The sequence below is a fragment of the Mytilus edulis genome, chromosome 5 (genome assembly GCF_963676685.1).
Source record: "Mytilus edulis chromosome 5, xbMytEdul2.2, whole genome shotgun sequence".
NCBI lineage: Eukaryota > Metazoa > Mollusca > Bivalvia > Mytilida > Mytilidae > Mytilus > Mytilus edulis.
Window position 1 is genome coordinate 36,729,192 of NC_092348.1, and position 144,179 is coordinate 36,873,370.

The 144,179-nt window shown below is 32.5% G+C and overlaps 3 protein-coding genes and 2 long non-coding RNA genes across 14 annotated transcripts in view; 3 read left to right on the forward strand and 2 right to left on the reverse strand.

Moving 5' to 3' along the window:
- Positions 1 to 9,938: 9,938 nt before the first annotated feature.
- LOC139523578 (hemocyte protein-glutamine gamma-glutamyltransferase-like) lies at positions 9,939 to 38,301 on the forward strand. Of its 3 annotated transcripts, XM_071317700.1 has the most exons (17): positions 9,948 to 10,067; positions 13,873 to 13,986; positions 17,870 to 18,072; positions 20,206 to 20,418; positions 20,730 to 20,987; positions 21,903 to 22,021; positions 22,576 to 22,683; positions 24,171 to 24,345; positions 25,098 to 25,236; positions 27,374 to 27,477; positions 29,134 to 29,296; positions 29,961 to 30,076; positions 31,131 to 31,213; positions 32,682 to 32,883; positions 34,559 to 34,719; positions 35,630 to 35,766; positions 37,844 to 38,301. In XM_071317700.1, exons 3-17 carry the CDS (start codon positions 17,886 to 17,888, stop codon positions 37,983 to 37,985), a joined length of 2,307 nt encoding a protein of 768 aa, XP_071173801.1. In that variant the 5' UTR covers positions 9,948 to 10,067; positions 13,873 to 13,986; positions 17,870 to 17,885; the 3' UTR covers positions 37,986 to 38,301. The 3 variants fall into 3 exon arrangements, with proteins under 3 accessions (XP_071173802.1, XP_071173801.1, XP_071173800.1); XM_071317701.1 differs by lacking the exon at positions 13,873 to 13,986 and having other exon boundaries at positions 9,939 to 10,067; XM_071317699.1 differs by lacking the exons at positions 9,948 to 10,067; positions 13,873 to 13,986 and adding an exon at positions 17,574 to 17,671.
- Positions 38,302 to 43,936: 5,635 nt separating this feature from the next.
- On the forward strand, positions 43,937 to 51,518 carry LOC139523580 (uncharacterized). The gene is made up of 3 exons (XR_011664648.1): positions 43,937 to 44,160; positions 49,736 to 49,837; positions 50,780 to 51,518. It is a non-coding gene; the product is annotated as an uncharacterized lncRNA (long non-coding RNA).
- Positions 51,519 to 55,633: 4,115 nt separating this feature from the next.
- LOC139523579 (hemocyte protein-glutamine gamma-glutamyltransferase-like) lies at positions 55,634 to 97,835 on the forward strand. Of its 4 annotated transcripts, XM_071317706.1 has the most exons (17): positions 55,786 to 55,967; positions 63,139 to 63,211; positions 78,021 to 78,232; positions 82,435 to 82,647; positions 85,008 to 85,265; positions 85,852 to 85,970; positions 86,285 to 86,392; positions 86,746 to 86,920; positions 88,639 to 88,777; positions 89,964 to 90,067; positions 90,702 to 90,864; positions 91,184 to 91,296; positions 91,994 to 92,076; positions 93,435 to 93,636; positions 95,658 to 95,818; positions 96,408 to 96,544; positions 97,507 to 97,835. In XM_071317706.1, exons 3-17 carry the CDS (start codon positions 78,034 to 78,036, stop codon positions 97,646 to 97,648), a joined length of 2,316 nt encoding a protein of 771 aa, XP_071173807.1. In that variant the 5' UTR covers positions 55,786 to 55,967; positions 63,139 to 63,211; positions 78,021 to 78,033; the 3' UTR covers positions 97,649 to 97,835. The 4 variants fall into 4 exon arrangements, with proteins under 4 accessions (XP_071173806.1, XP_071173807.1, XP_071173804.1 ...); XM_071317705.1 differs by lacking the exon at positions 63,139 to 63,211 and having other exon boundaries at positions 55,634 to 55,967; XM_071317703.1 differs by lacking the exons at positions 55,786 to 55,967; positions 63,139 to 63,211 and adding an exon at positions 75,338 to 75,409.
- A 10,361-nt stretch (positions 97,836 to 108,196) lies between these two features.
- On the reverse strand, positions 108,197 to 111,445 carry LOC139522388 (uncharacterized). 3 transcript variants are annotated; one of them, XR_011664410.1, is made up of 3 exons: positions 110,614 to 111,445; positions 109,303 to 109,394; positions 108,197 to 108,679 (listed from the first exon to the last, which is right to left on the reverse strand). It is a non-coding gene; the product is annotated as an uncharacterized lncRNA (long non-coding RNA). The 3 variants fall into 3 exon arrangements; XR_011664411.1 differs by lacking the exon at positions 110,614 to 111,445 and adding an exon at positions 110,348 to 110,388; XR_011664412.1 differs by lacking the exon at positions 110,614 to 111,445 and adding an exon at positions 110,360 to 110,380.
- Positions 111,446 to 142,107: 30,662 nt separating this feature from the next.
- Positions 142,108 to 144,179, reverse strand: part of LOC139523581 (ileal sodium/bile acid cotransporter-like) — a 16,157-nt gene continuing 14,085 nt past the window's right edge. For all 3 annotated transcript variants that reach the window (XM_071317708.1, XM_071317707.1, XM_071317709.1), the window contains 2 exons: positions 144,053 to 144,179; positions 142,108 to 143,250 (listed from right to left, as the gene is read on the reverse strand). The exon at positions 144,053 to 144,179 is cut by the window's right edge and continues 78 nt beyond it. In XM_071317708.1, the coding sequence (XP_071173809.1) occupies positions 142,834 to 143,250; positions 144,053 to 144,179 (544 nt within the window). In that variant the 3' untranslated portion in view covers positions 142,108 to 142,833. The remainder of the gene's footprint in view (positions 143,251 to 144,052) is intronic.

Here is a 144,179-nt window from a genome sequence, read left to right on the forward strand (position 1 = left end):
CCCCCAGTTATGAAAGAATCTAGGCATGAGCTTGCAAAGCTGGCTTACAAAATTAGGAATGAGGAACATCTGCAAACAAGAATCAAGGTTGTCGGAACCCGTATTCTCCTATAAACACGTACAAACTCAAAAGATAATTGGTTTCTTAGGAGGGAGGCTCTCTGTTGCTTACCTTATAAATGAGGATTGTTTGTTTTGATTTTGCAACCATGATACACTGAATTTACTTTTGAAAATATATTGACAGTCATTGAAATGTATTTAAATAACAAGCGCAAACAATGTATATAATTTCTTCTCTTGACAAGCATGCTTGTTATTTATTTGAATGTTTCATGTTTTTCCCGCCAGCTATTTAGATCTATAAATGAATATATACATATATATCCATGTTTCTTAAACTATGTACTTATTATATATATTTCAGGTTTAAAAAAAAAAGAACAGTAAGTAAAAAGTGCGCTTGTTTGATGTTTTTGCATTTTCTTATTCTATTTTTGGTGGTTTGTGCTTATCTTTTTTTTTGATGTTGTGTGCACATCTTTTGCTATTTATGTTGTGTTTTTGCTTTGATTTTTTTTATTTATGTTTTGCTTGAGAAAATAGTTGCATTGTATTAGCTTTTTTTGATTTGCAAATTTCCTGCTTTTGCTTTGTATTTAAACCAAAATATATGCCTTTAGCATGTTTAGCATGTTGTTATCAAACTTGACAATTCACCGTTTCACAAGCTAAAGGTCAATTATCAATTGAAAATGATTATTCTTGAAATTTAGATGTACATGTACTAACAAAACTTTAAGCCAATTAAGTTACATTATATTATTCATAAACCAATCAAAATAATTTGGTGTACGTTTTACTCACATTGCGTTAGATTCTGAGATGGCGAATTAATTTCATATTGATATATCTGATATATATAGGTTCAATAGATAATAGATTTACTTATGCACACATGTAATGATGTACAATAACTCTCGCTATATTACCATGACTTACTTACATGTATCCTGGTAAAGAAAATTAATTGGTTCAAAATGACGGCTACATATAATAAAATATGATACATGTACATAATATGTGGAAACACTCGTCTAGACGAGGGTTTCTTATCGTCGAGTTGCAAGTTGCGAGTTAAGAAAGTCGAGTTGCGAGTTGAGCAAGTCGAGTTTCGAGTTACAAAAGTCGAGTTGCGAGTTACGAAAGTCGAGTTGCGAGTTACGAAAGTCGAGTTGCGAGTTACGAAAGTCGAGTTGCGAGTTACAAAAGTAGAGTTGCGAGTTACAAAAGTCGAGTTGCGAGTTACGTTGCGAGTTACAAAAGTCGAGTTGCGAGTTAGGAAAGTCGAGTTGCGAGTTAGGAAAGTCGAGTTGCGAGTTAGGAAAGTCGAGTTGCGAGTTAGGAAAGTCGAGTTGCGAGTTACAAAAGTCGAGTTGCGAGTTTCAAAAGTCGAGTTGCGAGTTTCAAAAGTCGAGTTGCGAGTTACAAAAGTCGAGATGCGAGTTACAAAAGTCGAGTTGCGAGTTAAGAAAGTCGAGTTGCGAGTTAAGAAAATATTGTTTACACCGAATTTTCAGGTTTGATTCACATTTGATAAACAAAACATGCATGCACCTGAACTTAGTTATTCCCGTGATTGTGGGATTTGAAACAGTTTATGTGATACTTATTTATTAGAGTCTAATATAAGTTAAGTTCTGGAAGCATTTAAAAAAAATAATGTATCCTTAATGGACGAGATCGATCTTATTTAATTCAATGCGTTTACACTACAACAAAAAAAGAACCGATCTGACCATAAATTACCTTTCGTAAACAAATAATCCTAAAAATAGAATAGTAAAGGAAATTCTGCATCTCGCGCAAACTATAATAACACATTGCAAAATCATTGAGAAAATAGTTTGCTCATTGGAATTTCGTATGGACTTATTAATCATTATTTTGGATCGTACATCACAAGTCATTAAACAAAGATATGTGTGTAAACTATATATCTATCGCTAAATAACGAACGGCCAATGCGTTTGAAGATGAGGATTTGCAGCAAACAAATAGAACTTATTGATTTAGAAGATAATAAAAAAATAGCCGAATCTATGTTTACTTTTCGTATTCCATCCATCATTTTTAAACACGCCGAACATGCGCAGATTTATTTTCATATTTGAATATATATTAACATTCACCTGACAAAAGCGATCGATTTAAACATTTAAACCTTGAAAAAAGATCGATTCAAATAAGATTAATCTTTTTAAAACTACATCTATATATATATAGACTTTTTAAATCCGATTGAAGATCGATATTTTCCGTTTTCATTATTACATCCATCGTTTTGAAAAACGTGTGTTTTTGCCGCCAAACATAGGAAGTAATTTCCATGCAATCGTGACAGATATGTATAATTAAAGTGAATTATGTGCGAAAATAGATAATGTGCTTACTTCTAATTTGTATTCCCAAATTGAAGTAAACGAAGGGGATATATATTTTGAATCCCAACCTTTTTAAGATTTTTATAAAAGAATTTAACCGGATGCATTAAATGAAACCCTAGATGCTGTTGATATAAATGACCGCAAAATTGAGTGCCTCATGTATGCAGAGGATCTTGTTATTTTTTGTCTAGTTCCAAGGCAAGTCTTTCAAACACGAGTGTTTAGAGGTCACTCTATCTAAAACCAAAGTTAATATGTTTAACAAACCTGGAAAAATTTTAAAAGAATATTTGTATTGCGAAAAAGATATAATAGAATGTGTTTACAATTATAAGTATCTAGGTTTAAAATGTATATTGACTTTTTAAGGGAGAGCTATACAAAAAATCACTATAAGCAATATTCAAATTGCGAACTTCATCATCTTACAATCCAAGTAATTTTACTCTATAACATATATATATAGTGCAGGCGATTTGGTGTCACGATATCACAGTAGCATGGGTTCGAATCCCGGCGAGGGAAGAACCAAAGATTTGCGAAAGCAAATTTACAGATCTAACATTGTTGGGTTGATGTTTAATTTAATTAAGTTTAAAATAACTTATAATTGACAATATCAAACATGTGAACACGTCTATATAACTCAAGTTTAAACCTAAGTGACTCAGTTTAATAAGTTACCCAAAACTTTCAGATGCGGATTTAGGAGAGGGCGGGGCCAGGGGCCCCCTTTTTGGAAAAAAAAGTGTTTGCTTATATAGGGAATCACTGAAGCGTGACTGGAGCGGGCCCCCTCTTAGGTCAGTCAGTTGGCCCCCACTTATGAAAATTTCTGGATCTGCCACTGACTTTAAAAAAATACGTATGAAATCACGATATAGCAATAATCATTTTATACTTTCCAATTAAATCTTACCTGTAAATGGCGCAAATATAGTTTTTACAATAGTATCTTTGACAGCTACATTTATAAAATAAAGAATAAAAATGGGGAATGAGTCAAAAAGACAGCAACCAAATCAAAATATACAATTCATTAGGTCTACAAATTAACACAGCGAAAAATCACACACCTAGAGGGAGCCCTGAGCAGGCCCGAAACACAATATAGATAGATAAAGAATGTAGACGCCATTCTATGCTGCTAAATATAAAGATGAACCAAAATTAAAATGTATACAAGAGCAACAAAGGCTAAAGGTTCCTGAAATTGGTCAGACACAAAAAAGCGGCGTGTTTAAACTGGTTTTATTCACGCCCATCATATCCCCTTCATTTCTAGCCAATGCATAAGACATATATAATTTTAACATCCTCAATTTTGAGTGTCACTGACAAACAATAAATTTTGCGGTCCCTAACGAATATTGCCCGGCTCCGCAGCTGCCCCAAAAAGCCCACTTTAAACGAAATCTGCAGAAAGGGTGTTTTACATATATGAAATATAGTTTAGTTGCTATGTCCCTTTACGTTTAATACGACGGTGCTATGTATGAAATTTAAAAATAATTAAAATGCAAGCCATCTGCTGTATTTCAAAAGGCTATCTGCTTCTTCAGAAAATACTAAACGTAGTGATTATCTAGTCCATTTTATTTTTACAAGAGACTCAGATAGAGTCCAAACCACAAAAATAATCAACAACACTATATACAATTCTATAAGAAATCATCATTCCGAAATGTTATCAGTTACACCAAAAAATCTAAATATTTTAGTTTCCACATTTTTACGCAATTCGACTTTTGTAACTCGCAACTCGACTTTCTTAACTTGCAACTCGATTTTCTTAACTCGCAACTCAACTTTTGTAACTCGCAACTCGACTTTCGTAACTCGCAACTCGACTTTTGTAACTCGCAACTCGACTTTTGTAACTCGCAACTCGAATTTTGTAACTAGCAACTCGACTTTCGTAACTCGCAACTCGACTTTCTTAACTCGCAACTCGACTTTTGTAACTCGCAACTCGACTTTCGTAACTCGCAACTCGACTTTTGTAACTCGCAACTCGACTTTCGTAACTCGCAACTCGACTTTCGTAACTCGCAAGTCGACTTTTGTAACTCGAAACTCGACTTTTGTAACTCGCAACTCGACTTTTGTAACTCGCAACTCGACTTTCGTAACTCGCAACTCGACTTTTGTAACTCGCAACTCGACTTTTGTAACTCGCAACTCGACTTTCGTAACTCGCAACTCGACTTTCTTAACTTGCAACTCGATTTTCTTAACTCGCAACTCGATACTCGCAGACACACACATGTGTAAAAACAGAAATAATATATATTATTATTAATCACAATTTTTAATGTTACTACAAAACAATGTTATCATAATCATATAACTTAGACTTAATAATTTAAGTAGCTTCTTAATTAACAGTGATAACTAATTTCCTCATAACTTATATTGAAATTTAAAGCAGGCCTTTCTTTTTCTGTACACATTGATAAATGTAGATGAGATCAGAATTAGCATAAAGTTTACATTGTCATGATTGTCCAATAAGCTTTGACTTCATATTTTGAATAGGAAGCTTTGGTATACATTGCAATATCTCATTACATTGTTCCTTAAACACAGGTAGTAGGTGTTAATTTGTTGTTACATATATTGTTTGCATTTACATATTCCACTTTTAGGACTAATGTTCAGGAACTATAGTATAGACTTCCTAATGGATAATATTTATACCAAAGATGTTCATAAACATGCAATGAAACCTTGACAGTGAAACTTGAAAATAATAAAAAAAAAAAACTTTAGCTAAAACATTCTTAGGTGACAATTTAGTAAAAGTAAAGACAAAAATAATTTCAAGATTTAACACAAATCTACTTTTCACAATCAAAGATATTCATTGCATTTGGATTTTTTTTTAGTTTGAAACAAGAGCTGTACTCAGTATATTTAAAAAATATTAACTAATTAAAACTGTAAAAGAATGATGTGATCAGTACAGCTAATTTATTCATAAATCAAGTTATATTTTCAACTCAATGAATGATCATTTCATAATGTTAACCTTTGATCAAAGTATAACAAATACCTCCCCCCCCCCCCCAACAGAAGACTATAAATTGTAATTTCAGTAAGCTGGGTGACTATACCATTTGCAGGTATATATCTTGTATTTTTTAACTTGCTCTTATTTATTATTTTCCTTTATTTTTTTACTCAATTTTTTTTAATTTCTTTTCTTTACAATGTTTTTTTATTTTGTTTATTATTTTATTGGCAAATATACATGAAGATATAGAAATCATAGCAGAAATATTACTATTAACATCATGTTTGAATCAGAGAGGTTCGTAAACTTATAAATTTTGTTTAGTGAAAAATTAAACGTAACCTTAGCAACGTTTTAATGTAATAATGTTATAACAGAAATCTTAAGTATTATTAAAGTTACCATAAATATTAATGATAATCTATTTTAATTAATGTATAAAGTATTTTGATAATTGTTAATCCAAGTTCATTTTAAGAATCAAACTTATTATTTCATATTTATGTATTTGATTAATTTACTTGTATGGTTGGACTCAAAATAAATATATAGACATCTTTGTTTTATTCACCAGGAGGCCTCGAAAGCACGCGAACGACAGTCCCCCCAAATTGTCGTAGTTAAAATACGGAGAAGAAACATGTAAAACAGAAACCAACAACACATAAACCCTTCAACGGGAAAGGGGAGGCAACTGCCTTAGTCAACACTTTCCCCCTCTTTCCAGCATAACAGAAATAGGGAAGGCAACTGCCTTAGTCAACACTTTCCCCCTCTTTCCAGCATAACATACACATAAACTTGATTTCAATGTTAACATTTTATCGACTGTTAGACGATGTCTACCTTCATAATTATAAGATCTTATTGTAATGTATTGCGTGTATCTTTAGATTGTTTATGTGCATCTCAAAACTTTTCTTTTTCACTTTTTAGTTTTTGCACTAACTTGTTATGTGGATTGCATGGAACATTTACTTGACTAAGTACAAAACGTATATGAAGATTTAATTTTTCCTTATTTTCACACTTTGGATAGATTATTAGCTAAATGTGTCATTTCTTCTCATATCAATAAGACTTAATCTTATCTGTTTGTAAAGATGTAAATCTTTCATGCAATCCGATGATTGTTTCTATTTCATTTTTCTTTTAAAGTTTTCCTGTTCAGACTATGGTAATGTCACATGTCATGATAGTTGATACATGTATATACTAGACTAGTGGTAACGTGTTTATTATGCAATCGTAGTTTTGCATAAAGCGTTTATCAAAACTCATCACTTTGGACGTACATGTAAGCGTTGCTGAAGGTATATCGAAATGCGCATCTGGTGCAGGAAAATTGGTACCGTTAATGTTATCATTACCACTGGGTCTACGCCTCTGCTGGTGGACTGTTAGTCCCCGAGGGTATCACCAGCCCAGTAGCCAGTACTTCGGTACTGGCATGAAAATATGAATGTTTTGGTGTTATTAAAATTTGCTGTTACAAAATGTTAGAAAATTAAGGAACGTATCTCCCTCATGCAAAGCTCTGATTCCGTTCACAGATTTGGCTATACTTTTTGGACCTTTTGGATTATAGCTCTTCACCTTTTATATAAGCTTTGGATTCTAAATATTTTGGCCACAAGCATCACTGAAGAGACATGTATTGTCGAAATGCGCATCTGGTGCAGGAAAATTGGTACCGTTAATGTTATTACTACCACTGGGTCGATGCCTCTGCTGGTGGACTGTTAGTCCCCTAGGGTATCACCAGCCCAGTAGCCAGTCCTTCGGTACTGGCATGAAAATACGAATTTTTTGGTGTTATTAAAATTTGCTGTTACAAAATGTTAGAAATTATCGTAAATTAAGGAATGTATCTCCCTCATGCAAAGCTCTGATTCCTTTCACAGATTTGGCTATACTTTTTGATCCTTTTGGATTATAGCTCTTTATCTTTTATATAAGCTTTGGATTCCAAATATTTTGATCACGAGCATCACTGAAGAGACATGTATTGTCGAAATGCGCATCTGGTGCAGGAAAATTGGTACCGTTAATGTTATGATGCTCTATAATACCATACTTGCAGCTGTCAGTTATAGTCCCTGAGTGCATACAAATTGTAGACTAATACAACAAAACATGAGAAAACCAGTCCGGACATCTACAGCTTATTTCTAACTGCTTAGTCTTCAAATGAATAAATATTGATAAAATGTAGAGAATCTAAAGTTCATCCACAGTGTTGTTGTTATATTATGATGCAAAACAGTTACACACACACACTGGATCCAGGAGACAATTCAATTTACTATGGACCCCCCCTCCCTTAAAAACAGTGATCATAGAGAGCAGAGAGCAATGAATATTATCAATCAATAGGTAATATGTATGCAATTAAAAATCAACTTTATCTACAGTGTCATTGTTGCATTTGGCTAAATAAAAACACGCACACACAGAGACTGGATCCGGGAGCCTAATCAATTTGCACTACACCTCCTCCCCTTAAAACAGTGCCCATGGCATCCTAAAACCAATTTACGTTGAACCTGGACCCATATAATAAAATGAGAAGGCCCGGGCCCGTCTTATCCCACTTGCATGTACTAATTTTTCTAATTATATAGTCCTTGCTAATACCCCAGTCCCACTAGGCCACGATCGCACTACGATCTGTGAAAAAAATGCAAATTTTGATGATCGTAGTGCGATCGTGTAGATCGCAGTAAGGTCGTATAACGGTCGAGGTGAGGTCTTCAAGATCGTGAAGAGCACATGTTCAAAATAATCGTGGTGCGGTCGTGGCTAAATCAGGTCGTAGCAGAAGCGTAGTGAGAGCGCACTAAGATCGTAGTAAGATCGCAAAGGTCGCAGTACAATCGTAGCGAGAGCGTAGCGAAAGCGTGATTCTATTCGGAGAGACTGCGCTACGATTGCACAGCGATGTTATCACGACCTCACTACGACCCAACTACGCTTCCTCTACGACTATACCACGCTGTTCACGACCATAGTACGATTCTAGCACGCCCTTGCCGTCCTAATCACGCTCTTCTTACGACCTGACTACGTTCACACTACGACAATCATTCTCATTGTCATTTTCACATAAAATATATAAAAAAGCTCCCTAGATTTTGTTTGTTTGAATGTAATTATCCATTTGCTCTAACGGCTCAACCATGCTTCTCGTTTTTATATAGATTAGACCGTTGGTTTTCTCGTTCAAATGGTTTAACACTAGTAATATTTTGGGTCCTTTATAGCGTGCTGATTGATGTGAGCCAACGTGAAGGCTCCGTGTTGAAGGCCGTACCTTGGCATATAATGGTTTACTTTTATAAATTGTTACTTGGATGGAGAGTTGTCTCATTGGCGCTCATACCACATCTTTCTATATATATTGATACATCTATGCCATCTCTGCTATCGTTCACTAAAATCTCGTCATTGAGCTTTATGGACCAGCAATAGGTTGTTATTTAGGTTGGATTGGTCGGTCCGACATCTCTGCTTGATCAGGAATCGTTACTTTGCTCCCTCTGCCTCTACACCAACTCCTACCACCATGCCCACGTGTTCTGGTAGATTTTGGTGGCATGACTGTATTGTTTCCGAGAAATCTACGATTTAATCAGAAATAAAAGGAATTGAACTGTATTGATATGGAACACGATGTTGACGTTATTGCTGAGAATGTAGTAAGATCGCGCTATGAACGTAGTATAATCGTGGTAAGAACGTGTTATAATCGCAGTAAGATCGTGTTGCAATCGGATAACTCGTGGTATGTTCGTAGTGAGAACGTGAAGAGCGTAGAAAGATCTTGATAAGTGTAGTGAGGTCGCAGAATAAGCGCGGTTAGAACGTGGTATACTCGTAGCGGGATCTTTATAGAAGCGTAGAGAGGACGTAGTAGCATCGTGAAAGCAACGAAAATTTACATTGTCATGCCGCTCCTACCGCGACCTCACCACGATCTAAATTTATTTTATATCGCGATGAGCGTGGTGCGATCGTGGTCTAGTGGGACTGGGGCTTAACGAGAAAGTGTCACCGTCAAGGGTAAATAAATTCAGTAAGACGGAAGGTCTTACAGTTTGTACTTAGTTGTAAACCACATAAATCGTATTTATATTGTTTGTGTTATTAAATGATTCCAGATATGTACATCTGACTACCAACCAATCACTTTATCTTCATTCGAAGGGAAGTATGTGCTTCTGTGACTGTGTTCAATTTCAGTAAAAATGTGACGTTCAGCACATTGTATTTCAATTTTTATACGGTTTATGATTGTAAAAAGAAAGATTTGTTTTTTTTAAACTTCAAGATAAATAGGAGTGGTGGTACGTAACGATACGCTTTATGAATGTTATATAATATGCACCACCATTCAATATGATACAATTGTATACACTCACAAAGACACCCCATCGATACACAACTTACTAGCTCAAATATCACTTTTATGTTTGTTTGCAACCTCGACATTGTAGATTTAAATTCTTTATAACCTATAATAAGTTTGAAATTTTTAAATAGCAACCGTGTACTATATTATTGCTTATCAGCGAATTTTAATCTTCTTTTGTTACTGGTCAAAGGTAAGAAGTCATTTTTGAATTATGCAAAACGATCAAATCTTAACATAATTATTCAGTATATAATTTGTCATATTTTGAGCATTTTATTGCTACATCCTACATGTTTTTTTTCACTATTTATTTGTTTTTGCGAAGATACAATATGTAATTGTCTATTTACGGGTGAATATACTAAGTCTTTTAAAGAATAATACATGTAGTTTCCGTCCCATTTTGTCAGTTACAAAGTATTTGCAAGATTTCTAATTTAGATATATGTAAGACACTTGACCCGTACATGTACAACAATAGCTTACATGTATTTACAATCTGTGATATATCTATTTATATAATATATACATGGTAATGAAATAACTTACTTGTTTAATAATTGGATAATCTTAAAACAGAAAAGATAGTATAGATACACGTATTGCATGCAAGATTTAAGTGTGAAAAAATAATCTGCTTGGTTTTTACAGTGGTCAAGTTCTACACACTTATTGTAAGTGTGATAATCAGAAGGGTCATATTTAAAAACATGTAGTAAATATTTACATTGCCATTGATATTTAAGCTGTACATTGTATCATACTATTATAGGAAATATAAAAGATGAGATCCTTTTAAAAGTGTAAATGTATTGTATGAAGTTAAACAACCTGTTCATGAGTCACACATGAAAAGCAAAAAATTTAAAACCTTTCAAATATAATGAGAGAGAATTTTTTTTTGCCTTTGTTAATTTTAGGGGGGGGGGGGGGGTCTTTATTTCTGTATTTACTCTATATATTCTTCTGCAATTATAACAATTCTGTTAACCCCGTCGAGACCCTCACAAATGTGTTATTTATTACCTAAAGTCTCCTCTTTCAAGTTTGGACATATATAATTTTCAAAATATCTGCCACGTTATACATAATAATACTACCCTAAAAACTGTCCGAGAGAGTTCTTCAGGTCAAATAACTACAACGGTTACCTTTATCTTACTCTTAAGCCCCAGTCCCACTAGACCACGATCGCACCACGCTCACCGCGATCTAAAATAAATTTAGATCGTGGTGAGGTCGCGGTATGAGCGGCATGAAAATGTTAATTTTCGTTGCTTTCACGATGCTACTACGTCCTAATTACGCTTCTACAACGATCCCGCTACGATTAAACCACGTTCTCACCGCGCTTATTCTGCGACCTCACTACGCTTATAAAGATCTTTCTACGCTCTTCACGTTCTCACTACGACCATACCACGAGTTATCCGATTGCAACACGATCTTACTGCGAATTATAGCACGTTCTTACCACGATTATACTACGTTCAAACCGCGATCTTACTCCGTTCTCAGCAATACCGTCAATATCGTGTTTCATATCAATATAGTTCCATTCCTTCTATTTCTGATTAAAACGGAGATTTCTCGGAAACAATACATTCATGCCACCAAAATCTACTAGAACACGTGGGCGTGGTGGTAGGGGTTGATGTAGAGGCAGAGGGAGAAAAGTATGAACGCCATACTAAACTCCAAATAGTACACAAGAAACTAAAATCAAAAATAGTACAAGACTAACAAAGGCCAGAGGCTCCTGACTTGGGACAGGCGCAACAATAGTGGGGTTAAACATGTTTGTGAGATCTCAACCCTCCCCTTATACCTCTAGCCAATGAAGAAAAGTAAACGCTGAACAATACGCACATTAAAATTCAGTTCAAGAGAAGTCCGAGTCAGATGTCAGAAGATGTGACTAAAGAAAATAAACAAAATGACAATAATACATAAATAACAACAGACTACTAGCAGTTAACTGACATGCCAGCTCCAGACTTCAATTAAACTGATACTATACACATAAGTAGTATAATACTTGTCATCAAGAGATGTCGGAACGACCAATCAAACCTAAATTACAACCTATTGCTGGTCCATAAAGCTCAAATGACGATATTTTAGAGACCGATAGCAGAGATGACACAGATGTGTCAATATATGTAGAAAGATGTGGTATGAGTGCCAAGAGACAACTCTCCATCAACGTAAAAATCTATAAAAGTAAACCATTATAGGCCAAGGTACGGCCTTCAATACGAAGCCTTGGCTCACACCGAACAGCACGCTATAAAGGGCCCAAAAAAATACCAACTTTAAACCATATAAACGGGAAAAATCAACGGTCTATTCTATATAAAAACGAGAAGCATGGTTGAGCCGTTAGAGCAAATGGATAAATACATTCAGACAAACAAAATCTAGTTTTTTTTATATATTTTATGTGAAAATGACAATAAAAATGATGGTCGTAGTGTGAACGTAGTAAGGTCGTGAGAAGAGCGTGATGAGGACGGCAAGGGCGTGCTAGAATCGTACTATGGTCGTGAACAGCGTGGTAAAGTCGTAGTGGAAGCGTAGTTGGGTCGCGGTGAGAACGTGATGGTCGTAGTAAGGTCGTGATAACATCGCTGTGAGATCGTAGCACAATCTCTCCAAATAGAATCACGCTTTCGCTACGCTCTCGCTACGATTGTACAGCGACCTTTGCGATCTTACTACGATCTTAGTGCGCTCTCACTACGCTTCTACTAAGACCTAATTTCGCCACGACCGCACCACGATTGTTTTGAACATGTTCAAAATTGGCCACGCTCTTCACGATCTTGAAGACCTCACCACGACCGTGGTACGACCTTACTGCGACCTACACGATCGTACCACGATCATCAAAATTTGCATTTATTTCACAGATCGTACTGCGATCGTGGCCTAGTGCGACTAGGGTATTAGATTGTTTTGTATATTGCCTTTAAATGTTTAATGTATCTGCCTTTTCTTACCTACCCAAAAATCAGGAGTGAACGCATTACGAATTATGAAATTACACAACTACAAGTTACGAATTAAGAATTATGACCCCGTTGGCTTTCCATACACTCTAGGCTAGAAAGAAACATCATTTTGTTAACACATTATAGATGTTGAGTAAATATTCACCGGCATAAAACTTCATTTAATTTCATCTTTTAAACTTTCGCATATTATATAACATTCACAAAGACTGTTGTACTTTCATACGTACTTTTCTCGATGTTAGAAAACTCTATCTATATATAGAGATTTCTTAATTGGAGAAGAGTAACTTAGTTTAAGACAGTTATCATACATTTCTGCTAAAAAAAATCAATGGTTATTCTTATAGTGCGTTTTTATAATCATTACATAAATATTATTTCTCTGTTAACTCTTAAATGTATTTATTTTTCATCTTGCATCAAACGAACTTCCATTCTTCAAATCAGTCAATAGATATGAATGTATCTATTTTCATATATGTACAATCCAAAAGGAAGAAGGTGGTGTAAAATTCTATCAAGATAAAACCGACAATCTATTCATTTATTTCTTCCTTGTAATTGTACACTGTTTCAGTTAAATGTTTAGTTTAGGTAGGAGGAAGAATTGCGTATTAAGATGAAATTTTAAGCATTCAAATTATTCATCATTCAGAATATTTATAAAGACAAAAATATTTAACTATACGTTGGACTAAATAAGAAAATGGGGATATGAAAAGTAGAGCTACGTATTCTTAGGCTAGTAAAAGTCAATAGATAAAATTGAGAATGGAAATGGGGAAGTATGTTTATCAAAATACAAACTTGATTTAATGATTTCCCTTTAAAAAAAATCAGATTTCCTAATACATGTATAATAAACACAAAACATCTCATATTGCAAATCTACATGTTAAGAAGGAACAAACTTCAAAACTTGTTATCCATTTGTTAAATAAGGAACTAACTTGAAAATGCGTTATCCATTTGTCACAGAAGGAACTAGCTTAAACATCGTTAAAGAAGAAAAACAAGCATACACACTATATTAGCAATTTGTTAAAGAAGAAACAAGCTTCTCTGTTTAAAGGTTGCAAGATTTTAGTAAAAGTACGTATTGTAACATATAAGATTGTAACTTTCATTTCATATACCTCAAAAGTTTATCAATTTATTTGACCAGATCCCACTATACTTTCAAACTATACTTTCATTCTAAGAAATATACTGCATGTATAATTGAGCTTCATTTTGTAATGTTATTGGGATGTAAAAGTGTTGATTTAAGAAAACATAAATTTTGTTTGAAGCGCGGAAGCGTTTTTTTTTTTGTGAAAGCACGTGTCATCAAGATTTCATTTCATTTTGATATGAATCTTAATTTTTGAATAACGCGCAATTGTAATTAGCCAATCAAACGAACAGGTTTTTACATGCAATGTGATCAATAAATTTGAAGAAAAAAATCCGTTATTTTGCTCTGTTATTTAGCATATTGTTACCAAACATGCATACTAAACATGACTATAGATTGGATAAACTTTTAAGACTGGTCTAATGCGAGGCAAATTGCTACATATTTTTCTTAATGTTATGCATAAATAAACTCATCATAGATACCAGGACTAAATTTTGTAAATGCGCCAGACGCGCGTTACGTCTACAAAAGACTCATCAGTGACGCTCGTATCAAAAAAGTTAAAAAGGCCAAATAAAGTACGAAGTTGAAGAGCATAAAGGAATTCCTAAAAGTTTTGCCAAATAAAGCTAAGGCCTTAGTTTTTCGAAAATTCAAAATTTTGTAAACATTTAATTTATAAATATAACCATATCAATGATAATTCATGTCAGCATAAAAAGTGCTGACTACTGGGCTGGTGATACCCTCGGGGAAATAAATCTCCACCAGCAGTGGCATCGACCCAGTGGTTGTAAATAAACTCATCATAGATACTAGGACTAAATTTGTAAATGCGCCGGACGCGCGTTTCGTCTACAAGCATGTGGAACGCGCTTTGCTATTTAGGTCCCTTCTATAATTCATACTTAAACAAATGCCGCAATTTAAGTAATATTTTACAGCGTGTTGACAATACGTATTGCTTGTATTATTAAAAATAATAGCTTGAATACATTCATTGAAATAAACATGTTCAAAAAACATGTTGTTAATCATACCACATCTTCTTTTTTATACATGTGTCCAATTGGCGCATACAGACTTTGATATTCGAGGAATAACTGTACTGTTGTTAAAGATAAGCCATCTTTAATACGATGTTTTGACGGTCGCAAATGCAAGTTTTTTCCAGTTCTTTATCTATTCCTGATCGAACACTTTTTTGGAGAACATGTTTGTTGTACATTGTATTACTGATTGGTTTGTTCTCGTCCTGAATATGCCTGCCTCGAAATGTTTGACACTGAACGTTGACTTTTCAACCAGCATTAATCACCGAATAGCATTATTATGATTCAGAAAAAAAGGCGTTTTTTCATTTCTTTTTGTACTTTTTTTTTTTTTTTTATCGAAAATGAAAGGAATTGTGTGGTAAGTTTATACTGAAGTGATGTTATATTTGATGTTATAGTACGCATGACTTTATCAGCATGATTAATTGAAATAGATGAAAACACATGGTCACTTTACATATACTTTTTGGTTAAATTAGACATGAGAAACAGTTTAAAAAAACCCCAAAAAACACGATAATTTACATTCAATGTATACCGACATACATGTAACTGTATAATACACCTTGCGGTATGTCTAATATATATACATTTATACATGTATCCAAATCAGAATAGGACGATATGAAAACTAAGCTTTAATGTAGTTTTTTTTTGTGTTTTGAACAAAAAAGTAAAGAAGATTAAGAGAAACGAATATGATTAAATGATCAGCAATATCCTATGGGATAAAAAAAACCCCAGAGATTTCGGAAACAAGTTCAATTCTCGTTTCGACTTGTAAGGGTGTCTTTAGATATGTCGAACATGCACATACATGAAGACCAAGGTGAGCTCTAGTTTAGTTTACAAACATGAACATCAGACATATTCAACTGAATCACGACAGCTACATGAACATCAGACATTAAACTCAAGCACGACAGCTACATGAACATCAGACATATTCAACTGAATCACGACAGCTAAATGAACATCATACATATTCAACTGAATCACGACAGCTACATGAACATCAGACATTCAACAGAATCACGACAGCTACATGAACATCAGACATATTCAACTGAATCACGACAGCTACATGAACATCAGACATATTCAACTGAATCACGACAGCTACATGAACATCAGACATATTCAACTGAATCACGACAGCTACATGAACATCAGACATTCAACAGAATCACGACAGCTACATGAACATCAGACATATTCAACTGAATCACAACAGCTACATAAACATCAGACATATTCAACTGAATCACGACAGCTACATGAACATCAGACATTCAACTCAATCACGACAGCTACATGAACATCAGACATATTCAACTGAATCACGACAGCTACATGAACATCAGACATATTCAAATGAATCACGACAGCTACATGAACATCAGACATATTCAACTGAATCACGTCAGCTACATGAACATCAGACATATTCAACTGAATCACGACAGCTACATCAGACATATTCAACTGAATCACAACAGCTACATCAACATCAGACATATTCAACTGAATCACGACAGCTACATGAACATCAGACATATTCAACTGAATCACATTAGCTACATAAACATCAGACATATTCAACTGAATCACAACAGCTACATGAACATCAGACATTCAACTGAATCACGACAGCTACATGAACATCAGACATATTCAACTGAATCACGACAGCTACATGAACATCAGACATATTCAACTGAATCACGACAGCTACATGAACATCAGACATATTCAACTGAATCACGACAGCTACATGAACATCATACATATACAACTGAATCAAGACAGCTATACATGAACATCATACATATTCAACTAAATCACGACGGCTACATGAACATCAGAATCACGACAGCTACATGAACATCAGACATATTCAACTGAATAACGACAGCTACATGAACATCAGACATATTCAACTGAATAACGACAGCTACATGAACATCAGACATATTCAACTGAATCACGACAGCTACATGAACATCAGACATATTCAACTGAATCACGACAGCTACATGAACATCAGACATATTCAACTGAATAACGACAGCTACATGAACATCAGACATATTCAACTGAATCACGACAGCTACATGAACATCAGACATATTCAACTGAATCACGACAGCTACATCAGACATATTCAACTGAATCACGACAGCTTCATGAACATCAGACATATTCAACTGAATAACGACAGCTACATGAACATCAGACATATTCAACTGAATCACGACGGCTTCCAATTTAGACTAAGAATGAAAAATAGAATATCATCGCTCGATTCTAGAAATTTTAAATGAGGAGATATATAATGAAATTTACACTGTCTCACGATCCTATGATGTATAAGTGTGTGATCATAAACGTATTCCTCGGGTTTTGAACAAGTAATGCACGTCTGCTGTAAGGTGCATTAACCAAGAGTTCACATTTGTGTAGTTCATTGTTTTGTTGCGCATGTCTTTTGATGTCTAAGTTAATGTTGTTATATGTCTAAACATTACGAGATAAAGATGCAAGATGTGACCCTGATAGCCACAAGAATCAGAAAGAGCGCATACTTATGTTTATTTTTAGCGTATGTCATACCTACAATAGTGATCCTGCAAAACATCTATACTATTATTAACGCTCTTCTTGTCAATTATCATTTAGGTAGTAATAGTGCATCATAATCGTGTATTAGCAATACAAACAGTGCTTCTTTAAATTATCATCATCCTATTAACATTTCTTTCAAGTATATTATTATTTATGTTTATTTTTTTCAATTCAGTTCTACACATTTCACCATGAGAACAAGGAGAAGTCGATCATTGCCACGTAGCAGACGTATAGGAAATACTTCTACTATCCGCACGAGACTTTTTAGCGATGTCCTCATAGATAATGGTAACAGATTCACACTCTCAAATTTTCCTAGGCGTACAGTTGGCATTCCAACATCAGAAGGCCGAAAACCAATTATAGAAAAGGAAGGTAAATATTATTTTTTTAAATTCATTAATAATGTTGTTTTTTTTTTTATAATTTTGAACATTTCAAAGACATATTCATATAGTTTTAAATAGCGTTTAATGAAATCAACTTTTGAATTCTGACAATCTTGATCGTCTTATATTAGGAATTTTCAAAAATTGAAAAATTATGCTATAGATATAGATATATGTAGGTTCATGCTACTCGCGATAGGGGGTTGACTATATGTGCCTTTGAAGATGGCGTCGACATGCACAATGTTATTGTGAACAAATTGAGAGAAGCCTCTAAACACATTAGCTATACATAGGTAGATAGGCTTAATTCCTTTGGCAGTTCTAATGGTATGTTTTAGAAACCATATAAAGGTTATATAACTATACCACAAATACATTTTATATTTACCTAACATAATTTCAGAAATTGATTGACTGAACCTGTAAAATTCTTATCAAAATCTAATATCTTAATATCCGTAACTAAACGACGATGCTGTTTATAGATTCATTTTTAGTTCATGTATACAAATTGATCTTTGGAATTTTATTCTTGAAGGTAACCAATTAAACATAGTGGAAAAATGTTTAAATAATGTTTTATCGGTGCTAGCATTGATTTTGTTTTTTGAAATTTTAGAACATTACTACATTGTAAATATATATTGATATAAATGTACAGATATGAGAACTCATGAGCCTGCATCTTGTCGATGCTGTTTACTTATATATCGGCATTGCACACGGTCATACGTTTCTATGTTGCTGGCATCTTTACACTAAACCCGTTAGATGTGTACTTATTGATAATTTAGTCTGGGAAAACAGGATTTCGTTATTAGTTGAAATTGGCTTTGAACTAGTTTTTATAGTAACTGCGAGTACTCTTATGTCGTTTCTTTGTTTCTATTAATTTACATTGAAGTTGTTTTTGTGCGTCGTATCAATATTTTTAATTAAGCCAATTGTTTCAATTTTTGCAATCTGTTTTCATGTTGTGTTGTAGCATCAGTGCCTGAGGTCAAAAGAGGCATGAATGCTAACAACTAAGTTTAATCCTGCAACATTCTGTACATGCATTCACAACGTCAAGAGCCTGTAGTTTAGTGGTAATCGTTGGTCCATGTCTGTCATATTTGTTTTTCGTAAATTACTTCATGTATGTTATTAACTAGGCCTTTAAACTTCAAGTTTTATTTTTCCTCTCATTTTTTTTATGTCGGGTCCATTTATTGCCAACTATACGGTATTGTTTTTTTCTCATTTATGAAGGCTGTAAGGTGACCTATAATTGCTTATCCATTTATTTGACTCTTGGTGGATAGTTGTCTCAATGGTAATACCAAATCTCCTTATTTTTATCTATGGTAACATAATACTTTCACTTTTCAAAAGTGTAAACATGATAATGTAAAGTTATAGTTAATTTGGTAACGATTATTGTATAGATCAAGTTATATATAAAGATAAAAAGCTTGCATTATTACAACAAATACCTGTATTGTACTAGAATTGTGAAGTATCTTTTGGTTTCAAGTATGCTTAATATTGGTCATAAGCTTATTTTTCATAATCTGAAGTACAAACATTCAGGACTGGAGTCAAAGTACGGTAGATTGGCTATGCCATAGAATAGAGTAACATTTAACGTTTTGCATATAACGTTTGCACGTTGTACTTTTTTAACTGAGAATCGAAACAACGCATTTATCTCTTTTCTGTTGAAATATTATTTTTCTATTTTGTTTTTTACAAAATTTGGCGATAGAGTAGGGATGGAAAGCCGTTTACTTTAGTATCATGAAAAAATCACGAAAGTTAGAACGAGCCCTGTAAGTTACGATAGTTGCTCATATACTATCAAATAGAATCTGAAGTCTAATAACTTTTATAAAATGAAATCTACGCCAGATTGTTTTTTATATTTAGAAATTGGTCGTTATCCTGTTATTTTATTTTAAGAAAAATAAAATGACTTATATTTTGAAAACGGATGATATAAGATTGAACTTGAATTAAATCATTACATATGAAATGGGTTATATAATTGATAATATTATAATTTCTTGCATCCATATAACAATATGTATAATTATAATCATATACATAACACTAGTGGTTTTGCTTTATTTTGTAGAACCTGTACCACCAGTTAAACCAGATTTGACAGTAGAAAATGTGGATTTGAATATATCTACTAACTCGAAGGAACATCACACTAATGAGTATAGTATCAGCGAGGAAGGTAGAGGTCTGATAGTGAGACGCGGGCAGATATTCGATATTACTATTGAATTGAATAGAGATTATGACGTAAAGAAAGATGATCTAAAATTCGTGTTTCTCGCAGGTATATTTACTTTTAATATACTGTTATCGCAGTGCCTTTTAAGTTCTGATATAGGGTATGGGGTTTTCTCATTGTTGAAGAATAAATTTCTGTACTAAGTACATTTGTAAGAGATTAGTTTCTCTAACTTGGTTTAATAAAGTAGTTCCTATAACGTTGAAACATAGCTATAAAGTCAGTAACACACTTGTTCATTTAATTCGGCAAAAAAGTAATTTCTGTAGACTGAAATGTTGTTTCGGGAAAAAGTTCATCAAAATCGATAAAAGTTTTTAGTGCAAATATACAGCATAGCGGTATTTCTTTTTCAGGGGATAATCCGTCACCAACAAAAGGGACACGTGTAAGTCTCATTCTCTCAGATAAGGACACAACGAAAGAATGGGGAGCATGGATCTTAAAGAACGAGAAGAAAAGATTGTCTATCAGGATAAATACTCCGCCTACTTGCTATGTTGGAATATGGAAGCTACAGATAGAAACTGTCGTGAAATCTGATAACAAGATAATAGTATTTGACATGTGTCACGATCAAAATATATACCTTCTATTCAACCCTTGGTGTAAATGCAAGTATTATGTGATGTTTAGACTAATTTGTTTATAGTCTTCCTCATTGTCCTTTTTAATTACAAGACCTGATAACGATATTGTACAGGTTCTCGTTTTTTATAATTCAATTGTCTAATTCTAGAATTGTAAGTGAAATAAGTTCTACAGAAGTCTTTTACTAATACTCTGCAAACAGTACCGTAAAAATTATCTACATTGGCAGCTTATCAAGTTAAAGAAAGTTTTACTAACTTCTGTAGTAAATATACATCAACATCTTATGTTCACCTACATTTAGTGACCTTTTATCTAGCTATCAGTTGAAAATGCTTTACATTTGATAGCAATACTTCACATTTGAAATTGATAGCAGTCCTTCACATTTCATATAAATGGTTCATTTTTTATATCTATAATTCACATTGGATAGCAGTGCTTCACATCTAATATAAATGCCTCATTAATAGTGGTAATACCGCGATTCAGTCTTTGTGACCATTCAGTCTGGATTTTAATCAGTCTTAAAAACTGTTATAAAAGATTAATTGCACTGTGAACTTTAAAATTTGTTTTGTTTTTTATTTGAATGATAATTTTGATATTTATAACGTGATTTTTTTTATATGATTATCTACATGAGATGAATTACACGCAATATTTGAAAATTTCCCGCATCACAGTCAGTCTGACTAGATTATAATATCACTTTCACATTATCAACACGTAACAAGTTGCACTGTGCAGGTCTAAAAGTATTTTATTCTTATTCTAAGAATTATTATTGGTAATCATGTTTAATCTTTCCAAAAATAGATTTGCCAAATCTATTCATATGATAAAGTATGGTTTGAGTTGTGTCCAGTGCTCTAAAGTTTTCTCGTTTGAATGACTATCGACAACTGTATCTTCTGAAAAGTGTTTTCTTTTTATAGACGATCAAGTTTACCTCCATGAACAAGATTTGCTGAACGAATACATCTTAAATGACAAAGGAAGAATATATGTTGGAAACCAGAAGTCAATGAATGGACGAAAATGGAACTTTGGACAGGTACATATAGTTAATGTTAATATGATATGGTATACATACCAATGTAGCATTGACATACTTCCAACATTTACATCGTTATCACAATCTAACCAAATCTTGTACGAAGACGAATCGACGAGGCAAACTTTGCATGTTAAATTAAACACACATTCTCAAACTAAGAAACATGCAAGTGATGCAAAATATTTAGATATCATTATTATATCTAATTAAAGAAAATGAAAACTATTTATAAATAATAAGATTTAGTGAAAAGGTTGATTTGTATTGTATTGCAATTATACATCGCTTTATAAAAACATGCATTTTTTTCAATGAGAACTGTAGTTTTGTGAGTGACTGCAGATTACCTGAAGAAAGACTTTTATGATCGTTTTACATGTACTTACATGCACAACTTAATTTTCTTGCTCAGTATTGGTAAAAATAGCAAACGATATTTATAAAAAGTTTAGATAAGACAAATAGAATTGAAATGTTTATAGGCTTTCAATTACGAATTCACACTTAGGTCTTGTGTAATTCGGTTTTATTATTATTATTATTTTTTATAGTTTGAAAAAGATATACTTGATTGTGCCATGTATCTGCTTGACAATAATGTATCACTCTGGTCTACTAGGGGAGATCCAGTCAAAATGGCACGAAAGATTTCAGCACTGGTAGGTTTAATTAGAGTTCATGAAATAAAATTAAGTACGTTAATGTTGACTTTGAGATAACTATAGGGATGCTGTGTCATTCAAATAAATTCTCAGATCTCCTTTGACATGCATAATGTTATGTTAGAAAACAGGTAAGAGTATTCAAATTGACAAACGGAACACATTAGTCGAAGATAAACAGAGAAATCATTTAAAAAGACACGAGATAAAGAACACAACACACTGCATGAACAAATGAAAATAAGAAAAAAGAAAGGAGAAAGAAACGGGATGACCTCAGTAGCTCAGAAAAGACAACAGTCTGAAGTCAGTTAGGCTGCTAGTGGACGTTTCGTTCCCGAGGGTATCACCAGCCCAGTATTCAGCACTTCGGTGTTGACATGAATAACAATTATGTGGTCATTTTTATGAACCTGTTTACAAAACCTTTTTCGAAAAACTTAAGGATTTTCTTATTCCAGGCATAGATTACCTTAGCCGTATTTGGCACAACTTTTTGGAATATTGGATACTCAATGCTCTTCAACTTCGTATTTGTTTTAGGGAGCTACCATTCGATTTTTATGGGGGTGGGGGGGGCTAGGATAAACAATTTTGTCCTGCTTTTTTTTGCTGTAATCTATGCCCTGCCTTTTTATTTTTCACTCTGTTTGGTCCTGCCTTTTTTTTTTAGTTTATCCTGACTTTTTTTTACCTAAATTGTCGTCCTGACTTTTTTTTTTTGCAAGTGTCTCATCCTGCCTTTTTTTTGTCTCAAAACTCCTGTCCTGCCTATTTTTTTCAAATTTCATCCTAGCCCCCCCCCCCCCCCATAAAAATCAAATGGTAGCTCCCTTATCTTTATAACTATTTTGATATAAGCGTCACTGATTAGTCTTATGTAGACGAAACGCTGGTCTGACGTACTAAATTATAATCCTGGTACCTTTGATAACTAATGCGAAGCATTTTAAATAACAGTATGTGTATCCATGTTAACAGTGGACTGGGATTTGATTGTATCACCAGAACAGTAGCCATTTCGTCGGTAATGACATAAAAATACGGATATAGTTTGATTAACATTTACTGTATTAATATTTTTCAATAAGTAAAGAAATACATCTCCTTTATGCAATATTTGGCTTAAAATGCCCTGTTTCGGTTTAATCAGCTCTTCAACATATGTATTAGATTTTGGACATATAAATATATTGGTATCAAGCATCACATAAAAGAAATGCACATTTGGTGCATTAAATTTGTACCGTTAATGTTATTACATTCTGGCTTGTTTTTAGTTTTTATTTGCCATGTCAGTTTGTTAACGATTTACGTGTTTGAATATCCCTTCGGTGTTGTCCGTCTCTTTTTGAACATTGTTCTTAAAATCGCAACGAGTGTTGTATTGGAATCAGTACCAACCTGTTCTTCTCGAAAAATGAACAGCACATACCAGAACGATTTGCTATAATCATGATACAATTATTTTATCTCTTTCTCAGGCAAACGGTTCAGACGAATATGGCGTTTTAGAAGGAAACTGGTCAGGTGACTACGAAGGAGGGAAGTCGCCATTGCATTGGGTTGGGAGTATTGCAATTTTACAAGAATATTATAAAACTAAACGGACTGTATGTTTTGGACAATGCTGGGTTTTCTCTGGAATAACTACAACTCGTAAGTTGAAACCTCTTCATTATACATTGTGTTTGATATTGTATTTGTCGGAAAACATATCAAATTTTATATGCACGATTTTCAAAAGCAAGAATAGATGATTCTCTACTGTTTCGTATTGATTAATGGAGAAAGTTTGGTTATGTCCAAATATGACTCCTATTTCTTGCTAAAATTTAGTTTAATTTATGTTTCAACATATTTATGTGTTAATTAATGAAAGGCTCATTGCATTAGCGGGGACATTTTTTCTTTTTACCTTGGCTAAACACGTAATAAGTCGAATGTAAAATATACCATGTATCAAGAATATGCACGCGACGTTCAGCATTTAATTCATTGAGCATAATTATATGCTGCTTTGAGGATACACATCTAAGTGTTGGCAAAAATGTAACTGCACAAACAGATATAAAGATACGTACATATTACACGGTTCAAAAAGTCATTATAAAACTAAAAAGAGAATATTTTAGTGCATATCAAAAGCTGAGTAAAGTCATTAAAAATAATATGGACGGATATACGAGACAACGACGGATGCAATGACACTAAACAAATAGTCATGCAGAATACAACAACTTTGGGAATATATAGGGGTATAAAATTAGGTGACAAATAAGTTTTGCACTAAGATCCCTAAGAACACAACCATACGACAAAAAATTTAGATAAGTCATGTAAATGCAAGTACCATTATTATCTACTTTTCATTATCTCAATTTCCATTTAAAAAGAATTTTATATAACAGTTTGTAGAACTCTTGGTATACCGGCAAGAAGTGTGACAAATTTTGCATCTGCACATGATTGTGATGGTTCTATTTCAATTGACAACCACTTTGATGTGAAAGGAGACGCATTAGATGAACTCGATGATGATAGCGTTTGGTAAGTGAAACATAACGTTTTCTATCAATGAACAAACAAGACAAATGGCTGCATACTAAGTCTGAAAGTTGCTTATAATGTACGACCCAACATTATCAAGTTTCAGTTTGTTTAAAGAAACATTCTATCAGCGCCTTATATGCCTGTATATCTCCCAGTTTATACGATATTTATCTAGAATGCACTTCCTATCATGATTTTCTTGGTAGAACGATAGTTACTTAAAAAAGCTATTAAATCAACAATATCAAAGAGGAACGAAAGATACCAGGAGTCAAACTCATAGATTGAAAATAAACTGACAACACCATGGCTAAAAATTAAACAGATAAACAGACAAATAATAGTACAGATGACACAACATAGAAAACTAAAGACTAAGCAACACGAATCCCACCAAAAAATGGGGGTGATCTCAGGTGCTCCGGAAGGGTAAGCAGGTCCTGCGCCACATGTGGCACCCGTCGTGTTGCTTATGTTATTAAAAAGCCGGTAAATAGTGTAATTCGGTAGGTCACATTCGTGAAAAGGGAAGGTATTGTAGTTACGACATAAGGAACATATCCGATATCATCTGTAAAACGGTTATTCCATAACAGTCAACCAACTTGTGATGGCGTCCGTAAAATTTACGAAGGGATGATTATAATTTCACCATTTGGAAGTCTTGGTTTAAAAGCTTTCTTGTTAGCAGCAATTCTCTATCAAGGAAATCATGATATGAATAACAAGCTCGGGAATTTCGTATCAATTGGGAGATATATACTCTGTATCGAGCGCTGCTGGAATGTTGCTACATAGAAATGGAAAGTTCACAATTGGGAAGCTGAAATCATCTCTTTTGTCGTAAAGTTTTGTTTTCAACCGACCATCATTGTCAATTTCTAGATGTAAGTCAAAGTATGTTGCAGGCTTAACTGTATCTGTAGTATCCTTTATCTCTAATTCGATGGGATAGATTCGTTCAACATAGTCACCAAATTTGTATTATTTAGTGAGAAAACATCATCTATAGAGCGGAACGTAAAGTTTAAGTATATTGCTAACTTCTTATCTTTCTTCTTAAGAAGTTCCTGTATAAAGTCAGCCTCATCATAATAAAGAAACAAGTCGGCAATTCAAGAAGAGGGGCACAATTGATTCCCATTAGAATTCCGAGTCTGTTGAAAGCACGTCCTCCAAACGTAATAAATATGTTGTCAATCAAGAAATCAAGCATCTTGATGATGTCAGTTTCAGAGAATATTTTGTTTGAATCAGAGTGATTCTTTACGAAGTAGAATTTATCCCTCCCCAAGACAAGATAATTGTATCTACATTCGCCATTCTTTTTAATGAAACAAATTAAGTAATACCAATTCTTTCAATTTGTCTTTTAGTTTGGAATGGGGAATACTTGTGTAAAGTGTAGAAAAGTCAGATGTTAACAATATAAAGTGGTGATGTCGTCTTTACGAATACTGATGTTATTACGAGCTGGTTTGCCGTTATAGAATATCTGTTTCCAAAATGACAACGGCTATGTTCCAATAGTTATATCCAAAACCCCGTCCTCTATTCCGCTAGTATGACTTAACAAATAAGATTTATCACTGACTGTGTTATTTCATCTGAAAACCGAAAGGTTCCACTAGTAGAGCAGATATGATTAATATTCCTGCGATCACCCCTAATTTGTTAGCTCACCTGGCCCGAAATGTTCAAATAATCTGGCTACATTAAAAAAAATCATCCATTGTTTCTATCCTAGTGTGATTATCAGTGGGTAAAAATTACACAAAAAATAATAAGAAGTAATAGAACAAATACACATCTACTGCAATTTTGTTTTTAATAAAAACACTCATTCTATCGTAATTGAATTCCCTTCATGATGTTCAGAAATTATTTCCACTCTTGTCTAGACCAAACATTACATTTAGATACTAAATAAAAGTGTTGATTACTATATTCATCTTTGACGACAGTAGAGGGATATTTTCAATCAGTAAAATCACATTTGAAAAAAACCCAAGTAATCTGTGTAATAAAGGTATTGCAGAAATCGTTCTCCAGATTTGTTTTGCTCCTACATGTACACTAACAAACAAAATCTATTATGCGAATATACAATTTTGTAAACCTATTGTATTTTTAGGAATTTTCATGTATGGAACGATGTATGGATGGCAAGGCCTGACCTGCCAAAAGGCTATGGCGGATGGCAAGCAATAGATGCCACACCTCAGGAAGCAAGTGAAGGTAGGTTTAACTATATTTTTTAGTCACAATCTTTAAAGAGCTGGGAAGAAAATGTCATACTAAATCAAAAAGTATTGTTTTAAATAGTTGGGTCTTCGTATTTTGTAAATCGATATAAATTTAGTTTTTTTGGAGTGATTTGTGTTATTTTTTTTTACAAATGTACGTTGTCCCATCACATCTTCTAATCGTTATATTTGTTCTATGTTTTCCACTGTTAGAAATGGTCAGAAGAGAGTTTTCTCTGAGGTTTTTTTTTTATTAAATTTTAGTGAGGATACATCTCTTCATCCATGTTGAAATTATATCTTGACTTTAAGCGATTCGTGAAATCGAAGATAGCTAGTGATAAGATATGAAAACTTTCACAGACAGTGAAGACAAGATTGCGTGAAGTTATATTATTATTATTGTGCATTGTTTGGATACTGCCTCATTGACTTACATTCGTATCTTCTTTGGCCGTCAATGGTTACGGTCACGTTTTCCTAAAAAAATATCAAGCATTACATAATACAACGGAAAATGCATGTATATTTTCGGGAATTTGTAAGTAAAAATACATTAAAAAACTATGCATATGATAATGTTATCTCTATCTTTAGGTATCACGCTTGCACAAATATCTTTTTATAAATTTGTGCGTCTGTAGCGCTGTCCCAGATTCTTCACCGTAAACGCTTTAACTTACGAATTTGTAACTTGAAGGAGCTATATGACAAAAAAGAACATAAACAGATTAACCGAATTGATCAAGGTCAACTATGTTTCCTAATTTATTAACGAGGAATTGTTCATGCTAAATTAAAAAAAATAAAATGGGGAATGTGTCAAAGAGGCAATAATCCGACCGAAGAGCAGAAAATAGCTCGAGGCCATTAACAGGTCTTCAACACAGCGTTAAAAGTCCCGCACAAAGCGGGTATGTTATAAATGATGTGAGCTTCGAAGCACTGACTACTGAGCTGATGCTACCGTCGAGGAAAAACAAGTCAACAGCAGTCTAAGCTAGCACATCAAATAATTTACAGTACATATGCTCTGTACAGCAGAACAATAAATAAAAAAAAACACCACCGAATGGGGATTTTTTTCCCCCGGTATTATCCATTTGACGTGGCTCAGTACTTATACATCCCGACATTGTGTTATTGTGTTATGTTAATTGTTTGTCTTTTTGTCTTTCGTGTTTGCTAATGTACTTCGGCCCTGTTTGTTTTTCGTTGTTGACATATTTGATTGTTTTCATAGTAAAGAAGATTGTGATACATTGTTGACTGCCGTACCCTTATGTTTGACATTTTTACATATTATGTCTGTTTGTTTCGTTCACACATTGTTGTCAATATCATGAAATTGTATGCGACTGTCATACAAGTGAGAGTTTTAGCTAGTTATAAAACCAGGTTTAATCCACTATTTTCTTCATAAAAAAGCCTGCATGTTCCATGTCAAGAATATGACCGTTTGGTATTCATTTGTTTGATGTGTTTGAGCTTTTGGTTTTAGCATTTGCCTAGGCACTTTCCGTTTTGAATTTTCCTTGGAGTTCGGTATTTTTGTTAATTTATCTTTTGGTGTAACATTGAATTACTTTATTGATGTAGATATTTTAGAAAATTAATGTACTTTGTAATGTAAAATGTATTACCTCAGGTATATATCAATGTGGACCTGCACCATTAGCAGCCATTAAAACCGGTGAAGTCTACCTTCCCTTTGATACACCATTTGTTTTCGCTGAAGTGAATGCAGATAGGGTATTCTGGCAAATGCAGGAAACGGGTGATCTCAAACATATTGGACTCAACAAACACAGGTAATCAGCATCAAAACGCATATTTTCACACACAACTTAATCAACACATATAAGTTATAAGTTTTAGTGTAAATAACTGTTTTTGTATATTTATATTAAAAAAACCAAACAGACATACAAATATAAAACGTTTCGCACCTAGAAGTATTTTCTGTGTCTTGAATCAAAGATATATCAATTTTAAATATATTTAACGCTTTAACGTAATTGCAAATTTGAAATTTGAGGACTTAGATATATTTGTGAAGTCGTTATACTCTTGTGTTTGAGTGCAAGGAAAAACTGCAAAAGCCGTACAAATTTCTCTGAGAGCGCTTCGAATTCTGTGTTGGCAAGAATAGTTATTGATATTGCCATAACTATAAACAAAGTGTTTACAAAACTTTAAATGTCTCGAAATACTATGGATTGTCTTGCCTAGGAAAATATTATAATAGCGATTTTCGGTGAAAACTGTCGGAATTATGGGTCTTCAATACTCTACGTACTTTAATTTGCACTTTTAATCTTTAGATTTAATCGTCAGTGATGAGTCTTTTTTAGACGCAGTGCGCGTCTGGCGTACAAAACTTTAGTCCTAGTGTCTATGGTCAGTTTAACCTTCGTCTTAAAAATAAATTGAATAACATGATGTTCTTTTGAAATTGATCAGTTATTTTTTCAGCATTGGAAAACATATAAGTACAAATTTACCAACAGGGAAACCAATGGGAAATTGGGAAACTTTCTGTTATGATAGATTTCGCGAGGATGTGACAAATCAGTACAAACATCAAGAAGGTAATACATAGAGGTTAAGAGTGGTAATTGATAGAGATACAAATGAAATGTCGAAATTTGCATAGATTTCAGTGAGGGAAACGTTTACTTGACAATTTGTTTATACGATTCCCTCAATTTTTGTTATGTCTTTATTATTGTTTTCCAAATGTATTTAGGAGATTTGAACATAGACAACATACTGTTGCCTTAAGGTGGTAGACCTTGGTTCAGGGAGATAACTCTTTAAATCAGTTAAGCGTTTGTAAAAGTCAAGTTCATCAATGTATTTTAAGCATTTACCTGAAACAGATTGAAATTAATCTATGTAACCTAGAAGCTTAAAATATATTTTTGAAAATGGTTGACACAAACGTACTGATGATTTTAAGAGTTATTTCCCTTAACCTAGGTCTACCTCCTTAATTTAAGCTATCCAAATTAACCAACACTCATTATAATTCATAAGCAATAAACAGAGCTTAAAATAACTTTAATACAATTTTGATTTATTCGTTTGGTTTTTTTCCACTACCAAAACATGTTTTTTATTAACTGCACTCAGATTTATTAGTTGTCTTGCTTTGTTCTTTTTGGTCAATTTACAAGGTTTGAACGTCAGTACATTATCGTTGCCTGACTTTGCATTATACAAATTGCGTAAATTGCGTCTTTGAAATGGAAAAATAATCGTTTTTTATCATAAAGACTACCGAAAGCCAATCCAAAGATATTTAACTTTTGATTCATTCAAAATTTCTATGTTAGTTGGCATTTGTTTTTGTTGCAAATCAGTATTTCTGTTGTTCCGTTGATGTTTTTTTCGGTTTGGGTTATGAGCTGGATTTGTTTTCGCTTAATCCGTTTATGACTATAGAACAGCGATATACTACTGTTGCCTTTATATGGGATTTTTTCTAATATAAAGAATCTTGTTTCTAAGAAAAGGTGGTATTGATTTTGATATTTTTTTTGTGTTATAATAAAGTCCGAACAATATTATAAAAAAATGCTCGTTATGTATGATGTATGATATATTTATATTTAATTTTATCTTTATTTTTTCCTATGTAAGGTTCAAACGAAGAAAGAACAGCAGTGATGAGAGCCAATCAAGAGTCTAGTAAGAAAGGTATCTACCATGAAGGCAAACCTATGGTAGGCGTTTAAAATTTTCAGGGAATATTAATTATTGCTTTAGCTGCAAACACTAAATCAAAATAAAACATTTCGCATTTACTGATATAAAAAGTAACTCTATACATTAGTATTACTAGTTTTACTGATAAAATGTGTAGTCACCTCTATAATAAAGTATTTTTCTTACATTTCTACCTTTTTCTAAAGATCAATATGTAACTAAGTATTGATAAAAATACCGAACTCCAAAGTAAATTTAAAAAGACGAATATATCAACCAACGGTGCAAATTTACAACAATCGTCATGTATCTGACTTGGTACTTGTGCCTGATGCGTCGATTAAACGATAGTCGATTTATTGCTAGCTAATATATATAGGAAGATGTGGTTTGAGTGCCAATGAGACAACTCTTCATCCAAGTCACAATTTATAAAAATAAACCATTATAGGTCAATGTACGGCCTTCAACGCGGAGCCTTGGCTCACACCGAAAAAAAAGCTATAAAGGGCCCCAAAATTACTAGTGTAAAACCATTCGAACGGGAAAACCAACGGTCTAATCTATATAAAAAACATGTATGACATTCATTGATCGATTATTTTTAGTGACAAATGAGGAGAGTAACCATAATAAACATGATGCTATGTATCCAAAATTTATTATGTATCAATAAAAAGGATAAGCTTACTGTTTTAATGAGCCCTATGCATGCTATGTATAGCTCACGTGTACATAAAATGAAACCAGTGATCACATGAGAACCAAAAGTGGGGTGGCTTAGGTTTTATCAATAGTTGCTGTTTGATGAACCCAATACCAATTTAATCATTTGGTAACTTTATAACTCCATGAGGCTAAACTGTATTGCTAAATAAATCCTAACTCAACTCTGTTAGATGAATGTACAACAGTATGCTTAAAAGCTACAGAATTTACCGCTAGATTATTCATGAAAATATATATAGGAGTTATGACGAATCAGAAACAAATAATTAATTATACGTTTTACCAAAGGTATTCAATTTTGAATATTTTGATAATGATCCCAAATATGCTACTGAGCGAAATGAGCGAAAACGAGGATTCTTATAACAACAGAACGGAACAAGAATGTGTCCCCAGTACACGGATGCCCCATCCGCACTATCATTTTCAATGTTCAGCGGACCATGAAAACGGGAGAAAATCTCTAATTTGGCATTAAAATTAGAAAGATCATATCATAAGGAACATGTGTACTAAGTTTCAAGTTGATTGGATTTTAACTTCATCAAAAACTACCTCGATCAAAAACTTTAACCTGAAGCGGGACAGACTGACGGACGAACGGACGCACAGACCAGAAAACATAACGCCCATAAATGGGGCATAACAAACATGAATATAGACACCTGACTATTTTTTTTAAAAGTTCAACATATAAGATATCATAATGATCATCGGGTATTTATAAGTTATTAAGAAAATAATGTTTTAATATAGGATGTACAGTTTGAATTGCTAGAGAAAGAAACAGCTCCATACGGGAAAGATTTTGAGATTATTCTGAAGATAAGCAATAACAGCAAAGAGATCCGGACACTGTCTGGTTCAATATGTACAAGTAGTATGTACTATACTGGAGTGCCAGCCAAAAGAATCAAGAATTTAGCTATTGACAATGAGAAAATAGCAGCAAATAAAAGTTAGTATGATACCTGTATTATAATTTTAATTGAATGTTGGTGGACCTGAAAAAAGGTATATTTGTTTAACGATTTTTTGTTGGAAATCTACACAGATAGATTGCTTTAGCCTTTTGCAGTTTTGAAGGTTCAATAATTTAAGGGCATTAAGACCAACTTGTTATATGGCAATACATCGACCTGTTTGTAATAAGGTTACTCAATAATGTACACTGTATACTTTATCATTATAAAGCTTAGTGTCCTATAATTAAAAAAACTAGAGGCTCTAAAGAGCCTGTGTCGCTTACCTTGGTCTATGTGCATATTAAACAATGGACACAGATGGATTCATGATAAAATTGTGTTTTGGTGATGGTGATGTGTTTGTAGATCTTACTTACTGAACATTCTTGCTGCTTACTATTATCTCTATCTATAATGAACTTGGCCAAGTAGTTACAGTGAAAAATATTTTGTAAAAATTTACAAAAATTTACCAAAATAGTTAAAAATTGACTATAAAGGGCAATAACTCCTTAAGGGGTCAACTGACCACTTTGGTCATGTTGACTTATTTGTAGATCTTACTTTGCTGAACATTATTGTTGTTTACAGTTTATCTCTATCTATAATAATATTCAAGATAAAAACCAAAAGCTGCATAATTTTCATTCATAAAATTACCAATTCAGGGGCAGCAACCCAACAAAGCGTTGGCTGAATGGTCTGAATATTTCAAAGCAGACCGATCTTGACTTCATGAACAATTTTATTCTATCAGATTTGCTCTTTATGCTTTGGTTTAAGATATATGAACCAAAAACTGCATTTGACCCCTATGGTCTATGTTTAGCCATGTCGGCCATTTTAGTTTGCGGGAGGGGTCATCGGACACAATTTTAAAATCAAATACTCTAATGATGATTGAGGACAAGTTTGGTTAAAGTTGTCTCAGTAGTTTTAGAGAAGAAGATTTTGTAAAAGATTATAAAAATTTACAAAAATAGTTAAAAATTGACTATAAAGAAAAAAAACTCCTTAAGGGGTCAACTGATCACTTTGGTCATGTTGTCATATTTGTAGATCTTACTTTTCTGAACACTATTGCTGTTTACTATTTATTTCTATCTATAATGATATTCAAGATAATAACCAAAAATAGCAAAATTTCCTTAAAATTACCAGTTCAGGGGCAGCAACCTAACAACGGGTTGTCCGATTCATCTGAAAATTTCAGGGCAGATAGATCTTGACCGAATAAACAATTTTACCCCCGTGTCAGATTTGTTCTAAATGCTTTGGTTGCTGAGATATAAGCCAAAATCTACATTTTACCCCTATGTTCTATTTTTAGCCATAGCAGCCATCTTGGTTGGTTGGCCGGTTCACCGGACATATTTTCTAAACTAAATACCCCAATGATGATTGTGACCAAGTTTGGTAAAATTTGGCCTTGCAGTTTCAGAGGAGAATATTTTTGTAAAAGTTAACGACGGACGACGACGGATAACGACGGACGACGGACGCCAAGTGATGAGAAAGTTCACTTGGCCTTTCGGGCCAGGTGAGCTAGAAAGAAATCAACTTCAGAACCAATTATACTAAATTCGTATCAATTTAGCCACATAGTTAAAGATACTTATAAGCAACAAACAAATATACTGTCTTAACATTCTATTTATATATTTGCAGGTAAGGAATTGAGCCTCAAGGTGACATTTGATGAATACTATAGTAAACTGGTTGACCAGTGCCATATGAAGATGTCATGTATGTGTACAATCCTAGAAACTAAACATACATACGTTGATCAAGATACCTTCCGCCTGATTAAACCAGAACTTAAAATCAAGGTATGATTTATTAAAGTTTTATAAAGTTATAACATGTACTTACTACGTTACCCGGGGTTACGTAGTTTTTTTCCGTCCACTTTTTATCCTTCCGTCTGTTTTGTCTGTTTACCCACCCGTCCATCGGTAATTCTGGTTTCAAAATGATCAATAAAATCAGAAAAGGTGTCCATAAAGAACATATCATTTCTATTTCATGAGTATTTTGTATATATTAAAAGGGTATTTATTTCTAGAGGAGCTCCATTAAAATTACATTTCCAGGAATAAAAAAAACCGTGTTCAACTTCAATTAAGCATCACTGTGGATTCACTTATTTTCGTTTGGTCCGATTTTCGTGTATAGCAAAATATTTGCATTTTCGTGGATATGGATGTCGTGGTTTTGCCAAAGTCTGCATATCAGACTAGATGAAATTTGTTATTCGTTGAACATTTAATTTCGTGGTTCACCTGTTACCACGAAATTCGCGAAAATTAGTATCTGACGCATAACACTAATTTGATTTCGTCTCGGGCAACTCACCGTTATGTAAAAATACATTGAACAGGAAGTCAGCAACTTAGTTGTTTCCGGCGGAAGCTGTCTTTTATATTTGTTTTGATTGTGTTGATAGTTAGTTATTTACATCATCGTTTCAGGTCCCTTTAGAATTTTTGTTTGTTTGTCTCATTGCCAATTATACCCTATATCCTTATTTCCTTATATCTATAATGGTTGAACTAAATCATAAACGTAATTTTGTATTGCTACAATAATACCTTTCTTTTTTGTTTTGTATACTTTCGTGTATTGTCTTATAAAACTGTCTCATTTGTTTTCTTTTTTCTTATATCATGTGATAATATTAGATGGTACCTTGTTGTTTTGCATTTATAAGATAGTGATATGTCGATACTGTTGCTTTAGGCACCAGCTGCTGGAAAGGTTGGAGAGAAGATAAAAGCTGAAGTCTCTTTCACAAATCCACTTCCATGTGCATTGACTAGTAGCGAATTGACAGTTGAGGGTACCGGCTTAACGAAAAACCAAGTTATACCTCAAAGGTTTGTATTCTCTGTTAAATTGAATAAGGATTCTTATACAACATATATAGCTGCTCGGTGAAGATATTCATAAAACGTGTATATTCAAGTATGTAATTGGAATAGTTGGTACAAAATACAAGTATGTTCACTACATAAAACAAAGTTTAATATTATTTTTATGCCCCACTTACGATAGTGGAGAGGCATTATGTTTTCTGGTCTGTGCGTCCGTTCGTTCGTCCGTCCGTCCCGCTTTAGGTTAATGTTTTTGGTCAAGGTAGTTTTTGTTGAAGTTGAAGTCCAATTAACTTGAAACTTAGTACACATGATACCTATGATAAGATCTTTCTTATTCTAATGCCAAGTTAAAGTTTTGACAGCAATTTCACGGTCCACTGAACATAGAAAATGATTGTACAAGTTTTTGGTCAAGGTAGTTTTTGATGAAGTTGAAGTCCAATCAACTTGAAATTTAGTATACATGTTCCTAATGATATGATCTGTCTAATCTTAATGCCAAATTAGAGTTTTTAGCTTACCTGACCCGAAGGGCCAAGTGAGCTTTTCTAATCTCTTGGCGTCCGTCGTCCGTCGTCGTCCGTCGTCGTCGTCGTCCGTCGTCGTCGTCGTCGTCGTTAACTTTTTACATTTTGAACTTCTTCTACAGAACCACTGAATAGAATGAAACCAAACATGGCATGAATGTTCCTTATGAGATGCTGACCAAGTGTTGTTACTTTGTAGCCGATCCATCATCAAAGATGGCCGCCAGCGGGGGACTTAGTTTAACATAGGACCCAAGAGAAATGCATACAAATGACTTCTTTTAGAGAACCACTACATGGAATGAAACCAAACATGGCATGAATGTTCCTTACGAGGTGCTGACCAAATGTTGTTACTTTGTCGCCGATCCATCATCCAAGATGGCCGCCAGTGGGGGACTTAGTTTAACATAGGACCCTATGATAAATGCATACAAATGACTTCTTTTAGAGAACCACTGAATGGAATGAAACCAAACATAACATGAATGTTCCTTATGAGGTACTGACCAAGTGTTGTTACTTTGTAGCCGATCCATCATCCAAGATGGCCGCCAGCGGGGGACTTAGTTTAACATAGGACCCTATGGGAAATGCATACAAATGACTTCTTTAGAGAACCACTGAATGGAATAAAACCAAACATAGCAAGAATGTTCCTTATGAGGTGCTGACCAAGTGTTGTTACTTTGTAGCCGATCCATCATCGAAGATGGGCGCCAGCGGGGGACTTAGTTAAACATAGGACCCTATGGGAAATGCATACAAATGACTTCTTTTAGAGAACCACTGAATGGAATGAAACCAAACATAGCATGAATGTTCCTTATGAGGTGCTGACCAAGTGTTGTTACTTTGTAGCCGATCCATCATCCAAGATGGCCGCCAATGTGGAACTTGGTTTAACATAGGACCCTATTGGAATCGCATACAAATGACTTCTTTTAAAGAACCACTGAATGGAATAAAACCAAACATAGCATGAATCTTCCTGATGAGATGCTGACCAAGTGTTGTTACTTTGTAGCCGATCCATCATCCAAGATGGCTGCCAGCAGGGGACTTAGTTTAACATAGGACCCTATGGGAAATGCATACAAATGACTTTGTTTTAGAGAACCACTGAATGGAATGAAACCAAACATAGCATGAATGTTCCTTTTGAGGTGCTTGCCAAGTGTTGTTACTTTGTAGCCAAATTTTATCTTTTTTTTTTATATAATTTTAAATACCCAAGTAAAGTCAGGTGAGTGATACAGGCTCTTGAGAGCCTCTAGTTATTCCAATTTGTCCACTAAACATAGAAAATGATAGTGCGAGTGGGGCATTCGTGATCTATGGACACATTCTTGTTTATTACAATGTTCTTCTTTTTATCTTTCATCGATGCTTCATCTTTGAATGTATTCAACATGTCTTCCTTAATTCAATAATTTATTTTACTACTGTCGTACATAAATGATTGTTTGACTATACCAATGAAAGTTGTAAAGTAATGTTTTTTTTCAAAACTTTGACTTTAAATTTAACACTTACATTATATTTTTCAGCATTGTATCTAGCACTCAAACCTTCATGACAACAATCGAAATCTTACCCACAAAAGCTGGACTTAGAGAGTTGATCGTCTCCTTCAACTCAAAAGAGTTGGAAATGGTTGATGGATCTTGTGAAATAAAGATAAGCGAATAAACCCAAAATTCAATTATCAGACATTAGTGCAAAGCGATATGTCCCTTCTGTAACAGATTTTATAACACTATAACTTACGTTTTATTTCATACTACTTGTTATGAGATTTTATCCTTACATATAAAGGATTTAACCGACTGAGAAATACAGATATTTAGTAACATGTATGTCCAAGGATTATTTTGTTTTGACAATCACATCTTGATAAACATTGTTGGATCGGCAGCCAAAAAAAAAACCCAGTTATTATGAATATTTGTATTACATTGTCTCATTATTATTATAATTTTTTTAACATATAAATATATATTATTTATTTTGTTGTTTTTAATTATACCTCGACGATTTTGTATGAGATCATTACTAAAATCCACCAATGAAACAATACGCACTTCAATATGCATTACGATGTTTAAACATCATTCAAATTATTAATTTTATAGAAGATAGTGCCAAATATTGATAAATATAGATTCCACAACTGCAACAAGTGTGTTCTGATATTTCTCAACTGGAGGCAGTTAAATTTTGATTTTTAAAACGCAAGGCTTGCCGAGCTTTTAAACTAATTAAAATGTAATTGTTGAGAGTGGGGAAATATCGTTATACACGAGTTATAGTGGTGGAATCTGTTTATCTAATAATTTTCAGCCTTCTTTTTCAAAGATTTGAAGAGAGTTGTGTACTTTTTATGTGAGGTCGCCTTTGTTTCGTGACGTAACAATATGAAAACTCAATAGAAACCATGAAAAGTTAACGTCACAATTAAATTTCGACCAAGCATTTGCAGAGAACATGCCTTCATGCCTTCCACAACAGTACTGTTAACTGTCACAGGGATAAACACAAGATGAAATGTACACCAGAAGTGGTACCAACTCAGTGGTTGTTGAACCACAGCAGGCTTATAATTCATAACCTCAGACGTTAGTTTCGGAGATACTCGTCTAAAACGATGACATAACAAACATCCAAACTAAGGGATTAGGTGTAGCAAATCGCCTGATCTAAATTTACCGAATGCGTCCTGTTACCGTTTTTGACATCTTTACCGAGACATATGGCAGGTGATACGTGTATAAATGTAGAAATTTATCCTTCACCTTTGCTCTTGTTTTGGCTTTATAAATATTTTGATATGAGCGTCACTGATGAGTCTTATGTAGACGAAACGCGCGTCTGGCGTACTAAATTATAATCCTGGTACCTTTAATAACTATTTATCCTATTGATACGACTGGTCATTTTCCGTTTACAATTCTCACAGTTTTTTTGTTTTATTATCTTGGTTCAAAAATTCAAAATGGTTGACGAGTTTCGAACATCGTTATTTAATTTCCATCATGAAAGGCATCATATAAATCAATTCGAAATAGTGCCAAAAACTAGTTAGTTTTATTCTTGTAAGATTTACATATTGTACGGTTACAGTTCGTGTTGGTAAAAACAATTTAATTAATGTTTTTAAAAGTAACACAGCTCTTATCTGTAGTAAATGTTATCCAGAGCACTTAAGACCCTCAAAGCAGGGGTTCCTGTTGCTTAGTTTTAAATTTTCTATGTAACTGTTGTTTGGTCGTTTTTGTTTTTTGACATGGGGTGTTAGTTTGTCGTCGACCTATTAGTTTGATACTTTTTCGGTTTCCTCCGCTTCTCTTTTAATGTTATATTATTTTACAGTATACATGTAGTTATGTTTATGGTTGTTGCAGTTTTAAATATTTTGTTTCAACAAAGAATCTGAAATATTTTATTTCTGGAACACTATTTATAGCAATTTGATCGTAAAGGTACTTACCATCCTTTATACTGAGTAAAAAAAACCCTGAATAATCAATATATTCTATAGAATAGAATAGAACTTATAACCATACAACTTTGGTTACTGGCGTATTGCTATATTAGGTAACCCATGCCTTTTAAGTATAATTGAAAGAGGGACGAAAAATACCAGGGGGCAGTCAAACTCATAAATCGAAAATAAACTGACAACGCATGGCTAAAAATGAAAAAGACAAACACAAACAATTGAACACAATACCCAACATAGAAAACTAAAGAATAAGCAACACGAACCCTACCAAAAACTAGGGTTTATCTCAGGTGCTCCGGAAGGGTAAGCAGATCTTGCTCCACATGTGGCACCCGTCGTGTTGCTTATGTTATATCAAATTCCGGTAAATAGTCTAATTCTGTAGGTCACATTCATGAAAGGGAAGGGGATTGTAGTTACGACGTAAGGAATATCATTTGTGAAACGGTTATTTCATAACGGTCAACCAACTCGTGATGGCTTCCGTAAAATTAACGAAGGGATGATTTCAACTTCACAATTTGGAAGTCTTGGTTTAATAGCTTCCTTGTGAGCATACTTGAATGATGTATAAGTATGTGTATGCTAGATATTATTTTTTTTCGAATTACTTAAGGGATATAAGCCGATAACAGTCCATTCTGTAAAATATTGGACAGGTTTGAGGCCGCAGGCCGAAGACCTGTTCAATATTTTACAGAATGGACTGTTAGAGGCTTATATCTTACTTAAAACATCGTTGAACACGTCAAAAAGATAATTCAAAAGGAAAAAGCAAGCAAAGATTTATTTTCATTAAGTATGAAAATTGTTTTGTGAATAAACTATTATAATATTAAAATATATCCTACATGTTGGCCCCTTTAAACAGTAGATCAACTTAAAAAAATAGACAAAAAGAAAGTACAGCTAAAGGTAAACAACATGTATTGCTACATGATGAATAAGACACAGGGTATGCGTATCATGACTTTTGCGTGCGCAAGGACAACTCATAGTTTCCGTGAATACCTTTACATGCGTTTTGTGTTTCAAAATGGATAAAGTGATGAAATTATATTCTTAATGCAAAAACGAAGAAAGAAATGTCGTTGTTAGTTATTGTGTTGTTTCAAACTTTGGATTAAAGTCAAATGTGTATTAAGAATCTATTCAGATACGTTATTTCAGTGTGGATTGCAAAGAGAATACAGTCAAAGCAGCTAATAATGTTTTATATATATTATATTTCAAAATGTAGTCCTCTCCTATTAGTTTCTTGTTTCTTCTCGGGTTTTTTTACAGGGTTAATCAGGGTTAACATGGTTAATGAGGAAAAAAAAAGAAAAGAGTGCACCGCAGTCGATTTTATTTCAAATACATAATTAATATGAACAAACGAACTAACAACATGCAATCAGTTATATTCTTTTGTTGGAATTTTCAAGAGACTGTTATTGTTTAACCAAACGGTACCACCTGAACAGCTGAATACCCCCTCCCCCCTTTCTGTTTTTTTCTTTCTGTAAGGTCGTATCGCTCTTTTTGTTCCCGTTTATTTGTGTATTGCGTCCCTTGTGTTTTTAAATGTTACCGAAACGTTATTTTGTCTCGATTTTCTTTTGAAAAAAAAAACTTTAAAAAAACGATCACTGCAAACAAAGTGCGAATAGGACACACGATTGTTTTTTTTGACAGATGCAATGCGGTAATGTCTTCCTTTATTATGCTCCCATATTCATCGTCGCTCATAAGCGAAGTGTTGCATTATATTCATATTCAAACAATAACTTAAAAAATCAACAACTTGTAAATCAACGCCGAAAACTGAAAATTCTTAAAAGTATTATAGTCCCCTAGTTGATAAAGGAAGTTCTAGATTCGCACTTTGTACGCAGGATAAGGTTTAGGTTGTTGGCGGCCCTTGTATTGCGGCATGATCTATCAAATTTAAAAAGCATTACTTTATTGCTTTTTTTCATTTTAATTGTAGTTGAAAATGATGTTAGGGAGAATAAGAGCAACACCAGAGGTCAATTGTGATTACCTAAGGTTGGACGAAGACAAATCTGTTGATAAAAGAATTTTATATAGGCAACAAAAACAAGACGGGCAATAAAAACAAGACTTACAACGAGCATAATCATCTTACTGAAATTGTGCAAAAAGAGGCAACCCAAAAACATGAGAAAAATGGCTGTGATATAAGTATTGGTTGTGATGAAAACAGTTAGGGTCATTAATAGTTTTTCTATTTTAGTGTTTGAACTATCATTCACCTGTAAGAATAAGTTATGCTACCTTTAGCTGTCCAATATTTTTTTAAGAAAGGAGAGGGATATTCTTAAAAATATTGGACAGCTTAAAGTAACATAATGGTTTCTTACAGGTAAATGATAGTCCAATCACTGAAATAAAGAACAGGTAGAACAATAAAATGACGTCACAACAATGTTTTACAGATACTAGTATATGGAATTCAATAGGAATGTTTTAATAACACAGATTACTGCTATGTTTAACAATTGGGATGTTTATATCAGCGTTTAGATAATTTTTAGCTCACCTTTCCGAAGGAAAAGTCAGCTTTTGTCATCACTTAGTGCCCGTCGTCGTCCGTCCGGTGTAAACTTTTCAAACATCTTCTCCTCTGAAACTATTGAACCAATAATCCCAACCAAACTTGAGCTGAATGATCCTTAGGGTATCTTAAATAAGATTTTTTTAATTTTTTGTTTCGTCAAAAAATATGTCCGCCATGGCTAAAAATAGGGGTAAAAGACAGTTTTTGGCTCATATCTCAAAAACGAAAGCATTTAGAGCAAATCTTACATGGGAGAGAAGGGCAGTAGGGTGTGTGCTAAACATGATCATTTGATCATGCTCTATCAGTTCTAAAATGTTTATATGAATCTAACAACTTATTATTGGGTTGCCGCCACTAAATCGTTAATTTTGAGGAAAGTTTGCAGCTTTTGGTTATTATCTTGAATACTATTATAGATAAAGATATAATGTAATCAGCAAAAGTGTTCAGCAAAATAAGATCTACCAATAAGTGTTATGACCAAAATTGTTAATTGACCCCTCAAGGAGTTGTTGCTCTTTAATGTTTTATAACTTCATAAAATCTTCTGCCCTGAAACTACTGAACCAATTCCAACCAAAATTAGACTGAATGATCCATCGGGTATCTAAAATAAATTTTGTGTTTTATTTTCTGTTTTCTTAGAAAACATGGCCGCCATGGCTTAAAATTGAACATGGGGTAAAATGCAGTTTTGGACATATCTGAAAAACTAAAGCATTTAGAGCAAATCAGACAAGAAGGTAAAGTATTCATTAAGTCAAATTCTCCCTGCCCTGAAATTATTAGCCAAATCGGGTATCTGATTGTTAGATTATTGTCCATGAATTGATGATTTTAAGGAAAATATGCAGTTTACGGTTATTTTTTTGAATATTATTATAGATGAAGATAAACTGTAAATAGCAAATATGATTAACAAAGTAAGATATACAAATAAGTTTAATGACCGAAATTGTAAATTGAACCCTTAAGAGGTAATTGCCCTTAACATACATTTTTTTCACAATTTGTTCATCTATATAAAAAAAAAGATGTGGTATGATTGCCAATAAGACAACTCTAAACAAGAGACCAAAATGAAGTTTGCTTACTTCATAAAAGTTTTCTGAATGAGTTGCAGAGTATTTAGTATAAATTTTGTTTTTTTATTTCCTTGTACAACAAGAAATATAGCCACTGTGGCTAAAATGGAACATATCAATTTGTTGCTTTTGAAGAAAATATGACTGATACAAAGAACATTAAAATGGCAGTTGTAAGCCATTCATTAATATAAATTGAAAACAAAAATAATCATTGATGAAAGATTTAACCAAATAATATTACAGGTGAGCTATTCTGGCTCTTAAGAGCCTCTTGTTTGAAATAACGTCATTATCGGACAATTTTGAGATTATATATTTGACAGGGAAATATGCAGCAGAGTTTAAAACCAATTTGATAAACATCATCTATGACTTTAATTGAGCATATCATATGGTTGGCAATATTCAAAGCTATTTTCCATATTCAAATAAACATTTTGGATATCACAAATATTGAGAAATTTAAAATAGATAGTTTCTTTCATTACGTTTACCGAATAATATCCCTAATCCAAGCTAATGCACATTGAAGGCAGCTCATGGTTGAATTTTGAGCACGTTAAACGTTTAGTGCTCTTACATCACTTCGACATGCACAGTGACACAAAACTGTAACTTCAACAATTTACCTACTGTGTGAATATGCTATACACTGTCGAATTGATTATAACTAATGCTTTGTTCTAATGGTTTAGGATTTTTGTTTTGGTAAGTCATTCTGTAAAAAAATATATTTTTGTTTCGTTTAATTTTGTTCAATTTGATGTTGTTATTAAGACACAGATATTTTCCGTGGAACCCATTGGATATCGATCTGGCAAATACAATAATCGCCCAGAGTATTTTGTGCATTTTAGTTTGTCTTCACATTTAAGTTATTTAAGCCAAATCTGTTTATACAGTATTGAAATAATGGCAAGAAGACTACAATTGATAGTTTTACATACATGAAGTTTGATGAGTAATGGTTAAAAGTCTTGGTAAATAACAAAGGAGTTTCAATAAATGATGTTTTTCTTTTGAAATTCTACTTCCTTTATTTTGACAAAATTATCCACTTGGGCATCTATGATGAAATGTTTAATATTTTGGTGCAAAATTGCAATAGAAAAAACCTAAAAGTTTGAGAGTAAACATTTCACAAGGGAGTTAGTTCATCAAACAGGTTAAAATCTGATTAAAGTAATTGTACCAGAAGGAATTGCAACTGTTATCAAGAAGAATTATACTAATATAATGAATTGTCAATCAAAAGCGAAAATATATCATTTTAATCAACGCGGAGAATTATCTTTAACTGGATCAAAAACATATGATAATCAAAACAAGATATCTTGTACCTTTTTCATAACATTTCTGTTTAATTACTTCACAGTTGAAATTGTAAATTTGAATTTTGAAAGTATTTTATTTTAGTTTCAACTGGATGCAGTTATATGTATTTAATATTCAACAACACAAAGGTGTAAATAAATGAGATTTCAATTCAACAACACAAAACAATTTACTTGATAAATAAATACCACATTTATACAACCTGATTCGTCATTAATTTTTTCCTACATTTATAAAAATGTCTTAAAGTACACGATGATAACATTAATGCAAAGAAAAAAAGAAGAAAATTTTGACAAACTTTTTTGAAATGTTATGTTTGATCTTGATGTTTGAATTATACCGTAGGTACTTTGAAGTATTATCTTTTCGAATTTTTGTGGTCGTCAAATATGGAAATGCATTAAAAGAAAAAAATCTAATATGTGTTGATTTTATGCACACTGAGCAGTTTAAACCAGTTCTTCTGTTGACTTGAAGTTTAGCGTGGGAAGCGTGGTTGAAAATGTTTACAAACTTATTAGAAATGTTATGAATGAGCTTGTTCATGTTTACGTTTGAATTATACCGAAGGTACTTTTAAGTATTATCTTTCGATCTTTTGTGGTTGTCAAATATGGAAATCCATTAAAAGAAAAAAAGCTAATATATGTTGATTTTATGAACACTAATTTTAAAAAGTTCTTCTGTTATTTAATTGTTTAGTAGAGTAAGCAAATTCGCCTTAAAAAAATAAAAAATAGAAGCGTGGTTGTAGATCTTGCAATTCAGCAGTCTTCATTATATGTAGTTAGAAATACAAATAATGCGAAAATGTATATTTCAAGTATTATTACGTTATCTATGCTTACAAATTCTGCTAATCTTAGCAAATGTTGAAGTAGACGACAAAATGTTTAAATGCTCTTATTTCGTCTACAACCTTTACCATACATTTTTGTGTTGGTTTACACTGTCTCTATCCACCCTCCTCAACATTGTTTTTAAAAGACCTATATAAGGTTTACAGTTGAAATCTTGAATTAGATTTAGTGATCACAGATACCCCGCGTTCAACTAAAAATTAATACCTGATCAAAAAGTTGAAAATCATTCTTACCACAAAGTTCTTTAATTACTTCACCTGTTATATGAATCTCGGGAAGTAACATGTCTTATTCATGGTCCAATACAATGGGTAAAAAAATAAATTCTTTTCATAAGACATTTGTTTATCATCAGGAAACCCCATAAATACACTGGAATGGTAAATGCTCGAATCATGAAAAAGGACATGTGTTTATTCATCTAAACATTGCGCATTAAATAAACGTCTGCTAGCAATCGACCTCAGGACATACATTGATGCATGTCTATTTCGTTAATTTATGTTCTTCGACTAAAGTGTCGACTTGCGTTTTTCAACCTCAAATAATCCAGGGATCGCTCGCTTTGAATATATATTTGATTATTATGATGAGTGCTACTGTAAAATGAGTAAAAAGGAAATGGGTGTCACCTTAGAAAAAAGCTGACCTTTACATTTAGAAAACTCCTTTTGAATTGAAATTGGAGTAGGGGTGAGTCAAAAAAGAATATTTATATAGTCTGACCAGAGCAGCAAACAGAACATAATGACAGAGGCTAAATATATGCTCTGAAAGGAGTAATCCATAAGTTAAAAGCATTTAAAATTCTGTTGTTCCATTTATCAAACTCTGAAGTGGCACTTGTAGGTTATGTTTCTGCGAATAAAAGGTGTACAACAAAGGAGCAATTTTTGGTCCAGTTCTTTTTAAAGTCTTCATAAATAACATATTTCATTTTGTACAAAATAGCACCATTTTTAATTATGTTTATGATAACACTGTATCATAAAGTAATTAAGGTATAGATAAAGCTGTTAAAAAGTTAGTTTACTTTTCTCTTTATTTTATTGGTAACAGGAACGTACGTTTCTGATATATCACTATATAAAAGTCTATCCTCTTACCTTTTTGTCTATCCTGTTACAGGCATGGGGTAATCGTAATCAGTAATCGTAATCAGCTGTAATCGATTACATTTTGCAGTGTAATCCTTTGTAATCAGTAATCATGCCATTTCTGATTACAAGTAATCGTAATGTAATCGATTACATAGCAAAAAACAGGTGTAATCATGATTACTTTTAGATTACTTTAAGATTACATTCATATGATTACTTGCTGATTACAAATCTTGTATATATATGAAAATAGTTTTTGATAGACAAGATGAAAATAAGAAAATGTAAAGCTTGAATGAAAAATCATGAAACTAGTAATCACAATGATGGGACCTTGTTTAATATGATCATCTATATAACAAATCTGTTTAACCAAGTGTTTTATTTTGTTAACAGTTTACAAAAGGAAATTTACTCTCCAATATTTCTTTGTGAGATTGAGCTCTTATGATACAAGAATATGCCTTGAAAGCATTTTTTTCCTTGATTGAAAACTTCTGATATTAACTCCAATTTCATATCAGTTTACCTAATATTTTCACATAACTACATTGAAATTCAAATGCAGAAAACATTTAGTTCCTATTTGACTTTGATGGTCGGCATAAATATATAAGCCCACTTTATTCAAAATGGAAGTTAAAACCAGGTTTCATTTATTGACAAAATTGAATAAATTTTATTTTCCATAAATTCGTGTATAATATGTGCTTTCTTATTTTTATTCTTTATTAACTTTGAGCCTTAATGCTCACCAGTATAAACAAGTACATGTACAGTGTACACATATGGCATAATATTACAAACAATATGCATAGTAAACAATAGGTAACATCAGAAGTTTCATCAATACAAAATATCTTTTAATACAATAAACTGTTTCTTAATATAAAGAGAAATGTATAATCTTTCCTAAGTTACAAAACTATTTTGTGTTTTCACCTGACAATAATTCTATTTATTACTAATTAGATCAAGTATTATAAATTTCCAAACAAATAATGACAATCAACCACTTTTAACTTTATTGATATTGTTATTAAGACAATAAAATTTTAATACCCAAGCCCACCTATTGTTTGTTTAAAAAAATGGAAGTAGTGATTTACACCTGTAAAAACATCAATGGATGTGTCAATGATGTCCCAACAGACAATAAAACTATACTTAATTATTTTTTCCTTAATTTCATTTTTTTTGTTTTAAATTAGGCAGTTGGTTACAATTTGTAGTTAAAAATAAAGTTATATCTTTTACATAGAGAAAGGACACTTGTCTATAGCTATTTTATCAAATTACACATGTTACACTGTACTTGTCTATAAATTCTTTTAAAAAGATGTATAAATTAAGGCTTTTAAAAAAAATCACAAAAATAAGCTTTATTGTGAGGATAAAAAGTTATAAAAAACTTTGATATAGCAATATACAATGTAATCATAAGAAATCTAAAGTAATCATGATTACAATAAAGAAAAGTAATCTAATGTAATCGATTACATATGAAATAGGGTGTAATTGTATTGTAATCGATTACATTTTATTAGCAAAGTAATTGTAATTTAATCGATTACATTTTAAAGTAATCGACCCCATCCCTGTCCTGTTACCGATATCAGTATTGCACCTGCGAATGCTTAATTGGGAAGATTAAGACGTTATAACCTTAAGATGAGTTCAAAGAACGAAATATTTCATTCGTTTTGCACCTATATGTTAAGATAAAAAAATTGACGATTTTGTCTACAATTGTCTATCCTGTTACTGTAACCATAGCAACCATAGTAACAGGATAGACAAAACAGGATAGATAAATTTCTTCGTTTTTGATTGCTGTTGTGAAATAACTACTCCCTTTGGTGAAGTGATTATGTTTTTCTATTGTGAATTTGGTTTCCAACACGTTATTGCACTTTTTACAAGTATACTGTTGGTGTAATTAATCAAAATTGGTGGTAACAGCATAGACATGAAAAAAAGTAAACTCTATTTTTTCACTAAATGTCTTGAAATTTTTTTTCTCTACACTGTTCAAGAAACGAGGCGTTTTAAATGTAAAGATTACTTTGCACTTTTGAGATCAACACTGACTGATTCAATATTCATAGGGAAAATAATTTAACGGCTGATTTAAGTAGCGGTAACAGGAAAGACATGAACATCCCGTACGCTGATTCAATTTAGTTTGTAGATAATATGTTACATACAATGATAAAGAAGCTACAATTTTTCGTTAGAGTAATAATTAACGTTCTTAAAAAGTCCCTTTTGCAGGTATCAAGGCGATCAGAAAATCGCAAAAAAATCATTTGAAATGTGGTTTTTTGACACTGTACGCAGACAAATACCCCCAAAATCGGACTTAAATGCAGTTTAATCTTATCAAAATAGATGTAAGGTGTGTTTATTATTAATGTTCTGAATCACAAATCCGACAAGCTTTCATTTAAACCATTACAACTGAAATTTCCATTAGAAATAAAAAAAATTTAGCATGGGTGTACTGAAAAATTCGACCTTGTTTGAAAATGACCCATATCTGAAATATGTAAAAAGGCATCAAGACAATTAGATATTCTAAAAACGAATGACTGCATATTCAAACAGACTAGATAGATTAACAAAATACTATTCATTCATTCTTTCGAATTATAACTATTGTCCAGATATTTGGTACGACTTTAGCGAAAACAATCTTTTAAAATGGTAAAAATTCAAGAAAGATCTTTTAGATTTATCTATGAAAGTTATGATTGTTCATACAACAAAAATGCTAGAAAAAACATGCTTTTAACTTTTATATGTCATCGATAGTATCTCACCATGTACTGTATCTTTGAAATTATATGTTGATCTCGTGACTTTCATATCTGTGAATATATATATTTTGTTATTCAGTCGATTTGAAAAGCTCACTAGAGCTTGATTATGTAGTTTATTGAATACCTACTTTAACTAAAACTTTGAATTTGAAATTTGAAGATGCTGTAAAAGGTCATGCATCTTAATAAGATGACAGTGTCTCTGAAGTCGACTGCAGTCCAGTTTCTGAAGCTAAATGGGATGTTCATGTCTCAGATTTAGGTAAATATTCCTTTACCATTTATGTGGGTCTGTTTGAGAGGATATGACCTGAAGAGAGTTGCCTCTGGTTCGATTTTATTTTTCGCCATCTATTTTGCCAAAACAATACTTTTTCGCCACTTTCAATTCTTTTCCTCAAACTAACATAAACTTATAATTTGTTTGAAATTTTCTTAATTGTCTTACTAACAATTTTGTTCCCTTACTTTTCAACATTTTTCTGTAAACGACAGTGTTTTTTTTTCTAGACAATTATTTAAAGAAAAGGCTGAGACGTAACACTATGCTTCAAACATTTGCGTTGCTATAACGATTTCGAAATAATACTCACTTAAAACAATTCTTTATGAGACATGTGACGCAATTTCTAACAAACATCACCTTTAATAAGTCAAGTGTTGCCAGTGGCAATCAAATGCAATCAGCGGATAATTGATTTTTCCTTCAAAATCGTCACAAATGACGAGTTCAAGGTGAACTCTCAGTAATGTCAAATCGGGGGATAAATCCAAGAAACCCCCAAAAATAAACAAGATTGACGAAGTCGAACCGTAATAACAAATTCTTTCGCCAATAATGAATTTTAATCGCCACAATTTTTATTTTTTCGCAAAATGCAAAAATGGCTGAAGGTTGATAGTTTCGTTATTTTGACAAAACTGGATGAGCAACCCAAAACTGTGTAAACATACACAATGGACATACAACACAACTAACTAAAAAATCAAACAAACAAAAATGACAAAGTTGTAAAAAAATCATTGCAGTTGACTGTAAATCTGACAAAGACGCAAAAAAAAAAGGGGTTTGTAGTTGATAGTACATACGGCTACAGTTAATAAAAAACATAATGCCGTACAAGTATATTCATTTCGGATAACTTACAAATTAAGTAAAGATAATAGACAACATATGTATTTTACCCCTATGTTCTATTTTAAGTCATGTCTTCCATGTTGGTTGGCAGGCGGGATCGTCGGACACAATCGTTAAAGCAGATATCACTGCATGGATGATTGTGGCAAAGTTTGGTTTCAGATGTTTGTTCAAACTTATGGAGGACGACGGATGCCAAGCCAAGTGATTAGAATAAAAAAATGAGAATAATGTTGAAAAAAATAAAGGATACTAAAAAAAAAAAGGAATACGGAAGTGGAGACCTCCTTTATTAAGGTGCACGTGATACCAAACACCTTGACTAAAATTAATTTGGCTCGGTTAATTTTCATAAAATTATGAAAAAATATTTACTTAGATCCTTTGACAAAAATATAAAATTTTCAAAAACCTTGAACCACACACTTTATCGGAAAAATTTATAGCAGTTTGACAAACACTAATTATGATCATTGAGAATCTTAATATTGCCTTAAGGTAACACGATACCGAATGGCATATCTCCCGATTTCCCAAATTTTTGGCACACATGTTCTTTGAATCGAGTTACATCGGAATATGTAATAAAAAATGGGGTCACCATTTTTGTTTTCTTGGTATATTCATAGGAAAATGTCAATTTTGGCGACAAATTTACATAGGTATATAGGGGAAATGCCTATTTTTTGGCTTACCTTTATAGATTTTCCAATGGATGGCTATGTTCTTATATACGAAGAACAACAAAAAACTAACATTATATCCAGGATTGCAAGCTGAATCCATACACGTATAGAAAATTATATGTCACCATCCTTGTTTTTGAGATTAATGGCTTCAAAGTTGATTGATAACCTTATAATTTGACCGAAAACGTGTGATGTTATTGAATACAGAATGTAACGTTATTCCTACTCAACAAAATATCTGTCGGGATCTGAATGGTGTTTATTCTATTTTCATTTCCCATGTCTGGTTTCGTAAATTTCCTAGTAATGCAATACATGTATAAAATTCTACTGATATAATTTATTTCGTCCTGCACATGGAAATTTCACTCACATGAATTAACATTAATCTCGTCTGATTTTCACACCAAACGAGCATATACTTGAAACTTGCTTGAACTGGTTGGTTCCACGTGAATCTTATGATAATAATTCATGAATAAATCACCGGAATTTGGTACACGTTAAATTCACGTAAATTTTTAAAATAAGATTATTGAAATAATATCTTTATTCTAAAATTTAATTAAAATCATGAAAAATACCTTCATATTTTTGTAAAGTTCACGTGAAAATAACATGAACATGTTTACGTGTGATTCATTTGAATTACTGAGTTTTTAACTCCATCCTTTAAAAAAATGGTCGTATCATTGCTTCATCCATGCAGAAATAGAGTATACCTTAAAAATTTGATTCAGTTAACAGTTGCTCGGTTTTTGATGGTCGTTTAACGTTCAGTGGCAAATAGCTCATGCATGTTCGGGACGAGATATTACAATTTTGAAAACAGTTGTTTTTAAAAGACACATTTGATGCACCAGTCAAAAAAGGTTTAACATTCTGTTAGTTGTGAAACTTATGAGGGAAAATAATGATCCTGAAAAAATACACATTCTAAAAAGTGAAATAACAAACTCAAAGAAAAATTCAAAACTTATATTCTTGACTTGCTACGTACATTAGTATAGTGTACTCTGCGTGGTGTAAATGTGTGAGTTGGTTGCTCAGCAAGTCGAACAAACAATGCAAACTGTATGCAAAATTTCACTAAGTTCAACAGTCTGTCATTTGTGGAAAATTATTCACAAAACAAATCTTGAGATCATATATGCATTCTTTAAAGTAAAAAAACTGCGAAATATAAAAGTTCCAGCTTGAAATTCCACATGTTGGAGATGTAAGTCAGAGTCTGTACTCTGGGTGCTTCTTATATTTTATTAAAATGCCTCATCCAGCAACCTGCCATGAACAAAAAATAAAGAAAATCCAGACGATATGCCCACCTTTAATTAAATAGTAACACCAGTTACTTAATTTAAACCTGAAGCAAAAAAACTACGAAGTGCGGGATTGACGATCGAACGGACATTGGTGAAACTACATGTATATGATGATACGTGCTCTATTAGGATTTTGGTGACAAAACATATTTTTGAGTATGCAGTTCATATAACGGAAAGGTAATTTGGAGATCTAAAATGAAGTAGCAATGTAAGCAAGCTAACATTTCAGTCATTTTGTCTTTGGTGGAAAGTTGATTAATTGGCAATTTTACCGCACCTCCTTATTTCATTATGGTTTGAATTTTCTCCAGAAGAACAAAAGTTTTAAGACTTAAACAAATATGTACTAAGGGACTGAAATGTTACTGTGATAATTATACTCCACATACTTATCAGAACTCTCCAATTTAGGGCCCAACGTTTACTAAAACTACAAATTAGAAATAAAAAGATACTCGTCCAATTAGCATTAGTCACAATTTGCTTGATGTATTTGGTTTTGATGTCGTTACATATCCAGATGTTGCTTTCTTATTAATTGCATATCCCATATCTCCATTTATCATTATAACAGCCAACTGTTGTACATATAACATATTCAATATATTTTTTTTTGTATTTGTACGTTTACAAATAAAGTCTCATGTTACCACCACTTCCATAATGAGCAAGCGGTAACGTAGATAATTCTTTGTGCGTAAATGTTCGTAAACTTTGTCGATTTCTTTGAAAATATTAGAGTCAATGATCTAAATTTTAACAACTAAAGTTTCAAGTGACGGTTGTAAATTGAAAGATTGATTGCTGGTTGCTTAACGTCCAGTGGTAAATATTTTATGTATGTTCCGGACGAGAACAAGTTAACAATAAATAATGCATCCCTCACAGCCAAATGGACGCCCCACTTTGGAAGCATTTTACTGCCGGTCGGAATAAGACCAAGTGACCATATTTCTATCTCTAGTCACCCTTGGGGTGTAAATTGTAGGACATAAACAAAATATAAAAATTATGTACATTGTCAGAAATATAAAACGTATTTGTACTCACTACGAAACAAGTGGAAAACTCGTGTTTCTAAAGCTAGTACAAATACATTTTATATTACAATGTACGCATATATATATAGTATGATATGTATCCACACAAAGAAATACATACAGTTCTTTTTTTTCATGTATATAGATCTACATGAACATTGCATACTTGTTCTAAAAACGCCTTTTAAGACTGTAATACTCCGCGGGCTTTTCCCAACGCCTAGTATGTGAGCAATATGCCCCTCGGGGCCTAAAAAGGCAACTATGTTAATTCTCTTTCAGTCGTTTTGTCTCCGAACTTGTACATGTACATTATTTCCAACTCTAATCACACACAAAAAAACACATACCACCGAAACCCATGCAAGCGTAAATTAACACGAATATAAAATCTAAATGATTTCAAGATCTAGCTATTTCAGTCTCTTTCTGCCGTTTGAATAATAATTAGTCAGTCGTTTGCTTATAAATTTCGAGAGAAAAATTTGTAACGGAACCTGTCTGATTAGAGCCAGTCCCGACTATCAACTTGCGTTTAAAGACGCAAGTGGATACTTGGGGCTGGATTTAATCAGACTGTAACGGGACCTGATTTTTTTTTTTAATTTTGCCGAATCAAGTTCCCATATATTTCTCAGCCTACGTTAACTTTTTCAGGCTCCATTCCGATGTTGCTGTCTATCCCGTGTAGCATTGGTCTATAGGATTACAAATCTAGCACTTTATTTTTAAAATGTTTCCGAAACTATATCGGATTTACTCTGTACAAACCAATGAATTTCAGAGACTGTTTATTCTGGAACACAGAGAAAGTTATTCTGCAAAATTACCAAGTTAATCCATTTCTTTACATTCCATACCAACAAACTAACAAACTATTTTCTGTATGAGTTTCAAAGTCTGCTTGTATTGTGCTTGTTCGCCTAATTCTATCCGTATTCTCATCCAAATAAATTATCTTTTTCGATTTTGATCGAGCGGTGTTTTAAACGGCCATTTTAACACGAATAAATAGATGTACAATTGCCTGTGTTTATTACACATCATACTAAGTTTCTATAGATTAGATTTCTATTTTCAAAACATAATTTTGATGGGGATACGGCGTGCATCATAAATAAGTATTTATTGCAAAAATAAACCAAGAATGAAATAAAGTGAACTCAGTCTATTATGCATAAGAACATATATAGATAAATCGTGCAGATGCTTAAATATGAAAGAAACAGAATATTTAAAAGTAAAGTTATACATTTTTAAAGATTAACAATGGGTAGTAGAATTGCCGGAAAACGATAAAGCGAATAAGTTAACCGTTTTATATTGCATCAAAACTCCCGGCACTCTGCATCTAGAAAAAGTTACCGTTAAAAATGTCACATAGTAACCAAAAATATTTTTTTTTATTATTTAATCACTTTGTGATTGCAAAACCTGCTGCATTGGCTTATCTGTGTGAACGTTATTCAATAACGTCAGGAACGGTAACTCGTGGCGTAACGTCATTCGGTATCGTGTTACCTTAACAATAAAACTTGATAGAAACGTTCAGCTGATTTGTATGGACTTCTCTCCATGTAGTGTTATTACCCACCTACAGACCCTCCTATATTTAACATGGATGCAGAGTCATGGTGAAAATCATTTTAATTTCCATCTGTTGTACTTAAAATATTGAGAAATTGCAGAAGCCAAACATGTGTGTTACATACATTTGTACATATAAAAACAAATGATTTATTTACAAATAATGGCATATCTGTTTTAAAATTATTTAATAGTTTGCAAATAGTTACACTAGTATAATTTCAACAATGCTTCCTTTAATGTTACAAATCTAATATTGAATATCATATAACAGATTTATGAAAGACTAAAGCAAATCAACCGCAGCCCGAATATCGGTTGGCGTGCACAATTTGGGTGTAACAATAGCTATAAATCACCCAGGAGTGGTGTGTTCTTATGCAATTGAGAACATAGTAACATTCTAGTAGTCGGCAACACATAAAAGATTTATTAAAGACTACAGCAAATCAGCGACAGTCAAGATATCAGTTGGCGTGCATAATAGAGGTGTAATAATATCTATGAATCACAGAGGAGTGGGGTGTACTGGTGCATTTTAGAACGTTTGAACAATCCAGTAGTCGGCAACATAAGGACTTTCAAAAACGGTGAATCCTGCCTTCGTATTTAGGTAAGTTTTTGTATGTATCCAAAATTTATCTAAATTAAATTTACAAAAAACTAAACATATCTCCAATACATATTTATGAAAATATTGCAAGGTTAAGTAACAATTCTGACCTATTACTGAAAAGCTTTAAGCTCTAACTCCAATACGGATCTAGGACCATAATTATGGAAATACTCACAGAATGCTGCCGGAATGAAACTGAATAAACAGGTCTGACAAATTGAATGACAATGAAAGCAATGGCACTCAACTTAAATGCGATGGTTAGGAGATTTATCAGAATGATATTTATTTTATAGTGCTCTCTGTTACAATGTTTTATTTTTTTGCATGCGATCAAAATCATTTTGATGGTAGAAAGAGATTTGTTCAAACCCTTAGGCAAATTTAACCTTACATTTCACTGATTCAAATAAGGTTTTAAAAGATAGCAAATGCATTGTTTTGAAAATCTTCGTCAGCAACCTTAATCTTTGTTTGTGTTTACCATGTTTACGTCACTCACAAGGTCTATATGAATTACTCATAAACATATGCTAGAGAAATTAGGAAGCCACGATCTCTGTTGCAATGATCTAAAAATTAAAATGACAAAAATACCTAGTAAAATAAACGAGATAATTAATGTGATATAACTTTTGAAGAAATGTACACCTCCATGCAGGTACTATAAAATAAGTTTGAACAAGAGGCTGTCACAACGATAGCAAACCGGATTTATTAATATTTATTTGTGTCCTGGCAATATCACAAGAACCATTACTGATGAATGGTGAAAGTGAAAATCGTCAATATCAAATTTGACCTCTATTTTGTCATCAGTATCAACATATTAAAATTTGAAAAGCTTAGATTGAATGGTTCATGAGAAAATGCGACAACGTGAATGGAAACGCCATTTAACAATCTTTCAAGAACCATAACTCCTGAACGGTAAAAGTCAAAATCGTCATTATTGAACTTGACCTCTATTTTGTCATCAGTAACAACATATAAAAATTTCAAAAGCTTTGGTTGAATGGTTGATGAGAAAATGCACGGACACGACTGGAAACACCATTTTTCAATCTTTCAAGAACCATAACTCCTGAACGGTAAAAGTCAAAATCGTCATTATTGAACTTGACCTCTATTTTGTCATCAGTAACAACATATTAAAATTTGGGAAGCTTTGGTAGAACAGCTCATGCGTAAATGCACGGACACGACTGGAAACTCCATTTTTCAATCTTTCAAGAACCATAACTCCTGAACGGTAAAAGTCAAAATCGTCATTATTGAACTTGACCTCCATTTTGTAATCAGTAACAACATATTAAAATTTGGGAAGCTTTGGTAGAACAGTTCATGCGTAAATGCACGGACACGACTGGAAACTCCATTTTTCAATCTTTCAAGAACCATAACTCTTGAACGGTAAGAGTAAAAATCGCCATTATTGAACTTGACCTTCATTTAGTTGTCAGTATCAACATATTAAAATTTTAAAAGCTTTGGTTGAACGATTCATGAGTAAATGCACGGACAATATTTGATTGCCGCCCGCCCGCCCGGCCGCCCGGCCGTTCGCCGTACATCCCCAAATCAATAACCGACATTTTTGTCACAAAAATCCGGTTAAAAACGGGAAAAAAGTCTACTCATAAGCATACGGATCTCTAAATAGAAAAAAATATTATTATAATATTGATTGAAATGAAATGCCGTGATTTCCCAGTGAAATTAAAACCGATAATATCAATTGTAAAAAAAGCCCATTGTCAATGTAATAAAAAGAAGAACTAATCAAAGAATACAAATATCGGGAAAAAAAAGTCAGCTTGTGACCGAACAACACTGATAATTAACACATTAGCTACGCGAATTCGTGAATTAATGTGTTGTTCTGTCACTTGTTGCATTTTGCAAGAAATTTACGCATTTGTAACTGCATGTGAATATCGAAAAATATAATAGTATTAACTTTTAAACTTTCGGATTTATACACAACTTGAATATTACGTAGAATGGAGTACAAAGGTACAATATGCACGATAATATTGAACAAAATATTGAAAAAAAAATGACTTCAAATTGCCTTATAAATTTTATATCCATAAAACGGAAATTTCAGTAGCAATTACATATCGATTTTAAAAACAAATCGTAGGACAAGAGTTCGAGAAAAGAAATTGCTCAGTCAAAATTAAAATTAAAAGTAAATTTCAAATCAAAATTGCTGAACTTTTTGCGATATTTATGTGTTTTCTATACATTTGTACTACTAGTTTCCGAATATTTTAATCGATTTATCTCATAAAGTATAAAAGTTAGATATATAACTGTTTCGATGTTCATGTGCAGTTTTTCTTGCTCTAGTTGTATGCAAAATTTCATCCAATTCCGCGATATAATTCATTTACGTGCCTGTTACCTTAAGACATATCTACCCTAAAATTCATACAACTTTTCATTATTAAGCATTATGTTGTTTAGTGTTATTACATGTAAGAAAACGAAGGACTGACCGAATCAACATATAACTTAAACTAGATATGTATATATAAATTTCCGTCTTGAATTCAACTCAACAATGTTGGATTCGCTTTTTTGCAATATTTATTTTATTCTATAGACAGGCCATGTCGCAGTTATTGTATGGGGAATTGACATTCAATAAGGTCTAATGTTATATATTAATAAAGACAATATATGCTCACCTAAACATGTGTTTTTGGTTGTTTTGTTGTTTGGTGAATGTCTCATTGAAGTTAACTTCACACCTCCATCAATGTTTGTGTTATTATAACAATCTGGCAGAGTTCGGTGAGGCTGAAGATAATTTCTACGCACTCTTGTCTACGTGCTAACAAAAAGAGAAACAAGAGTTATTTTACAGAGACAAACGACAAACTTATTTTGGTTAATTATTTGTATACTTTGATTAGTTATTCTATAATTAACAAAAATAATGTGTAAAGACCCTTTGCTGTACTTTATTTAAATGATATATTTACAAAAAAGGCATATCTTTTCAAAATAAATGATAGATTGAAACCGAATACACACTTGTGAATTAAAAAATGGCTCATTTTATCTTGTAATTTAAATTTTAATATTGTATAACAAATTATTTAAAGGGAATATCAAATCAGCGATAATCCTGATATCGGTTGACGTTCGTAATGTGGGTGGAGGTTTAATCAAAATGGTAACCAGCCTTGCGGGTGTTGCATACTTGTACCTATACACCTACAAATCACTATTTAACTATATATCGCTAAAATGAATGTTGCAAAAAATCAGTGAATTTTTACCTCGGTATTCCGGTATTCCGGTATTAGTAATTTCAATTTATATTTATAAAAAAATATATATATCTTTAGATATAACTTTTTTAGAAAATAGGGCAAGTTCTATTATAACTTGTCAAATCATATAATATTTACTACTGGTTCAAAACTCTACCTGCAATCGTGTTTTTTTCATATCTATAACTTTATTTTATCGCAACCCTAGGGATCAAAGAATTGATCAAATAGGTTGAACTGTCAAACATAATGGTTTGGCCGTATATACAATTGATAAAAGATAAGAAATGAGTAGAGGTATCCAAAATCAAAGAAACCAGGATTCAGATAAGTTTGATACATGGTTAATTCCTTTCCATTTGATATTATTCCGCAGTGGTTACAGATGGCACTATTCTGCTATTGATTATTTTCTTGGAAGTGGTAAGATATGTTTCGATTGGTGTTGGAACATTGCTTTTACTAACCGCTTTAAAAACTCATCGCAGATACCAGATTAAAATAACTGAAAAAATCACAAAAAAGAAAACAGAAAAAATCATAATAAACATAAAAACAACAAGGTAGAAATAAATGAAATAAAAATGGATATGCATATGAAATTCACATTCATGCATATTTAAAAAATTAGAGGCCAATTCGACCATAACATAATAATTGTTGGCAAACTGTTCAAAAATATGCCGAAGTAAATTTAAAAGTTGTGTTGACCTGATGCACATCCAATACATTTGAACATCTGCAAAATATTTAATTTTTTGTTAATGTGTGTTAAGTCATTTAAACATGCACAAATAAAGGCAACAGAAGTATACCGCTGTTCGAAAGTCATAAATCGATAGAGAGAAACAAATCCGGGTTACAAACTAAAACCGACGGAAACACATAAGAGGAAACGAAACAACAGAAAAAATAAAGTGCAACAAAAAACCAAACGACAATGTTTCCTGACTTGGTACAGGACATTTTAAGAAAAAATGGTGGGTTGAACCTGGTTTTGTGGCTAGCCGAACCTCACACTTTAATGGCAATGTTATATATAACACTGAAATTACAACATTACATGACAGGACCACAGTACAAATAAATGCATGAACATTCAGGACAGAGAAATACACAAATAAACAATACAATAATACATTTCGACACACTAATAGTTATTAAAGGTACCAGGCTTATAATTTAATACCTCAGACGCGCGTTTCATCTACAAAAGACTCCAAAACTATATCTTTTGTCTAAAATGTTTCTATTACCAAAGTTATTCTTCTGAACATCAAAAAGTACTTTACCCCTATTCAGAAGATCCTCATGGGAACTAGTAAAGAGGCCATATTCACAGCGTTATGTAAAATATGATATATTATTTAGTAGTTATTTACGGCTTTGGACTACCTTTAGGAAAATTGTCACGTACGTTTAAATTCATTCATTGATGATGAAATTAACACTTTAATTTCGTGCACCTGAAGTGCTTCTCTGAAACTACTTCTACTTTACTAAACATTCTAATCTCTTTACGTTAACTTCCACTGCTACCAGTTAGAAAGAGAGTATAGCCAAAGGTTTTAATCAAATTTGATTTGTCGCAAAACAAAACGGAGACATATTTATAAATAGAGTGATCTATTTTAATAACTAAGTCTTCTATTAATGTATTTAAAGTGCAACATGATATAACATTAATACACAAATATATACAAAATCAATCAGCCATTCTTAATCCGTCTATGGTGAACATTCGGTTAAAATCTATAAATACCGCAATAAATACTTTGATAACAGATCAACAATGATTTATATTCCGTGATGTGAATTTTGATGTTAATTTATGCATATTCGTAGTAGTGACGATCTATAAATGTATTTAGACAATTTACTATGTTTGTTGCAATACATTGAAAACAACAGGATGGTATAATATTTATCTTCAATTTTGGTAAACATTTAACTAAAACTATTCAAATTAAAAAAAAAAAAAACACGAAAAAATATACTATTTTTTAACACGTTGCAATTTTTAAGTTTCTTATCTCGACAATCTGTAATACTTAAGACTCGTCCGTATTTATTTTGGATCAGACTGTACATACTGTAAATCACCTAAATATTTGTGTAAACAGTGTTTTAGTACACCGTACAGTTTATTCCTGTTATCCAACTTCAAATATTTTACTGCACTTATAATTGTGTACAATGTCCATTATCGCTACGAAAAAGACGCTAAGGTTCCTGCCTGTGTCATTAATTGCAAAGGTAATTCACTTTTCTGATAATATTTTTTTGCACATTTTTTTTATCTTGTTCAACAAGTTTTGTATTGTTTAAACCTGTAAATGATTAAACACGTCACTGATGAATCCTGCATATTCTGTTTTATATCTAAACGTTTTAAGGGTTACGATTTATGTGAGAAAAACACGTACGTTATAATAAAAAAAAACAATTCATAGGCACAGCATTCACACGAAAACTCCAGGCCGTATAAGTAAAGAATATATCTTGTAAGATTCTGTAATATTAAACTTGGATAATACAATTGAAACTACTTTTTACTGATTTTTTTAAAGATTGAATGTTTAGACCATAACCAAAGCATTCGTGATTTAGCTTCCTATTCAAATGATGCCAAACAAACCTGGTGATTATCTTTCAAGAAGCACTACTCAGAGTTATCAATGGGAACCTCTTTGAGGAATTAATTGTTTGACTGGTATTGTGTTAAAGACAATAACAATCAAAACCAAGGAGTAAACAAAGACTCATAAAACCAAAAGACATTTACAATAACAGTTACAAATAATAAATAAAAAATATCACGAACTCCACTAAAAAACCGGGAGTGAAATCAGGTGCTCCGGAAGGGTAAGCATTTCCTGCACCGTATACGGCACCCGTCATGTTATTTCCTTGTTCAGTTTGGTAATGATGGAAGGTTATTATGACTGAGGAAGAATATCAGATATAATTTCTGACACACGTTTGTAATAATGGTCAATCAGCTCTTGATGGCGACCGTAAAATTTCTTGAGTGATGACCTTAATTTGATTGATTCATAGCCCTGTCCCAGCAACTTTTGAGAAAGCAGTATTCCTCGTTCAACAAAATCAACGTACTTTGAGCTAGTCCTAGAGTACCGTATCAATTGAGACACATATACTCCATATGGTGGTGACGCTGGGATGTTGCTACACAGAAATGGAAAGTAAACTATAGGAAAATTAAAATCATCACGTTTGACATAAATTTTGGTATTTAACCTATCATCAGTAGTCATTTCGAGAAAAAGGTCTTAATATGAAGCAGATTTATCTATGTCGGTAGTATCTTTAATTTTAAGTTTACGTGGATATATTAAATGTAAGTGATCACTGAATCTATAAGTATTAAGAGACAGTACATCATCAATATACCGAAAGTTGAAATTAAAAGACTGGGCTAATTTCTTTTCTCTTTTCTGTACAAGCCCTTGGATAAATTCTGCTTCATAGGAATAAAAAAACAAATCTGTAAGTAGAGGAGCGCAATTGGTACCCATTGGGATTCCAATAGTCTGTTGGAAGACCAAATCTCCAAATTCAACAAATATATTGTCAATTAAAAAGTCCAGCATGGAAGTGATATCCTCTTCGGTGTGTTTTTTTGCTTGACTCTGTATGATTTTTCTTAAAGTAAGCTGAATTCATGCCTAAAACTAGATATTTAAAACGTCTAGTGCCCTTTTTGTTAAAGAGACATAAGCGAGTTCTTTCAGTCGAACTTTAAGTTTAGTATGTGGAAAAGTGGTATAAAGAGTTGAAAATTCAAAGGTTTTAATGTTGGTATCATGTTTTAATGATTGAGATTGTAAATTTATCAATAATTCTTTTGAATTTTTCAGTATCCACATCTGATTAACACCACTTCTTGAATATGCCGTTTCGGAATATTTCTGAAGTCCTTTTTTAACTGCAGTGAGTATGGCAGTAAGAACTTTAGAAAGGGGTTTAGTGGAACACTTGGAAGAACCTGCAATATATCTTTTTTGATAAGGATTCTTGTGAAGCTTAGGAATCCAATATAAGAATGGAAGATCCTGGTCTTCATCCTTTGGATTAACACCAAAGGAGATTAGAACCAATTTGTGGTTTTCAAGGATCTCCTGCTTCGTAAGCGTACTTCCAAGTGTGTTATTTATCCCGAGTTCCTTAATCAGGCAGTCAATGTAGTGTTTCTTGCAAACAAAAACAATATTGTTTGAGGCTTTGTCAGCTTGAACGACAACATATTTGTCAGGGAGGCAAGACAACTCCTCGATGAAAAATAAAAAGTAAAATCACAAAAATATTGAACTTAGAGGAAAATCAATTCGGAAAGTCCATAATCACATGGCAAAATCAAATAACAAAACGCATAAAAAACGAATGGACAAGAACTGTCATATTCCTGACTTGGTACAGGCATATTCAAATGTACAAAATGGTGGATTAAACCTGTTTCTATAGCGCTAACCCTCTCACTTTAATGACAGTCTCCTATATATTTACATTGATGCGTTAAATAAACAGACACAATAAATGAACTGAGGGTCTTTAAAGATGGAAGGAGCTTTGGTGCTCATTGACCCTTTAAGCTTACTAACTCTTATCTGAATCAATGACCTCACTGATGTTACGTACTCCGAAAGAGTGTCGACTTCAACCTTTTCTCTTTTTGCCCAGTTTTTTTGCATAATCCTCAACAATTCCATTAGTAGTTTGAAGTTCTGCTTCCAATTGATTGACTGTGGCTCTCTGTATTTCGGACCCTTGGACAAAAGTTGTCTCAACTTGTAGTTATTGACTATGTTTAGGTCTCCAGAAATTACATGGCCAGCAGGATTATACACGAAATGGGAATCATACAATTGTTGACGATTTTGCAAAAAAAGGGGGAAGATACTTAAGCGACAATCAAAATAAGTATGTCGAAGAAAAACGACAAAAAAATGGCAAAAAAAAAAGACTAAACAACCAAACAACACCATTTCATATAACATTCGTCTGTTTATAGTAAGAAAACCAGGTCGGGTATCAAGAGAAAGATTTTGATAGCAGATAATAATGTGCACCTTAAAATGACATTATCAGATGACAATAGTAATCCTTACAAAAATTCTGGATAAATTATGGCATAGGTACGGAGTCACGCAGTGATCTAGTACTAATTTAAAATTCAGCATTACAAATTTGTTTACACGCAACTCATTTATCTGATTATAGATCAACAATAACGTTTTTGTGTTAAAGATCAATGTAAATATTACATAACAGATTTATTAAAGGGTACGCCAAATCAGCGATATTTGATATATTGCGTTTGTTAAGTGCATGTTGAATAAAACCGATACAACACTCTTGTAAATTATATCACTAGTTTCAAACAACATAGTCCATTTAGAAAAGTTGCAAACATCAGTGAATCGTACCTAGGTATATTGCTAAGCTTTTTCATCATAAAATTAAAAGAAAAAATTATTATTACATGAATTTCTAGACAAATGCTTTTAAGAAAATATCGCGTGGTCTAGTGATGTGTGAAGATATATCATTTTGACTGTTTGAAACTAGACCCCCATTAATATATTACTGACCTATGATTAAACAGAAAATCAAATGGATTATAGAAAAGATAAAACGGGTTAAACTGGAGAAAATCATGGTTTGACCTATTTATATATAATGGTTAAGAGATATGAAAAAATAGATGATCGTGGCTGTTGTGTTCATAAATGCAAAGTTTTTTCAACAGCGTTTTCAAATTAAACAACTCATCCAATCATTTATTTCTTGCAAGGGGTAAAAATTTTAACGTGTCTTAGGCGCTAATCTAACGGTTATAGGAAAATACCTTATACATGTTATACATCTGTATTACTGTTTGTATTTATAAGATTACAATGTTTTTGAGCCATTAATAGACTTAACCAGTTGCAAAACATATTGCTTCTATGTGAAAAAGTTTTCTTTGTTAACTACATTACCTCTTATATTTAATGTGTTTCCCACAGTTTTAGTTTGTAACCCGCATTTGTTGTTTTTTTCTAAATCGATTTATGAATTTCAAACAGCGGTATACTACTGTTGCCTTTATTGAAAAAGAAGTTTCAAATAGTATTTTACCAGTATTATTAAAATAATGGAGAACAGAACTTATCGGTTGCAAAGATCCATACGATTTTTATAATCCTAAATGTTTTGCCAAATACAACTAAAGAAATCTATTCCTCAGGAAGAAAAGCCTTAGAATTAAAAAAAAAGTTTTGTTAACAGTTGATTTTTAATTATGACCATATCAATGATAATTCATGTCAAAACAGAAGACAGTGCTGACTACTAGGCTGGAAATACCCTCGGGAAAACAAAATCTCCAACAGTTATGGCATCGACTCAATGGTTGTAAAGGTATATATCATCATAGATACCAAGAATGTAAATCATCGTTAATATTGCGTTATCAAAGGTAACAGAATTATAATGTATTACGCCAGACGCGCGGTTTGTCTACATTAGTTAAAGTCGAACGATCTTGAAGCGTATACAACGTGCCCTAAACGTGTCTCAAACTTGAAGCGTATGTATTACGTGCATGTAGAGTACAGGTATTCGCTTGACAAACGCTTGAGCTGGATGAAAATTTATATGCTGCATAAAACATTTCTGGAGTTATAGCGTTCACCAAGCGTATACCTTTGCATTTCGACGTTATTCAAACTTATGCAACGAGCGTTTAACGATGGACTAGCGTTCTTACGACAGTTCATTTTCACAATCGTAGAAATGGAAGCCATTGTAGGGATGACGCGCTACCAATTTTGCTCTTGGAAACCGACAAATTTATCCACATTGCACCATTACGATCCTTAAATGTCAGTTGTATTTTAAAAGACAAATGTATCAACTAGCTAATTAGCATCAGTTAATGATCTTGTCTGCATTGATTCAACTTAAAACTATTGTCTGATCGGTTGTCAGGTGGAATTTTCGAAAATTCATAAACATTTAAAAAAATTCTAATTAAATATTTCGTGGAAGGGCTGACTAGATTTTTTTAGTGGTTGAAGACTATAAACCCTAGTTATCACACACAAAAAATTATAATTTTTCGAAGATATGCATTTTCATCATCCAACTTGAAAGACTGTCAAGTACTTTTAGTGAAAAAAATAGCTATTCCAACACACCTACTCTGTTTTTGTGATTCATTAGATAGGTATTTCACTTGACCCATATATTTCATCTTTTAGTACTGTGATTTCTTTATGTTATGAAGTCAACCTGTAGCTTTGATATATAAAAATGATAGAATCTGAAGCGAGACGATGTATGAAATATTCTTGCTTTGTACGATATCAAGACAAAATATTCAACTCGAACACGCCCTAACATAAAAAGGTGCACTCGATTTTCTCTTTTCGATACTATTGTTACCCATTATTTGGAATTTTTTCTTGAGTCACATAATAGAAGGGCAGACACGAAAATTACTGAACTAATAGATTGATATGTTTTCCGTCCGTGGTAAAAAAAAATAAAAAATCGGAGGTTATGCATTTTCTAGATCCAACTTGAAAGATACCCATGTCGTTGACTTGATATCTAATTGTTCTGCTTAACTGTGTACTAGATAAATTTAAAACTTATGCAAATGGTGTTTTTAAAATAAAACACTTCGTAATTGAGAAGAAAATTGTAATTTTGTTTGTTTCTATTAACTTTTAAATTTTTTCGATTCTTTTGTTCTTTTTCAACCGGGTTTCCGACTGCATCTAACGTACACGGACTTAGTCAATTTTCTCTGTACGTCTGGTGCACGCCGGTCCATACGCCAATGTGTGACGCCGGCATAAGACTCACCAGTTATGCTCAAAACAAAATAGTTATGAAGCCAAACAAGTACAAAGGTGAAGAGCATTGAGGGCTCAAAAGTTCTGTAATAGCAAATTTATAAAAATGGCCATATAATTGATATTCATATCAACACCGAAGTGCTGACTACTTGACTGATCGATATCCACCTTGTCAAACCCAAGATTTGAAAATGTTGCTTCTCCGATACGAACAAAGTATGTAAAGTACGGGGAAAAAACGTGTCGCTCCGTTGTCACAGTTATATGTCCGGTAAGGGTGACACGTCTGCCTACAGACTGTGCCCTTGTAAACATACACGGTAAATGTCTTGCTTAGCGTGGCGGTCTTGTTCACAGGAGAGTCTATATTCGTAAATCATTATGATGTTTACATTTTTAAAGTATATTTAACTTGCCAGGGGACGTTAAACAGTCATAACGTTTAGCTATCGAGTGGAAATATTAATGGTAAAATCAGGTTGTCATAAAAATCATTTTTCGTCTACTACCACTAATAACACTTTGGCAGGTTTTACCAGCATATATATTTGTTTAGTCGCTCAAAAAACGAGATATCTTAAAAGTGCGTTTTCTATTGTTACTTGAAAAACTTAAAACATCTATGTGATGGAAACCATGTAATTTATTATAAGCTATCATATCCAACGTTAGTAAAGTAAATGCATTCATATTAACAATCTATCCTTCAACTGTGTGTATCGGCAAAAGATTGAAATTAACATAATTTATTTGGTCTTGCAAAACGAAAACTTAATTCATTCAAAAAAGAAATATAAGCATTTCATTCCATTATACTAGTATCTATATTAAAAACAGCAGCCACCTTAGTGTTATTTTGTGAGCTTTTGCAAAGCCATTAAATATGCATTTGACTAGTCTAATTTATTTATTTCAGCCGACATACACCAACTTTTCACATTATTTCCTGTTTGACATGAGTGGTTTTTTTTCAGCAAGTACATTAGTATTGACAAGTAGGGTTATTATGTACGAAAGCCGAGAAGGATCATTCAAAATTCAAAATTCCAAATTCATAATTCATAATTCAAAACTCAAAATTTTCACATTAAAAATTGCGATTGCGATTCCCGCCGTTTCTTTGTCATGTGGTCTCTGCGCCTCAACTTACCTCGGTGAAGGATGGTTGCTGTTTTAGATGTTATATAGTTTATTATAATGTTAAGAAATGTATACTAATTTATTAATTGAAGTAATGAATAATAATTAGAAAAAGGCTAAACAAAATTAGCCAACAATTACCTAAATTTTTTTAGGATGAATAGGACTCTTTGAAAAACGGTTTCCACTCAACAACTACTATGATAAGTTTAAATAAAAGAAACAGGAGCATTTTTTGCAAAATATAAATAACCAATACTTTTTTAATATAGAAATATTTTACTGTTTATTTGTGTACATAGAAAATTAATGACGCAAGGCTTTTTTTGACAAATGGCTAGTTTTATTATCTGCAGTTAAACGTGTTGAAGTTGAACTGTCAGAATAATTAAGACAAGTAACGATGTCTTGGGGTGTAGGGTAATAAAAATTAGTTATGCCTATTTGTTTTGTCAAAAGAGAAAGTAATTAAACTCTATGATAAATGTCAGTTGGTCAAGATACTAGAAGTTGTGGTACTTTAACAAATGTAAAGATTTTCCTTGATTGTTTTAATCAGTAAAGATACGGAAGGAATTGGTTTTTAAAGTTTATATGTTTAAACTTTGAAGATAACGTTGTCAATGCATCTGAATAAACTTGTAAATAGATAACGTATTATTTAGTTCATGGGAATTACCATAAAATTGAGAATGGAAATGGATAATGTGTCAAAGCGACAACAACCCGGCTATAGAGCAGGCATTTCTAGCTACATTTGTAATAGGATACACATAGAATAATAGGTAGTTTAGTTTTATCATGTGGAATATCTAGACGAGCCCATTAGGGTGAGTTAAGATATTCCACATGATATAGTCAGTATCAAAAACGAAACTACCTATTATTCTGTTTATCGGTAATTATGACGTCACATGATGAATTGCCTAATATTTTCAGTGATATAGTTTTACGTTGATACTCGAAAATATTAGACAGTAAATTCAAAGGGACAATATACGAATTACCGATTAATTTTCGTATTGTCGTGTCATAGTATTGTTATCATGTCCGTCCGTATGTGTTGGTGTTGCTCCTCCCCTCGTTGACGTTACAATATTTGAATTTATTTCTATGTAATTATCTCGGTTTCAATAAGTTATTGCAAGGTCATTTCTCATGAAATCTCCTTTCTGTTACATCATTTCTTTCCTATAAGTTTGTGCTTGCAGTGTCGGATCCAGAAGGGGGCATAGAGGGCGTACAACCCTCTTTTTTGTTTGTACTTTTTTTTTGTGTAAAATGATTAATCAAACTAGACTGTGAACTTTGCTATTTCCCGTGTATTTAATTTTTATGCGACAATTCTTTATTTTTCGCTCGTATTTACTGTAATATATTATTGATAATGTCAAAGTCATGTGATTCGCCACGATGGAGTTGACCCGTGCGTCGAAAAAGCGTTACTCTTGTCATTTTGAAATTCAATTACTGTAAGTAACACATTGCTTAGGTTGAGTTGAAAAGCATGACACCTTCAAAGTGACAAAGAATTTAGTAAGAACATATAGACTTCTATTTCACAATTTCACTAAACAGAAAGAAATACTCTATTACACTCTCGTAAAAAAAAAGTTCCGCTAAATAATATTTACCTATATTTACCAATATAGGTAAATAATATTGTTGTGGAAAACTACAAAAGCTATGTTTAACTCCACACGCCCCAGTCTATTAATAACAAAGCTGAATAATGATCCCCAGTCGGTAAGCTCTAGATAGATGTTGATTCTAAGGTAAGAACCATTTGATATAAAGGGGAAGCCTGAGTTTTGTCTTAAACAAAAAAATCTGGCTGTATATATCTGCATTGAAAACAATAATCTTACCCGTTTGTTTTCTTGGGGCTATTAGAAACAAACATTTCTAGCATTAAATGAACATGATGAATAAAAAACGGGCGTATTTTTCGGAGGCCTGGGTTAACGGTTGGCATCAAATCCCATATCTGATCAGAGTGTCTGTTTCGCCGGACTGCTATATTGAATACTTTTTTCAAGGCACGACTGCAACCTGCCTGCCGGGTGTGGCCTTTATGTCTCCATTTGTTGACCGTCATTCATAAATTCGTTGTCGGGTGTGAAACATTTTGATAAACATTGCTTGTTTGTCTTTCCTAACTCGTGTCGGATACATATTGCTTGTTTGTCTTTCTTAACTCGAGTCTGATAAACATTGCTTGTTTGTCTTTCTTGTCTCACGTGCGGGAGTTTTTGGCTACATTGAAGAACCTTTGGTGGCCTACAGCTGTTGTCTCCACTATGGTCGGATTGTTGTCACTTCGACATATTCCCCATTTCCGTTCTCAATTTTATTACAGTAAAGTTAATTGAATAGCCCGGCTTATATCTCGTTTACAACAAGAAGTCTGTGAGGTTATGCTACCTAAACATACAACAAATGAAAATCTTCCATGTACATTTTTACTGGTATGTCCCACATAAAATACATAGCTTTCATCCATAGGATCCATTCATTCATTTTATAATAGACAATTAATTTGGAGAATACGGCATAAAAAATGTCCAACCCTTACATTTAAACTATAAAATATACATGTCCCGCGTCAGGCACCGTTGCAAAAGTGCATTTTACACTTATTTTATGTTGTTTTAGCCCAAAAAAGGTTAAAAAAAAATTATACTTCGCCCCCCCCCCCCCCTTTCAAAAATCTCAGATCCCCTAGCTTGTCATGCCGGCATTAGGGGATGACCATTTGATATTTTTGGGAGGAATTTAAAATAAATAACTCAGCCTTCATAATTACAAAAATAAATTACCTGACTTGCAATGTATTGAAAATAAATAACTCAGCAGGTCTAATCGAAAGTATGAGATGGCACCAGATTCTTCATAAATTCATTTTTTTTTCTAAAAATAAAATCGGGGAAAACTTCCCAAATCTTTTATAAAAGTATATTTAATATTATTTAAATAAACTTGAAATGACTGAAAATTGGACAGAAAATCAGGACGAAAATAAAACATAGCGGTTTTCTGTGTAAAAGTCCATGGGAAATGTTAAAAACAATTTCAAATGGGCACAACTTGAACACTGAATATTTAAATAATGATAATTGGTCTTCAGTAACTAATGTAAGACTACACTGCAGGAATGACCTGCTATTAATTTAACTATAAGGCCAAATTAAACCAAACTTGGTCTTAATCGTTATATGGGTATCTTGTACTATTTGTTATGATTTTCACCTTATTTTACATGATTTTTAAAAATTATTAGACACAGGTGAGCGACACAGGCTCCTCAGAGCCTCTAGTTTCATTCATATTGTGCTTGGTGCTTTACTGCATTCCAATTCTCAGTTCTCTGGGACCTTTTACCAAAGTCAGGCATTTTTTTCTATACAAGAAACAAAAAAAAAACATCCTGCAATTGTCTCTCAGGCCTCTCATACAAGAATCGACGTGTCAGCCAACTGAAACCTAACACATATTTCTCGGTGTCGTTGCTTCATGTTCATTTTCTTCGCCACACTTCAAGTTTTGTCCACGGGACACATACATGAATGATGACCCGCTATTCCAACTTGATCTGAGTTTTGGGGTAATACGTATTGTGTAAGTTCTATAACATTTTGTTGAGGCAAACATAACTTGAGAATCTGCAGAATGAAAAAGAAAAATTCGACCATTTTTTTCATTTCTAAAGGGGCATTACGATAGAACGGAAAAATTGACACAACCCAGATTATTTTTTTTCTGTTTTTGTGGTGCAAAGCATTACATATAAGTCTTATATACTATTGGTTGGGGCAAACTAGAGTTAGACAGCGAACGGACTGTCGGGCGATGAGACGGACAAGGCTAACAGTTAATTTCTCCTCTATTGTTGCGGGGGCTCAAAAATTAGACATTTTATTTATTGCACGTTTTATACTGAATATGTTTTCACCTGACCAATACCGATTATTTCTGCGACCAATACTATTATACGATCAGGTCGATCATGTCTGGTCAGGATCGGGTTGAGATCGAGTATAGCTGATTTAGTCGTGAAAGTCGATTAAAGATCATGTAAAGATCGTAAATTGGTCAAGATCATCGAAAAGATATTGAATTAGTGGTTAAATTTCATGAAAAGTCGCAAAGAAGTCGTGAAGGAGTCGTTAATGATCGAGTTTGAGACTTTTACGGTCTGGTAGCAGTCGGGTAGAAATTCCCAAATGCAAACAGGTCCGATCAAGAACTTAGTTACTAGTACGCTTGATCGTGGAAATTTGGGCAATCGGATATATAATTGATCTGATCGGCAGTGTAAATCTAGTTTTAATCGAGAATAGCTTGCGATCGTGCCAGTCTATTTTGTGTTAAAGGTTTAGTCATCTGTCTAAAACTGTTCTAGCTGTAGAACTGACCAAACCTGTCAGGATTGTAGAACAGTTCTAAATGACGTCACTGCAGTTAGGGCATCTCACTGGTCACCATTCAGTGTTGTTACAATCGTTGATAAAGCCACACGCAAAATATATATTAAATTCTTTTGACTTATTTATATTTAAGACAAAGAGTTCTTAAATTAAAACTTTTCTATGAATAGAACTGACTAAATCAATTCTTAGACTAGCTGTAGAACTGACCAAATCTGTTTAATCGTAAAACTGTCTAAAACTTTGGTCAGTCCTAGGTAGAACTGTCAAGATCATTTGTAGGTAAAACTGTCAAAAAGGTGTCAGGATGATAGTTCTTCATAACAGAAAGCGTGTTATATTTTCGCAAAATATTTTGGTTTGTGTTTTGAACTTTGAATTCCGTGAATTTTAAATTTTGAATTTTGAATTTTGAATTTTGAATTCTGAATTTTGAATTTTGAATTCTGAATTTTGAATTTTGAATTTTGAATTTTGAATTTTGAATGATCCTTCTCGGCTTTCGTAATTATGAACTTTAATCGAGATTAATTTACATTTTTTGACAGAAAAGCTTTAATTTTAAAATAAACCAATTCATTGACTATTTCTTGTTTAACTTCAGTGGCAACTATTACAGATGCGTCAGTTTTGTGAATAAGTGTATATTACCCGTTTAATATTTTATTAAAAATTAAAAACAAATGTCTTTGATTTGAAAACAATGGTAAATTCCGAAATATTTGTAATCATGCAGAAATTATTTTTATTTAGGTTTTATTTTTGGACCCGACTTATGTATCGAAAACAATGAAAAATACAGTATGTTCGAAAAAGCGTTTGTTTATCGTTACTTTCATATGGTGTATAGGTACTCTTGTGTGTGCACTAAATAAAAGGTATTTTGTACAGAGACACTAATTAGTATATACACATGGAAAAAAGTATTGCAACACCTTGATTTTTTAAAACTTGAAAAGTCAGCCTTTTGTTTTTTTTTAAGAAATCTAATAAAATATTTGTATAATATTATTGAAACATAGTTTATGATAACATTGGCATTTAAACTAACAACAAATGTTTAAAAAAAAAAGATTTATATAACCACAATTTTAATAACAAAATGAAGTGTTTTTTGTACCAAAAAAATGCATTTTTTACAACTTTTACTGTAGTCGAACTTTACAATGTCAGACATTTCAAAAATAATCTTCAGATGACTGTTCACATCATGGTTGATCGTTTCACGCCAAAGAATTAGTACTTTGTGCGCAGCCTCCATTCAAACAGATAACCGCATCTTAACGTCTTCTGATTCCTGCCATAAATCGACCAATTTGTTGCTTAGGTAGCAGCAACCATTTCTGATGAAGGGCATTGTTTATTTCATGATGTGTTTGAACTGGGGTGTCCTTTCGCGTACTTTCCGCCCAATAGTGTCCCATATATGCTCGATATGGTTCAAATCCGGGCTACGATCGGGCCAAGGAAGATGAACCGAATTCCATTTAAACAATGTATCTTCCTCCACGTTGCTTATTTCCAACTTTGGCGAGCTCTGCACTACATTGGATACGGAAAACTGTGTATCTGTTCGTAAGCAAAGGTCTTCGAAATGGTCTTATCGCACGTTGACCAGTAGCGATGAGTCGATCTCGAACAGTTCTTGTTAAAAGACTCCTGTATGCCCAACACTTTTCTTAAGGATTGTAATGTATGCAATGGGTTTCCTTCTGACCAACCTTTATTATGCTTGATTTTCCCTAGAAAATGGTATAGGGGGTCTTCTTTATCTCGGAAGGTCTTTAACATCGTTTATTGCCTGATTTTTATTCTCAAAACGACTTATAGTGGAATGTTGATGACCAACAATACGTGCGGTTGTTACAGCGACATCCCTGTTTCTCTCATGCTGATAATCTGCCACCTTGCTGCAGTTAAGAGTTGTCGAGGACCCATTACAAGGTGTCAAACACATAACTTTAAAAACTTGGTTATTTAAAGTGTTGAAAACAATGAGGATAAAAACATCTGTATTGCTTTTTACGGGTACAGTAGCTGCTTGGTAGATAAGAACTTATCGAGTCGATATTTATTGATTAAACTCAAGTGATACTTAAGGTGGTACATAATACTACAGGGAGATAACTCTGTAAAGTCAGCTAAACGTTTTAATTACGTTGTGTTGTTTAGGAAATATTAAGCTTCTCAGTGATCACAATTGGTGTTTGTCAAACTGCTATATAACCAGTGTAATTTTTCTAATAAAATGGTTGATTAAAAATGTTTGAAATCTTTGTATTTCTGTTAAAGGGTCAAAGTAAATACTTTGTCAAAATTTTATGAAAATTAAACGAGCCAAATTAATTTTAGTGAAAGTGTACATGTTGGGTACCACCTTAAATAATAATTAGTTCTATTTTACCAAATTATATCACAAAAAAATAAACACAATTTGGTGTTGCAATACTTTTTTCCATGTGTATATGTACATTTTGGGTAATAATTGTATGTTAACAGCCTATACCATATTTTATAAAAATTATATACTTACAATTATAACTATATTTTAATTGAAAAACTTTATATTTTGCAACAAAATGCACCATAACTGATCATGATATTTTGTAAGTTCAATGTTGATATCATATAACAGTTGTATTAAAGGGAACATCAAATCACCGACAATCCTGACATAGGTTGGCGTTCTTAATGTGGGTGGACATTGATTTAAAACGGTAAACACTCCAGAATGTGGTGCATACCTTTACATTCACATTTTTATATCACTTGTAAACAGTATATACCATACAGGAACATTGCTAAAATTATTGAATCTTAAGTTACCTTGTTAAATCGAATTCGGTAAGTTATTTAAATATATAGTTTTACCAAAAAATAAAATATATTTAAATAAAAATGTTTAAAGGAAATACTTGACGGTCAAGAAGCAAGTCAAAGCTCATCATTGTATATATTTTTGTGCAACTTGTGAAAAGTACATGCATTTAGATTGTTGCTAGAGCTTCGGTTTTAGAACTTCCTAGAAGAACCGTTAGGATATTATCCATATTCAAGCTGTTTGAATGGTATAAAGCATTGCAATGTTTACGATTTTTCTAAAACGATTTAATATGTTTTGGCGCAAGATCATTTTTTTCTCGGAATGTAATGACGTTTTTTTACTTAATTCACTTGATATCAACTTATTTATAATTCAGTTTTGCATCGCGGGTTATACTTAGTTGCTTAGTCGATTGTCATACTAGTGACAGGTTTATCTAGCTATAAAACCAGGTTTAATGCACAATTTTCTACATAAGGAAATGCCAGTACCAAGTCAGTAATGTGACAGTTGTTTTTTATTCGATTGACGTGTTTGAGCTTTTGATTTTGCAATTTGATAAGAGACTTTCCAATTTTATTTTCATTTGAGTTCGGTATTTTTTATGTTTAATTTACTGTTGAGCTCGCTATAAAATGGCCTTGCTACTGGTAATAAAATCAGACACCTTAATGATTGACCTCTATAACGATTGATAACAGTTTTGAGGAGTATTTACTAGGTTTATTTTTGTTCGTCGAATATATAAGGACAGATATATTTGAAAGTGAGCTTTCAATAAATAACTAACAACTTACAATTCCTTGTGATAGAAATTATTTAATGCATTTCAATGTATAGGTATTACGGTTTAAAAAGTGAATTTGTTCATGTTTCCAGTTAGTGAAAATCTTAAAATGAATTTGATGACGTATACTGTCACATAATTTCCTGTTCTAAGCCATAAAAGTTTCACCAGTTGTTTTTCCACTAGTGTTTGGTTGATCTTTTATATGCAACAATGAATGATAGACAGTTTGAAATGTCAAAATTATTTTAAATGCAATGTATCCAGAACTGTCCTTAATGTTTTAATAGAACATACTAGGTAGCAGTAAAGAATGACGGTGATCCGTTTTTGTAGACTCGCTTAAAAAGCTGGAGTTCGTGCGATATTTTTCTAGCCGGGACAAATCGACGATTTGTATGCCACATTTATTGGCATTATGTTTTCTGGTCTGTGCGTCCGTTCGTCTGTCCCGCTTCAGGTTAAAGTTTTTGGTCGAGGTAGTTTTTGATGAAGTTGAAGTCCAATCAACTTGAAACTTAGTATAATACCTGATCCTTTTGATCTGATCTTTCTAAATTTAATGCCAAATTAGAGTGTTATCCCATTTTCACGGTCCACTGAACATAGAAAAGGATAATGCGGATTGGGCATCCTTGTACTAGGGACACATTCTTGTTAATTTTGTTGTTGCCGACGTAGCTTCTTAGAATATGAGCAAAGTTTGTTCGTTTCGGTGATAGTTCACTTCTTAAAACATGTATATTCTGACACTGTTTAATCCGGGTGAAAGTAATTTGAAAGTACAATATAACCCATGACATGACAGTTAATCAATTACGGAACGTCTCTTATGTATTTTAATAATTCCTATGATAAAACATACATGTAAATGATAACTATTATCAATAGCCCACGCTTTTAAAAGTAATTCTTCTTAAGTATTTGAAGAAATTTAACTCATACATTTTGATTTCTCGTTTACGGTTCTTTCGTGCCACTACACGCTAGCTGAACAATACATCAAATAAATCAAAAAGATGAACAATCATTGTCAAAATAGAGTTTTCAACATTTAAAAGACTTTAAGTTAGTGCCTTTCTTTTTAAATTTTTTATTTTAAAAGATCCATGCTTTCCTTTCATAAAAAGTTTTTTTGTTGTTGACTCTCCAGTATACAAAAAATCACTTATTTCTTAAAGTGCACCTAATCGATTTTCAATTAAATGTTTACCATACTTTTTTTCCGCTTCGAACATGACTGGACACTTTTAATAATAATATTTATCTGTTCGATTTAAAAAAAAAAAGGCGATGTGTTATGATTACCAATGAGACCACGATCCCTTTAAGTTCAATTTAAGTGGAAGTACAAATGTAAGCAATTATATAAGATACCATACGGCCTACAATCGTATAAAAGGACAACGATTGTAATCACTGGGGGAAAGCGGCTGTGCGTAACTTCCGTTACGGACAGCCCAATATGGCAGATACATGTAGCAGTCTCGGTAAGAATTTATATTTCCCAAATACTTTTGATCGAAAGCATTGTTGATAGAGAAAATTGGTAATTGTCTGTGTGATATATATACATTGTAGAACAACACGAATATCAAGTGTTCTGGAGATAAAATAACGATACAATGATTTTATACGACTTTTACAAAAACCAGTGGTAATGTTTGACAAAATTAACTAATTAATCACAAAGAATAATTTGAAAATGTTCTTACAGAAATTTTAACAAGATGAGGAGAATGTATATTAATGGAAGCACAACTGGATACAGAAGAACGTATTGCAGGCATACTAGAACACCTACCAATTCAATATCTCGAACATTTTCTGAGGTTATTTATAGCCGTGGACATAGATATAGACAACCAAACAGTGAACCAGGAACATCCATTGCCAGTCATGGTAGAAGACCAGTGGTACCACCAACAGGTAATCGTGTTTTCATGCTCCATTATGAGGAGGATGTTTTCTGATCTGTCGACCGTTCGTCCGTCCGTTTGTCTGTTCGTCCGTCCGTCTGTCCCGCTTTAGGTTAAAGCTTTAGGTTAACGTTTTTTGGTCGAGGTAGTTTTTGATGAAGTTGAAGTCCAATCAACTTGAAACTTAGTTCAGATATTCCATGATATATGATCTTTCTCATTTTAATGCCAAATTAAAGTTTTTACCCCATTTTCACAGTACACTAAACATAGAAAATGATAGTGAAGATGGGGCATCTTTGTACTATGGACACATTCTTGTCTTTATATTAGTTTTTTGTTTATTTGGTGTCACTGACTCTTAAGTTTTATTTCTTGTTTTTTCCTCTATAATTGTTTGTGTTTTTGTACATGGGTTCGTCTGACCTTGGAATAGTACTTTTTTAAAGTTTCTTACATTTATACATTGATTTAAAAAAACAAATCGGATACATATACATGCACGTTCTGTATATGCAAAGACATTGTTGGTTAATAAAAATTTCCATGTTTTGACATAAATGTTAATATTGGGAATAAAAGATTCGTAACAAAAATATTTAAATGGAAATTTGCATGTCATAATGTTTTCTTTTGAATTTCATAACTCTTGTTTTTTTTTATTCACACTATGTATAAATGATATGCATTATATCACGTGTACATTTAACAATGTTAGCTTTGATCATCGTTTACCAGGTAATTACAGACTTGACAATTGTTTACCTGGTAACTGCAGACTTGACCACTGTTTACCTGGTAACGACAGACTTGACAATCGTTTACCCGATAACTACAGACTTGATTATCGTTTACCAGATAACTACAGACTTGATTATCGTTTACCAGATAACTACAAACTTGATAATCGTTTACCCGATAACTACAGAGTGACTTGCATTGATTATCGTTTACCCGATAACTACAGACTTAATATTGTTTACCCGGTAACTACAGACTTGACCATCGTTTACCGGGTAATTACAGACTTGACAATCGTTTACCCAGCAACTAAAGACTTGACCATCGTTTACCCGGTAAATACAGACTTGACCATAGTTAAGCCTGTAACTGCAGACCTGACCACTGTTTACACGGAAACTGTAGACTTGACCATCGTTTATCCGGTAATACAGACTTGACCATCGTTTACCTGGTAACTGTAAAACTCTTTATATGAATAAGTAGTGAAGTTTACTTACATAACATTATTTTCTCGTTGGTGACTTTCGATATATGTCATGACAAATTTTACAAGCTTTTTGTCTCGTCTCGACAAAGTAAAAAAAAATCGACTTATATGTACCTTTACGGTAGGTCAAACATGTATTAGTCTGAGATTAAGTTTTTTTATTTGGACCCATTAGTGGCAAGTCAATTATATTTTCTATGCAGAGGTATACGTATTTTATGCAGTGGTATACGTACATGTATTCTATGCAGTGGTGTACGTATTCTTTTCAGTGGTATACGTATTTTATTTTTGTTGGATTCGTGTTACTTAATCATCAGTTGTCTGTTTAGTGTTAACTTTTGTGGAAATGTTCCGTCTTTTCGGGGTTTTTCTTTTTGACCATGGTGTTGTATTTTGTCCCCTAGGTATCGTCTCCGGGTAATATCAACATACCTGTTTACAATTGAATAATATTTGCAACGTTGCTTCCCATTCTAGATATATTTAAGCAACCTCGGATAATAACATAACAATTACAGCTTGCAGTTGATTTAATGGACCTTCGTAAGGCTTTGGCAGTTAAATTTTGGAAAACGTGTTTGATCTTGCCTTATAGACAGAGGCATTTTAGGCACATGTATGATACATGTATGAAACATGTATGCACGCCATTATATACCGTTGATTTATTTCCCTTAGTCATATGTTTGCAGTGCATTCTACACCAAATATATTTTCAGTAAACCAAAGCCTGCAAAATAATAAAGTTTATTTTGATTATTCTGATATTGATTTAATGCATTCGCACTTTTTTGTTTTTGCCATCAAAGTCTGGTCTTTAACAAATGTTGTCATGAAGTAAAAAAACAAAGACTTTTAAATTGAATACAACTTGTTTGCGTACGTGTCAACCGGCTGAATGCTACGCGGTTTAGTAATCCTTATGTGAATCTTTAGAAAACTTGTCATTTAATGTTACCTCCTAAGTAGATATTTATCATGTATTTCGTTTAAAAACTGCACAATTGCATAGCAACACAATTAACCATTAGATTTTTTTCCCACTTTTAAATTTGCAATACAAATTTGAATTTAGTTCAACCCTGCTGGGACATTTTCAAATTAAATGCAAAATGTAAATCCTATTTATCTTGATAAACATAGTTATTTAGTGTTTAAAGGTGATATGAATATTTATATAAACTCCTTCAATAGGCATATTAAAGTGTTTTAATGTCAATGATTTTCCTTAAATTCTGTGCAAAAAATCTGTTATAACTGAAAACATGTAAAATTGTTAAAAATCACGGTTTAAATGTAAAAGCATAGTAATCGATAGCTAAATACAAGCATAGAAAATGTCATTCATTAAAAAGTTTTGGATTCCATCCTGCTATCATTCAATATAAATATAAAATTAATGTATAAGTGAACGTATTCGATATTTGTACAGCACTGAGTATAATTATAGCACTGAAATTAAACCATCATCAAAACTACGGGTTGACCAAGAACTATAGTATCCTTCCCAGAGCACCGAAATCACGACTGCTTTTTTTCTTTCATTCGCGATGCTTAATCAGTAGTTGTCTGTATAGCGTTAACTTGTGTGAACTTGTTCATCTTTCCATGGTTTTTCTGTTTGCTGTTTCCTAATAATATCAACATACGAACTTTCTTCTGAGTTTTTTCTTCTGTGTCCGCGTTTCGAATTCACTAATGCCGATTAATTGAAAAAAAAAATGTCATAATACATTAGATACAGAAAAAAAAGGATATGAACATTTACTGTAAGGTTTTATTTGCAGGGGGAAAGAAAGTACTTTGCCGGGAAAAATATGATATACATAACGAAACTTTAGAACAGATCGAAGACCCTCCGCTAATCTACCAAATGTTTCTAGAATTTTATACATATTAAAATACTTGTATATATTTGACAATGTGCGTAATTTGTATATTTTCCGAAAATACGTTGGTCAACACCGTTTTGCCATCGATAAAAAAAAAACAATCAACAGAATGACTGACACATCATTATCATTATTTCGTTCTGGCAACCTTCTATTGGTATATTCATTGCAATTTACTCCGAGCGATGTACTTTAAATTTTATAACTGACAAGGAACCATTCGACAGTGGCAAATCGTCCGAGAGGTACATTTAGTTACACAATGTATGTAGCTCCATCCTAAATTATTCTTTTAATGTGTTGATTAAACAAAATATTGTTTGAAATAAAACTATATTTTTATATAAAAAAAATCTCAGGTTATTTTTCTCTAAAAAGGAAGATGTGGTATGATTGCAAATGAGATAACAAGAGGCCAAATGACACCGAAAACAACAACTATAGGTCACTGTACGGCCTTAAACAATGATCAAATCTCCTACTGCACAGTCAACTATAAAAGGCCCCGAACTGACAAAAAAATGTAAAACAATTCAAACGAGAAAACTAACGGCCTTAATGATATACAAAAAAACAATATGCAACACAGCAAAAAAATGCACAGTAATTGTTTAAACCATTTTGAAGCCACCTTCACTACATGATATTGATTATAGTTTACTTGGTAGATAATGTTGATATTATTAAATTAATGGTACTGTGGTATTTATGTTTTAAGCCAGATAAAAGCCACCGATTTTCCAAGTCAAGAATGTGACAACTATTTTACATTCTTTCTGTTGGTTGTTCATATAGTTGAGCGTTTGGTTTTGTATGGTTTTAAGGACTTCCATTTTTTTTAATTTACCCTTGAGTTCAGTATGTTTGTTGATACTTTTGTTATAAAGTTGATGATTAGTAAAAATTGAGCTTTTATTTTTTTTTTGATCAATTTTCTTTAACTTATTGATTTCCACAAAATCACATCGAACGCTTTTGGTTGTCGTTTTTATGTCAATAAAAATAGATATGCGGTAAATGGCGGTTAAATAGCAACTCAATATCAAAAGAACATTTTTATAATTCGTTTGATATTAATTGTTTCAGTTCAACAACCCCCAGTCAGCCAAGACCTTCAGGTGGAGGACATAGATTTTAACGTCTACAACAACAGCAAAAATCACGTGACTGATGAATATCATATAAGCGAGACTGCAAGAGATTTGGTTGTGAGACGTGGACAAACATTTGATATAACCATTGCATTTAACAAAAAGTATGATCCGAAGAAAGATGATCTCAAATTAGTTTTCCTGGCAGGTAATTAAATAATATTTTGATATACCTTTATTAATTGTTTAAATGCTTTTAATTATGTAACTAATGATATATCTCGAGCAGTTACAGATTTTCCTTCGAGGAGACGCGTCCATTCAGAATGGATTTAATATTCGACATCTGTGTTAAGAGTATGTTTGCGCCTTGCTAGACTTCTCAATCGTCACAAATGGTTTTTTTCTCCAATACTTTTAAAATATTAACGGGAATATGTGGTATGATTACCAATGAGACAACTCTCCACAAGAGAAAAAAAAACCCAAAGAATTTAACAACTATAGATTGACGTACGGCCTTCAACAATGAGCAAAGCCCATACCGCATAGTCAGCTATAAAAGGCCTCAAATTGAAAAGTTCTCAGCTTCTAGCATAATGGTTGAATCCTTCTGTTGAACTTTATGAAATAAGAAAAAAAAGTAATAGTTTGTCAATGAGACATACTCAGCAGAGACATCATAGAATGTCATCAATTTTAAGACTGTTTGGTCTTCAATAATGAACCAATCCATTTACGCATACGTATAGTAAAGGACAAAGTATTTGTTACCTGAAATGTTTGTTTCTTAGCGTTTGACCAACGAAATCGAAATCAGAAGGCCTCCTTCTCATCTAGGTATGTGTTGAAAAATTGTATGTATTAGTTCAGCGGTGTAAGGTTTCCGTCATTTCGAGTTAGTTACATTAAGATATAGTAAAACAGAAATTTATTTACGAATAAGGCATTTATCAAAACATTTTATAAAATACAGGAGAGGTTATAAAAAAGGTTTAAAAAGTTTAAACAAACATGTCTTATACCAAAGTTTACAGGTACACGAAGGATAAATGATATTAAATTTTTTAAGATAAATGACAAATCTTTAAAATACAAGACTGTCTTATTTATTTAAAGGTTTATATTTATCATCGCAAGTAAAATACTTGACAATTTAGACCTAGACAAAAAGTAAATATTTGCAAATATCAAGTGTACAAACTACATCAAAATAAACTCGGTTATCTATTATAAGTTTTTCATTTAATAGAATTCATGTTGAATATGGTTAGATCGAATTTAAGAAATGGAACATATTAAAAAGAAAAAGCAATACTTAAAATCCGTCACATGTCCATGTGCAATTCTCAACTTTAATTGTTTTTAGTTATAGCTTAAAGTTAAGGGGTTGAAGTATATCAGATGTTTATAGTCATAGGGGTATGAAGAGCCTCCCCATGCTTGATATAGTGTGTAGACGCGGATTTATGTTGAATATAAAAAAAAGAAGATGTGGTATGATTGCCAATGAGACAACTCTCCACAAGAGGCCAAAATGACACATAAATTAACAACTATAGGTCACCGTACGGCCTTCAACAATGAGCAAAGCCCATACCGCATAGTCAGCTATAAAATGTTGAAAGCCGTTTCATAAACGTATATATAAGAGTCTGGATGGGGATAATTTATTTTTGTAATTCTTTATTTTTATACAACTATTCTTTAATCTTTATACTTTATATCTTATCACCTCGTTATCATCTATTCTCTTCCCGTTTTCTATTCTTTATATTTTGCCATTAATTCTCTATTATGTAAACCACCATCCACACGATTACCCTCGTATGTCCTTTCTAATATAAATAAGAATAAACGTTTGAATATGTAGCAAAGTGTTTTGCCGTAATAAAACACCAACAAGTGATTATTCTATTGGGGAAAGAAAAAATAGTTTCTTAAATTTACTTTGTTTAATTCTGAATTTCGTGAAAAACTGCTTCAGAAGAGATATTAGATTCTATTGAATTTAGTATAAAAAAAAACAATAGTTTCGATAATATTCGTTTTCCTCTATACATTTGTATGTTGCTGTAATTAAAGATTTCTTCATTTATGTTTTTGTTAAGACATTGCTCTTCCCTTCACTCCCTGTTTCCCTCTACTCTCATACAACGAAAACGACTGATACATGACTATATATGAGAAGGTCTGTACTTTACAAATTTTGCTAAATCAACATCAGGAATATACTCGGCAAAGTGGAATAAAATTGATAGCAATATCGCAATGAACAATACATTATGTATAACAAATACCGGCAACAACCACTACAAATACAATAGTTACACTGTAGAGTGTCCCCGATTGTCATTCAAAACCACTATTGTTGCTATTGTATAGTGTATATCAGATTTTTGTCTGTAGTTCAAAATTCAAATTCAGTTAACTTTGCCATCGGACACAGCTGATTATCTGTGTTCCCTATTATATTTCCAGTACCTATTGTCGGTTAAAGGGTATGTACTATATTGTTGGATTCTTTTATGCATTGCTTATTTTTTACCACTGCAAATAACATTAAAGGAGAGAATCCATCGCCACCAAAAGGTACTCGAGTTACACTCATCCTGTCCGACAAAGACGAAGAAAAAGAATGGGGAGCATGGATAATGAAAAACGAGGACAAAGAACTTACAGTTAGGATAAACACGCCTCCTACTTGTTACGTTGGAATCTGGCAACTCCAAGTAGAAACTATACAAAAGGCTGACAATAAGAAAGTTATATTCGAGTATAACCATGATCAAGAAATATATATCCTGTTTAATCCATGGTGCAAAGGTAAGAAATCACTACTAAGAAATTGTTAATGTTCAAATTGCAACTTGTAATTAAAACAAACTTATACTGAGTGTCAGTAACAAAATTATATACCCGATCATATACACGGACCACCAAAAATAAAATTAAAAAAATTAATACAATGTGAATATAACGGTTTATAGGTACTAGTATGTAAATGGAGTTTTATGCACACTTCAGCTTTAACAGACTTAGGGAGCTACCATTTGATTTTTATGGGGGGGGGGGGGGTGGGGGGGCTAGGATGAAAAATTTTGTCTTGCATTTTTTTTTAGCTGTTATCTCTGTCCTGCCTTTTTATTTTTCACTCTGTTCGGTCCTGCCTTTTTTTTTTAGTTTATCCTGACTTTTTTTTACTCACAATTCCTGTCCTGCCTATTTTTTTCAAATTTCATCCTAGCCCCCCCATAAAAATCAAATGGTAGCTCCCTTATAAGTACTTCAAACACCATTGTCAAATCTCTTCAAACAATCTAAAGCATGACTCATATTTGATATATTATATTAGAACGCTTACTCACGTAGCAATGGTATACATAACTTTGAACATTGATTACTTTTCCAGATGATCAAGTATACCAACCAGACAAACAGTTGTTGGACGAGTATATATTGAACGACACAGGGAAAATATATACTGGAAATAGAAAGCAAATCAATGGAAAAAAATGGAATTTTGGCCAGGTAAAATTAACTGTGTTTATTTTAATATAAAACAATAGTATAGATAAGAAAATTCTTCAAGAAATTAAACGAAACATTAATTATAATTCTTTATTTGAATGAAAATGTATGTAATTAGTTATTCTTCTTATAGACTGAACAGAACAATTCGGACCTTGATGAAATTTGAAGCTTCAATATCTTTCTATTTAAAGTGTAAATATATACTAAGCAAAAATCTGCAAAATAGATATGGACACAAAAAGACATATCTACAACTTTGCTTTACATATATTATGCTATTTTAATTTGTATAAGTTGTCCTCACATTGTAGTTTGAGGAAAACATCCTAGACTGTGCCATGTGCCTACTGGATCGGAACAAGTTAGCATGGACTGTAAGAGGAGATCCAGTTAAGGTTGCCAGAAAATTGTCAGCAATTGTGAGTTGTGTTAAAAATTTAATCGTGGTTTGTTTAAAATTTCTAAACTACTAAATCAACGTCAACTAATTCGAATCTACATTTTCAAAAGGTCACTGTAGTTACAGTTTTAAAGATTAAAGTGTCATTGATAGCCCCAACTGCGACAGGTTGTGAATAACAGACACCACCTAAAGTCTGATATATACACCTAGTTGTTTAAATAAACCACTTCCGCACACGATGCCACAAAGACGTTTTTTTTTCTTTTGTCAAATATTCAGCTAATTTTAATACTTCACTCAAAAATATTTGTATGGTCTCAAGTAAACCTTTTTTTTGCATTTAATACGTATTATGAAATGAAATTTTAGACCAACTCGCAAGATGATAAAGGAGTTTTAGTTGGTAATTGGTCTGGTAGCTATCATGGAGGAAAATCTCCATTAGACTGGGTTGGAAGTGTGGCTATCTTAAACGAATATTTCAAGACGAAACAACCTGTACGCTTTGGTCAATGTTGGGTATTCTCAGGAGTGTTAACAACGCGTAAGTATATTTGAAAAAAAAATATGTGTGTTTCCTTCTGAAGGTGGACAGTGGATAACTTTAGATACAAAATGATTTTTAAGAAGAAGCTAACTATGGTGGATTTCAAAACATTATGAAGAAGTTATCTTTGTTTAAAATAAAGACATACTTGCCATGAGAAAATTTTTACCCTGTCCAGTTTATCGACAAAATTTTACATAACATTTCATTGTACACAAGAAAATAATCATCATCGGAAGTTAACCAATCAAACTATTGCTTACCTGTGTACAAACTTTAAAGTGTTTGGTCCTATTGTTTTTGATTTTTTGCCATCTATTCTGAATCCTGTGGTTTTTTTCATGAACTGCAATCAAATTTAGTCTCCCACTAAGATCTACTTTTCTTATCTTAATTCTATTACACATAGTTTATTGAATCCTTGTAATTTTTTTCATATTTTTTAAATGAAAAAGGGTGCAGATGATAAATATACGAAACAGTTAGATAGATTTTTCCCCCTGAGAAATGTTAAATGGCTAATATCTCGAAAACAACCACATGGACCCTTTATTTTTCCTGCTGAGGAATTTCCTTCAGTTATAATATATTATTCCTTAACGGGAAGCTTAATAACAAAATTTATGATAAACAAGATAATTTTTCATTTCCTATTGTTAATTGTCCATTATCAGATGGTGACGTTCCCTTGTCACCATCCTATGGTGTTTATATATCTCAACTTGTACGATTCGCTCGTGTATGTAACAACGTATAAGATTTAAGCGAAAGCAATTTATGCATTCAGGAAAAATTATTACTCCAGAGTTTTCGATATCACAAACTAGTTTAAACATTTATTATATTATGTCATCGGTATAAGGACATCATTCGTAAATATAAATCAAGATGCATATATCTTATACATTCAGGTGTTTAACATCCAATCTTTCATGGTAATATTTTTTTACAAAGCACAAACATTTTGGCATTCACCCCAGAAGCTAACAAAACCATTAAACAGACGTATTAAGAAAGGATATACATGTAGTTACTTTGTATTATGAAGAGCCTGCATGTCAGTAACTGCTAGTAGTCCTTTGGTAATTTATGTATCATTCTCATTTTGTTTAGTTTCTATTGTTACCTATTCTGACATTTGACTCGGATTTCTTTTAAACTGAGCTTTAATGTACTTACTGCTTTGTAATATTTGAATCTGCATTGGCAAGAGGTATAGGGGAAGGTTAAGATCTAAAATAACATGCTTAATCCCGTCGCATTTTTCGCCTGTCCCAATTTAGGAGCCTCTGGCCTTTGTTAGTCTTGTATTTTTTATTTTAGTTGCTTGTACTTTTAATTTTAGTTGCTTTTATATGTTTCGGAGTTTAGTATGATGTCCATTTTTACTGAACTAGAATAGGTTTTTTAGGGGCTAGTTGAAGTACATCCCGGTTGCATGAGTTGTTTCGTTGTATTGAAGACCAATTGGTGACCTTCGGGGGTTGTTGTCTCTTTGACACATTCCCCATTTTTATTTTATCATAAAATTAATGAAATATCTTGAAAAAATAAATCAAATATCTTATAAATTTCACTGTATTAATTTTCATAACGTTTTGTTTATAAGACTAGTACATTTAAATCATCCATATTAAAATGATCTGATAACTGATGAATCTAAAATCAATCTTTTGTGTTACACAGTTTAAGCATGTATTTAATTTATCATTAAGTTTGTAGAGCTCTTGGAATTCCTGCCAGAAGTGTAACAAACTTTGCATCTGCTCATGATTGTGATGGATCGATTTCAATTGATAGTTTTTGGTCAGAATCAGGAGAACCAATCGAAGAATTGAACAGCGATTCTGTATGGTAAGAAAACAGAAAACAGTGATATTTAACTCGGATTATATAAAGATAAGGAGATGTGATATGATTCCCAACGAGAAAAATATCTAAAATAGTTAAAAATATGTAATTATAGGCAACTGTACGGCCTTCAACAATGATGAAAACATATATATATAAGAGAGCCCAGGTGGTCGTGTGGTCTAGCGGGACGGCTGCAGTGCAGGCGATTTGGTGTCACGAAATCACAGTAGCATGGGTTCGAATCCCGGCGAGGGAAGAACCAAAAATTTGCGAAAGCAAATTTACAGATCTAACATTGTTGGGTTGATGTTTAGACGAGTTGTATATATATATTTATTCCAATGAAGAAGGCCGTAATGGCCGAAACGTATGGGAATTTGTTTTATAGTTTTTATTATACAATCATTCAGAGACTTTATGTATATATATATATATATATATACCGTGTGGGCGGCATTTAATGACCCCGAATTGAAAAATACAAGACAATTCAATTGAGAAAACCAACGGCCTAATTATTGCAAAAAACAATTAACAAAAAAACCCAACACATATGACGGACATGAACTAAGTTAACGACAACCGCTGAACTATGACGGACATGAACCAACGACAATCGCTAAACTGGAGTATCTCGACAAGTTTTCGCCCTGCACATTATTTGCCACTGGACGTTAATATACAACAATAAATCAATCATTGGTGTAGATATTATTCAAAAACTATATACTTGCCAGCAGTTGAACTTGAGAGAACTGAATGCTTTATTAATTATGCGTTTGAACAATCTAATTAAAAACCGATCTCTCATCGCTCCTGTTTCTGATATGTCGCGTGGGAGATCTAACGAAACCCGCTTTGAGGTCACATGTGAGTGACCTCGTAGGTGTGTCTTTTTCGACCAACGAAATTGAGTCTTCCACGATCTTGGAAGTTTAACGTAAGGCAAGGGGATGTAACTCATTTTATTTACGACAAAATCGTCAGTCAAAATAATTCATAAACTTTTTTGATTGGCTTATTAATAGGTCGTCAACTCATTTGCATATCTTTATAAATTCATAACTTTTAGTTCACTCACATGTGACCTCAAAGCCGGTTTCGTTAGATCTCCCACGCGACATATCAGAAACAGGAGCGATGAGAGATCGGTTTTTAATTAGATTGGCGTTTGAATATCCTACAGGAATTTCCACGTGTGGAATGATGTATGGATGGCCAGACCAGATCTACCGTCTGGATACGGTGGATGGCAGGCAATAGATGCCACACCACAAGAAGCCAGTGACGGTAAGGTTTATTTTCTTTTGTTAAAAGACATGTTTATCCGAAAAATTTCACGTAATTATGGAAAGTAGTTTAAGTATAGTATATACTTATATAGGTTAATCATAATCTTACTGCGTGTACATGACATACACACCGACACATTCTTATTTTCATAAGAACAATGATAAGTTCTGTGAGTGTTGGTTTTTATCCTGCAATAGGGTGTCTTATATATTTACAGGCCAACATTTTTATCTGTATACTATACAAATATCGCTTTAAAGCAATGCCCACTGACGGCCTACGATTGGTATTACTGTGAACGAGTGTTGCATGAACCTGCGTGACCTCAGAATGTGTATTGCAATATCATTCCAATGACGTATTGCCAGACCTTGTGTTAACTATAGATTTACTCACGTTCTGTTAGCTTCTAAGCATTTCTTTAAAGCCTATTTTATACAAACAAACAAACATGAACAGCAGGATTGGTTCCATTTTCTACTTCGACAATCTTGACGTTTACATGTAATCAACCATGCAACAATGTCAATCATTTACCAACTGAGTTTAACTGTTGTTATTTCTATTGTATGTGTATCCCGTTCTATCAATTTACTGTTTATTTCACAAGTATATTGTGCAATAATTGTAGGTGTATATTGTTGTGGTCCTGCTTCTTTAGAGGCTATCAGACGGGGAGAGGTAAACATGCCATATGATACACCGTTTATTTTTGCTGAAGTTAACGCCGATCGGGTCAATTGGGAATTAAATGAAGTTGATGAAACCCATAATGTTGGTGTGGAAAGACGTAGGTTAGTACGTATTATCAAACAAAAAAGATACTTAATATTTGAACAGCTAATTTGTGGGGACAATATTTAAAGTGTTATTAGTCTTTCAAACTATTATTTCAAATAGAATTTGTAAGGCAATATGTTGTCGAACTACCTTATTCTTTATAACTATAACTTATTCGAACGTTTACGATTAAATTTAATGAGCATTTGTAAACCATTGATACGAATAGCTATGGCCGTTTTTTCTCTAATACTAATTAATCTAAAAAATCATTCATAATTTCTGAACTACATTATATATTTATTTACATATTGGATGGATTTTTCTTTTAAGTGTTGGAATGCGAATCAGTACCAAACTACCAAAAGGACGTTCAGGCTGCATCGAACATTTCTGTTATGACATACAAAGAGAAGACGTAACAGGAATGTATAAATATGAAGAAGGTAAACACACACATGTATTACCTCATTGTATATAAATATGTGTGCTGATTAGTACATGTATGCGTGGTCGTTTGTCTGGTGAATTTGTGAACAAGGATAACTATATCATGTTTGTCTCAGTTATGTTTAAATTCAAACATTTTATATGTGTTATCCAATTGCTGCAGCAGATGGAATAATGATAAGAGTTACCCTGCTGTCTGTACGTCCGTTTCGGCGTATCACCCAGAATAAGTTTCAATTTTCTTAATTTAGTTTGCCTTAACCAATTGATATGAAATTAATACACAATGCATATTACCACAAAATACAGATGAAGTTTGAATTTGGGTTTCATGTATCAATCAAGGCTTTGGAACTCCTCATAGAACACACATGTTTATGGTAAAACTCTCCATAAAGCGCTTTCATACACCAATAAAGATTTTCAAAACCTTCTTCAAACTACAAAATAAGCATTATTTTTCAGACCGTGCGCATGTTTTAGCTAAAACTGTTATATGAAGCGCTCTCGTGCCTCAATTCGGGTTTTGAGAACTCTAATAAAACTACAACAATGTACAAAGTAATTATTTATGGAATAGGCGTTGTACTGCAACCGACCATGCAAAGGCTGTATATTAAGTCAAGGTCGTTACACATATCACCATTATAGTACTACAATAATCTTAATTCATTAATATTTCATTTATTATAGGATCTAACGAAGAAAGAGCAGCTGTATTGCAGGCAAACCAGAACTCATCAAAGAAAGGACTATATGATGAAGGCAAAAAATCGGTAAATGTCATTATGTATTATTAAAACTGCTGTATCCTTTTTATATCAATGACTTACACTCAATTAGTTACCATTGTTTTTTTAATTTTATGCCAATGATATCGTTCAGTCCAAATCTCATAACCATGAACGAGAAGATAGCTTGGTGTAACTTCTTTTTTGTTGATAATGGTTAATAGTGCCCCATATGTACAACATTTATTTCATTATTTTTCAATATTTCCTCTGACTGAAATACGTTCAAGTATCAATAACATATTATTATGTTCTTGTTCTTTCATAATTATTTTAGGGTATTGTCAATACAATTAAAGATTTCAATGCAATTAAAGATTTCTTGCAATCATCGTATACATGTAGACAAATGAGAGAAATGATAATAAGGACCACAATAATTGCGAATGGAGTAAGACTAGTAGCTTCGACATGTTTAACATCTTCGATGTACGCATCAATTTCCATACAAAGAATGCCAAGATTTGACATAGACGTTATGAAAAAAGTAAAATCACAAAAATACTGAACTCTGAGGAAATTTCAAAACGGAAAGTCCCTAATCAAATGGCATAATCAAATGATAAAACACATCAAACGAATGGAAAACAACTGTCATATTCCTGACTTGGTACAGGCATTTTGAAACGTAGAAGATGGTGGATTGAACATGGTGTTATCGCGTATCAGGTTTTATATGAAAATATTGCTTTAAATTCTTTGAGAAAAATTAAAAACCCTGCTCAGCCGAAAAGGAGTAGGTCCAGTAAGACCCCTTTTCGGCCCCAAAATATAACAGTTTTACAAAATTGTTAAAATATAAATTTTTGGTAGTTTATTGGACAGAAGATGCTTCTGCTACATAAATATGGGCTCTTTTTGACAAGACAATGCACATATATCGGGTACTAGCACCATTAAGTCATGCTAAATTACTGAAATCTTCACAATTCTAGCATTTTAGTTAAATGTTAGACGGTTTTCGTGTAAAACGAAAGTGGCCGCATTCGTGTTCATCCTTAATATTGAAATGTAAGTTGTATTTTATGATAATACATAACATATATAAAGGTTGAGGATGAACACGGATGCGGCCACTTTTTTTCACAAAGTGACATTTTTTTGCATATTTGGTAGATTTTTCATATTTGAGCTTGAATCGGATCGTTTTTAATGGCTAAATCAGTTTAAATCTTTCACATAAACTAATTGATTCAAAAGAAATAGACACTTAAGTGTTTAAAAATTGGTCAAAATCTTTCGTCAGATGAACCTGAAATTTGAGGCCAAAATCGGTCCTTCCCGGACCTACTCCTTTAAGAAAATTGCAATAGTTGACTTTTAGATTAAAATTATACACACAGGACGTAGAATTTGAGCTGGTCGACAAAGAGACAGTTCCTTTTGGAAATGATTTTGAAATCTTATTGAAAATAAAGAATACGAGTAAAGAAGAACGCACTATCTCCGGATGTATCAGCACGAGCAGCATACACTATACCGGTGTTCCAGCAAATAAAATCAAGACTGTAGAGCTTAACGCAGAAAACGTTCCGGCAAAATCAGGCAAGTATTTATTTATCTTTAGGATTGTTAACTATATCTGGTGTGTTACAAGTAGACTAATTACGATTTTTCAGGCATGTTTTTACATATAGATGGAAGAAGAAGTGGTATGAGCGCAAATGAAACAACCCTCCATCTAAGTCATAATTTATAAAAGTAAACTATTATAGGTCAAAGAACGGTCTTAACACGGAGCCTTGGCTCACACCTAACATCAAGATATAAATGGCCCCACAAGTGTAAACCCATTCAAAAATGAAAACCAACGGTCTTATATATATAATTACATTAGATGTATGTTTCCTTCTGATTGGCTAAGTGCTCATCTCGCGTTATTCCTTAATCAATTGCATTACACAATAAAATTTATCATTCATGAGGACACGAGGTCCCACAATAAAGTGCACTGGTAAATTAAACAAAAACTTGATAAAAATTGTGTTTTCATGATCCTAGCTTTAAAATATAATTATAAGTATTGAATGCTTCTTTTTGTAACTTCATGTGTGCACATTTTTAGAATGAAGCACTTCCGCGCTTCATACAAAATGTACTTCGGTCAACGCTTTTACACCCCAATGAAGTTACAAAAAGAAGCATTCAATTCTTAAATAAAAAAACAAAAAACGAGAAACACTTGTAAACCAGATCAACAAAAGATTCACGACTTAGGGCAAATGCAAATAATTGCAGCTAGAATTTTCCTATATGTATTTAACTTTTTGATGATTGTATTAGTCTTACTCTTTTCCGCATGTTATGTCATGTCATTATATATACTTCCAGGAATTGTCTTTCTCATTTTAACTCATTGAAACAAAACTTATTGTATAATCAATGTTTGGTAATCGATTTGACTATCACTTACTTTAATATCACTCAATTTCGATGACGTTTATATAATACCCGTCACAAATTTTAAAATGTGCATTTAAGTATAATTTCTCACGTTTCGTGGTATAGGGAGAAATTATTGTATATACGGTACTAGCGTAGTAGTTTTATAAGTTTACGTCGCTAGGTATAAGACACGTGACTTATTTTATAGCGGGAAATTTTTTCCCTGATATTATTACTTTCTAGCCCGCCGCAGACAGGGCAACATTCAAGTTACATTTATGTTATGAATATATTTGGATACATGCATTTATATATACTTTTCAAAACAATATATACGTCCGAGTATGTCTCGTGAGATGACTTGTCGCATGGGGTCGGACCCAGGTTTCCAGTTTATCCCATTAATGAGTTTTGTTTGGTTGTTCCTGGCTGGCGAGGTCGTTGATGATCGAGCTATTTATGTATTTAATTACATGTTTACATTCATGTCGGCTATATTTTAGCTCTCGTTGGTACAAGGTTTACTTTTTCTATCTAAGTTGTACCTAACAGTATATTTCAAGGTTTTGTTATTAGGAGTAATAATTGTGGTTATTGCTTTTTTCATATGTTTATATATATATATAGATTTAAGATACATGTATGTAAATAAATTAATAAATTCCGTTGTCCACTATGCTTGCTGGGCTATCGACAACACTATATATATATTGTATTCATTCATGCCTTATAATAGATATGAGCGTATAGGGTATACTATCAATTATGAATTAAATGTGACCAGTTAATCGGTCTATAGATATCAATTACCATTGATTTGTTTGTTCTATGCCAATGAGAATGTTCAGTTTAATCAGAAAGGGCGATACATTTGGTTACTTTGCAATATACATGGATTCAGATCCTTAATACATAAAATACTTGTACATCGTCTGTTGTTTTTGTTTTATTTGGTTTGAAATTTTATACTTTTTTTTCTGTGTTTCGTTTTGTTTTTCATAAATTTCAATAATATTAGCGTTGGTCATGCCTATCACTTTGACGTTTATTGTTTTCTCAGTCTTTGTTGCATGCATTTATGTATTCTAATTTAACCAAAACCTGTAGGAGATATATAAAAGCCTTGAAATACTTTTGTTGCATATGTAAACCTAATTATAGATAAATTGTTTTGTACATAGAGAAAGTGATCAGCGTGAAGGTGACATTTAATGAGTACCTCCCTCAACTAGTAGAACAGTGCCATATGAAAATGTCATGCATGTGTAGAGTTTTGGAGACCAAACATACATACGTCCATCAAGACACATTTCGTTTACTCAAACCTGACATTTTAATCAAGGTATACAAGTTGTTCATCAAATTATACATTGCATATTCATAAGATATTTAATATGAAACTGTCTTTGAGTCAGTTTTCTTTGGCTCTATTTCCATTTCTGTAATGTTTAAGCTATTTCCTGTCAGTACCTGAAATTGTTAACATGTTATGAAGCCATATAAATTGTGATCACGAGACAGTACGGTAATTATTGCGCATTGTTAATCAGGTCGTACTAATGCCAATCATTCCACTGGCATTTATTTTCTTTTATAACATGTTGTTTTAGAAGAAATTAACGTATTTGATGCGTTTTATTTATAAGACACATGCGAAGTCTGTTGTAAAGCGTTTTACTATCTATTATAACTACACAATTTAAAGGAATATTTTTGTTAGAATATATAGCAGTTTGACAAACACTTATTTTGATATTGCATATGTACTATGATTAAAACGTTCAGCTGAGTTTTGAAGAATTAACTCCCTTATGTGTTATGTACCCTTCATGGTTTGGAAATAATTTATACGTCAAGTACAAAGTACCATGCTTAACTATCTAATTTTGTCAAATGATCATTTTTTAATTTGAAAACCTGTTGACCACCAGGCACCAGCTACTGGGAAGATTGGACAACTAATCAAAGCAAATGTTTCCTTTACAAATCCATTACCATGTACTCTGACATATTGTACGTTAACGGTGGAAGGGCCAGGGCTACAGGAACCTAGTGTACTAAAACAAAGGTATGATTTATGAAGTGCATTACATTACAAGTTGGATTTATACATATACATATAAAGTTGAAACCATCTGCAGTTGTTAAAACCATAGTTATAGTCAATGATTTGTTAGAGACGATGCAACGTGTTACACCTAAGAGATTTATACTCAAATTACTAAAGTCACATGTAAAAGCGGTACCATTAAGTTACAAGTTTGGCTTAGACGGGTTTGGCTGGTCACTTTAGGCCATTTGATGATATCTAAGTGGCCGTTTCAGGTTGATTTGAATGTTCTCAAAAAGTAATTGTTAATTTTTAAACTTTTGCTCATGATAAAAATTGAAGAATGCTAAGAAATACATATTTACCTCATGTCAGATTTCCTCTAAATGCTTTGGTTTTTGAGTTATAAGCCAAAAACTGCATTTTACCCCTATGTTCTATTTTTCATGAAATATGTGTCATTAAGACTGAAATCCGTATCATACATTTATCATGTTTATACTGATAACCTAGCTAACAATAATGATATGTGGTATGATTATGTGACAACCACCCATCTAATACCAAAGGACAAAGATGCTACCAATTTCGGTACCAGTTTATAATTCATCCTTCAACAATATGCAAGCGCAAATCATAAAGTAAATTATAAAAAAATCTTCGGGCTGACAAAATTTGATATTATTTAGCAGCAACGGCCTGTTTTTTACTACAACAAATAAACGAAAAACAATCAAAGAAAGCACCCAAAACGACAACCGCTGGAAGGTGCCCTTTGTGACGAAAAGTTTTAATCAACATGAGGATAAAATATTCTATAATTCCGGTAACAGAACCCATTTGTTTTAGACATTCGTATATTATCTTCTTTAACAAATGTTTAAGCTGAACATGCTGAAGGCATATTTCATAAAATATATTTTCAAAAAATCATATGGTCTGGTAACTGAGGTTAATTGAATAATAATTTCGTATTTCAGCATTGTAGAAAGCAAACAGACGTTTATGACAACCATTGAGTTCCTTCCGCGTAAGGTTGGAGTAAAAGAGTTAGTCGTTGCATTTAATTCAAGAGAATTAGCAATGGTGGAAGGATCTTGTGAAATTACTGTCAGCGCTTAAGTGATCATCTTGATTTACATTTTTTTCTTTTAAGACATATTTTAGAAATGATTTAGTGTGATTCTATTTACCTTTTTTATTATATATAAAGGTAGCTTTTTACATTTTTTATACGAATAATATTGCATCATATTTATGTAAATGAATTATGTTATATTAGTTTGAAAATACAATATACTGCAGTTTACATGTAAGCGATTAATATGATGTCAGCTGCACTTGTCCTGAGGAAATCAATATAATTTATCACTTTAAAGTAAAAACATATAACTTCACACATACATGTAGTTAGTTATGATACTTATAAACATTTTTGAATATGTCATGAAAAAAATCCAGTATGGCCGACATAAGATAACATGGGGAATTAATACAACAGCATACGCTTACTGAATTTTCCCAAAATGTACAGGTTCACTAATGTTCAAACTAGTATCAAATTATAGCCCATGGTATAAAGTTTTTAAATATAATGATTCAGATGTTTTAATCCTCATTGTTCCCTTTTCATCTCCCAATTGAAAAGTATGCCTAGTATTCATTATCACTGAACTAGTATATATATTTGTTTAGGGGCCAGCTGAAGGACGCCTCCGGGTGCGGGAATTTCTCGCTGCATTGAAGACCTGTTGGTGACCTTCTGCTGTTATCTGTTCTGTGGTCGGGTTGTTGTCTTTTTGACACATTCCCCATCCCCCACACCCGGAGGCGTCCTTCAGCTGGCCCTAAACAAATATGTATACTAGTTTAGTAATAATGGACGTCATACTTAACTCCGAATTATACTCAAGAAACTAAAATGAAAAATCATGCAAAACTAACAAAGGTCAGAGGCTCCTGACTTGAGATCGGCGCAAAAATACGGCGGGGTTAAACATGTTTTTTGAGATCTCAACCCTCCCCCTATAGTTCTAGCCAATGTAGAAAAAACAAACGCACAACAATACGCACAGTAAAACTCAGTTTAAGAGAAGTCCGAGTCCAAGAACATAAACAAAATGACAATAATACATAAATAACATCATAGTCAGAATGTGAGGACATTGGAAAATCCTTGTTTTGATTTTCTGATTAGCCAAGATTTCACCTTCTTTTTCTTCTGATGACTAATCGGGTTTTGTTAAAACAATTATGTTGATTTCTATTGAATTACAGTATGTATTGGCGTTCATACAATCAACAGAGATGGGTGGTATTAATGTGAAAAATTCTTCAAATATTGAAAATTCCAAACATTTCAACAAGAAACTCATATTTTCAAATAAACAATTTTCAAATGTAAACATTTCAAGAATTATTTAATTTAGCAAAAGTTGGAAGTAACTATATTATGAACTATATATTACTAGAACTCATTCAACTACATTAGTATCCCTTGCAATTGTTTGGGCAAAAGTGACTATTTTAGATTTCGGACTTTCTCAAAATTCGTCACTTAAACAATTTAAAATCATAATATGGAAATTTCATATTTAAAACTAATGACTTTCTTAAGTCGAGGAGTAGAACATAATGTATGTCTTACTGTTAAAAATTAGTCCAACAATTACAAACTGTATTTAAAAGCATTCATTGCTTACATTAGTTGTGTCCCAAACGTAATATTATTATTGTTTTTACATCTTCACCTATAATTGTAATCTTTGATTATCATGTGTTGTTCCTCCACCTATCCGAACTGCACTGAAAGTGTTATAAACACTAACCAGGTTCGACCCAGTGTTCACTTGTACACATATCACGTCTCCTTGTACCAGTTCAATGTTGATACTTTGGGAAGCCATATCATATTCATTATTAGTGTATAGCCATACCAAAACAGTTCCATTTTTTCTTAGAGAAGTGTGAGAGGTTACACGGCCTGCCATCATGAAAACCGACACATGGTAAATACCTTTCGTATTAACCGTAAAAAGACCTGAGGTATATTCTCCGGCTTTATTTAGAAGGATCTGATTGTATCTGACTTTACTTCCTATCGACACTGGTGTAAAACCTAAAGGTAATGTTGCTGTAAATGCAGCTGAAAAAAAGATTATTTTATGCGAATTGAAAATCAACAAACACTCACTATTAATAACGCTTCCTGAAAATTGTCAAGTCATGGTGTTTTATAACGTACAAATCTTAACAGATCTTGAAACAGAATTGTAATTTTTAATATTCACAGTAAGCGTATAATTCATAGAAATGTTTATTTTTAATAAGATGAAAAATGAATTATATAATTCTGTAAATTGTTTTAACTTGATATCTAAATAGCGACTTTGTATCGCGACTTTGTATGATATAGATCAATAATTACAGAATATTTGCTCAGCAGTAAACGTTGACTGTCGGATAAGGACCATAAATGAGTTTCGAGACATGTTGATATGTGTTGGGTCCTGTTTGGTCGTACGTGTCTAAATTTACTGATGGCTTTTTTATTTATAGCTTTTAAATGATTGAGTTTTAGCATTCCTGATGATTGTAAACACAAAAGCGCCTTGTATGCCCGAAATTGATAAACTAAGGTGTTATTTTCTTTGAGGCCGAGGTATCATGATTATTTAAAATAAAACGCCATCACTTATCAATACATAAATCAATTGACATTTTGGTAACTTAAAATCGTACATGTGATTAAGTAGTTATTTTGAAATATTTTTTTGAAAAAATATCGATTTTAGTTGAAATGATAAGACATTTTTTGAGTAGGAACTCACTTTTGTCCTATGACTGTATAAACATGTTATAGTTTTAGCTTGTAAGTATTTCGCCGTTACAAAAATATCGTACAGGTATATGTTTATACCTTTAAATTACAGCAGGGTGTCGTTATGAAATTGCATACCCTGCATTTATCACGCTTTTCAATAACATATGGTTAATGGCCAAAAGAACCCCTTTCTTATACACATTGTACTTGTTTGGCTTTATAACTATTTCGATCTGAGCGTCACTGATGATTCTTATGTAGACGAAACGCGCGTCTGGCGTACTAACTTATAATCCTGGTACCTTTGAAAACTATTTACACCACTGGGTTGATGCCACTGCTGGTGGACGTTTCGTCCCCGAGGGTATCACCAGCCCAGTAGTCAGCACTTTGGTGTTGACATGAATATCAATTATTTGGTCATTTAAATAAATTTCCTGTTACAAAACTTTGAATTTTTCGAAAAACTACGGATTTTCTTATCCCAGGGATAGATTACCTTAGCCGTAATTGGCGCAATTTTCAGAAAATGTTGGTTCTCAATGCTCTTCAACTTTGTTCTTATTTGGCTTTATACCTTTTTTTATCTGAACGTCTTTAATGAGGGTTATGTAGACGAAACTCGCGTCTGGCGTATCTAACTATAATCTTGGTACCTTTGATAACTAATTATATACACGTTATTGAAAACTATCACTAATCATTGCCAATAATATCTTAGCGTAATTTATATGTACCCATTCGTCTAACACCCTCAAGGTGTATCTAATACAAACATCTTAATAATGAAATAAGTATTAACAAGCAAATTTAACAAAAAACAACTCGAAGATACACTAAAAAAAGTCCATAAAACTAGACAAAACCAAACATTCGACTATATCAAACCACGAAACGAATGTCAAAGAAGTATACAATATTCGACTTTACAAAAATGAATGTAAATCTAGAATTATGCTTCGAACGCATGTTTTTTTTTTATTACATTAAACATTTTTAGCCAGTATCTTTACATAGAATATTGTTATATATATATATAACTCCTTTACTGTATTGATAAATTCCATTATTTGAGATTTTGAAATATAAACATCAACTTACCTGGTCTTAAAATATATTACAGTTGTTGAATCTGCATCTAATGGAATTTTTCCTTGACAGCCAAACTGTCGGTTTGATAGTCAGGTAAACCGTTAATGTATTCATATTGTGCAACAAGTTTGATACCTTAAATGCTTTGTATGCAAATGTTGCGATACATATAATGTAGGCGGTATATTTATCAGGACATCTGCATTGTTGATTTGCTTATTTCATTCGAGGATGACCATCTTCAATTGTATGTGAATGATTGCGTTTGGTCTCCATCTCTTTGGTTGTGTTAAATGCTATTTACTCCCTAATCTTCTCCTTCAGCATGTTCAGTTATTGACCAACCGCACCATTTTTGTTGATGATTAAATGATTAAGAATTCAAAAATCAAAATCAAATTGTATCAAAGATAAAATTGACAATGGAAATGGGGAATGTGTCAAAAAGACAACCCGACCATAAAGCAGATAACAGCCGATGGCCACCAACGGGTCTTCAATGCAGCCAGAAACTCCCCCACATGGAGGCGTCCATATGCTGGCCCCTAAAGATGTTTATAATAATATGACGAATCCCATCTGATAAAGGTAGTCTATCTGACACGATAATCGTATCTGTCATATAGTCTGAATCCCACCTGATAATACTTGTCTATGTGACATGATTATCGTAACTGTCATATAGTCTGAATCCCACCTGATAATATTAGTCTATCTGACACGATTATCGTATCTGTCATATAGTTTGAATCCCACCTGATAATAATTGTCTATCTGACATGATTATCGTATCTGTTATGTTGTCTGAATCCCACCTGATAAGAATAGTCTGTCTGACATGATAATCGTATCTTTCATATATTCTGAATCCCACTTGATAAACATAGCCCATCTGACATGATAATCGTATATGTCATATATTGTAAATACCATCAAATAAAAATATTTTACCTGAAAGGATCATTTATGAACTCAAATATGTTGTAAAGATTTATACACTATCCATTATTTTTACTTTTAGAAGGGTAAACATATTGGTGGACTCGGTTAACGTTGTTTCGACGGATAAAGGAACAAACTAGTTTGTTTGTATCCGTGCTTACATTGGCCTTTTAGAGAGCACACCTTAAATTAATTTCATTGGTACTTTCTTAAGATTTCTAAAATTATTCTGTTTAAAACAGTATTAAACAGAGTGAATTCATTGTGAAACTACTCTGCAGAAATCCTTTGTCTAGGATTTGAACAATTGTATGTACCTTAAGTCCACACAAACGACATCGCATAGCTCATTAAGTAATTTACAAAAGTAAACGTAAAATTCCTTATACAGGCATTGAGTAGAATTTAATTTTGACACATAATTGACGTACAAGTTTTCACAGCTGTGTTTGCTTACATGTTTACAGTTAATGAATTACATGTTACGTATCATACTTGTTGTGAATAATAACGTTTATGAATTTCCATGTCTGTAACATTTTTAAGAAGAAATTCAATGTCTAAAGTGTTTATTCAAATTATAAATATGTTTTAGTAATGAAAAGATATATTTTGCTTTCATAAATTATGGTATTCGATTGTTCATGTTGTTTGTCAGAGCAACACATCAGATGAAATTTAATTAACGATATCAACTTTCATATTTTGTTTGTCATGTCTGTGTTGTTTACATTCTTCACCATCTTTAAGATTCTGTGGACTCATTTCTTTTTGATGGTACTTATTTCCGTGGATTGCAGAAATCCTGAATTTTCTTGGATGAATGATTTCGTGGTTCTACCAAAGTCCGAATACAACTTTATAGAAATTTGTATTTCGTTGAAAATTCAAATTCGTGGTTCAACTGTACCCACGAAAACAACGAAAATTTGCATCGAACGAATAATAATGAATCCATAGTAATCAACACGGAGAGTCGATTGTAACTGTGTCCTTGGTTTGTTGCTTTTAGCATACATAACGCGGCAGGCATTTAAGTTTTTCACAGGTATATTCATTGGAACTATGTTTCAATTGATCAGGATTTCATTTTGTCTCCTTACATGGTTGTACATACATAGTTTTGTAACGCCATCCCAAAAATGTGCCCATTTTTAATTAGTTGACGTGATTTATTCTGCATATATTCCACTAACTGTTCTAGAACTTATCTTTTTGCAGAGAGAAGTAAGTTTCTTCATATTCTATCAATCCCCAAATATTCATATTATGTTATTTCTAGGATACATTTTGCAATTGATTCTTCAATCATTGAACAAAGTTCAGTTCTTTTTCAGAATATGAAATCATCTATTACTTTTACGATTTTATATGATGAAGACATAATCTTTAAATCAGTTTAACTGAGGTATGGATCTGGCATGCCTGTAACTGCTAATTAGTTATCAAAGGTACCAGGATTATAATGCTAATTTTCGTTTGTAATTTATGAATTATTGTAATTCTGTTCAGTTTCCTTTGTTCCATATTCGCCATTTATATAATATATATGTTATTTGCGGTTTTTAGTGGACTTCGTGTTGTTTCTGTTTTATTATTTTTACTGTTGATGTAAATGTCCTTTGGTTTGTGAGTCTTTGTTTACTCCTTGGTTTTGTTTGTTATTGTCTTATTCACAAATGATATCGGATATTTTCCTTACGTCGTAACTACAATCCCCTTCCCTTTCATGAATGTGACCAACCGAATTAGACTATTTACCGGATTTGTTATAACATCAGCCTCACGACGGGTGCTACATGTGGAACAGGATCTGCTTCCCCTTCCGGAGCACCTGAGATCACCACTAATTTTGGTGGGGTTCGTGTTGCTTATTCTTTAGTTTTCTATGTTATGTCTTGTGTATTATTATTTACCTGTTTGTCTTTGTCTAATTTGCCATTGCGTTGTCAGTTTATTTTCGATCTATGAGTTTGAATGTCCCTCTGATATCCTTTGTCTACATTGTTTTTAACAAAGGGCAACGTTAACGTTCAATACTCAAATACATCTAAAACGTGCATATGAAATGTATAACAGAACTTTACCAGTCTAGATAAATAAGGACATATGCAAGTATGAGGACAAGTATGTTAAATAGAAAACTCATAGCCATATGTCAAATTCTAATTAATACTTTGACAGTGTTTTATTTTGGGTAAATTTCTTTTCATAAACATTGAACAGCTATTGTTTCTTTTATAAAATCAAATCCAAGTCATGTCCTTTGTCGCCATTATGTGAATGTTTTACGTTACTCACTTCGTCGCCCATCATTTTTTATTCTTCTAATTATGTCAGTACCATTTTAACTTATATCTTGAACGATATTTCGTGACATTGAACAATTCGGATTCGAATTAAAAGGCAAAAAAAAGGTAATCACATGCTTCCCATGTTCTAACAATTAGTAAACTTTTCTGATTTCATCGAGTTCATATATTTTGATATTTAATGCAAAACTTGTTAAGCTCACTGGGGTCCAAAGAGCCTTATGTGAGCTTATGCAATCCCTAGACGTCTGTAGTCGTCCGTTGTCGTCGTCGTCGAAAACTATTCCAAGAATGTTCTCCTCTGCAACTATTTGTCCAAATACCTTCAAATTTAAACTGAATGTATGTACCTTAGTTTATAAATTGTATCCAAAGATTGGATCCATCAACAAAAATTACCGCCACATCTCCAAAACTAAAAGTATTTAGAGCAAATCTGCAACGCAATAAAAATGTGCAATAGGTCAGGATGTATCAGACCTGAAATATTCTAACGAAATGAACCCATTGTTGGGTCGCTGAGCAAACTTTTTAAAGGGCTTTGTCTTGGTTTGAACATGCTTGTCTTATGATCTCAAGTAAACGATTTTTGCATTTAATATGCATTTCTAAGTATAACATGAAATTTCAGACCAACTCACAGGATGATATAGGAGTTGTAGTCGGTAATTGGTCGGGTACCTATCATGGAGGACAATCTTTCTTAGACTAGGTTGGAACTGTATCTATTTAGAAAGAATATTACGAATAGATTACCTTACCTGCATTTTGCAAAACTTTTAGGAATTTTGTCAGTGCTCTTCAACTTTATACTTTATTTGGTTTTTTACACTTTTTTGGGGATTCGAGGGATCACTGATGAGTCTTTTGTAGACGAAACGCGCGTTTGGCATCGATACAATTTTAATCCTTGTATCTATGATGAGTTTATTTACAAGACAAAACAACATGTACGCTTAGTTAAATGTTGGATACTTCCAGGAGTCTTAACAAAGCTGAAGTGTATTGAAAAAAATCTATGTCTCCTGTTGAAGGTATCTTGTGAGTAACGTTGAATACACAATTTTCGTTAAGAACATACGAACTGTTTTTTAGTTTGTTGATTGAATCAGATTTTTCTCAATTGAATTACAAGAGAGAGACAAAATGATCCTAAAATAGAATAAACAAGAGATCGAAAATTGATTCACTTATAGGGTCTTTGTATCTGAATTAAAAAACATTTATATTAAAACCAGTTGTTGGCATGACACGGGTTATGTTCTTCTCATATATTTTATGATGGTATAATACTAAACCCGTAATGGGAGGGACTTTGCCTGATATACATATGATGAAGACATAATTTTTCAATCAGTTTAATTGAGGTCTAGAGCTGACATGTCAGTAACTGCTATTAGTCTGTTGTTATTTTGTTATTTATGTATTATTGTCATTTTGTTTTATTTTCACGTGTTAGCTCATTTGACATCGAACTCGGACTTCTTTTGAACTGAATTTTACTGTGCGTATTGTTATGCGTTTATTTTTCTACATTGGCTAGAGGTATAGGGGAGGGTTGAAATATACAAAAATATGTTTCACCCCGCCTAAATTTTGTGCCTGTTCCAAGTCAGAAGCCCCTGGCCTTTGTTAGTCTTGTATGATTTTTGATTTTAGTTTCTTGAATATAATTCAGAGTTTAGTATGACGTCCATTATGACTGAACTAGTAAATATATTTGTTTAGGGGCCATCTGAAGGACGCCTCCGGGTGCGGGAGTTTCTTGCTGCACTGAAGACCTATTGGTGACCTTCTGTTGTTGTCTGTTCTATGGTCGGGTTGTTGTCTCTTTGACGCATTCCCCATTTCCATTTTCAATTTTATCAATAATAACTATATCGTAAAGTTTATGCAAAAAGAATCCCAAATATACTGCAAGTTCTTTTTTTTTAAAGTAACGTGTTACGTAATAGTGTTCTAGTAAGAAAAAATATCAAGCAAATCTTGATATAGGATAATCAAGGCGTATGATTTTTGCCATGCAATATCAAAACTACCGAAATATTTTCTTAAAAAACTAAACTTTCGAAACAAGCATCGTAATATGTATTCTATGTATAATGAGGTTTGTAGAGATTTCATTAAATTTCGGCCAGAAGTGTAAGAAACTTTGCATATGCTCATGATGGTGATGGCTCGATTTCAATTGATTGTTTTTAGTTGAATCCAGGAAAACCGATTGACTAGTTGAACAGTGATTCATATGGCAAGAACAGTAAGCGTCGAAAGAGGTATTTGATTCGGAATAAACACGTTTCTTGCTCTGTTATGAAATATTTGCCACTAAACGTTTAGAATCAACTATGAATTAATCATTGCATACACCCATGTGTATTTTTTCGATTGAAATACAAAAATAAATATGACCTGCCCTTTATGAAGTCAATGTAAGCTGTGTAATGTTCTTATATTAGGTTACCGAGAGTATTTATGGATAATTTAGGGTGGAGAGTCTTTTCAAAAGTGATATATCTGTCAGCGGATGAACTTGAAACCTTTACAATAGCATTCAGTCATACTTGGTAATAAGTCTTATCTTTTTAATTAGAACGAACACCTATTAAACGGTATGCATGTATCTTATTGTTGAAGGTCGTACGTTTGCCTTTAATTACTGACTTCCACTTAAATTGAACTTTGGTGGATATATGTCACATTGGCAATAAAAGTGATTAAAAGTAAAAATATGATTTACAAATCTACAAATCTATTTTCTCTTACCAAACTACTTATGCCAGTAAAGCTAATTTAGAAAATAATATCTTGTCTTGCTTAAGTAGATTGCCGTCAATACCTTTTAATGAAACAAATGGTTAATCGTCTTGTCTCTGATGAGTAATTGTTTCGTTGACAATCATAACAAATCTGTTTTTAAATTCAATCTCAAAATTATTATTTTAGACTTTAGAATTTTGCATGATTTCAAAAACCGCGAACAACAATTTTTCGCAATCGATTTATGAATTTCGAACAGCGGTATACTACTGTTGCCTTTATTTATGTTTATGTCAATTGACATGCAGTATGAATAGGCGTTCATACAAAAACAGAGATGGGTAGTATTAATATGATAAATTCTGCAAATATTGAAAGTTAGTACCTTTATCTTCTAAACACTCTTCAATGAACAATTTACAAATATAAACATTTCAAACAATATTTAATCTAGCAAAAATTGGAAGTATCTATATTGTGTGCTATATTTAATTGGAAGAACTCATTTAACTTCATTCATATCTACATTGCAATTTTTTTTGTGGGGGGGGGGGGATAACAATTTTATGTTTCTGACTTTTAGGATATTTGTAAATTCCGTCACTTTAACAATTTAAAATAAAAATGAGAAAATGGTATATTCAAAACTATTGACTTTCTATATATTCAAAACTATTGACTTTCTAAAGTCGCAAAGTAGAATATATACATGTATTACTCATTAAAAAAAGTTCAACAATAACAAAATGCAGAAGTGTATTTATTAGCATTCATTGATTACATTTGTTTCGTTTCAAACGTAACATAGTTTAGCTTACTACATCTTCACCTGTCAGTGTAACCCATTTTCATTTTCACTTCCTCTACCTTGGCTTAAACAAACTGCACTGAAAGTGTTATAAACACTAAAAAGGTGCGACCCAGTGTTCACAACTACACTTATCACGTCATCTACTTCCAGTTCAAGGTTGATAATTTGGGAAGCCATATCATATTCATTATAAGTGAATAGCCATACCAAAACAATGTTATTCTTTCTTAGAGTAGTGTGAGAGGCTATAAGGCCTGACATCATGGATACAGACACACGGTAAAGACCTTTCGTTTTAACCTTAAAAACACCTGAGGTATATTCTCCGCCTTTATTTAGAAGGATATGATTGTATCTGACTATACTTCCTATCGACCCTGGTGTATAACCTAAAGGTAATGTTGCTGTAAATCCAGCTGAAAAAAGATTTACAAATCGTAAAAAAAGTACAATATACACATAAAAACATGCGCAGTTCTTTAGAATAAAAAGATATTACTCAAACTCTCTATTGTACTTTGTAATTTTCAATGCAAATAATTATAATTTCTAAATATTTACCATATGTGTTTTGTTGATACAACGGCACATTTTGTATTGGCTGTATCACTTAATTCTGGCAAATTTTTCCAACTTATGTTTATAAAAATCTTATGTGATATAGATGTTTGAATAAAGACTTTGTATAATATCGATCAATGATTATAGATTATTTTCTCAGCAGTAAACGTTGACTGTCGGAGAAGGACCCTAAAATACTTTCGAGAAATTCTGATATGTGTTGGGTCCTGTCTGGTCGTATGTATACCAGCGCTTATGGCCTTTTCATTTATAGCTTTTAAATGATTTAGTTTAAGTATTCCTGATGATTGTAAACACAAACACGTCTTGTATGCCCAAAATTGATAGACTAAAGTGTTATTTTCTTTAAGGCCGATTTATTATGATTATTAAAAATAAAACGCCATCAGCTATCGAACATAAATTAATTGACATTTTGTAGCTAAAAATCGTGAACATGATTAAAATACAGTCTTACCGTTACCATTACTTGCACGACACATCAACACAAACAAGATGCATGTAATAATGGGTGACATGATCAATTATATTGACAGTTGATAAGCGTATCTGCAAAAAAGAAAAGTGCTTCCATTATATATATATAGATATAAACTTTAATATAGTTTTAGCTTGGATCATAGCAAGTAAAACGCCGTTACAAGAATATCGTATCGTTTATGTTTTAAAGTAGATACATGGTATACCGCCATCTTGGATTGTACAATCACAGTAAACAATCGGTCTAGTTATTTGCCTTAATCTACAAATCTGGAGACAAATTTCCAATTTTAAGGTTAGACGGTTTAATAATTTAAAGAAAACTTGGTAATTTATTGTATAGGTCAAAATATTTAAACAAATATCATTTTTTTTTTGGCTTTTAGAATCATGTTTTTCAATTGAGCCATTTAAGGGAAAATAACTCTTTTAGTAAAAAAAATTATACTGGACTGTTAGGGTTTTTTTTTTTTACTTGTAGCAAGTAAACAAGTTCGGTGACACCATTTTTTTTTTCATTTTCTTAAAATATATTACAAAACCTATCTTTTCACAATTTATTTCAAAATTCTATCCCATAGATTTGTTTTTATGCACACAAATGTGTTTTTCCATGAACAATCTAACTAAATTTAGGCAATTTTCAACGACTCATAGCTTGAAAAATAGCACTGTAGCCCATACTTTTTATTATATTTTTGAAAAGAGCCTTAGTAAAATCTTCATTTTGGCTAAGTATAAGAAAATTCTGTCTAAAAAAATATTTACTTATATGATCTACCTTAACCTTTAAGCAGGATGTCGTTGCATTCTCTGCATTTATCATGCTTTTCAACAACATATGGTTAATGGCTAAAAGACCCTCTTATTTAATTATTGAAAATTATCACTCGTCATGGACAATAATATCTTGAAGTGAATTCGAAACACCCATCAATTTAACGCCCCCAATGTGTATCTAATACAAACATCTTATGAAGGAAATAAGTATTAACAAACAAATTTTAAAACCAACAACTCACAGATACACTCACAAAAGATGACAAACACTAGATAAACCCAAACATTTGACTATATCAAACAACGGAACGAATGTCAAAGGAGAGTAAAATATTCGACTTTGAACGTTTCTAAATGAAGGTAAAACCAGACAAATGCTTCAGCGCATGACTTTTATTATTACATTACAATAATTTTCATCGAATTAAATATTGTTATGTATACCACTCCTTTTATGTATTGATAAATTCCATTATTTGAGATTTTGAAATATAAATCTTTAGCTTACCTGGTCGTAAATGTTTTCTAAATTGTTGAATCTGATCCTGTTATTGTTTTTTTTATAGTCATGTAAGTCGTTAATGTATTCATAGAGTGCAACCACGTTGATATCTTACATGCTTAGTATGCAAATTTTGCGATGAATATAATGTAGGCGGTTGATTTATCCAGGAATCTGAATCGTTGTTTTGCTTATTTCATTCGAGTATTACCATCTTCGATTGTATATCAATGTTTGAGGTTGGTCTCCGCCTACTTGGTTATGTTAAATGCTATTTCTCCCTAATATTCCCCTCAGTTATTGACTATCCGCACTAGTTTGTTGATAATGTAATGGTTAAGATTTTATTTGAAATTTCAAATTGTATTTAAGATGTTTACCATATCATGAATCCCACCTGATAATAATAGTCTATCTGACATGATAATCGTATCTGTAATATATTTAAAATCCCATCAAATGCAAATATTCTTCCTGACAGGATCATTTAGGAACTCAAATCTGTTGTAGAGATTTATACACTACTTTATAATTTTATTTGTAGAAGGGTGAACAGATTTGTGAACTCGGTTGGTTCGACGGTTAAGAAACATATTAGTTTGTCTGTATCGGTGCGTATATTGGCCTTTAAGAGACCACGAATTCCATTGCATGAATTTCATTGGTACTTTCTTAAGATTTCAAAAATATTCTGTTTAAAACAATATAAAACAATATAAAACAAAGAGAAAGGTGATTTTTCTGCAAAACTACTCTGGAGAAATCATGTTTCAAGGATTTGAATAATTTTATGTTCCTTTAAAAGTCCGCACAAATGATACAGCATAGCCCATGAAGTGCAAGACAAAAGTACATGTAAAATTCCTTATACAGTCATTGAGTAAAATTGAATTTTTATACGTAATTAACATGAAAATATGTACAGCTGCGCTTTCTTACATATTTACAGTGGTTTTTTTTTCATGTTCTGCAACATATTTGTTATGCATAATAACGTATATAAATATCCTTGTCTGTAAATAGTTTTGGAGAAGGTCAATGTCTAAAGTGTTTTTTTGTCATTTTAAACTTTAAAGCGATTTTAATTTTTACGATTTTGAGAAAAATCCTGTTTAATTCATTTAAAATATCTCAAAATGCGAGTTTAAATTATTGCGTTTTTAACTCTGTCACATTTTTTGCAATAATAAAAACCTCGCAATAATTTCTGAATTTACAGTATTTGAATTATTGATATGTATTAGTAATGAAAGAGACATTTGGCTTTCATAAATTATGGTATTTGATTGTTTGTCAAAGCAACACATCGGATGAAATTTAATTAATGATATAAACTTTTATATATTGTTTGTCATGGTTGTGTTCACTGCATTCTTCACCTCACCTTTAGGATAGTCAACACCGACAAGTTGATTGTATATTTGCCTTAGGTTTTGCTGTAGATAGCATAACGCGACAGGCACTTAAGTTTCTATCATACGCAGGTTTTTTCATTTACACGATATTTCAAATTATGATTTCATTTGGGTTTTTTTTCAAAATGTGTGTACATGCATATCTTGGTAAAGGGAAACTGTGCAAAAAAAGAAAAATTTGATATTTTGTTCATTAAGCATGAAAAACAACATGTTGATAAATAAAAAACTTTTATTCTCTATGAAAAGAGATCAAAATCAATTACTCGACATATCGCCATCTTTTCGGCATGTTCGATCTAAAAAGTCACGTATCTATAAACCACACAGACCAAAATGAATCAGAGATTTACCGACCGTGGTTTGAAAACTCCCATCATCAATCGGGAATTACCGTAGACAATCAATCAGTGTGAACATCTCTTGTCATGCGTACAGTTGTTCTGTCCGACTAGGTTCTGACAAAAGTTTCAATATTTTCCTAAACAAAGATAGAATCGTACAGCCTTAAACTAACGGCAAATAGATGCATCTATAGCAGCCACAAATTGATGTGTGAAGACCATTTTGAACAATCCTGTTTCGAGGGAGATTAGATGGTTATTATACTTCTATTTAAAACAAAATGACCTTGCAGTTCCGATATCTATACTTATGAAATCCTTATATGAAAAGATCTCGTTGATAAGACAAAAATATAGATTCGATGAGGAAGAAAAATCTCTTAAAAAAAAAACAAATGCAGTGTTCTTTTAACAATCACTGATTGTGTCGTTCGACTTAAAGGCCGATTTTTGAAAAATCACAATTTTATTCAGAATATTTTTTCTCCCGTGTGTTAAGCAGGTTTTTTTTTGAAAGATAGTTTTTTGTACCTTCTGTTTGAGTAAGTTACTATTTACCGGATTTGTTATAACATAAGCAACACAACGGGTGCCACATGTGGAGCAGAATCTGCTTACCCTTCCGGACCACCTGAGATCACCCCCAGTTTTTGGTGGGGTTCATGTTGCTGAGTCTTTAGTTTTCTATGTTGTGTCTTCTGTACTATTATGTGTCTGTATGTCTTTTTATTTTTAGCCGTTGCGTTGTCTGTTTATTTTCTATCTATGCGTTTGACTCTCTCTCTCTCTGGTATCTTCCGGCCCTCTTTATCATATACCTGTAATGTGACTGTCATTTGTTTTTGGTTTTTGTGTATAGTTTATGTTGTGTAAACCTGTAAGTTTTTGAGATGCTGATCCAAGCATATGTAATGTATGTATATCTATTAATGAAACAGTTCGTTTAAGTGAATGGCAGAAATGTTAAATAGAAAATTTAAAAAATCACGCATGATGTACAGTTGTATTTTTTCTCAATTAAAAACTAAATAATTCATATAGTTTTACGATTGTAAGCAATCAAATTCGCCAGATTCCACGATTCAACAATTCGGGTTAAAACGTCACAACCCACTCACGATTCAAGATTTGCATATGATGAAGACATAATCTTTCAATCAGTTTAATTGAAGTCAGGAGCGTGCATGTCAGTAACTGCTTGTAGTCCTTTGTTTATAGTTCGTGTTTATGTTTGTTGATTTGTCTTTTGATTTTTGTTGTACTTCAGTGTTTCTGTTGTTTGGTTGTTTTGTTTGTTTTCCTCTTATAGTTGATGTGTTACCTCAATTTTAGTTGTTTGTAGCCCGGATTTGTTTTCTCCCAATCGATTTATGACTTTCAAACAGCGGTATACTACTGCCTTTGTTTTATCGGTCTTCAAGAGTACATGCATTCATCAACCATAACTTCTTGAAGATATATAATAGTTATCAAAGGTACCAGGATTATAATTTAGTACGTCAGACGCGCGTTTCGTCTACATAAGACTCATCAGTGACGCTCAAATCAAAAATATTTATAAACCCAAACAAGTACAAAGTTGAAGAGCATTGAGGATTCAAAATTCTAAAAAGTTGTGCCAAATACGGCTAAGGTTATCTATGCCTGGGATAAGAAAATCATTAGTTTTTCAAAAAGTTCAAAGTTTTGTATACAGGAAATTTATAAAAATGACCACATTATTGATATTCATGTCAACACCCCATGTACAAAACTTTGCTGAAATGTTTTCTGTATATAGATACAGTGTTCAGTGTGAAGTTGACATTTGAGGAGTACCTCCCTCAACTAGTAGAGCAGTGCCATATGAAAATGTCATGCATAGAGTTTTAGAGACCAAGCATACATACGTCCATCAAGACACATTTGTTTACTCAAACCTTACATTATAATCAAGGTATACAACAGAGGGACGAAAGATACCAGAGGGAGAGTCAAACTCATAGATAGAAAATAAACTGACAACGCCATGGCTATAAATTAAAAACAAAAACAAAAACAGACAAATAATAGAACAGAAGATACAACATAGAAAACTAAAGACTAAGCAACACGAACTCCACCAAAAACTGGGGGTGATCTCAGGTGCTCCGAAAGGGTCAGCATATCCTCAAGATGTTCATCAAATTATACTTCATACATTCAAAGGATATTTAATATGAAACTGTCTTTATATCAGTTTTTATGATACAGTTACCAGTTCTGTAATGTTTTGATTATACCTGTCAGCAGCTGAAGTTGTTAACATTTAATGAAGGCACATCCTAATCTAATTGTAATCATGAGTACATAAATAATTGAATATTGTTAACCAGGATGTAATAATGGCAATCATTCCACTGGCATCTATAGTCTTTTATAATAAGATTTTTTTTCCATTAGGAATTAAAGCATTTGGAGCGTTTTATTCATTAGTCATATCATTCGCTTTTGGCTTTGTTCAAACAGTTATACTGGTCTCAAATGTTAAAAGATTATATTGGCTTTCATAAGATTTCCACACATAGGTAGTTTTGATATGATAAATTCTTCAAATATTGAAGATACACAATAATCTCCCAAATATTTCAACAAGAAACTGTGAATATTCTCAAAGGAAAAACTTACGATTGTGAATGTTTAATCAATGTTTAAAGTCATAAGAAACCTCAAATAAAAAAACAATAATGCATATGTTTTTTATAACTCAATGGACAGTTTTCATTGTAAAACTTATGTACATATACTTTTTTCTGAAGAAAATTCTTTAATTTATTCATATTTAGAAGAAGTTTACTTTATTTGAATTGCTTCCTTCCAGCAAGCAATTCCCCCGATATATTTTCCGTATGCAAGGTGACCTCAGTGTGACCCATCTCGTAAAAATCCGGTGACCACAATACGCATGGATGTCCTTAAAATAAACTATTATCTTAATTTACATGTTAAACACGTGCTCAATTTCCATGCTTTTTTGTTTATTTTTCGTCAATTGTTGACAAACAGGTGACAATCGTTAAACTTCGGCTTCAAAACACGAACTTTAATTACCTGCCATATTTTCACAACAACACTGACCGATTGAAAAAAAAAAAAACGATTATACGAAATTTACACGAAAAAAATGATAAATTCGAGCACAGAAGACTAAGTTTATGATGTTTGTATGCATTGGTTTAAGAATTGGAAGAACATTATTTTTCACCGGTCACTCGTTTCTCATGACTTTAATCTAAGAAAAGTTGAAATTGACAAAATATTTATGATTATGGGAAACAATTTTACTGCATTGATATTATTTAAGTAGCTCACATTAGGTGAAATGGAAGTATTTGGGATTTTTTGTGTTCTTTTCCAATTTTTCTCAAATTCTGTCACTTTCAGAATTTAAAATCAAAATGAGTATGTTACATTCACAACAAATGCCTTGCTCAAATAGAGGAGTACAACATGTGCATGTATTGATTATTTAAAAACCATCAACTATAACAAAATGGTAAAATGTATTCATTAGCATGCTCTGCCTACTTTTATTTGTCCCAAATGTAAACATATTCTAACTTCTAACACCGGTTACTCCATCTCAACCACCATTTCCACCTATATGAATAGCACTTAACGCGTTATAAACACTACAAGGCCTCGAGTCACTGTTCATTTGTACCCAAATCCGGTCGTTTCTTTCTAGTTTAATGTTGATAGTTTGAGAAGCCATATCATATTCATTATTAGTGAATAGCCATACTTAAATCACTCCCTTCTTCCTAAGAGTAGTGTGAGCGGTTACTAGGCCTGACATCATGGAAACAGACACACAGTAAACACCAGGATTTTTAACCGTATTAAAAATACCGGTAGAGGAATCATACTCTCCTACTTGATTCTGAAGGATCTGAGTATATGTAACTTTATTCCTACTGACATTGGTTGAATAACAACATGTAATTTCGCTGTAAATGCAGGTGGAAAAGTTTCAAAATTCCTTTAAAAAAATACAATATGCACATAAACCTACGAGCACAAGCATACAACTTTTGCAAACATATGTCTATTGTACTTGTTTAATGTTCAATGTAAAAAAATCCTGATTCTTGAATGTATACTGTCTGTATTCTGTTTGTACAAATGTTTATTTTGTATTGGCTGCAAAACAAATCACCTTATTTTGTCAAATTTTTACAATTTATACCTAGGTAATCTTGTGTGATAAAGAATTCGATGTATTCTATATTTCGAATGAAATACCATTGCTTTCATTCCAGTAGACAATTTCTGAAAAAATGTTGCTATACAAATTGTACTTTACTTTCTGAAAGATTTTCTATAATCATTTTAAAAATCTACAAATTTAGGAATTAAATGCTCTTGTGATTATAATTTATACGAATTGAAAAGGTGTTCACTCTTATTTAATGCCCAGATAACAATTAATAAATGCAGTTTATTTCAAAATGTATTTAAAGGGGAACTAGCTGCCAAATTCATGTTCACCGATTTGACTCAAATTCTTATATTGTATTAATAGCAATGTAAAACATTTTTCGAAACTATCAAAAGTATAAAATAAACAATTTACAGGACATGGTCTCAATAAGATGTAGCTTCGTTTCGTGTGAATTTTAGCCAAGACGCCATCTAATTAACTATCGAGTTGACCTTCTATGACCATATAAGCTATGTAAACATAAACATAGATATGAATAGATTAAGCCACTCGTGCAAAAAAATTTATGTTTATCGTCGTTTTTACCTTTATTAGAATGATTTTGTGTAGATCGAATCAGTTGATCAAATTATTTACCTAGTATCATTTTCAATGTTGACATTCTTTTCCTTTAAATACCCGTACACGGACAATGCATGCGTTACTCTATCTCTTTCTACGGGGTTAAATTGGAGTTCACATGAATACGGATTTAATGAGGTCGAATTATTCACTTGCAAGTGAATAAGTCATTATCAATGTTTATTAGCTTATTTTATTTGACAAAAAAATGAACCATTTTAGCTGATAACAGCAAATTATTACTTCACTAGTTCACTTTCATTAATGATCGAATAAAAAAAATCATACATTTGATTTTTTTTTATATATCTCGTAGCTAGTGCCCCTTTAAATAAATTTGAAGCGCTTGTCAAGTCTAGTGAGCCAATAAAAAATCAACGTGAAACGGGATTTCCTATTATTTTAATACTAGAATATCAAGAACCTTAATTAAACATGAGAGTATGAACATTTGCATATGTCTAATAATTAAATGTTGATATAAATATTCAGCTTGAAGATAAATCCAAGCATTCACATTGATGGAAAAGAATTCAATTAAATTCAATAAATCTGAATTAGCAACATGTTGATATTATGCTAATGGTTTCATATTTAGAAGCCCCTAAATGTTACTTATGCTGACTAATAGTGAATGATGAAACACGAGTGGAATTTATTCACTATGCCACAAAAGGATGATATAAAATATTTAAAAAATCACAAAACCACCGGGGGGGGGGGGGGGGGGGACGTTTAATTAGCTTCCATAACTAATATGGTAAGCTGTTAGACCCAAAATAGTGAATATTTATAGTCAAATGTGCTGGCCTTGTAGTCTAAAGTTCAGGGGTTGTCGTTGATTCATATTTGTTCTTAGTAAATTGTTTTGTTATTAAACTCAACATTAAGATTCCCCATTGAATTGTTCCTTATTGTTCATACTTTACCCAGCCACATGCTGTATGTTCCTGTCTCAAGTCCGGAGTCAATAATTCAGTAGTTTTCTTTTGTATTATATCATATTTATAGTACGTTATTTGTTCCTTTTGTAACAACAAATTGAATTATTTTACAAATGTCATTTCAGGGATTGTTATGTCTGACTATGCAGTATTGGTTTTCCCCATTGCTAAAGGTCGTATGGTTATCTTTAGTATATCATTCGATATCTGATGGAGAGTTATAAAGGTGACAGTTATATCCCATCTTCTTATTTTTATATTGTTTAAATCATAAATGAAACTGACACTATGCGTCTTCATTAGACCCTCATGCGCATTCTTTTGTATTATATCATATTTATAGTACGTTATTTGTTCCTTTTGTAACAACAAATTGAATTATTTTACAAATGTCATTTCAGGGATTGTTATGTCTGACTATGCAGTATTGGTTTTCCCCATTGCTAAAGGTCGTATGGTTATCTTTAGTATGTCATTCGATATCTGATGGAGAGTTATAAAGGTGACAGTTATATCCCATCTTCTTATTTTTATATTGTTTAAATCATACATGTAACTGACACTATGAACAATAAGGAACAATTCAATTGGGAATCTTAATGTTGAGTTTAATAACAAAACAATTTACTAAGAACAAGCCTTGATTTCTTTAATTATTTTACAAAAATGTGTTACAGATTTATACATTCTATATGATATCGACATATTATTTACATTTTCAGGATACATTTGGCCAGAATTGATTGATGCAGCTAAAAATATTTGTTTCGGGGCAGTCCTAGGACATCTCATACGCAACTTTGACCAGTCAAATATGTCTAGTTATCATGTACACTTGCTGTTCATTTTAGGACAGTATCAACATGATTCATTTAAATAATGAATTAACATAACATTTTGTTTACTTGTTTCTATTTTCATACATAATTATGCATTGTTCAATAATTATGAACAGAACTAAAACAACATGACTCCCTTACATTGAAATATATTATTCATTAAAAAATAACATGACATAAAATCATGAATAAATCCAAATATTTGACAAAGAACATGATGTTGAATCGATTTCTTGTCATATCTTGCATCAAAGTGAGAGAAAATAATACAAATGTTTTACAAAGATATTATAAATAATATTTAAGAAAAATTCAAATAGAGATAAATAATGCAAAATATTAATAATTTCATATTTTGATGATAACATTCATACAGAAAATGGTGATTTCAGAACCTATTGTCTTTTTAAATTTTGAGATTAAAAGGCAGAACACTGAGTTATAAACGGCTGAACAAGAACTTATATATCAATTGAGTTTTATAGATTTACCAGTTTTTAGATATTTAAAAATATATATTTTGAATATTTTAGTATATAGTTTAGATTTGGCCTTTTTATTTGGGGGGGGGGAACGTTTAATTAGCTTCCATAACTAATATGGTAAGCTGTTAGACCCAATATAGTGAATATTTATAGTCAAATGTGCTGCCCTTGTAGCCTAAAGTTCAGGGGTTGTCGTTAATTCATATTTGTTCTTAGTAAATTGTTTTGTTATTAAACTGAACATTAAGATTCCCTATTGAATTGTTTCTTATTGTTCATACTATCACACTTTACCCCGTCATATGCTGTATGTTCCTGTCTCAAGTCCGGAGTCAATAATTCAGTACTTTTCCTTTGTTTTATTTCATATTTGTAGTACGTTATTTGTTCCTTTTGTATAACAACAAACTGAATTATTTTACAAATGTCATTTCAGGGATTGTTATGTCTGACTATGCAGTATTGGTTTTTCCCATTGCTAAAGATCGTATGGTTATCTTTAGTATGCCATTCGATCTCTGGTGGAGAGTTATAAAGGTGACAGTTATATCCCATCTTCTTATTTTTATATTGTTTAAATCATAAATGTAACTGACACTATGCGTCTTCATTAGACCCTCATGTGCATATCAAGCCTTGATTTCTTTAATCATTTTACAAAAATGTGTTACAGATTTATACATTCTATATGATATCTGCATATTATTTACATTGTCAGGATACATTTGACCAGAATTGATTGATGCAGCTAAAATATTTGTTTTGGGGCAGTCCTAGGACATCTCATACGCAACTTTGACCAGTCAAATATGTCTAGTTATCATGTACACTTGCTGTTCATTTTAGGACAGTATCAACATGATTCATTTCAATAATGAATTAACATAACATTTTGTTTATTTTTTTCTATTTTCATACATAATTATGCATTGTTCAATAATTATGAACAGAACTAAAACAACATGACTCCCTTACATTGAAATATATTATTCATAAAAAAATAACATGACATAAAATCATGAATAAATCCAAATATTTGACAAAGAACATGATGTTAAATCGATTTCTTGTCATATCTTGCATCAAAGTGAGAGAAAATAATACAAATGTTTTACAAAGATATTATAAATAATATTTAAGAAAAATTCAAATAGAGATAAATAATGCAAAATATTAATAATTTCATATTTTGATGATAACATTCATACAGAAAATGGTGATTTCAGAACCTATTGTCTTTTTAAATTTTGTGATTTAAAGGCAGAACAAGGAGTTATAAACGGCTGAACAAGAACTAATATATCAATTGAGTTTTATAGATTTACCAGTTTTCAGATATTTGAAAATATATATTTTGAATATTTTAGTATATAGTTTAGATTTGGCCTTTTGTATTTTATTTTGTGTTGAGGAAGTGTCAAAAGATGTAACACTGAAATGTGTAACTGGATTTAGTACAAATTTGGCCAAAACGCAGCAAATAGTATATTGTGCCACAGTTAGGTACGATTATTGATTGTTGTGTGTTGTAAAAGTCCAGTGAGACCAAAAGTAAAATCACAAAAATACTAAACTTCGAGAAACATTCAAAACGGACAGTCCCAAATCAATTGGGACAATATCCCTAATGCGCCTTGAAATGAGGAACTCAAAAGTTACGTGTAAACAAAAAAACTCTGTGTAGTGATATTTGACATTTTTCTATGATAAACAAGTGACTGAGCTTAACCATTTGAGTTAATTTCGAAAGTAGGGGAACACAGAATAAATGTGTAAAATCTATGGAGCTATTAAAAGTGTTCAAAGTATTAAATTTTCAAAGAACTTATTGTGTTGAAAATGGGATTTTTTACCATGAGGAGCCGCACCACAAAAGGATACTCGGGGTTTGCTAATTTACGGAAAAAGTAATCTCACTTCGTACCCCGAAAATTTAACCACATATGTCAAAATGTCTCAGCTTTGACACGAGTCATCACACATATCCAAGTTAACGATATGGACTGAGCAACAGAAGAAAACGTTACCATTACCGCCTATGGAGAAACTAATACGCATCTTGACCCAAATTAGAAGCTTAATTCCAGAAGTTTTCAGACAGAATTATGGATGATTACACGATGGTTATTTATTTATACCTATTTATCATAAATGGTTTAAGATAAATATTATTGATAAAGATCAGCAAAAACTCAATGAAATTTTCGCTTTTAAAATGCATTACTTGCACGGGGATGAACACTTTTTTTAGGTACAATCATAACTTTATTTACTTCCGAGAGATCCGAAAGGAATTTGTTTACTATATTGAAAAAGGCAAGAAATAACTTTAAATATTACTAAATTGTAAGTAAACATGACACAATATAGTCTTTGTTATGTAATTATCACTCTGGTCTACATGAATACCTGATAATCAAGGGAGATAATACACTTCATACGAGTAAAGTGAGATACATCATCGCATGTGCTTTTAACCAATGATTTGACCCCTGGTTAGAAGATATCATATGCAAAAAAAAACAGAAAAAAAAACATTTACATGTTTTAAGAAAATCTTGAATTATTATTTTTAATGCACTTGAGCAAAACAAAAGATATTGTCATTTCTCAGTGAAAAAAGGGGGAGGGTCAAACCTTTTTGAAAACAATAGTTCTGCGCCTATTCAACTGTTAAGCTAGTTAGCTACTACCCATCGCCTCTAATATAAAAGGTTTAAATGAAGGTGGCTACGCCACAAGGGAGAAGCATTTGTCTTTCTTTGTGCTTAAACTTTCAAGAATTAGATTTTTCTCTCTCAATAATACTTATGTATATAAATCAAATGATTACATAGCCTGAGTATTTTTTTTTGTATTATTTCAGTTCCAGACATATTATTACTTTTTAACCTGAAATAGCAAACTAGAGGTATTAAAAAGTCCTGAATAACTGGAAAGCATTTTGTTTTATTAGGCAAGCTCTAAATTGTTTATTTATGGTATTTATGCAAATGAAATTACAGTCGGTATGTTAAAAATATGCTAATAAGAAAACTTTTGCTATGGTCTTGGTATTAAATGAAAAGGCTTAGTTACAGATCGTTTCGACTCAATATTTCGAGTTAAATCTTGCGGCAACTGTTTCTCACGTAACACTGCAAGCTATATTTAGCACTATTTTGATCTGTCGTTATTTAATGACTCCATAATACATTTGATGTCACAATGTTACCTTTAAAACCTCATGTGGATTTTTCACTGATAAAAAGGTTTTCACTGAAATACATGTGAAAAACATTTTTTCTCAAATAGAATTATTCATGTTATTTGAAAGGACAAATTTTGAAAATTTGCACTATATTGCACTCTAATTATATAATAAGGATGACTTTCCCAGTAGTTTAGAGTGGTTTCCACAGCCTTAAATACCAGATTTCCACTAGTAAGAATAATTATTTTGGTGTTGGTTTTTTATAAAATCTTCATTTTTGCATAATTTCTCTGTCAAAATGCACTTTTAGGCACAGGGTCTGTGTATTGTAATTAAAGGTTATACTCAGAAGTGTTGTCCTTGTTTTGACTAGTGTAGGTATTCTGGAAGAAATTCATTATACATACACATTGTACTAAAAAAAATGAATATAGCGACGAAAGTGTCATAGCCTTATAGTGCTGAAACAACTTATATTTTTTTTTTCAGAAATGGACAAAAATACACAGATATATTCAGAATGTTATACTGGTGAAAATCACATAAAAATATTTGGAAAAATCAGAGGTATGGATTTCAATATGAGGAACTCAAAAGTTACGTGTAAACAAAAAAAAACTCTGTGTAGTGATATTTGACACTTTTCTATGATAAACAAGTGACTGAGCTTAACCATTTGAGTTAATTTCAAAAGTAGGGGAACACAGAATAAATGTGTAAAATCTATGGAGCTATTAAATGTGTTCAAAGTATTAAATTTTCAAAGAACTTATTGTGTTAAAAATGGGATTTTTTACCATGAGGAGCCGCACCACTAAAGGATACTCGGGGTTTGCTAATTTACGGGAAAAGTAATCTCACTTCGTACCCCGAAAATTTAACCACATATGTCAAAATGTCTCAGTTTTGACACGAGTCATCACACATATCCAAGTTAACGATATGGACTGAGCAACAGAAGAAAACGTTACCATTACCGCCTATGGAGAAACTAATACGCATCTTGACCCAAATTAGAAGCTTAATTCCAGAAGTTTCCAGACAGAATTATGGATGATTACACCTTGTACACCAACGAAAAGGATGGTTAGTAGTTATTTATTTATACCTATTTATCATAAATGGTTTAAGATAAATATTATTGATAAAGATCAGCAAAACCTCAATGAAATTTTCGCTTTTAAAATGCATTACATGCACGGGGATGAACACTTTTTTTAGGTACAATCATAACTTTATTTACTTCCGAGAGATCCGAAAGGAATTTGTTTACTATATTGAAAAAGGCAAGAAATAACTTTAAATATTACTAAATTGTAAGTAAACATGACACAATATAGTCTTTGTTATGTAATTATCACTCTGATCTACATGAATACCTGATAATCAAGGGAGATAATACACTTCATACGAGTAAAGTGAGATACATCATCGCATGTGCTTTTAACCAATGATTTGACCCCTGGTTAGAAGATATCATATGCAAAAAAAAACAGAAAAAAAAAACATTTACATGTTTTAAGAAAATCTTGAATTATTATTTTTAATGCACTTGAGCAAAACAAAAAATATTGTCATTTCTCAGTGAAAAAAGGGGGAGGGTCAAACCTTTTTGAAAACAATAGTTCTGCGCCTATTCAACTGTTAAGCTAGTTAGCTACTACCCATCGCTTCTAATATAAAAGGTTTAAATGAAGGTGGCTACGCCACAAGGGAGAAGCATTTGTCTTTCTTTGTGATTAAACTTTCAAGAATTAGATTTTTCTCTCTCAATAATACTTATGTATATAAATCAAATGATAACACAGCCTGAGTATTTTTTTTGGGTATTATTTCAGTTCCAGACATATTATTACTTTTTAACCTGAAATGGCAAACTAGAGGTATTAAAAAGTCCTGAATAACTGGAAAGCATTTTGTTTTATTAGGCAAGCTCTAAATTGTTTATTTATGGTATTTATGCAAATGAAATTACAGTCGGTATATATGTTAAAAATATGCTAATAAGAAAACTTTTGCTATGGTTTGTATTAAATGAAAAGGCTTAGTTACAGATCGTTTCGACTCAATATTTCGAGTTAAATCTTGCGGCAACTGTTTCTCACGTAACACTGCAAGCTATATTTAGCACTATTTTGATCTGTCGTTATTTAATGACTCCATAATACATTTGATGTCACAATGTTACCTTTAAAACCTCATGTGGATTTTTCACTGATAAAAAGGTTTTCACTGAAATACATGTGAAAAACATTTTTTCTCAAATAGAATTATTCATGTTATTTGAAAGGACAAATTTTGAAAATTTGCACTATATTGCACTCTAATTATATAATAAGGATGAGTTTCCCCAGTAGTTTAGAGTGGTTTGCACAGCCTTAAATACCAGATTTCCACTAGTAAGAATAATTATTTTGGTGTTGGTTTTTTATAAAATCTTCATTTTTGCATAATTTCTCTGTCAAAATGCACTTTTAGGCACAGGGTCTGTGTATTGTAATTAAAGGTTATACTCAAAAGTGTTGTCCATGTTTTGACTAGTGTAGGTATTCTGGAAGAAATTCATTATACATACACATTGTACTAAAAAAAATGAATATAGCGACGAAAGTGTCATAGCCTTATAGTGCTGAAACAACTTATATTTTTTTTTTCAGAAATGGACAAAAATACACAGATATATTCAGAATGTTATACTGGTGAAAATCACATAAAAATATTTGGAAAAATCAGAGGTATGGATTTCAATATGAGGAACTCAAAAGTTACGTGTAAACAAAAAAACTCTGTGTAGTGATATTTGACACTTTTCTATGATAAACAAGTGACTGTGCTTAACCATTTGAGTTAATTTCAAAAGTAGGGGAACACAGAATAAATGTGTAAAGTCTATGGAGCTATTAAATGTGTTCAAAGTATTAAATTGTCAAAGAACTTATTGTGTTAAAAATGGGATTTTTTACCATGAGGAGCCGCACCACAAAAGGATACTCGGGGTTTGCTAATTATAGGAAAAAGTAATCTCACTTCGTACCCCGAAAATTTAACCACATATGTCAAAATGTTTCAGCTTCAAAACGAGCCATCACACATATCCAAGTTAACGATATGGACTGAGCAACAGAAGAAAACGTTACAATTACCGCCTATGGAGAAACTAATACGCATCTTGATCCAATTAGCAAAATCAAAAGCTCAAACACATCAAACAACAACTGTCATATTCCTGACTCGGAACAGGCATTTTCTGTAGTGGATTGAACCTGATTTTATAGCTAGCTAAACCTCTCATTTGTATGACAGTTGCATCAAATTCAAGATGCATATACGACAACTATATTAGTCTTGTTCATAATGAACCAAACCTTAAAATATTCGACTGAATCTATAAGTAAAATTTTCATTTGTTTTTTAATACAAAACGAAATTGAGATATGTATGTCAGCCGGTAGTCATAGTTTTTTTTCTTAAACTGCACTCAATAAAACTGACGATTATTAACATAATGTAAAATATGTAGTAGTCGGCATATGTGAAAATTTAACAACCATGATTTAATTTTTAATGAAAGCTATCAAGAAAGACACAAAATTAATATAACCACATTCGGGATGGTTTGCATAGAAACATACTTGCTTAGGTACTGTCATGGTGTATAACATTTATTTTTAAATTTTTATTTAATAAGTCAAGAAATAATTATTTACTATTAAGAAACCAAGGTTTTAAATGCCTCCGGCAAGATTGACCTTAGATGAATGTGGCTATGTTTTTGAAGCTTCTTCTGGTTGTATGCATGTCTTATCATTTGTTTATTTGTTAAAAATCTAAAGCTTTCAGATATTTATATTTCAGTTATCCTGATAAAGGTGAATCCATCTTAGGATACATGGAATCAATAGACAAGTGTCATTTTCATTAATTGGCATTGGAATGATACCACTGCGATTAGACTATAAGTATCCGAGAGTATTACCAATTCAGTAATCATACCATCGTTCTGTCGTGATTGACACAAAAAAATAAGGTCTTTCGTCGACAGTCAACGTTAACTTTCGAGGAAGTAAGATATTTGTTGGGTACCTTTTGGTCGTATGTGCCTAAACTTGTTTATCAATTATACATCTTTGACTTTCAATTGTTTGAGGATCAGCATTCCCGGTGTAGGTAAATCAATAAAAGTGCTCTGGATTTCCGACATTAATAGTGTTATTTTCATTTAAGCTGATTAAAAATATTAGTTCAAAAATTAAATGCAAACAGCTTTCAATACATACTTAATTTTTTGAATTTTTGTTCTTAAAAATCGGGTATCATGTATCATAAAATCTTACCAGTTCTTGCACGACACATCAACACAAACAAAAAGCATGTACAAATATGTGAAATTGTCCATACAACTGAAAGTTGTCGAGATCAGCGTATCTGCAGAAAATAAAAATAATTAATTAATTAATATATATTTTATTTTAAATAAATGCAAGGAGTATTCGCTGTAGGGTAATTCGTACTCGTATATGTTCAAACGTACAAACATCTTATAAAGTAAAAACGTATAAGTAAATTCATGGGAGTTGGTTTCCGTTCTAATTTTATGGTTTCTATGTGTGCGTTTGTTTTTTTAGAAGTTCAGTGTTTATATTGTTTCATTCTGTTCCATTAATTTCCTTTTATAGTTGTTGTGTTTCCTGGGTTTGGTATTACCATGATTTGTTTTCGCTTTATCGATTGATGACTATTAAACAGCGGTATACATGCACTTCTGTTGCCGTAATCAATAAACAAAAAATTTCGAACATAAATTAAAAGTAGAAGTAAACAACACCTGAACAGCCAAACTGTCGACTATGTCAACCAAAAGAACAAATGTCAAAGAATTGTCAAATATTCGACTTCCCGCGTTCCTAATAAAGGTAAACACAATCGAGCGCTACGGACGGTTAAGAGGTTTTACTTCTTTTTAAAAAAAATATTTTAGCATACTTTCACTTGATAGAAATATCAATATGTAAAAATTAAATATATTTACATTGCTTGAGGACATGGGGTCTCTTAAAACTATTCACAGCCTCTCAATCATATAAACCCTGGAGTCTTAAAATTCAAATTTGTATAAATGAACTAGGCATTTGATATACATTTCAAAGGTGGACGTTAAAATAAAAAGTTTACGCCGTATTACCTTTTAACTGTTTATGTTGCGCCTTTCATGTTTTGATCAAATCCATTATTTAAGATTTTGACTTACTTGATATTCAAATGTTCCAATTTGATAAATCTGCTCTTATTGGAATTGTGACAGACAGGGTAGAACAGTCAGTGTTCTAGTCAGGTGAACAGTTAATGTATTCAAATTGCGCAACAAATTTGCGAATGCCACGTTAATGTCTTAAATGCTTTATATGCAATTTTTGTGACAAATATGTTTTAATATCCGTGCATTTTATTCTTTTGTTTGCTGATCCATTGGACGATGACCATATTAGACATGTTAGATTGTATGTGAATGTTTGTATTTGGTCTCTACCTTTTTGGTTGTGTTTAATGTTATTTTGTACCCCCTAATAAATGACATTTGCCATAAATGTATTGCCCAGACACATCAGTTAATTGATAATGTAAGGTTTGAGGATTTTATTTATTTTAACTTTAAGCTGTTTACAATATTTTGAATCCTATCTGATACGTCTTTCAGACTTTTTTATTCTTGAACTGAAATCGGATTAAGAGTTACTTTTCACAACTACTTAATTTTTAAAATTAGGAGATTGTTAAAGGGATATTGAAATGTTAAAAGTTATGTGGACTAGGTTAGTTTTAAAGAGAAAGCAACAAGTTATTTCGTTTGTATCCGTCCTTTAATTAGCTTAAAAGAGTTCACATTTCATAGTTTACCATTGATGCAGGTCTGCTAACGATTTCAAATACATTACGCAAACAACAACATAAAACAGATATATCTAGTGTGGTTGCCATTGAGGCATCAACTAAATGTCCAGGATTTGAACAATTCCAGTTTATTGTACGACCTTGTATGGCAGTTACCATATAGGGTATCGTACAGTACATGTATTACACTATAAAAGTACACGTGAAGTACCTTTCAATTGATTAAATTTGAATTTTGTCACGGAAATAACATGAAAACAATATGTACAGCTGGGCTTTTCTACATGTACGCAGCTATTTATATCCTGTTCTGTAACATATCTGTAAATAATAACTTAAACTATTGTAATTTTGTTTGTACAATGTAATCAAGAAGTACAATGTCTCTAGTTTTTATTAAAATTATTTATATGTTCCAGAAATCAAAAGGGACATTTGACTTTTATAGATTTACATTTTTGTCAATGCATGTACCTAATATCTATCAAAGGTACCAGGATTATAATTTAGTACGCCAAACGCGCGTTTTGTCTACATAAGACACATCAGTGACGTTCAGATCAAAATAGTTAAAAAGCAAAACAAGTACAAAGTTTAGCTTCAGCCAACATTAACTAGACGAATGTAGACGTTGCATTGACTTGAAATATGTTAAACATGTCCCCCTTCAGTTCTCATATGTATTAATTGACAATTTAAAATGACTTCAGTTTTGTACATGCATTCCTTTTTAACGCCAGATTATCAACAATTTCTAAAACGTGTCCGTTATTGTTTAAATTTAGGAGATTAATTCTGCGTATGTTCCCCTATTCTAGAAATGGCTCTTGTGCAAAGATAAATCAAGCTTCCTCATGTTTCATGAATCCACAAATATCCACATTATATTATTTAAAGGATTCATTATGCATTTTGATTCTTAAAGCAGTACATGAAATTAGTACTTAATAAAAAAAAAAAATAACATATGACTTAAAAAATGGATGGTGCATGGGATTGTTTTACCACATCTTGCTTTTTATCGGTTGGACTTTACACTGTTTTTGGATGAATTCATCAGAGAATACCATTTTCTAGAACATGTGCATTTTTGTTTAAAGGAATTCAATAGATTTTTCATATTGTTATAACAATAGATGTTAACATATATATAGTGGTTCAATGACACTTTATGCATACAAATTCTTTAAAACATGGTACGAAAATAATACTCGTACGAACTGCAAATTCAATATGACGTAGATTTGTAAATAGGTATAAAAAAAAAAGACGATGTGGTATGATTGCCAATGAGACAACTATACACAAGAGACCAAAATGACACAGAATTAACAACTATGGGTCACCCTACGGCCTTCAACAATGAGCATAGCCCATACCGCATAGTCAGCTATAAAAAGCCCCGAAATGATATTGTAAAACAATTCAAACGAGAAAACTAACGGCCTTATTTATGTACAAAATATGAACGAAAAACAAGGACTGATGTCGGGATCCCATTCTTGTTCATTAACCGTGGTCACAACAAGAAATGATTGTATATATGAAAAAGAAGATGTGGTGTGATTGTCAATGAGACAATTCTCGACAAGAGACCAAATGACACAGAAATTGACATCTATAAGTAATGTATGCCTGGGATAATGAAAATCCGTAGTTTTACGAATACTTCATTCTTTTGCAAACAGTAAAAGCTCCAAATGTAATTGGTTTGGATGATTTTGTTTTCAATCTCATGTTCAAGACTTTAAACTAACAAAACCTTTGAATAGACTTATTAAGAAGGGATATAGTTACGATACTGTTGTCAGGTCATTAAAGATTGCATATTTTGGCGTTAATATTGATTCACTTATAGGGTCTTTGCATCGGAACTAAACACATTTATTCAAAAACCAGTTGTTGGCATGACACGGGTTATGTTCTTCTCATTAATGTTATAATGATATGATACTAAACCCCTAACGGGAAGGATTGTGCCTGATGTTCATATGATGAAATCATAATCTTTCAGTCAGTTTAATTGAAGTCTGGAGCTGGCATGTCAGTTAACTGCTAGTAGTCTGTTGTTATTTATGTATTATTGTCATTTTGTTTATTTTCTTTGGTTACATCTTCTGACATCAGACTCGGACTTCTCTTGAACTGAATTTTAATGTGCGTATTATTATGCGTTTACTTTTCTACAATGTCTAGAGGTATAGGGGGAGGGTTGAGATCTCACAAACATGTTTAACCCCGCCGCATTTTTGCGCCTGTCCCAAGTCAGGAGCCTCTGGCCTTTGTTAGTCTTTTATTATTTTAATTTTAGTTTCTTGTGTACAATTTGGAAATTAGTATGGCGTTCATTATCACTGAGCTACTATATATTTGTTTAGGGGCCAATTGAAGGACGCCTCCGGGTGCGGGAATTTCTCGCTACATTGAATACCAGTTGGTGACCTTCTGCTGTTGTTTTTTCTATGGTCGGGTTGTTGTCTTTTCGGCACATTCCCCATTTCCATTCTCAATTTTATTCAAAACAAATCGGTTATTATATATAAGCAACAATGTATTTTGTTTCATAAATATACAAATGCACACAATATAGCGTTATTAAATACTTTAAATACTGAAGTTTGATTCTCAAAACATATCACTGAAATAAAAATCATTTTAAATTAAAAAATAATCGGTATGCGCACAATTCTTTATAAACAAAGTCTTCTGAATTAATGTAAATGATATTTTGCACATGATGAATATAACAATGAAATGTTTATAATCTGTATATCAACAGGCAATACATTTCTTATGAAGATATACAGTATATAATACAAAGCCCTTTTATTTATTTGACACAACGTACAAATATCTGAATAGAATAACAGAACGTTAACACTACTGGTCTAGATCTTTAATGAAATATGCAAATTCTATGACAAGTATAAAACGCGGCGTTCTCACACTGCCGATTATGGCTCCCGTTTAAGATCAGACAGCTCTAAGACACGAAAAGTAAAAAAGAAGGATTGCTATTCGCAATGATCGGGAATGTCCTATTATTGCATGAACGCTGTAGCATACGTACCTAATAGATTCCTATGGATCGGACAGGTCGGCTAAGAACCCCCGACAGTAAGTTACGTCCCGTAACATTCAGGAAAACTCATTTGATTTTGTTTAGTCGGATTCGGGATTATGTCGTGACAGATTCTGCTGTGTCAGATCAAAATAGTAACAATTTTTTGTGTTTTCGGGACGGTGTTCGATGGAACGGGCATAATCTTGAGAGATTTGTCTGTACTTTGTTTTTGCCGATTGAGTTCAAATGCTTCCCGAATGCGAAGCGGTTTTGACGAAACCGTACCAGAACAGTCCCGATATTATTACGAAATTCGGCAATAATACCTTCGTTTGAGTCCCGACAATTACAGAACACGATATGTCTAAGTCCAGACCAAGCTGTTTGCAATGCAGCAGACTGTGATAGTACATGATCATCCAAAATATGCATGGCGACAGTTCTTTTACGGATATCTTCCATCTGCGTCGGTTGACTGTCTGGTCCCTGTCTGTCACATTTAGCAGAATAGGAAAGCTGCCCGCATAGATTCGGTCGTTTTCAACCATGGGAACGACACACCGGATTATAATCGGATTATCGGGACAAGTTCCTATGGAAACGGCTGAATTTTGACGCTTCCTGAACTATATCTGATTGTTGTCGTGATCAAATAAATGTTTTTAATAATTTTTATAACAGTTTGAATTTCCAGCCACGATTCGAAAGATTTGAATCAGACTTTCAAACAATTTCATCGGGAATGCTCTAATCAAGGACGCAGTCAAAATCGTGAATGTGTGACCCGGCTTAAAATCAAATACTTAGTCATATGTTAATGTGTATTTCTCAAGTCAACAATATCTTCGAAAACACATTTAGAGATATAATCAAAGGATGTCCTAGTTAAAACAGTTTTGTATTGAAGGTTAGAAGTTCAGAAGTTGTTTTTGTTATTTTAATTTGTTTCTTAAAATTTTACTTTCAAGTGTCATATCAAAATATCAGTATTTACTAACAAACAAATACGAATATAGATCATTTGCATTTTTTTTTCTATTACAATGTTTGTTGTCATTGAACTTTATACATCCGTATATATATGTGATTGATTTGTACATTTACTGATTTTGTCGTTCATTTAATTGTGACATTTTGATTGTATGGGTGTTCTACAAGTGGTTGATAGTCGTAGCAGCATAATAGCACCTCATTGACCCAAACACTTCCTCTTGTTTTTGGAGCTCAATCGATATGCGCGGAATTGTTCATTTATTTTGTTTTTTGTATTTTGAATAGAATAGCGAGATATAAACATACTGAAGGTTGAATAAAGTTTTATTTTATTTATTGACACTTTTCTATAATCATTATGTTCCTCTCTAACGCATTTACATAATTTCTGCATTTGTTTTTCTCACAATTAAGAACAATCTAATAAAAAATCATTTGGAGACTTGTTAACAATATACAGTCATGTAAAATATCCAACTTAAAATGTAATCTTGATGATGCATACGAATCAGGTAGATAGTGTATTTTTATTTACTGCAATAAAAAAAGGTAGTTATAAAACTGATCTGTACGCATGTGGAGTTCAGATTTCTTGATTGACCACATATTTGTTACGTTTTGGGGACGTGTTTGTCGACAATGCATTTCCATTGGGTTTATCTTGCTCCTCTTTGTTGCCGATTTGAGACTGACTTCAGACAAAAGTTTTAAGGAATAATCAAAAGATGATATCCTTATCTTTTAACTTCATATTTTTTCCCATATAGATGATGTCCTCTCTATCAATAATTCAACGTTTGGTAACTACGGTGAACGAACCAATCACATCGAATTTTAAATAAAGGATACAATTAAGTTTGAGCGAAAGACAAATATGAAATACAGCAGCAACAACCACTGAATTACAGTCTCCTGTTTTGTACATGCATACACATAATGGGACAGAATTCAAATTCTCGGTAGGTGCAAACCCTTCCCTCAAACTTGGACAGTGGTGGTATTTTAACTCCTCAGATCGATTCAAAGCGGAAAAACAACTAACAAAAACACAGATCGGACGTGGCAGGGTATTTATACATTCCCACTACAAAAAAATACGCTTAGTACCGATTAAGGAGAACTCGCTGTTACTGACAGCTAGTTTCAGGCCAATAACTGGAAATAAAAAAAAGCATACATCTAAGACTAAAATATCACTAAGTGCACACAACAAGCATCCAATAGATTAAGTGTAAAGAAGTCATTAATATTTGTATAAAAACGTGACCTTGTGTAATACCAAGATACAGATATCAAGATATCATAGAACCATGAATGTGCATTTATTTATAAAATATAATATTTAGTTAGGGTACAACCAATTAAATAAAACGTCATGGTGTCTTTTATAGAATACCGATCCATCTGATAAGAACCATTGTCACAAAGTTCAATAGCAAAACTAGTCATTGTTCAAGGTGAGTTTACCGATATGATAATTTTGTTATTCATTTTATAGTAACCTGGTTCACTCAACATACTGATGACGGACAGCGATATCAAAATAGAACTCCAGCAGACACTATACAAAAATGATAGTAATCATCAACATCAGATATAAACCTTTACTAAAAATAAACGGAATGACATGTGTTTGGGTCAAAAAGGTGCGAAATATCGTGAGCCTAAATCCATCAATTGGAAATACAACTTTAAAAGTGTGATGGATTCAGTTGAGGATTATGCCAAGCAATGGGCTAAGCGCGAGAAGGAAGACGTAGACACTCTTTCCGAATGGATTAAGGCAGTGAGGTCGTTGATACAAATCAGAATTAAGAAACTGAATAGATCTATCAATGCCCATGCTACGTCAATCTTTAAAGACCCAAATGTTGCAAAACACCTATCCTACCTCCATGACAAATATGTTGTTGTTCCCGCAGATAAAGCCCCAAACAACATCGTTTTTGTATGTAAAACTCATTACATTAACTGCTTGATAAACGAATTAGGTATTGACAATTCACTTGGAAACTCAACATATACCCTCACGACACTTACCAAAGAGGAAATCCTGGATAATCATAGGTCTGTTCTGTGTTCCTTTGGAATTCCAACCAAAGATGAAGAACTGAATCTGCCATCACTGTATTGGATACCTAAACTACATAAGTGTCCTTACAAACAACGGTATATTGCTTGGTCTTCCAAGTGCTCCACGAAACCTCTTTCTAAATTATTAACATCAATTTTATCAGCAATCAAAGACTGGCTTCAAAGTGATTGTGAAACTGCCTATTCTAAGAGGGGGCGTGAATCAGATGTGGATACTTAAAAATTTCAAAGATCTTTTAGAGTACATACAATCTAACTCTCTTTAATCTTGTAACAGTATTAAAACATTTGACTTTTCTACTCTGTACACTATATATAGCTAGTATTCCACATTCCAAACTAAAAGACAAATTGAAAGAGTTGGTATTGCTTTGCTTCTTTAAAAAGAATAGCCAACGTAGATACAAGTATCTTGTCTTAGTGATGGATAAATCCTACTTTGTAAAGGATCACTCTAATTCGAACAAAAAATTCTCTGAAACTGATATTATCAAGATGCTTGATTTCTTGATTGAAAACATATTTGTTACGTTCAGAGGACGTGTTTTTCAACAGACTGTCGGCATTCCAATGGGAACAAACTGTGCCCCTCTACTTGCCGACTTGTTTCTTTATTATTATGAGGCTGACTTCATGCAGGAACTTCTTAGGAAGAAAGATAAGAAGTTAGCAATATCCTTTAACTCTACTTTTCGCTATATAGATGATGTTCTTTCACTAAATAATTCAAAATTTTGTGACTATTTGAAACGCATCTATCCAATCGAGCTAGAGATAAAGGATACTACAGATACAGTTAAGTCGGCCTCATATCTTGACTTACATCTAGAAATTGACAATGAGGGTCGGTTGAAAACAAAACTTTACGACAAAAGAGATGATTTCAGCTTTCCAATTGTGAACTTTGCAATTCTTTAAAGTAGCAACATTCCAGCAGCACCTGCATACGGGGTATATATCTCCCAATTGATACGATATTCCCGTGCTTGCATTTCCTATCATGATTTTCTTGTTAGAGGGTTGCTGCTCACAAGGAAGCTATTAAACCAAGAGTTCCAAATGGTGAAGTTGAAATCATCCCTTCGTACATTTTACGGACGCCATCACGAGTTGGTTGACCGTTATGAAATAACCGTTTCACAAATGATATCAGATATGTTCCTTACGTCGTAACTACAATCCCCTTCACTTCATGAATGTGACCTACCGAATTAGACTATTTACCGGATTTGTTATCACATAAGCAACACGACGGGTGCCGCATGTGGAGCAGGATCTGCTTACCCTTCCGGCGCACCTGAGATCACCCCTAGTTTTTTGGTGGGGTTCGTGTTGTTTGTTCTTTAGTTTTCTATGTTGTGTCGTGTGTGCTGTTGTTTGTTTTGTCTTTTTTTCATTTTTAGCCATGGCGTTGTCAGTTTGTTTTAGATTTATGAGTTTGACTGTCCCTTTGGTATCTTTCGTCCCTCTTCTAAACTCAGAAATTGGTGAAAACATCCTAATTGCGATATCATTGTCCAAAAAATTGCAATTATACTAATGAAACAAGATTAACAAAATCTAAAATGGGAGAAGCATTTAGGCAATAATGATTTGATGGAACACTGAGTGAAATTCTTGTTTTCCAATTGATAATCAAAACAAAGTTTTTGGTTGGGTTTATGTTGCTTAGTCTTAAGTTTTCGATGCTGTGTTTTTTGTAACTGCTTTTGTACTATTATTTGTTTGTCTGCCTTTTTATTTTTTTAGCCATGACGTTGTCAGTTTATTTTCGATCTATGAGTTTAAATGTCCCTGTGGTATCTTTCGACCCTCTTTTTCAAAAGTGAGAAATCTACTGACAAAGAGCAAAAGAAAATTACCTTTTCTTATGATAAAGTCGAGAAAATCATTAATAAAAAACAATACCGGAGACGATACTGATAACACATTATTTCTAAATAACAATTTTGCATTACAAAGAAATAATACGTTAAACTGTGTTAATTTTAAGTTTAAAACGAAACATACGTACGTTAACGCAATTAACTTAGGCTTAACCTATAGCTGCACAATGTACCCTATGGGAGTGCAACCCGAGTATAAATCTCAATAACCGAAAATTATACCATAGCTATCCATGGTATAATTTTAACAATTATACCATGGCTTTGTTGTATAAGGTATTCAAAAGAAAAAAATTGTCAAGACCTGGCCGAGGCCGCCTGAATTTTTTGATAGAAACAACAAAGTCAGTGTGGGGCCACTAAACTAAACTGCCCGCTTTGCACCAGCTGAAATAAATGATTGCTTAGGGTGGGAATCGAACCCACATACACCAACTTTGTAGTCCTGTATTTTAAATGAACCAAGATTCGCTCCAAGAACAAACAGATAAAGTTTAAAAATAAGTTGATTTTCGGTTATTAAATGGTGAACTTTCTATAGGCTCCACTGTACAGCTACATTTATATGAACCACATCTAACCGTTTGTTTGGCAAGGCGGGTTAGTTTTTAGGGGATGGAGGGGACTGGAAGCATGCCCCTTTTAAAGAACTTTAAATATGGTAAATAAACAACATATTTAATAGTATTTTCAAATGTTGGCTTGCTTTATCCCCACCCCCATTTTAAAAGTGTTTGATCCACATCCGGTTCATTAAACACTGCTGACATCTAGACTTTTAATGAGGCTACTCTTTGTTTGACCGTTAAAATTAGATAGCATTTGTTTACTTTAAACATGAATATATATATGTTAGATATACTGTTCCCAGCTCTAAATGAGCTATTTCTTTCTTTTTTTTAAAATAATATCGTCGCATGTCAATGAATTTAATCGTAAACATTTTGAAATCCCGTTTAATTAAATAAATGTTTGCCACGGGCGAGGGGGATAGGACCTTTATCGGGAGTCAGGGTCGGATCGGGTGTTTTTAAGCTCGGGATTTCGGGATTGACCCTTTCGGGATCCGGGAATTCTTTTTTTTCGAATTTCGGGACCTCGGGATTTCGTGTTTTTAAGCCCGGGATTGCGGGATCAGGACCCTCCTACCCTCCCTCATGGGCTTCTGGTTTCAAGTTAAACGCGGAATAATATATATGTTAATGATATAATTGACCAAAATGGTAATATCTCTCAAGAAATAATATCTAATAAAATATCCTCAAAATCCAATTTAATGTTTGAAATTTCAAAACTTAAAAATGCTATACCAAATGAATGGCTCAAGGTACTTAAATCAGAAAAATCAATAAAATCAAAAGTAAAAAATAAACTTAACCTTTGCATTAATACAAAAGAAAAAAATAAGATAATAAGTTTACAAGTCATGGAAACAAAACAGATATACACACACATTAATAGTGGAAATGAAGACACGCCTTCAAGTTTCTTTAAATGGAAACGTGTCCTAAATTTAGATTCTTTAATCCCAATTAAACCAATGCTAAACTTTGTATTTACTTATTTAAAAGATAACAGATTAAAAATATTTAAATGGAAATTGCTGCATCATATCCTTCCTTGTAAACAACTGCTTTTTCAATGGAAGATAAAAGAAGACAGTAAATGTGACTTATGTAATGTAACAGAAGATTATAAACATTTTTTTCTAGAATGTCATTACTTTAAAACTTTTTGGGAAAAGATCAAAATACTATTAAATAAAGTTAAAATAGGTCATCATATCCTAAACTACAGAAATCTCATTATAGGATATAAAATCAGTGATATTAATTATTATAATATAAATCTGTTGGTGACACTCATCACATTTTCTATCCACAAGTGCACCCACAGTTCAAATTATAAAACTACAAATTTTGATGTGTATGCCCTGTTCAAAAAAGATTTTTTGAACTACTTAAATATTTCGACACTTTCAGGTGGTAAACATGGTAAAATTTTGAAAGAAGTAAGCTTGTACATATAATTATTATTCTTGCATATATGGTATATGCTATATTTATGCAGCAATATATGTGTCTCAATATTATTTAATCTTAAAACCACGTGCTGTGGACTTCGTCATGATCATGATCAGCGACAGTGATAAAAGATTTAATCCCTACTATTCTTGATGCATCCTTCATGTAATATACCACATATTCATAAATAAATAAACTTATATAATGTACTTCAATTCGCAACCAAGTATGTACACCTACATAATTAATATATATAACAAACTGCTTCGAATGTTAATTTGCCTCCATCGTGTGATCCTTGATCAATAGGTCATGACCAGGTCAACTAGCATATATACAGAGTCAAAGCGGTTCACGAATGTAATTTTTCCGGAAATTAATTTCTATTGTAATCTGTTTACATAATATTGTTACATGTAAATCTAACCTTCTATTATTATTATTAATTTACTGAACAATCTCCCTGTTTGTTCAGTAAAACTAACACTACAGGGGTGCCCTGTCAAATGCTGTAGACATGGTATTCATTATAACAGCAATAGTGCAATAAATCAGATTTTAGATAAAAAAAACACAAAAAAAACGCGGAATAATTCATAAAAACTCTCAGACAGATTCTTGTGAAATTAATTTCCTCAAAATCATTAATTAATATACAAAAATTAAAACATTTCGAACATTTTAAAAACAAATAATAAAATTAAAAAAACCTACCCTTTGCAGTTCAATTGTACGTAAGTTTGGAATTGCAGCAATCTTCCAAATATCAAAAATCTGTACTAGAAGTTTCTTGTGTCCTTATAAAGAACATCTAAAACAGTTTTTTCGTCACCAATGTAAAGATGCATCAATCGTGTCGAAAAATCTTTTCAAACTGATTACCCGCTGTTTCTGAAGCCCGTGCTAGTTTTAAAAAGTAGGCGGAGCCTTAAGTGTAAGGTCCGAAAAGGGTTAACTTACAGATTCTTATTAAAATAATTTCGAAGTAAACAGACAAAAATATATGAAATACACAATTTTTAACAGCGAAAGATGCAATAGGTTAAAACAGATATTTCATATTTTTTGGAAAGTTTTGTGTTGTTTCGTAAATTATACCATAGTTTTTGTTGAAACCCCTCGGCAACTTCACTCGACTTCGTCTCGTGAGATTATTGCCGGGGGTTTCAACAAAAGCTATGGTATAATTTACGAAACACCACAAAACTGTCCAAAAGATATGAAATATATATAACTTACAATTATGCGACTTTATAAGACATGCTATAAATTGTGGTTGTCTCCCATCGCCGGTTTGATCATTTCAGATTTCAGTCGTCTAGTTATAATATTGTTTTAATTCTAAAATAACATTGATGTATCAGGCAAAGACCATTCGATTTTAGAGAGGGAGGGAGGGTGCTGTGAATTAAAATGAAGATGTTTCCGGCACTGATTTTGACTGAATGAAATTGATTTCACAGTTGACTAGCACCTTGAGTTAAAAAAAAACAAAAAACATTTTGCCCATTAGATTATTTTCAAAACACAATTTCCGCATCAAAAGCCATGCGGCCCCCTCCCTCTCGAAAGATCGATGCCTAAAAGACAAATTAAACAAATGTATGCGTTAAACATAAGGCTCTTCTTTATACAATCATGATGTCTATTTGGGAGGGGCCTATATCAGATTTGAAATAAAGATGCAGGACCATTGAATTTTTTTATGAAATTTTGTTTAAAGAGCATTTACATAATCAAAAGGCAGAGTAAAAAACAAGATGATCCGGAATATAGAAAACATCGTGTTGGCCAGCTAGAACAAAACAGACCCAATCGAAATTTCGAGTTAGAAATAAAACAAAGTTATCCATGCACCACCTCCCCTAAATATAAAAGGGTTGCTCCCTTATCAAACATGGACCTTTTTTTTAGCAGAACGACGGTAAAATGTGATTTTTTTTTTTAGAAAATAACACATTTACAGAAAAAAATATTTACCACAAGGAGGGGCAAAAGATACCAGAGGGGCATTTAAACTTTTTTGGTATTTGAAAGTCAATATTTTCCATTTCTTTTTATCAGTCTTCCCGGGACTGAGGGAACTTATCGAACTCATATATATGTAAATACAAGTAGATCTGTATGGTCGGCGTTCTATCGAACTGTCAGAGTGGAGTTTATATCTCATAAGGTCTGCATGGTCGCCCCTTTACCAGGCTTTGGTAAAATAATAAATAATGAAAAATAATTAGGTAAAAGTAATTCAAACAGAAATATTTGATGTTAGTGTAATAAGTTGAATAAGACAATTAAAACTAAACACACAATAAAGCAACACTGTAGGACGCATTGGTTAAAAAGGTGGGGTCTGTGATTGGATCCTAAAATGTATCGTTTTTTTTCTCGGAAAATTAGAAAAAATACGTGAAAATTAAAGAAAAGTAGTTTTATTCTCCCTCTTTTTGGAATGTATGGATCCGCCCTGATACTTATCTACCTCTTTAGAACCACGGTTTTGCTACATAATCAAGTTTGTTATAGTCTGGATTAACATGAAGCAGATATAGTCTCATAACTATCCGAATTTAAACCACAGAAATTGAACTCTCCTTTAGAGAACGGTGAAATTTGTATTTCGTATTTTTACTAATACAAAAGATTATTTCAGAGCTAGGTAAGACTTTACTATGATACCGCCCCGTTTAGCATATATACGAATTTAAGTTAATGTGTATAACGTATGTATAAACATAATACTATTAAAATGTTTTAGACAAAATACTCGCCGTCGAAATACTCGGAACAACTGTTACGAATAATTAAAGGCAACAGTATTATACCGCTGTTCGGAATTCAAAAATCGATTGGGAGAAAAACAAACTAAAACTGAGGGAAACACATCAAATATAAAAGGAGAACTACGACACAACAGAAAAGCAACACTAAAATGTTACACACACAGAAACGAACTATTATATTAATATCACAATAGCCATGTTCCTCACTTGGTACAAGACATTTTAAGAAAAAAGATGGTGGGTTGAACCTGATTATGTGACTAGCCAAACCTCGAACTTTTATGGCAATGTTAAATATAACACTAACATGACACCATTACATGACACCATTACATGACAGGAATATACTGTACAAATAAATGCAAGAATATTCAGGACAGAGAATTACACAAATAAACAATTACATTATAGTACATTTCGACAACGAAACACTGAAGTGAACAAAAGACAAACAACAATGCAACACACACAGAAACAAACTATAACAATTGCAATTTTCCTGACTTGGTACAGCACATTTTTTCAGAAAAATAGTGGGTTGAACCTGGTTTTGTGGCTAGCCAAAACTCCTGCTTTTATGGCAATGTTAAAATGACAACATTGCATGACAGGACTACAATAGGAATAAATGGGAGAACATATAGGACAGAGAAACACACGAATAAAAGCTATCAAATATAATTCCGACGATAGAAGAAGTCACTGTATAATCAGTGTGTAGATACTTTATTATAGATCTACGCAATAATAAGTTTCGTTGGAATATTTTGCGCAATAAAAGTTTGCGATCAGGTGACATTTCTCAAACATAATAGTTAGGTACCGAGTACTATGTTTTAGTATATATAAGGCAAATTTTATGATATTTAAGTATATATATATATTTTTAAATGTATCGCTCACTTTATCATATTTTTAGATATACTATACATTTGTACCATAAGCGGTTTGTGGTATGCGACACCGGTATACGATTAGGGTACGTGATAAGAGAGTGAGATAAGGGGGATAAGGGTGTACGATAAGGTGTGTGTGTTAGAAAGTATGCTATGTTCAGTGGTTGTCTGCTTATGTGGTTCATACGCGTTTCTCGTTTCTCGTTTTTATATAGATTAGACCGTTGGTTTTCCCGTTTGAATGGTTTTACACTAGTAATATTTACGACCCTTTATAGCTTGCTGTTCGATGTGAGCCTAGGCTCCGTGTTGAAGGCCGTATATTGACCTATAATGGTTTACTTTTATAAATTGTGACTTGGATGGAGAGTTATCTCATTGGCACTCATACCACATCTTCCTATATCTATATAGCATTAATTTTGTACATGTATATATGATATATATTTTAATGCTACCATCTGTATTACTTATTCAAAACAGTAGTATAAACCGGTAAATATATGACAAATTAGCTGATATGAACATCAACAATATAAATAACGTTAGATATAAAGATCTGAATTGACAACTATATCATAACTTGCTGTCCACATTTACATTTTCTTGCTTTTCCGTGGGGTCTTTTTTGTTCGAAAGTTTAAATGCTATTCTACAAATAATTGTAAAGATCACCAGTATTGTGACATTAAAAATTCCAAATATTAGAGGAAACATAGCAATTTTGGTGGATTCTTCAAGTTTAAATGACACGAAAATTAATGTCAAACACAGAGCAACGTTCTGTGATGATACTTCAATAGCAACTGTTCGACATTGATTTCGAGTAAAACAACATGCCCATGCCCCTAGGTACCCGATCAATAGACCAAATATAGGCATCAGTGATGCTGCACACCATAACTTCCATCCTACGTCAAACATCTGTGGGTAGAGATAGAAGTTGATACCAGTAACAAGTAGGATGAAGAGGAATCCTATACCCCCTCCTATCTGAAATGTGAATAAAGTGGATTACATCAATTCAACTTATCTTGTTGCATTGACCGACAAATTATCTGAGACTATAAAATATGCATATATATATCCATACTTGCTTCTACCAAATATGTGTGTGTGTTTGTGAGCGAGGGTGTGTCATTTTAAAAAAAAATATTTTGTTATAGTATTTTATATGTTTTTTAGATTGTTTGTTACAGTTGCTTTTTTTTTCTTTTCTCTTTTTTTAAGTATTTCCCTTGATTTTTGAGAAAATGGGTGCTAACCCGATTTTTTGTGTCTTTTTCGTCTCTGAAATCACTAATGGCATGTATTGCATGTAAAATCATTGTCTCCGTAAATAAAAAAAAAGAATATGTACATAATTATCCAGCCATTTTAAAAAGGGGGGTTCCTAATCCAGGACAAATGGGGGGTTTCAACTACATGTTCCCATTCAAATGAATTGATCGTCCAAAAAAGGGGGGTTCCAAGTTCAAACGCCCGTAGGCCCTCCCCCACCCCCTGCCGGATCTGCCATTGTGATTGAATTGAAAAAGGCTAAAGTGAGATTTGTAGATGTGTTATTTCCTTATAGATTAACCTTCTGTTCAAAGTCTGCAGATTAAACATGTATGTTCCATGTGTAAGGTGTTGTCTTTCTTGTTTCAATGATTTGTATGAAAAGTCTTGAACCCTTTTCTCTTGTCATCAGATTATAATTATTGTGTTTTACTTATTCCTGACGTAATTTTTTAAGCGCATGAATGTTTATTGCCTGAACATGCTGAAAGTAGTATCTAGTTATTAAACTTACATTTACAACAATTGCTGCAACTTTCGGCAATTTTCGGAGGATAAGCATTCCAACAGATACTGGTATCAAAATAAGGACCAGACCAGTAGCTATTTTTACGTAGGGAATCGTCAAATACTGAGACGAG

What these genes read in the sequence shown, in the direction of transcription:
- LOC139523578 (XM_071317699.1), top strand. Translation starts at nt 17,583, where the DNA reads ATGTCTAAACATTACGAGATAAAGATGCAAGATGTGACCCTGATAGCC. An exon ending in GAAAATGGAACTTTGGACAG is followed by an intron (nt 22,022 to 22,575) that starts GTACATATAGTT and finishes TATTTTTTATAG; the next exon opens with TTTGAAAAAGATATACTTGA. An exon ending in CACGAAAGATTTCAGCACTG is followed by an intron (nt 22,684 to 24,170) that starts GTAGGTTTAATT and finishes TCTCTTTCTCAG; the next exon opens with GCAAACGGTTCAGACGAATA.
- LOC139523579 (XM_071317703.1), top strand. Translation starts at nt 75,384, where the DNA reads ATGTGGGTGGACATTGATTTAAAACG. An exon ending in GTGGACATTGATTTAAAACG is followed by an intron (nt 75,410 to 78,020) that starts GTAAACACTCCA and finishes ATGTTCTTACAG; the next exon opens with AAATTTTAACAAGATGAGGA. An exon ending in AAAAATGGAATTTTGGCCAG is followed by an intron (nt 85,971 to 86,284) that starts GTAAAATTAACT and finishes CTCACATTGTAG; the next exon opens with TTTGAGGAAAACATCCTAGA.